The sequence below is a fragment of the Dromiciops gliroides genome, chromosome X (assembly GCF_019393635.1).
Source record: "Dromiciops gliroides isolate mDroGli1 chromosome X, mDroGli1.pri, whole genome shotgun sequence".
NCBI lineage: Eukaryota > Metazoa > Chordata > Mammalia > Microbiotheria > Microbiotheriidae > Dromiciops > Dromiciops gliroides.
Window position 1 is genome coordinate 63,650,271 of NC_057867.1, and position 126,933 is coordinate 63,777,203.

The window sequence follows — 126,933 nt, forward strand, 5'->3', positions numbered from 1 at the left end:
CCATGATATTTATATTGCTTCTTTCTGGCTGCTTGGAGTATTTTCTCCTTCACCTGATAATTCTGGAATTTGGCTAAAATATTCCTTGGAGTTTTTCTTTTGGGGTCTCTTTCAGGAGGTGATCGGTGGATTCTTTCAATGATGATTTTATCCTCTGATTCTATAATATCAGGGCAATTCTCCTTGATAATTTCCTGGAATATGGTGTCTAGACTATTTTTCTGATCATGGTTTTCAGGCAGTCCAATAATTCTCAAATTGTCTCTCCTGGATCTATTTTCCAGGTCAGTTGTCTTTCCAATGAGGTATTTCACATTTTCTTCTTTTTTTTCATTCTTTTGATTCTGTTTGACTGATTTCTGGTGTCTCATGGAGTCATTAGCTTCCAACTGTCCAATTCAAATTTTTAAGGCATTGTTTCCTTCAGTTAGATTATGTACCTCCTTTTCCATTTGGCCAAATGAATTTTGTAAAGAATTGTTTTCTTCAGCCAATCTTTGTGCTTCCTTTTCCAAGCTGCTGATTCTTTTTTCATAATTTTCTTGTGTTGCTTTCATTTCTCTCCCTATTTTTCTTCTACCTCTCGCAATTGATTTTTAAAATCCTTTTTGACCTCTTCCAAGGAGGCTTTTTGGTCTTAATATCAATTCATCTTCCCTCTTGAGGCTTTACATGTAGGCAATTTGAGAGTATTGTCCTCATCTGAGTTTGTGTTTAGCTCTTCCCTGTCGACACAGAAGCTCTCAATGGTAAAAGCTCTTTTTTTGTTTCTTACTCATATTGCAGCTTATTTTTTTAAAGTTGAGGTCTGCTCCTGGGGTACCAGGGTCCCTGTTTCAAGCTACTTGTGCTGGGGTATAGGGGCTATGTCACTGACTTTCTACTCTGAGGCCTCTATGGCTTGTAGATTTCTCACCACTCTGGGGTTGCTCCCTGTGCCACACTGGGATGGCCAGGCCTGGTTGTACCTGTTCTGTGGGTGGCTTTCTAGCTGGCAGCCTGCCCTTTCAACTGGTGCTGGTGGATCTCACCACTGGCCTGCTGCACCACCAGCTTGCTGAACCAGGATCAAGGGGCCTCAGTTGCTCAGCTGTGGCCTAGAGCTTCCTGCTGACTTGCCCAGATCCCCTCCAAGCTGAGGTGAGCTGTGCTTCCCTTTTGCCCGAGTGAGACTGACCTTTTCTGAAGCCTTCTAAATTATCTCAGGTTGGAAGATTGTGTCTCTCTGTCTTTTTGTAGGTTTCATAGTTTCAGAATCTGTTTAGAAGCTTGATTTAATGATCTTTTTGAAGGAACTGAAAGAGAGCTCAGGCAACTTGCTGGCTTCTCTGCCATCTTGGCTCTGCCAGTAGACTCTCATTAAATGTTTGTGAAATAAAATTGAATCCCATATTCCCATATCAAAGGATGTCCGGGCCCCAATGGAAGGTATGCACTAAGACACAGTGAAAGGTGAGGACCACTCAGCTGATGTAACATAAGTCTGTATTCAACTTCATTCAGTAAAAAGGTTAAAAATGGATTCAAGGGACAATCATTTTTTTCATGTTCTTCCATATCAAGTGGATTCCAAAATGATTTCAAGAGCTGCCATAAGTCACATTGCTGAGTCTGATGGCAGAGGGAGGAATGGTGTGGTACAGCAAGGCAGGGATGGGAAAAAACCAATGAGGTCCGGAGGAGGTGAGGAAACAGAGACTTGTTCTCAGCTTATTCCTGTGGTTGTCTGTAACAACAGCTATATGATAATAAGTAGTATAATGGATGGGCCAGATTCCCTTGACTAGGAGTCAGAAAACCTTCTTCCCAGTCCTAGATGATAGGCTTGTTACCTCTGTCTTGGGATTTCTCAAAAAACTCACTTTCCACATCTGTAAAATGGGCATCAGACTATATCTGTTACTTTTCTTCCAGGGTTATTGTGAGGAAAGATCTTTGTAAACTCTAACGCATGAGATAATGTGAATGCCTTGTTCAGGCATTTTTCAGTTGTGTCCAACACTTGCTGACCCCATTTGGGGTTTTCTTAGCAAAGATACTGGAGTGGTTTGCCATTTCCTTCTCTAGCTCATTTGACAGATGAGGAAACTGAGGTAAACAGGGTCAGGTGACTTGGCCAGGGTCACACAGCTAGGAAGTGTCTGAGGCCAGATTTGAACTCAGGAAGATGAGTCTTCCTGATGTCCTGACTTCAAGCCTGGCACTCTAACCACTGTGCCACCTAGCTGCCCAAATTATTCTTATCATAGCCAAATGCTGAGAGCCCATGGAAATTAAACCACATATAGGAGCTTCACTGATTAATTCAAGAAATCTCAGGACTTTCAAAAGTATCATCAGCTGATAAAAAGGTGCATTTCTTTTCTGGCATTTCTCATTGCCTTTCTCATCTTGCAGTATTTTACCACCTACTGCTCCCCCCACAGGACCAGAGTAGGCAAACACCTGGTATAAAAAATTCCCCCCAAACAAATCCCTGTGGAAACCTAATAATAACACGTTCTCAGTAGATTTGAGCTCCTTTTTTAGAATATTTGCTTAGCTTCTTTTAGGACCTTTCTGATTTCCTTTTTTTGGTAGGGCAATGAGGGTTAAGTGACTTGCCCAGGGTCATAGAGCTAGTAAGTATTAAGTATCTGGTGCCTGATTTGAACTCAGGTCTTCCTGAGGCCTGTGCTTTATCCACTGTACCACCTAGCTGCCTGCCTTTATGGGACAATAGGAATCGAGGTCAGCTTTGACAAATAGGACTATATTGATTGCCAGCTTTGGTGGGCAACACAGTATCTTCACTGCTCCAGCTAGATTGGATTAGAGAGTCATGTTGAGGGGTGTCTGTGGTGATCTGGGTACGGGAGAGCCTTGTAAGTTGTATCATGTGATTCTATTGTGCTGCGAGAAACAATGAGCAGGAGGAGTTCAGAGAAACCTGGAAGGACTTGCATGAACTGATGATGAGTGAGATGAGCAGAACCAGGAGAACATTATACACAGTATCATCAACATTGTGTGTTGATCAACTGTGATAGATTAGATTCTTCTTACCAATCCAATGGTACAAGAAAGTTCCAAAGGACACATTATGGAAAAGGCTCTCCAAATCCAGAAAAAAAAGGAACTGGGGAATATGGATGCTGATTGGACCATACTATTTCTTTTGGTTTTGGTGCTGTTATTTTTCTTTTTTGAGTTTTTTCCTTTTTTGCTCTGATTCTTCTCTTATAACATGACTAATGCAGAAATATGTTTAATGTTATTATATTATATATACATACATATATATATACATATACATATATAAAACCTATATCAGATTACCTGCTGTCTAGGGGAGGGGGGAGGGAGGGGAGGGAGGGAGAAAAATTTGAAATTGGAAATCTTATATAAACAAATGTTGAAAACTATATCTACATGTAACTGGAAAATAATAAAATACTTTTATCAGGAAAAAAAAAGTTGTATTGTGTGTATTGATATTGCTTCCCAAATAGCAAGGTAAGCCCTGTTAAGGCAGAGGGAGCATGTCTTCAATGTCTATTTTTGGCTAGTAGTTCATCTGAAAAGAGCCAAGAATTTCAGCGACCTGCGAACTCAATATAAATGAACAGTGTCATGTGACAGACACTAAAACTGTGTAGCCTTAAGACTGTGGTAAGAGAGGCTTAGTGTTCAGGGCTAGAGAGGTGTTGGGCCCATGGTACTGTTCCCTTGGCTTATTGTATTGTGTTCCATTCTGGAAACTATATTTTAGGAAGATTGATAAGCTGGAGAATATTGTGTGTGTGTGTGTGTGTGTGTGTGTATGTGTGTATGAGAAACAGCTACACTGACATACAAACCAGGATGATAAAGGGCTTTGAGATCACACCCCATGAGAGCTGACTGAAGTAAGTGGAAATGCATCATCTGGAAAGAGAAGACTGAGGAGGGAGGTGTCCGTTGTCTTCAAGTATTTTAAGGGTTTTCACATAGAAGAAGAATCCTACTGGTTCTTCCTCCAATGAGTAGTAAAAGATTAGATGCTGAAGATTTGAGGCAGATTTTTATTAGGTTTGATCTTAACAATCTGAGTTAGCCAAAGGCTGCCTTGGGAAGTGATGGGTCATCTCTTTTTAGATGAAACCTTCAAACAAATGCTGGATGACAAGTTGTCAGGGGTCACGGATGTTGTGGGAGAAAATTCTTCTTCCCACAGGGGTTGGACTGAATTGTTTCTAAGGTCCCTTCTAACATTGATCTTCTGTAATTATGTATTCTAATAATAATAGCTAACCTTTATATAGTGCCTACTAAGTGCCAGGCACCATGATAAGCACTTTTACAAATGATATCTCATTTGATACTTGCAACAACCCTGGGAGGTAGGTGCTGTTATTATCCCAATTTTATAGGTGAAGTGACTTGCCAAAGGTCACACAGCTACAAAATATCTGAGGCCAGATTTGAACTCAGGTCTTCCTGATGGTAGGCCCAGAGATCTAACTGCTGTGCCACCTAGCTGTTCCTTGTCTCTCCCAGTTCCTTGCATAGGGCCATACATACAGAAGGTATTCAGCAAATGTTTGTTGAACAAATGAAAGTCTAGGAAATAAAAAAAATCTACTTATCTGACAATAACCAAGGAAGGGGGACGAGGAAGTGCTGACATCACAATGATGTCAGCATTTCCTGGTTTTCAACTAGAACATTGGCCGATCACAGGCAGGTTACCAAGTCATTATATAGAAAGCATGTCATGAGTCTTAGATAGTCATAGTCTAAGCTAATTTTCATTCCTGATATGGGCATGAAATTTTCCCTTGGATACTAAAATGGATGAGAAATGAAGAAAGTATAATCTTAGAAGAACTATGCTTTCTTGAATAAAGTTTTGATTAAAAATAAATTGAAAATTATATGAGTTGGTTGATATATTTAAGCTATACACATTTAACATCATTACTGTCTGTGTGGGTATTATAAATTTTTCAGTCTCTCACTGATTAAAAGCCTTTAATAAACTTTATATGAGTAAAGGAAGATAAGAAATCACTTTATTCAAATTGATGGAGCCCAACATTAATGGATTAATCTCCCCACAAACTTTCTAAAATATACAGCAATCATATTTAGACAGCAAAGACCAATTTCCTTTATTTGAGCAACTGTTTATGAAAAATTGCATTAAAAAGGAAATTTTTTTTTAAATTGGTCCCTGATGACAACCTACAGAAATTTTTTTTCAGACCTGCTAATGTGCCACATAATTATAGTTTGGTAAGATTTTGAGCTTGAAGAGGGCTCTTGGAGGTCAGCTGGTCCAATTGCCTTATTTTATGGTTGAGGAAAGGAAGATTCAAAGAGGGCAAGTCGGGGCAGCTAGGTGGGCCAGATGTGAATCCAAAACGTGTCTAACTTGGGAGGACCTGCTAATGCTTGAGGTCCACTGGAATCAACTTGGAGAATCCAGAATCACCTCCAGGTCATCATGAAGGGGCATTAGAGCAAGACCTGGAGCATTAATATTCTGATATGAGCAAAGGACATAGAACAGTTCTCTGTGTCCTGCTTTTCTTCATGCACTATCTGGTTTTTAAAATGCATATTGCTTCATGTTGTATGTCTTGAATTTTTCAAAATGCTTTCAATTTTGCCGACATTTGTTCAATCAACCAATAAGCATTTATCAAGGGCCTACTGTATACCAGGCACTGTGCCACGCACCAGAGATACCAAGACAAAAATGAAACAGGCCCTGCCCTCAAGGAGTTTGCATTCTTTTGGGGGAGGCAATATATGCACGTGTAAGGAAATACAAAATAGAATATTGGGGGCAGCTAGGTGGCACAGTGGATAAAGCACTGACCCTGGATTCAGGAGGACCTGAGTTTAAATCCGGCCTCAGACACTTGACACTTACTAGCTATGTGACCCTGGGCAAGTCACTTAACCCTCATTGCCCTGCAAAAAAAAGGGAAAAAAAAGAATGTGGTCAGGAGATATTGGACATGACAAACACCAAATGCCATGGACAATTTTAATTATACTGATTATATCTTAGCAGATAGGAAACAATTGGTTACCAATATGGAAATAATTTCTAAATCAACTGGCTGCATGTAGTCAGACCATCAGCTCATTAGAGTAGAGGTCAGAACGAACATCAAATTAGGTGAAAAGATAAAGAGGAGAAGAAAACACTGTATGTAACTGCACTTTCTATCCTCACATATCCAAAGAAACAATTGATGCTCAAAAGTGGGAAATCAAGGAAAAGCCATATCAACGTGCTGTTTCCTACAGAAGTTCAATCACTGTAAAGTAATCACCACCATGATGAAATTAAAATAGCCCCAAAGCTATTTTAATGGAGACATGTGGCAGCCTAGGGAAATAAACAATTTAGAAAGTAAAATTTATTTGCCAAATGTCACAGAGGAGAGTGGGTGAGGAAAGAGTGATGGACGGCAAAAAAAGAGTGTAGAAAAGTTGCTATGCAATCCAAGTAAGTCACGTTGTCCCAAGAGCATTTATGATGAACCTAGGAACAGAACCAACAGATAAAAAAAATGTAATCTAGTAGTCAGCATTTTTGTAACAAACTTTTCTCAGAATCATGGACAGTGTAACCATCATTTGGACTCCTAACACCTCTATATCTGCTATGTTATCTGAAAAAATAGAAATGACACCCAAAAAAGAGAGACAAGAAGAGCAGCTGAGCTAGCCTAGGAACACCCAGAAACAAACAGTGCTGGAGGTGACACAATTTGAAAACATATTTATTAGAAAGGGTTTTGTTGACATATTTTGTTTTTCTTTTACCCTCACTTCCAAATATATACTTCCCCTAGATGAGATGGCCTGGACAAGTGGCCGAGGTAAGCTGCAGAGACTGGCTGGACATCACAGCAGGGATTCACACATGGCCATCACTTGTGTTTCCAGACCCCTGATACTGCCCTTTGCCCCCAAACATAGCCAGGCTTTCCCCTATTAGAGTTGTGAGTTTTTGTAGGGGTTCTAGCCTTCAACTACTAGGGAAACAAAATGTTTCCTGTACTCACCAGAATGTGAACTGTGATGATTTTCTATTGTATTAAAGTGGTGATTTTCTATCGTTTTCCAGCTAGTTTCTGTCCTGCATAAATGACTTATGCCTCTTAACTTAATGGTAGTATTGGGTTGCTAGCAGGTAGCAAACTGAATGCTTTAACTGCACATCAACTGTAGAAGTTACCTGAGGTATCTGGGTTGGGGCAAAATGAGACACAGAGGTGATTTAACATTGAGAATCCTCCTGGTTTGAATATGGCCTGTCATGGTAGAGAAGTTGATGGTGGTGGTTGTGATTGTTGTTGTTATTGAGTTGTGTCTGACCCTTAGTGACCCCTCTTGGGGTTTTCTTGGCAGAGATAACTGGACAGTGGTTGTCTAGTTCTTTCTCCAGCTCCTTTTACAGATGAGGAAACTGAGGCAAACAGGATGAAGTGACTTGTCCAGGGTCACACAGCTGGTAAGTATCTGAGGCTACGTTTGAACTCAGGAAGATCAGTCTTTCTGATTCCAGGCCCAGCACTCTGTCTACTGCATCACCCAGCTGCTCCCATGGTAGAGATGAGCTTGTGGCAAATCCAGTTATGTCCTGGGAGCCGCCTTGGCTTGTTTTAAAGAAATATTATTATCATTGTTGTTGTTGTTTTTAAGTGTAGGCTACATTGATGTTTTAGAGGTCTAGGGTGTGATGCCTTCACTAGAGGTGCACTATTGATCCAGGCATAGGCATTCTTACGAATAGTAGGGTAGACAAAGAGCCTGGCAATATGATCCCCAGATATAACCTATAACCCATAATTAAAAGCCTTGGATTCATACCTACCTAAATGAAGATTTAGGTACTTCTAAGTAATCCCTGTATTTGGCTCAAACCAACCAAGAGGACTATCAGAATTTCATTCATTTCTAACTCTCATCTAGGTGTCCATAGGACAGCTAGGTGGCACAAGGGATAGAATGCTGGGTTTGGAGTCAGGAAGACTCATCCTCATAAGTTCAAATCTGGCCTCAGACACCTTCTGGCTATGTGACCCTGGGCAAATCATTTTGCCCTCTTTGCCATTTCCTTCTCCAACTCATTTACAGATGAGGAAAACCCCAAATGGGGCCACAAAGAGTCAGACATGACTGAACAACGACAGGTGTCAACATTTTACTTATAAGCACCAAGCTGACAAGGCATAGGACACTGGACAAATTTAGTACACACAACAGAGAATACAGGTAGAGACTCATATGGCAGCTCATAGACACTCACAAAAACTTTCCCCTCCCCCAGGGACCTACACAGTCTTTACAGACTTATAATATCACCTTGGCATTGAGGTCCTCACAAATGAGGCATGGAACTGGTCACTGAAAGAATCGTCTTTCTTCCCCTAGACCAGGAGTTCTTAACCTGGAGTATATGAACCTTTTTTCTTAATATCTTGGCAACTATTTCAATTGTAATCCTATGTATTTTATGCATTTAGAAACCTGATTCTGATCACCAGGCATCATTGTCTGTGATTAAAAAAAAAAGAAGTTAAGCTTCCCTGCCTATAACCTTTCAAGTCCACTAGGATCACAGATTTAGAATTTGAAGGGATCTCAGGCCCTGCCAGGGAAAGTGACTTGCCCAAGGTCACACAGGTGGTAGGCCCTTGGACCCAGTGTACTTTCTCCTGCACACAGCAGGTCCCCCCCCCATCCCCTCCTTTTTATGGCTCTGTGATTCATTGTTTCTTAGCTCCAGATTTGAATCTGGTTATTGGCTTGGTGCAGGGACAGCCCCACCATTTCCCCCTTTCCTTTGCAGCTGCTGCCCCTCCCAACAATATGTCGCCTGCTCCCCAGTCTGTTGCTTTCTGTTCTCCTCCTTCCACAAAGTTCCCTAGCCCTACCATTGAGATAGCCAGGTCTGCCAGGCCTTTAGCCTTGGTTCCAGCTCTTTTGTGCCTAGCCCAGCAGGGGTCCTTCGGGTAGCTGTGCAACTGAATTTTTTGCACCTCTTCCCCCCTCAGGGTATAACCAGTCGCCTCCCAACCCTCTCCATTTGTCTTTTCAATTTGCCTCAAGATAGCACTGGGAATATCATACTCCTCATCCCCTTAAGAGAAGCTCCCACATTTTCATGACCTCTCCTCTTAGGGGGCTGCTTTTTTCCCAGGCTTTTTATTTGCATTTTGTCCTAAAACTTGTTTATCCTTTCCCTGATTTCTCTGTGTTCTTTTAAAACCAGTTTTGAGCAGAATGTAGCAAGCCAAGAGAAGGTAGACAGTATTCCCAGGGTTACTCACAACATTGTTATATTTCACCCCAACCTCCCACCCAGTTTGGGCTTAAGCAGGAGGTCAACTCCCAGCCCCAAGCCTTTACGTGACAACAAAGACATCTTCCCTGGATTCTGCAGAATGTGCTGAATTAACAAACATTTTTATTGACGAATTTGTTGAGGGAAACCAGTTTCATCATTAAGGCAGTGACTAGGGCCCTGCTAAACGTTTATCTTTCTATTGGACAATAAGACCTCTTAGACATTTCCCGCTTGTTTAGATCATGGCAGATTTGCATGTTGATGTTTGCTCGATTTCATTTGCTGCATTCCCCAACACCACTATACTATGGCTGGGATTACTGAACCTTTGTTTTTCAAAAGCTATCTTTCATCTGGTTCAGTCTTTCCATGACCATATCCATAAAGGATATAAAATAAATAAATATAAATAAAATAAATTTAGGCTAAATCAAGTTCCTCATCCGGTGTGACAGGAGCACAAACTGAGACCCACCTTCTCCTCAATAAGCTTTTCACCTGTGTGATTTGGGTACCCTTTGCCCTTCTTTTTAAGGGTCTTTACACAATTGGGACACGGGTGCAGAGTTTTGGGGTATGGAATTTGTTGCCCATGATTCTATCTGGGTATTTTCTACTATGAAATGTTAAGGTACGTGCTAGCAGGCAGGCTAAGATTCTATCAAACTTTGGAAAAATATTAACAAATAATTGGGAATTCACATTTTGTTGTTCAGTCATTTTTTTGGTCGTGTTCAACTCTTTGCGTTCCCTTTTGGGGTTTTCTTAGCAAACATGCTGTAGTAGTTGGCAATTTCCTTCTCCAGCTCATTTTAGAGATGAGGAAACTGAGGCAAACAGGGTGAAGTGACTTGCCCAGGGTCACACAGCTAGTAAGTGTCTGAGGTCAGATTTGAACTCAGGAAGATGAATCTTCCTGACTCCAGGCCTGCTGCTCTATCCACTACGTCACCCTACTGCCCTCACATATGGTAGCTGAATCTTTTTTGCCCCTGTTCTGTGAGAAGACACTTCGATTTTCAATCTATTAAAGAAGGTCTGGATTCCCATCATTTTCTTGCATTTCCATACCTTCCTCTGACTCCTGCATATATCTGGACTCCCATTTTCAGTATGTGGTTGTGCAGTATGGATAAGGTTTGGAATATCAGTGATTAAAAGCTCTCCTCTCCTTCAGTAATGAATTCTAATGGCTTCTGTGCCTCTTCTTCCTGGTACCACCTTCAAATCCTTGCCAGTCTGGCTCTCTCGAAGGTCAACAATGGTCTATCTTTTCAATGCTAATGCTGATGGGTCTTTCCCCAGTCCTCCTCCTTCTTGACCTTTCTGTAGCATTCAGTACTGACTGACCCCCTCCTTTTATGTATTCCCACTTGCCTTAACTTCTTCAACCCAATTCTCTCCTTTCTCCTTGGCTGCTCAGATGCCTGACTTGCCATCATGCATTCCCCCTAAGTGAGGGTGTTCTAGAGGGCTCTGTAATGGGTCTTTTTTCTTCTTTCTCTACCCTGTCTTCCTTGGTAGTTACATCTACTACCATGGATTCGGTTCTACTTCTTCATAGGTAACTTCAGAGCCACATAGCCCATCCCAATCTCTCCCCTGAGCTGCATATCCATTTCTCCAACAGCCTTCTTTGACACCCTGGATATCTTCCTACCACCCCATTAAAGTCAGCAACTGAAACCTGAACTCATCTTGTCCCTTTGACCTTCTCTTCCTCACAATTTCCTTATTTCATCCTCGAAGTCACCCATTCCAGGTGGGTGGATAGTAAAGAAATGAAAGCTAGAATGTTGTGTTTGCTGGATTCTGGAGCACTGTAGGGAGTGGAGTCTAAGATTGGAAGAGTAGATAGGTTCTCAAAGATTTGTAATGCAAATCATAGGAACTTATATTTGATCCTGGAGGCAATAAGGAGCCATTAGAACTGAAGGAGGGAGGAGAGAACAGGGCAGTAGGGGATGGGGAGGAGAGGAGAACAGGGAGGTGGGGAGGGGATTGGGGCGCTGACAGGAGGATAGATTGGAATGGGAGAGACTTGAGGTGCAGAGTCCAGTTAACAGGCTATTGCACTAGTCCAGGTGAGAGCCAGAAATTTGGGTGCTGACTATGCGAGTAGAGAAGAAGGGGCCCTATATGTGTGATGTATTGTGAAGGTGGAAATGATGAAATTTGAAAACAGACTGGATCGACTACAGGAGCTGAGAGATTGGGGAGCAGGGGATGGCATCCAGGCTGGGAACCTCGGCTGACTCCTAGGATGGTTGGAAACAGGCATTTAGTTATCGTGTTTACTGCGTGCCAGACACCGTGCTAAGCACTGGCTATGGAAAGAAAGGGCAAAAGAAAATCCTGGGCCTCAAGTTGCTGATGCTCTAGTGGGGAACACAACGGGAACAAAGTCAACACACCCTTGTGCTTGCAAAGTTGATTTTTTTTTAACTACACTGCAATCTAGAACTATACCACTTCATCTTATTAGATTTGGCCCCACGTTCTAGCCTGTTCATATCTTTTTGGATCATTGCTATGATCCAAATGTATCACCATCCAGCGTGTTAGCTCAATGCCATCTGCAAATCTGAAAATTATGCAGTTGCATACCTTTCTCCAAGTTCAGGATAAAAGCATTAAGCAGCCCAAATCCCTAGGACACTGTCTGCTTCCAAGTTGACATTGCATCAACCATTCAACCAGGCCTGACTCTACCTTTCCCTTAAGATTTGCAAGATGTATTGCTAAACAGATGCTTGGCAAAAATCTAGGTAAATTGTATCTATAGCATAGCATTTCCCCGCCTATCTTGTAACTTGTTGAAGACCCATGCTGCTGAGAACCAGGGGTCGTAAACTTTTTGGAAGACCTCACCAGGTTCACAGAGGCTTTAAAAGGCCTCCCTGGGAGCAGAGAGAAGCGTTGGGTTAGACGGGTGAGAGGCGTGCGGGAGAGCTCAGCTTCGTTTGGGACCATTCAACATCCTTGAGGGGAGACACCAGGTAGCAGAGGCAGAGGCAAAATAGCAAGATTTGAGAGGATGAGTCCCACCAAGAGGAAGCACACAGGGAAACCAAAGGTACGCCGGGCTTTGGGTGACTAGAATTGAGATTGGGCCTATTTTGTCATTGGGACAGTGGGTGGGAGTGGAGTATTATTCAGCAGTTAATTCCATTCTTCCCTCTGCTCTCCCCCAAATGACAGTACTGGGCAAACTGCATTTCCCCTTACTCCTGCATACTTGGGAAGAGCAGAGGAAGAAGCTGTCCTGGCTCCAAGCCCCGCTTCTATACCTCCATAACTTGCCTGACTGTTTGTTTGTCTTTTCATGCTATGGATGCAGCTAAGAAATTGAAAATCCTTTAGGAGTAATTTTTACCTAAGTGTGTAAATTGGTCATTTGAGATTTAGAGAGGGGGGAACGGTCTCAGGGGAGAAGAAATTTTCCTAATTTTACTCTAGGTTAAAAGCCAAAGCAGTTAGAGAATTTGGAGAATTTTGGTCATTTCTGAGATTGTTTCAGGCTGTACCTCCTAGACTTTAACCCTGGAGAGAATTAATAAAATGAGCTAGTAGTAGAGAGGAATAAAGGGTTGGCCTGCTTACCCTTAAATACACTTGAATGGTGCATTAAATTAAATGCTCACATCCCCACAAAGCTATACTTTAAAGAAATGTGTGTGTGTGTGGGGGGGTAGTTTCTCATTAATTATTTTTTAATTTAAGTTAGTGCTTTGAGATCCCCATTCGCATAATTTTGCCAGGAATCAAGTAGCCTGTGGTTTACAAACTATTGCTCTTGCACCTGCCCCTCCCCGACTTTTTTTTAAATAAATGAGAGCCAAGCCCATCTCTAGGTACATTCTGCCCCACCCATTACCATACTCCTTCGAATATCACTCACTGAGAGTGTTCAGTAATCATATCCAGGTGGCCTTTCAGTTTCCTGGGGTGGTGATCCACTGGGCCTGCTTTTCTAAACTCATCTCAAGAAGCATGGGGGTTCTATTTACTATCTCTCTCCTTATCTTAGTCATCAGCTTCATAGAGGCCATTTTTATCCTGTCTTTCCTGTGCAAAGGCAGACAAAAAACAAACAAAAAGAAGCAAGATAAAATCTGAGCGGTTAGGGCATCTGGGCATCTTGATCATTATCCCTTGTACCCCAGCAGTGACTCCTGTCCCTTTGCGGCCTTTGGCTTTTGTTTTGGTATTTTTTGGTTTTTTTTAGCAGGGCAATGAGTGTTAAACATTTTGTTGTTGTTGTTGGTTTTTTTTTATTTTTGGTGAGGCAATTGAGGTTAAGTGACTTGCCCAGGGTCACACAGCTAGTAAGTGCCAAGTGTCTGAGGCTAGATTTGAACTCAGGTCCTCCTGACTCCAGGGTCAGTGCTCTATCCACTGCACCACCTAGCTGCCCCACAGGGCCTTTGGCTTTCTCTAAAATAGCTCTTACCTCTTCTCTTGTCCTTAATTTGTTTGCTAGCCATCACCACCCATCTAGTCATTACTCCATTTTCTATTGTAGGATGCTTCAGAGAGAGATGGGGGGGGGGAGGGAGAGCACATATAAAACCTTGCTGAAATTCAACTTTCTGCAGAAAAAGTGAATGAGTTAACAATTCCAAATGTTCGTTGGAATTTGTATTAGATTTGCAAATCATGATTGTTTCTTTTTATATGTGTAATGTTTGAATATTAAAATTGTTGTTATCATTATTGTCCCTGAAGAGCTAATTGAAATACTCATTTTTTTTCTCTTGAATTGGGGTTGAGAGGGAGAGACAATCTATCTAGTACAGTCATCCAAAAATATTAGCTACTCCAGTCAATACACTTAGCTCCTGGCTGAATTCGAGCCGTGATGTTCTCATGTATTCTTCTGGTTTCCCCTCTCCCAGATAATAAGTAGAATGGTAATAATAATAAATAATGGATGAGCACCTACTATGTGCTGGGCACTCTTCCTGACTCTAGGCCCAGAAGCCACCTAGTATGCCAACTAGCCACAGGGTATAATATTATGCCCACAAAATAGTCCTGGGTAGTTGGTACAAGCATTCAGCCCCTGGCCTAGCCAGTGGGCCCTCACTGAGTGAAGCAGAGAACATCAATCTAGTGGTCTTATTGATGCAGTGGCTAGAGCACTGGGTCTGGACTCAGGAAGACCTGAATTCAAATTTGGCCTCAGATACTTACTAACTGTGTGGCCCTGGGCAAGTAAGCAGAATGCTGTTTTTCTGTTTTCTCATCTGTAAAAGGGGAATCATCATAATACCTATCTCCCAGGATTGTTGTGAGGGCCAGATGAGATAAGAATTGTGAAGATTCTTAGCACAGTGCCCGGTATACAGTAAGCACTTAATGAATGCTTATTATTTGAATTAGCTTGATTCAGCATTGAACCTTTGATATCTTTAAGTGTTGAGAATTTTGTTTTTCTAACCAGATGTGACTGAATGTCTTATATGAATTGTTTGACTGCTTTGGGCCTTTGGTGGAGGCCAAGATAGGATGCTGTAGGAGGCTTAGGGAATTTGCTCAGCAAGTGTCCAGAGTGGGTCCTGCTCCGCCTGAGGCCTGGCTTCAGGCTTAGGTCCTAGCAGTACTGAAACAGAGGGATTAAGAGTGAAAACTTCTTTGATTATACACCTCATCTCAATTACATTTTGATTATATATCTCATCACAATCGACCAAGTCAGCCATGGCTGAGTGATTAAATCTGAAATAAAGAAATCCAGTTGCTCATTATGAAATGATCTCATCTTCCATTCCCTTAGCCCATTTTTTCCCCCCTCTCTATATTTGGTCTTGACTTAGGAAGGGAAAAAGTTCCAGAAATTTCAAAGACCAAAACAAAAAGGCAGAAAAAAACCCAGAAACAAAATGAAAAACCCAATTGAGAGCCTTTCAAAGGTGATTTTGAGCCTTTCCATACTTCTTCAGTATTTTAAAAGATGTCTGATTATGGGCACTCTGCCCATTGATCCAGCAGGCCTTTGATCTGTGGGGTGGGAGACTTCCCCAAGCACATCACCCACACTGGCCTTAGGAGGTAGGCAGTGCAGGTAAATTGGGTTTAAAAAGAGTTGCCTCAAAGGTTTAAAAACGAATGTTAAAAATTGGGTTTTGTTTTGTTTTGTTTTTTAATTTTTTTAGTGAGGCAATTGGGGTTAAGTGACTTGCCCAGGGTCACACAGCTAGTAAATGTTAAGTGTCTGAGGCCAGATTTGAACTCAGGTACTCCTGACTCCAGGGCTGGTGCTCTAGCCACTGTGATACCTAGCTGCCCCTAAAAATTGGTTTTTACATGTAATTGGGGGAAAAATAAAATACTAAGCAAACAGCAACAAAACAAGTTGTCCTGTCCCCAGACAATCACCCCTGCTTAGCCAGCTCTGTGGCATGAAGCCTCTTCTTGAACTTAGCCAGATTGGTTGCTGACAGAGGCCATCCCCAGGCCTGGACTTGATACCCAGGATCACTGCTACAGGCACCAAAAGATATCAGACAGGAACAGGGGCAGGAGACTTGTGTCGAGGATTACTCTATTATCTTTTAGTAATATCATATTGCGGGCTTGTTAAGCCTTCTCATTGTTCAGTTTAAAATTGCACTGCTCTAATTAGATATTAGTTTGCACATAGCAGTTCTGAGCACTTAGGAATATCTGATTGTATCGACCCACGACCTCTTTTTAGGTTTTGAATGCTTTTTCTATGGATAATTTTCTCTCTGTTTTTTTTCTCTTGGAAGAGATTAGCACATGGAGGGTGGCTCAAGTGAGCTTATTGTTGGGAATCCTTTTTCCCAGCAGGAGAAAAAGTTGTTCAGTGACTTAACAGTCTTTGAGTGTGTGCCACTATGGGCAAGAGCTGGGGGAGGGGCTTTGAATTAGGAGCTATGGCTCTTACCTGGGAATTACCTATAATGTAGTTGAGGCTAGTCACCCCCAAATTCCCCAGAGCATACCATCAGAAGGGTTAAATTCCCTAAATCAGGTATTCAAGGGGCCCGTGCATCTGAGTTTGTTTGCTTTTCAAAATTGTTATCTGTATTCCATGTAATCTGTGGGGTTTTGTGGGTATGTCTGTTCTTATGTATTTTTATGTTATGCATTTAAAAATAGTATTCTGGGAAGGGGCCCTTGGGGGCACCAGGCCCAAAGCGGGGAGCAGGTCCATGACAAACAAAAAGGTTAAGGATCTCTACCAGAAATGATAGATTTGTGATTTTAGAGAGACACAGATATCTTGATCAACCCAGTGATTGGCTCTGTGACCTGGAAGTAATGATTTAACCTCTCAGAGCCTCAGTTTCCTTATCTGTAAACTAAGGGAGTTGGACTAAAATATCTCTAAGGTCCCTTCCAGCCTTGAGTCAATCATCCCATGATTGGAAGGGTATGCCATAAATCTGACAGTTTTGTATGGGAAATATTATTTATAAGCATGTATCAATAAATAAATAGTAAGTGCCTACTATGTGCCAGGCAGAGTGCTATGCAATGGGGATACAAAGGGAGCTAAAGATGGTTTCTACCCTCAAGGAGTTTACAGTCTTATGGGGGAGATAGTGTACAAACAAATATGTACATATGCTCTATACAGGACAAATAGGAAATAATTTACAGAGGGAAGGCCCTGGAATTCAGAAAGGTTGGGGAAGGCTTCCTGGAGAAGGTGGGATTTTAGCTGGGACTTAAAGGAAGCCAGATGGTACAGTGGATAGAGCACTAGGCCTGGAGTGAGGAAGATTCCTCTTTGAACCTGAGTTCAAATCCCACCTCAGATACTGCCTAGCTGTGTGACCCTGGACAAGTCACTTCACCCTGTTTGCCTCAGTTTCTTCAATTGTAAAATGAGCTGGAGAGAAAGAAGTGGCAAACCACTTCAGCATCTCTGCCAAGAAAACCCCAAATGGGATCACAAAATCAGACATGACTGAAAGAACTAAATAAAACAAAGGAAGCCAGGGAGGTCAATAGTTGGGAGGGGAGGAGGGAGAATGTTCCAGGCATGGGGGACAGCCAGAGAGGATTCCCAGAGCGGAGAGATGGAATGTCTTGTTCGTGGAACAGCCAAGAGGCCAAATGAGCACAGAAGCAGAAAGAGTATATAGAGGCCTGGCGTCTGAAGACCTGAGTTCAGACACATCCTAGCTGTGTGACCCCGAGCAAGTTACTGAACCCCTGTTTGCCTCAGTTTCCTCATCTATAAAATGGGGATAATAACACCTACCTCCCAGGTTTGTTTTGAGGATTAAATGAGATAATATTTATAAAGTCCTTGGCACAGTGCTTGGCACATAGAAGATGCTAAATAAATGTGTGCTGTTGTTGTTGTTATTATTATTAGCCAGCTTCATTAAGGTACAGTGTTCGTATCTGTGTGTTCATTGACTTGACAAGTATTTCTTAACCACATACAATGTGGAAAACATTCTCCTAGATATAGCTATTGCTACTCCCATTTACATAAACTCTGTTTTCTTTTCTTGATAGGTACAAAATAAAGGAGTACAAACCATGTCTCTGACTAACATGGGAGAAACTGAGGAGCGGGCTGGCCTGGAAGCAAGCCAGTTCACATCCAAGGAGACCAAGGCACCAGGTAGACTTTGCAGGGACATCAGCCATCTCTGGCTCTGTTCCTCTGTCTTTGTCTCTCTTGTTGTGTCTCTGACTGTCTCTCCTTCATTCTCTCATTCTCTCTAGCTCCTCTCAATCTCTCTGGTGTCTCCATCTCTGTCTGTCTCTCTGGTGCCTTTGTCTCTCTGAATCTGTCCATTTCTCTTTGTTTCTGTTACCCTCTCCCTATCTCTCTTGCTCTCTGTCCCTCCTTAGCCTTTTTTCTCTATCTCTTGTTGTATTGCTCTCTTTTTCTCTCTTTCTCTGTATGTCTCTCCTCTGTCTCTATGTCTATGTCTCTGTCTCGCTCTCTGTCTTTCCCTCTGTCCTCTCCGTCTTCTCTATCTGTCTCTGTGTCTCTGTCTTTCTCCTGGTTAATTAAGTATAAACACTGTAACCCCAAGGGTAAGGGGCATGGGTACCTCAGGCACTCCCAGTGAATCTGAGAATAATGAGGACGATAAGCTTGCAAATAAAAAGGCAACTTTAAAAAACAGAAATAAGTTCTCCGTGGGCAATTCCTTCCAGAGATTTTCATGTGCAGTCCAAAAAGAATTGGCTGTCCAGATTCAAGAAAGTTGGTTCAGAAACCAGCTCTTTATTGTTCAGACATTCTTGGTGGAGAGCCGTGTGAATGGCCAGTGGCGGTCTCCAATTACTATGGGTATTAAAGGTCAGGGAAGTTTTGCAGGCAGCACATTAGTGCTTTGCACCTCTGGGTGCTCATTTGGAGCTCTCCCCATGGATTAAGGCTAGCACGGGGGGAAAAGCGATTACCTTTTTAATGTAAACTTTCTTGGAGTTCTGGTTTTGATTTTTCTAAAGAATAATTGCAACCCCATCTTTTCAGTGTGACATTTTCAAATGTGTCAGGCGTTAAGTTGGAAGAAAGCACCGTAGGCAGGAAGCCTTGGGCTTCTGCTGGGGAGCTGGTTTGCTAGGACACCGATTCCAAACAGGTCTGCTCTGCCCATGGCTGAGACGTGTCCAAATGGCTTCCACTACCCCACCCACCTTCATAGCAGTGAGCCTTGTGTTCTCCAGCTCGCTGAAAAAGGTCAGTCTAGTGGTTCCTTCCTATCCCCCCAGTGGGCACCGAGCCCAAGGCCTCCTTCCGGGAGTGTTTCTTTACTTATGTTGGCAGCCCTGGGATTTTCCAAATCCAGCAGATGGCTTCCCATCATCCCAAGGGTGAGAGCATTGTCAACTAATAGAGATCAGCACTGGAGAAGTGGAGGATACCCCAGTAGCCTGCAGGGGAAAGAGAGAGGGTGTGCATTTCAGTCCTCGGTGATTCCCCAATCTGAGGGAGGGAGAGGCGTTCAAGCACCCCCTTCCTGCCTGGCCTCAATTGCATTGCACGAGAGACCTCAGCACTTAGTGAGACCTGCAGTAGAGAGGAGGTGAGCTTCCTGCTATCTCCCCTGCAATGTTGGGAGTTACATCCCCCCCCCTTTTTTTCTAGATTCATAATGCCATAGTGCAGTGGACTGGGTTCTAATCCTGATTCTGCCACTTATTTCCTCATTTTGGACGTCTATAAAATGGTGTGTTGGGGAGGGATGTTGGACTACCTGACTTTCCAGATCTGATAAAATAGTTTAGATTCATCCCATGTCTTCTTAACCCACCTAAGAGGGCTTCACTTAGAAAGGTCAAGATTCTGTAAGTGATTTTTTAAAATTCAGTGACATGGATTGAGTAGCACCTACTCTCTGTGTGTGTGTGTGTGTGTGTGTGTGTGTGTGTGTGTGTATGTGCAAGGCCCTGTGTTAGGTAGTCCTTTTGTTTATTCAATAAGCATTTATTAAGCACCTGCTATGTGCCAGGCAGAGTGTTAAACACTGGGGATACAAAAAGAGACAAAAGAAAGTCCCTGATTATAAGCAGTTTATAATCTAGGACATACAAAGATGAATGAGGTCTCATCCTAACCCCCGAGGAGTTTATGTGTTTATACAGAGGGCTTAGACATGTGCACAAGTGGCTAGGATGAAGGAGAATTCGCTAAGTGTATGGGGAAGGAAGGAGAATGGGGAGGATCCGGCTCCTTTCCAGCTTTTTCTCTGCACACAGAACATTCCTGACTTGTCCTTAACATTTATTTTGACCTTTAGGCTTTGATGGATGTTAGTGGGGTCTAAATGAAAGTAGGTTAGAAGCTGAGTGGAAAAAGAACCTTTTGTTTCTCAAGGCTCTGGTTCCTTCAGCTATCTCAAAAAGCATTAAAAGTCTTGAGTTCACTTATTTTTATGAATTTTTTTCAATTAACAGGCAGTTCTTTTCTTTTTTCTTTTGGAGGCAATCAGTGTGAAGTGACTTGCCCAGGATGACACAGCTAGTAAGTGTCTGAGGCTGTATTTGAATTCAGGTCCTCATGACTCCAGGCCCAGCACTCTTTTTTTGGAGGCAGTTGGGGCAGGCATTTATTTATCTTCTCCCTGCTTCCACCCTCTGCCCTCCATTAGAAAAAGAAAGAAAAACTAAACCCTTGTAACAGGTATGCATAGTCAAGAAAAACAAATCCCCACATTGGACATGTCCAAAAAATGTATGTCTCATTATGTACCCTGAGTCCACCACCTGAGTCAGGAAGTATGGGTAACCTATTCATTTATCGATCCTCTAGAATTGTGGTTGGTTGCTACATTGATCGCTGTTCTGAAATCTTTCAGAACTGTTTATCTTCACAATGTTGTTGTTGTATCAACTGCTCTCCCAGTTTTGCTCACTTCACTTTGCATCAGTTACAGGTTTCTCTGAAACCAACCCTTTCCTCGTTTCTTAGAGTAGAATATTCCATTATATTCCTATGTAATAATTGTTCAGCCATTCCCCAATTGATGGACATCCCCCTTAGTTTCCATTTTTGCCACAAAAAGAGCTGTTATAAATATTTGTGTATATTTGGGTCCTGATTTTCAGCTTCCTTTGATCTTATTGGAGTAAAACTTTATAGTAGTCTTGCTAATAAGTGGCTTTGGGGCTAGAGCTCCCAATTGCTTTCCAGAATGGCTAGACTAATTCCCAACTTCACCAATTCCCAACTCCACCAACAATGCGTCACTGTACCTGTTTTCCTTCAACCCCTCCATCATTTTTTAAAATTTCCCCCTTTTTGTCAGCTTTGCCAATCCAATTGGTGTGAGGTAGAACCTCAGAGATGCTCTAATTTACATTTCTCCAAATATTAGTGATTTGGAGTGTTTTTTTTTTTCATCATTATTGATGGCTTGAATTTCATTCTTTGAAAGTTGCCTGTTTTTCCTTTGACCATTTATCAATTAGGGAATGGCTCTTACTCTTAAAAGTTTGAATCCATCCCTTCTATATCTGGGACCTTTGTCAGAGAAGGTCAAAGATCAAAGATCAGAGACCTTTATCTCATCTTTGTTGCGGTACTCATCTTCTTTCATGTGGAGGGCTAGTCATTTCAAACAAATTGGTTATTTCCCAATTCCCTTTCCTTACTTAACTTCTGTTGAAGGTAGAGGGAGTTAAACTCTTTTGAGAGACCAGACTGACGGTGAGTTTATTTTTCAAGAGAAATTGTGTACCTGCACTGAATGTCCTTTTAAAAGCTTTGCAAATACATACATTTGTAATGTATTATTATAGATATTGAGTGAAGCTTTCACAATAAAGCACCTAAGATTAGTTGCCCATCCACACACCACATTAGTGATTTAATGGAATTTCATATCATCACACTCTGAAAGCACTTAGAATTCTTTGCAGAAAAAAGAATGCTTGCTAAAGTAAAGGGTACAATTAGTCATATCACTTTACTCCAAGTCACTACCAAGAAAATAAAAACTGAAGAACCCAGTAAAATATTGCTCTATTTTGATTTCAGAACCTGGGTGCTTAAAGGAAGTAATGGATGAAGAAGAGAAGGACAGGTTAAAGAGGTAAGAAAATCACAATTCTAAAAGAAGCTTCCGTAGCCTTTTCATTCAGGAGATTGCTGCTTGGGCCCTGAGACCTATTTAGCCAGGCCGAAGAGCTCAGACAAATTCAGGTTCACAGACCAACAAGTAAATACTGCTTATAGGTGTGTGAGTGTGTGTGTGTGTGTGTGTGTGTGTGTGTGAGTATGCAGGCATGTGCATATATGCGTGTATATGTGTGTGCATGTGTGTGAGTGTGCATGTACGTGTGTTTCCAATTCAGTATTGGCTTTGATCCAAGCCCCTTTTTTAATCATCCCGGGGTCTAGCAATGGTTAGCTGGAGTGTGTTGTGATATGATCTTTAGGTGGCTACTAAGACAACATGATGGAACGGAGGCCATTGAAATGGCTTCCAGGAAATTAGGAATGTTGGCTCTGGTATGTTTGTTAGAGAATGAATGGATAAGATGGATGGCAGGTGCTCCGATGTTGACCTTCCCCCCACTCTAGAGTGAGTCACCGCCTTATTCTTGTCCCTTCGCCTCTCCAGCCAGTGCCTTCTCTCTGATCCCTAGCACCACATTTGCCAGTGACGCTTTTGTATTTTCTTTACCCAGGGCATCCCGGAACAAGTCAGAAAAGAAAAGGAGAGATCAGTTCAATGTACTCATTCGAGAGCTTTGCAGCATGCTCCAGGGGCAAGGCCAGCCCATCAAGATGGATAAGGCCACCATATTGCAGAAGACCATTGACTTTTTACACAAGCAAAAAGGTACCTTTTGGGGAAACCTGGTGCCAGTCCTGTGGTTTTCCACTTTCAATGTGAAAATAGATTCTGGGCAGTAGAGTTGTGTTGGTCATTCTCCCAGGAGTATATTCTGGGGGTGGGAAGCAGTCAGACCTGGGAGGCCTTTAATGAGCTTGTCCAGCTCTTAGAATCTAGTATTCTCTTCAGTCGCAGCAGTTTGTTTGTGACAGGTGCTTAAATGTCATTGTAATCAATGCAAAAGAAGAAAAATAAAATGGAAATAATTAGAAGCATAACTGGGCAAAATCTCATCTCTGCTGCTGCCACAACCTTCCACTTGTATTTATCTAAGAGGTAGTAATGGAATAATTAGGTTAGACTACAAGCGATTTGGGGATTTTAATCCTTTGTTAAAAGGGCAGCATGGGGAACTATGAATTTAGTGGTACATTTAGAGGTAAGCAGAATTGAACACTGAAAAGGTCACAGAATCTTTTTCCAGTGAGACATTTAACAAGTGTTGTTGGGGGAATACATTATTCTTTGCTTCTAAAGACAAGGAAATGCAGTGAATTGGAAAGTTGGGTGAAAGAAAATTGAACTAGGTCTGGAGGCCTGTCCCTGCCAGTAACTTATCTTGTGACCCTGGGCAAGTCACTTCACTCCTGTGAGCCTGTTTCCTCTTCAATAAAATGAGAATGTTCAACCAGATGGTTCCTGTAGACCCTTCTAGCTCTTACCATTCTATGCCATTATGAAATTGATGATGCATACATGAGAAATTTTTCCTGAGTAAAAAGCCCAAGACCCTCAAAACCTACAACTTGTTCCTGGTTTATATTATTGACAGTGTTTCTGCCCAGATAGTAGCTGTTGGGCTGCCATTTTGATTGGGTATTTTCTGCCTATTATATGATTGACAGCATTCCTAGCCAGTTAGTAGCTGTTGGGCCACCATTTTGATTGGGTATTTTCTGACTGTATGGAGCCAAGAGAGCAGGGAAGTGGTCATCCAAAGATTCTGTTAAGGTTCACTCATGGCAACATGGTAGCTCTCCCTCAGGATCAATGAAGTGGAGGTGGCAGAGGCTGGAAGAAGGGTAGCCTGCAGTCTTTCAAGTTCCTAGATGGAGCAACACTAGTGGGCCAACCAGAGACAAGAGCTAAGCCTCATATTTTACCCACCTCCATAGGCCTACCTACAGGATTTAGAGATGAGGAAGTCGTCAGTACACGTTCTGGCCAAAACACTTGCAGAGTTGGCCCACGGTCACTTCAGAAAGTGTCCCTTTTAGGCCAGATTACCCATTTAACTAACACACTGTGTCTTTAAGCACTGAGGCCTTTGCTCTGGTGCGGTAAGCCCCAAGTTTGATGTCAAAGGACCTGAGTTTGACTCCTGGCTCTGCTATTTGTATTACTTGTATGACCTTAGACTAATCACTTGAATATCTTGGGCCTCTGTTTCTTCATCTGTAAAATGAGGGGTTTGGACCAAATGACCCCCTCTTTTCCTTAAAGGAGACCTATAGGCAGGGGAGGGGTGCGATTAATATGTTCAGAATGTTTCAATGCAATGCCAGTTTGTTTTCTGCTCAGTTTGCTAAGCTACTATAAGAAAGTTTGTTTTGAATCTGGCCCAGGGATTTCTTTAGGGGAAGGCATTCCCAATGAGAAAACCCCCTCTACTATCATACCTTGGTACCTCTCTGTAACTTAAGAATCTTAGAGAGAACTTGGGGCCCCAAAAGAATGTGACTTGCCCAGGGTCACATAAACAATATATGTCAGAGACAAGGACTTAAACCCAAATCCTCCTGTCTCTGAGGCTAGCTTACTATTCACACTCCTATAGGAACACTACCACTTGAATTTTTTGTGCATCTGAGATGGTCTTTTTTTTTGAGGCAGTTGGGCTTAAATGACTTGCCCAAGTCACACAGCTAGTAAGTGTCTGAGGTCAGATTCGAACTTGGGTCCTCCTGACTCCAGGGCCAGTACCCTAGCTGCTGCACCACCTAGCTGTCCCCAAGATGGTCTTTTTTAAAAAGGTGGTTGCTAATTGTTACTAAGGGACATCTGGCTCCCAGCCTATTAAGTAAGTAACCTACCAATCTCTTATGTAGGTTAAGGCCACATACCAGTAACTTTCTTGCACTCCATGCTTACTGTGGTACTTCTAGATACTTCCATGATTTAGTTGGTGTGTGGACACCTTCTGGAGCTGTTGTAACCAAAAGAGGTCATTAGTTGATGGATAAAATCTTGGTGTGAGGTGGCTAAGTTTGGACTTTCCAGGCCCAGTCTTCAAGAACCCAAGAACCCAACTTCAAAGAGGCATCAGAGGGGGGGAACCTTAATCTTTAACAAGAATGACAGACGGGAACACTTCCTTTGATCAAAGATAGACACAGGGTCAACTGAAATGACAAGCAATTAGCCGCCAATAAAACTTCAGCATGATTTCAGTGGGGGCTCTGCTCCAAAATGGATTGGAACTTTGGGGAAAAGGGAAATATTCCCACTAGTCATCTCAGTCTCTTCTCTTTCCTTCCTTTTAAGAAAAGGAAACCCAGGCGCAAGCTGTTGGTGCCAGAGGGGCCTGGAAACCATCATTTCTTAGCAATGAGGAATTTACTCAGCTGATGTTTGAGGTAAGAAACCCTCTAAAATGTGTGTGCATTGTACATGGAAGATATACAATAGACCTTGTCACTGGGAGAGGAACTGGCCATTTCTGCCAAGTTCCAAGAAGTTTAGTGATTACCTAGGGGATTCAATCAGTGTACCAAGCCAGCCCTCGATCTTGTAAGCTTTCAAATCCTCCCTGGGCTCCAAAGTGGAGTTTTGTATCAGGACAGCTGTGTGGAGGCCGGTGTCACAGAGTGTCCTCTTAGCCTTGGTCAGCCATCAGATCAGAGATACCAAAGCTAGAAGAGACTGCAGAGGCCAGCTACTTCCATCCCCTCATTTTACAGATGAGGACATTGGGGCCTGTGAAGATTAAGTGACATGTCCAAGGTCATACAGCTAGTAAGTAGCAAAGGCAGAATTGGAACCCACGTGTTCTTTAACTCAAGAGCCAGTGTTCTTTCTACTGTGCTTCACTGCCATAAGAATCAGCTTTGGGCTATGAGCCAGTGGTTAAAAGTGCTATCCCTTCCTGTCTGAAATAATTTCCTTATATTGATTGAAAGTAAGAAAATATGGCTGCAAACATGTCTCCCACTGCAAGAATGGTTCAAAATGTGTGTGGTTATCAGGTTCATGTGTGAGTATTAGCCATCTTGTCTGCCCTAACCCAAGAAGTAGACCTTGCCTCCACCAGTTGTGCTAAATCCAACCCAATTCAGCCAACATTTATCAAGCACCTAGTATGAGCATGACACTAAGTGGTTTTTCCACTCGGACTAATTTGCAGACATTTGGGTGGCCCATAAAAGCCCCACTTTACTTATAGGCCTTTATTTCTGTATATCCAGGGCAGTGTTCAAGCCAGCTTGACCTGGCTTCAGAGAGCCAATTGTGAAATTTTCACTGTGAGCATTTGTACCTCAGAAATCAGCAAACACCCCAAATCGGGGGCTGTTGATTTGTTGTTGTCTTATCCAGATTTAAGAAAGTAATGGAGAAAATATTAATGCAGATCAAACCTAAGTGTGTGTTTGTGTGTGTGTTCCCCCCCATACACACACACACACACACACACACGCACACATGCACACACACACGCACACACTCCTGAGAGCTGATTGTTAAATACTCCTGGGTGTATCCTCCCAACAAGTCGAATGGCTCTTTCTATTTGGGTGGTGTTTCTCTTTATTATGAAAGGATAATTGTGAGGACTTTTCAACCTATGGGTCTGTGCCCAATGGGTTGAATTAGTTGGCCGCGAAGGTGCTTCCAGTTCTGAAATAATCTGATTCTGGGAGTGGTTCTTTTTCTATCACCACCAAAGAGTTATATTGGGAAAGTGACAGAAGGGATGCCATCAGAGAACTAGATGGCTGGGTGTGGGATAAAACAGCACGAGGGCTACCTGATGCTTCCCTGGGGCCCAGGCAGGAGGTCTAGATGAGGCCTCCCCAGCACATCAGATTAACCAAGCCCTTTTGGAGGATTCCTTGGGAGGACCTGAGCAGGAAGAAAACAGACCCCCCTCAAGCCAGTGTCCCCCTTCAGAGCTCCTACCTTTCACTACCTCTTGGGAGAATGGAATGTTGCCCTCCTCAGAAGGGCCTTTAGCTGGAGAGATGAACTGGGGTGGAATCTGGGCCTGGGGTTAAGGGGTGGAGGTCTCATGCCTCAGCAGTGACCCGCTTGATTCTGTTCTGAGGGAACTTTGGCCTCATGTCACGTTCTCGATTGCACCATCTGCTTGAGGCCGGTAATGAGGGACGGCTGTTGGGGCTGGAGATGCAAGGAGAGGCTGCCAGCTGCCCAGCTCCTTGATGATCCTTGTTGACTCCATTCCCAAGCAACATAAGCATTGGCTCTGGGGGTTTCAATTTTTGCCTACATTGCTGGGAAGGGAAAAAATGCATAGATAGGGAAGATGTGAATAGCACAGTAGGACGGATGCCAGAGGGCTGTGAAAGGAGGGAGGCAGGGAGGGACAGTGACTCTCCCCATGACTGCACATGCTCCATAAGGACCTTGTGCTCCTTTGTGGAGCGGGACCTGTGATTTCCCCAGTGTGGAAACTCCCTCCACCGATGCTAATTAGCAACTTAGCTCATTGGATGCAGTTGGAAGGAAGGAAAGAATGCACATTTATTAAGCACCTACCAAGTGCAGGGCTCTGTGCTAAGTGCTTGATATATTTTAGCTCTTATGATCCTCACAACGACCCTATGAAGTGTGTATGTCATGATGCCCATTTTACAGATGGGGAAACTAAGGCAGACTCCAAGTTAAATGACTTGCCCAGCGTCACATAGCTAGCAAGGGTCTGAGGCTAGAGTTGAACTCTCTTAGTACCTAGCTGGTAGGGAAAGGTTAGATGACCTTCTGTCCAGTATGCCTCACTGCCTCTCAGAGACCTTCCTATTTAAGAGAAGCACCTTTGACTAGTAGCACTTGGGAATTTTTGCCTTTAAAGATTTTTAATAATTCTAAATAAAAATATCCTCAGAAATCCTTCTAGCAGTTTTTTTAAAGGGGGTTAAGGTAAAACTGAAATTAAACACAAGGGTAAAGTTGTTCAATTTGGACTGAAGAGTTTATGGTGCAAAGTATGTAATTTGGGAATAGTTGAGAGCAGTGACACATGATTTATTGCAAATCTCTTGCTTAACATGAAGTTTGGTGAATGCTGGAAGAACAAGGAATTAATTTAATTTAACTAATTTCCTGCTACTATATAATTGGTACTGAAAACTGTGCAAGTGAGGAAGCCCTGTGTTCAGGTTCTGTCCCTTCCCTCCTGGCTGTGGGCTCCTAGGCAGCTCTCTTCGCTTCTTCCAGCCCTAGGCTGGAAGCTGAGACTTGCAAGTTGAGGAATGGGTGGTGCCGTTTTGCCCCCTAAGGAACATCCCCACCTTTGCCAATGACATCAGAGGCCTAGCTTAAAAACCTTCTAATGGGTGCAGCCAGATAGTTCAGTGGATAGAGCACTGGCCCTGGAGTCAGGAAGACCTGAGTTCAAATCCGGTCTCAGACACTTGACACTTACTAGCTGTGTGACCTTGGGCAAGTCACTTAACCCTCATTGCCCTGCCAAAACAAACCCCAAAACAGAAGAAAACCATTTTAATGGACTGGCTTCAACCTGGGGAGGGCAAGGGAGGTTCCTGAAAATAATCTAGGTGGTTCACGTTTGTTCCCACCCAGGACTTAGGCCCTAGGAATGGCAAGATTTGACTTCTTTTTAGTTCCAGAGAGAGGTAGTTTTCTTGCAAACACTCCAGGTTAAGGAAGTATGGAACATAGAGCAGGTCTTATTAAAATGCAACCAAAACCGCATAGCAGAGAGAGCCCATAGACACTTTGTCTTCTGTGGGCTCCCTGACCCCAGGTAGCTATATAGGTGTTCTACTTAAGGTGCTTCCCTGAAGTTGAGCCCCCACTTCCACCCCTACCTTCAGATTGCTCATCATTCCTCTGGTGAACACCACTTTCCCAGGGAGCAATACAGTTGCTCCAGATTCATAGGGGCAAAGGTTTTGTGGCTGCTCAAGCGCCAACTCCCTCATCCTGACCTGCACAGTCCACAGAACTCATGGTTCCCAGAAACGCCCAGGCCCAGGTTTGCTTCGACACCCTGTGGCTCTGCTTTCTGCTCCTTCTTGGTTCTGTTCCCACCTCTAGTCCTTTGGCTCCCTGTCACACCCATGTGTCTTCTCACTTCAACTCTATCATGGCACCGGCCTCTCTGCAGCACTGCCCTGGCCTCTCACTCCTGCCAAAACTTGGAGGTGCCCATCACTTACCATGCTGCTTCCACCGCCGTTGCCGCTGACTCCAAGAGCTACTGTGGTTCCCTCAGGACAGAGCTGGAGTTTTTAGTGGAATAGCCAGTCACCCTGCCATTGGCCTAATCCCCTTAACTGCAGCTCTTTGATTTTAGTCAGGCCTGAAGCTTTGCCTGGCTTACACATAAAACAGGACTTCATGCATCCATGAAGGCATGAAGGCCTTCTGACTCAATCTTGATGAGTCCCCAACCCACTTTCTGTATGGGATGGGCTAGGGGAAAAATGCAACATTTTTTCATTCACATTCCAATATTGTAGGGGCAGCTAGGTGGCACAGTGGATAAAGCACTGGCCCTGGATTCACGAGGACCTGAGTTCAAATCCGGCCCTGGACACTTGACACTTACTAGCTGTGTGACCCTGGGCAAGTCACTTAACCCTCATTGCCCTGCAAAACAAACAAATAGACAAACCACCATCTATTGTATGCCAGGCATTGGGGGTACAAGGGCAAAGAATGCAATGATTTTATTTTATTTTATTATTTTTTTTTTGTGGGGCAATGAAGATTAAGTGACTTGCCCAGGGTCACACAGCTAGTAAGTGTCAAGTGTCCAAGGCCACATTTGAATTCAGGTCCTTCTGAATTCATGGCCCATGCTTTATCCACTGCGCTACCTAGCTGCCACCACAATGAATTCTATTTATACTGTTTCAAATCATTTCCATTTCCTGTTATCTTCCTTTCGCCTCCTCCCTCTACTTGCTACCATGTAGAATAGTGCCTTGCACATTACCCAGAGTCCTGGGAGGGGTGGGGCCAACCTGGCAATTGCTCGGAGTAGCCACAAAGCCAAAGTCTCCTGTTCATGTCCCTTTTTCTACAAGAAAGAAAGATGAACGTGGTAATGTTGTCCTACTGTCTAATTGTATCTAGAAATCCTTTTGGGTGGCACTGTTTTCTCTAACATGTAAACATGTTTCTCTTCTGTTTTCGATAGGCACTGGATGAATTTCTGATTGCCCTGACCACAGAGGGAATAATTATTTACGTGTCTGATAATGTCTCTTCTCTGCTCGGCCATATACCGGTAAGTTCCAACACTCATCTCAGACTTTCTGTAACCTTTTCTTTTGGGCTCCTCATTTTTAGCTGAATGAAGCAGATTACTGAGAAAAGGTGTTTAACATAGGGATATAGCGTGTCCCCATTTAGACAAGTGATCTCCATTTTTGATGGAGTTCTTTAAACAATCTATATAACTGAGCTGGAACTAGGACATAATGAGGCTGGACTGGCTCTTGAATGGTCTGACATAGCAGCAGCATTGTTAGATTATGTATCAGGACGACTGGAGAGGACCCTGCATATTTAAGGCAATTAGGGTTAATTAAGTGACTTGCCCAGGGTTACACAGCTAGTAAGTGTCTGAGGTGAGATTTGAACTCTGGTCCTCTGAATTTCAGGGCCAGGGCTCTATCCACTGTGCCTCCTAGCTTACCTCAGATACTTACTAGCTGGGCAAGTCACTTAATCCCAATTGCCTTAATCATCCGGGGCCATCTCCAGTGATCCTGATGTAGAGCTTGCCTCTGGACCCAGATGGCTCCGGAGGAGAGAGTGAGGCTGGTGACTTTGCACAGCCCTTCCTCACTTAAATCCAATTCATTGCAAGTCATGATTTCACCTCCCGATGTCATGGTCCTCTTGGAGAAGGAAGGACAAACAACATTGTCAGCCTAGATGAATCATCCCAAGGGAACTTTTGAAAGGGGACAACTTGCTCTTAGCTAAAACCAGCTTGTTAAAACAACTACAGTTGGAGCAGGGATTCTTTGTCCAGGGTCTGAATTCACATTTGAAAAAAATGTTTTGATGTCTATTACAAGGCAGTTGTAGTTTTTTGGTTTTGTTTGTTTGTTTGGGTTTTGTTTGTTTTTTGTTTTGTGGGGCAATTAGGGTTAAAGTGACTTGCCCAGGGTCACACAGCCAGTAAATGTTAAGTGTCTGAAGCCAGATTTGAACTCAGGTCCTCCTGAATCCAGGGCTAGTGGTTTATCCACTATGCCACCTAGCTGCCCTATTACAAGGCAATTGATTTCCTTTGTGATCCTATCTATTTCATTGTATGCATTTAAAAACACAATCCAGAAAAATAAAAATAAAAACACAATCCTGGACAGGGGAGAGAGGCATAGACTTCCTCTGACTGCCAAAGAGGTCCATGACCCAAGAACGGTTAAGAAGCCTTGCTTTTGAGACACACCTCCCATGTGAAGGGACACAATTAAACAATAAAAAACCCAATTTGTTTATTGGCAGGTCATGGCAGCCATTTCCAGGTGTAATTAGCTACTTGTCTTTTTGTATTGAAAGGCAAATTATGTTCTCATTTAGAAACTTAGAGAAGCAATTACATGGCTGAGCACAAATACTGGCACATGGGCAACAACAGCTGGAAGTGGTGGGGGGAGACTGTCTCTTCAACAAGTGTCTGGAAAAGGGCACATGATCATTATTCTTTTAGTTGCCAACCCTGGCAGCGTCTGGTTGGCTTCAAGGGCTTCCAGCATGGTGCCTTGTCTAGACACTACCGGTCTCTCCACATTTTAGCAGCTTGGCCACCAGCACCTTTAGCCATAGCAACCCCGGAAAGGGAGAGCAGATGACAACTCCTAAAAACTGGAAAATTGAAACAGACTACTTTCATGTAGAGGAAGATGCGTTCTCCCTGCAGCCCAGCTAATTGGGCTGCTGATTTTAGCCCTAACTGGCTCAGGTCCTCTTGCTGCCTATTCCCTACTCTTGCCTCGGGTTTCTTCCTGACACTTGGCAACTGCTAACTCCAGACTTCAGAGGAATGCATCACGAGGGGATGGAGTCAAAGACAAATCGGGAGCTGCCTTCACTCTTTAAGGCCTGTGAGAACAGCCCCCTTGGACACCCTCAGTGCTTTGCTGCATTTTTCCCTTTCCTAAGAAATGCTGGAATTTCCTCTCTTAAGTTTCTTTTTTGAAGAAGTAGTTTCCATTATTTGAATCCATTTTAACACCCATAGGATCCTGGGAACACTTGAAAGAACTCTATTTTTTTTTTATCATATTGAGCTGGTATAATGCAAGGTCCTCCTGGATCTACTTCATATGGAACATGAGTCACAGTAGCCCCGATTCCATGATGACCCAATCCCAAAGGAAAGTCCTTTGTTGGCCCCTTTGGGTGTATTGACTGAATTTTGCTTAAAGTAAGGATATTGTTGATCAAGCTTAAGTGGGTTGGTGATTCTGTAATTGACTAAGCCTTGAAAATCTGTTTTACCCAAATGTCTTTATTGTAATGGTGTTTGTTATTGTCCATTTATATATTTAGGGTCACACAGACGCAACTTTCAAAAGACTTACTACCCCTTCCCCCCCTCCCAAACTTGATCCTGCACTTGGGATACACTGCCACCAGGTGGCAGTGAGACCCTGGCTAATATGGTGCAAACTACTAGGCTTAAACCTTAAGCACCCTCAACTGAGAAATTAGCATAGTTTTGGCACACCCTGCTTTGAAAGTAAAAATATAGCTCCTTATTAAAATGACTGAATTTAAACATTAAAGTTGAAAGTCGTTGGACCACGAAAGCTTTTAAAGAAAGGAACCCCTAACTATAATTTAGTACCTTTTCCATGAAGCCTTGTTATCAATTTATCCCTAATCTTATTCACAGACTTTGATTGGAATATTCTTTTATCATTTACCCTGTTTATATTCATAGGCATTCCATTTCTTTCCAAGGAACAAGTAGCTCATTTTTTTTTCCTCACTAGTAAGATATCTAATTGAATGCTTGCAAATTAATCAAAGGGCAGGCTTTAGTTAATCAACAAACCTGTATTAAATCCTTATGGTGATAAGGGCCTGGTGTACAAAGAAAGTCGAAAACACTAAAACAATTCCTTCCCTCAAGGAGCTTACATTTGAATGGTGAAGACAACCATATAGGTACTTATAAGACACATGCATGGTCCCAGGGTCATAGAAGAAAGGTCACCTTTGAGGGGAAAGTTCTAGTGTCTGAGGAGCCTGGAAAGGCCTACTGCAGAAGGTGGTGTTTGAGCCAAATCTTGAAAGAAGCCCATGATGGCAAGAGGAGGAGGTGAAGAGGGAGAGCATTCTTGGCATGAGGGGTAGCCAGGGCAAAGGCCAAGAGATGGGAAGTGGCATAGCATGTAGAAGGAGCAGGAGTGGTCCAGTACAGCTGGATTATGGAGTGTATAGAAGAGGAGAAGCCTGGTCAGGGTGTGAAGAGCCTTCGCTGCCTAACTTTGTATTTGATCCTAGAGGTAGTAGGGAACATTGAAGTGTTGGGAGCAGAGGGTGGATGTGGTCCAACCTATACCTTGCTAAAATCTTGGGCAGCCAAATGGAGGATATGTTGGAGCAGGGAGAGATTGGAGGCAGAGAGACCCCTTAGGAGGCTATTGCATTGGTTCATTGCTTGGTTGGCTGTTGTCCTTCATTCTCAAAGAGGACCAAAATGACATAGCTATGTTAGAGTCATTAGTTTATCTTGTACAACTCATTTCCTCTCACGACTGAATTTGAAAAAGGCCATGTGGAACATCCCTGTGCTGATAGCAGCCCCTGCCCCAAATTGCAGTCTGTAGCAGGCTTTCTCCCATCACAAGTTTCCCTGACTGCCTACTTTGGCAGAAGAAAGGCCCAAGGAAGGAAGACTATTGATTTTCAACTGAGTATAGCTTAAAGACAGGCAATAAGCTCCTTTTACCTATGAAATTTACAAATTGCCTTGGCTGGTCGTATCACAGCCAAAAAGAAATGGGGCCCTTAAGAGGTACATAAGGATCCCTGCAGGCCACATATTAATTGAGAAAACCACTTACTAGGATTATTTATCTGTTTGAGTATATTTTTGTTTATTTTGTGAAATATTTGCCAATTGCATTTTAATCTGGTTAGGGCTATACTGGTGGCCTGGGCTATACTGTGTTTGACTGACTGTTTTAGCAAGAGAATTTCTTAGGATTTCTTTTAATTCAGCTCAAAAGTATTTAGCGAACACTTCCTGTTCACATTTTAAGCACCTACTGGGTACAAGTCACAGTGCTGGACATTGGGGAAAAGAAAGATTAATGTGACACAAGCCCTGTTCTTGAGGTTAAGATCTCATGTTGAGAAGAAAAAGTATACAAATAATGATGACAGGGAAAAGTGGGACTAGTGATAAGGACAAAGGAAAGATCCACGGACACTGCTAGAGCAATTTGAGGAGAAAAATAACGCATTAGCTTTATGAGGGGATAGAGAAAGCAGTCTGAAAAACAAAGGTGGCGACCACTCAGAGGTGATCTAACTTTGGACAAGTTACATCACATCTCTGTGAAGAGGGTTCAAGGGATTATCGTATGCAATGGTTGTTGGCCCCCTTTTTGGAAGCCCAAACTTCCTCTAATACTCAGTTCTACCCCCCTAGAAGAGGACTTTCCCAGACTCCTCCAGCTGCTGGAGCCTTACCTTCTAAAGCTACCTTCAATAATACTAACAGCAACAGCATTTATAGAATGCTCTAAGGTTTGCAAAGCACTTCACGTGTATTTTCTCAATTTATCATCACAGCGACCCTGGGAGGTAGGCACTATTATTATCCTCATTTTTCAGATGAAGAAACTGAAGCATACAGTGAGTGGTTAAGTGACTTGGCCAAGGTCACATAGCTGAGAAGTGTCTGAAGTGGAATTTGAACTCAGGCTTCTTCACTCTGAGTCTAACACTCTCCTAACCCTCCTGGCTTCCTTCCATCTACTCTATATGTATCCTGGGTACATTTTGAGCCTCCCATCAGAATCTAAGCTCTTTGAGGGTAGGGACTGTTGAGGTTTTTTCTTTGTCACATAACAAGGGCTTACTAAGGCTTTGTTGATTCATTGTCTGCCAATTTACTTGCTGAGGAGTGAGCCCCCAGAGCTTTGGTTAGACACTAACAAATGAGTAAAATCGGGAAATTAATTCAGAAGCAATTGTCATAGTCCTTCTACCCTGGAGAATCAGTGCTGGGAGAAGAGGGATTCTGATTTCTCTTAAATGAAAATGTTACCTCTCATTCTCCTTTCCAAAAATAAAATACCTAATGGATGGGGGGTGCACACTATGTGATCTCAAGCGGCCCATTTATGTGTTCCGACCCATTTGCAAATTGGAAGGGCAGTGCTGCCCCAAGAAAGTAAAAAACAACCAAACCCAAATAATTTTGAAGAACAAAACTAAACAAAACAGAAATGTTTTCATTGAGGTCAGAAAGACTAACAAAAAGCCATAGCCTTATTTTTGTAACTCAATAAGATTATAATTTTTTAAATTGTGGTGTTGTTAAACTTGTCTTCTAATTACAATTTTATTGCCTTCCCCCCTCCTTCATCCCCCAACAAGCTTTTCACTTGGACAGGTCTCAACAGCTAAGCTGCAGATGAGCTTAGCCCATAGCCGATGAAGGGCTTGGCTGTCTAGTTGAGCTGGTAACAGTGTTTTTTTGTACAGCTCTAGTATTCCACTGGCATCCCGTTGATGTCAGAAGGCTTCTAGTGCATTGGGTGCCCCCCTTACCATAGGGAACTTTTTGGGGCAGGAGCCATAGACAAGAAGCACACAGGACAGATAGACATGGATGAGTTGCTACATTGGAGAGCATAGCCATAGATATGTTGGGATATTGGAGTGACCATAAATAATTAATGCTACTTTATTCAAATGACAAATCCATCTCAATTTTGGACTCATCGTTAAAGCAAATTATTTCGTTCCAAAGGACACTTTGTACATTACTTTCTTCTATGTTAAAAAAAAAACATTGCCAAGACTCGTATCCTAGTTAATTTACCAAAGTGCTGCCATAGTCTGTGTTATAATAAAATATGTATATAACAGAATTTTCTTTTCTTTTAGTCCGAGCTGGTGCACCAGAATATATTAACCCTTCTCCCAGAGCAAGAGCATAAGGAAGTCTTCAAGGTACTCTCTCCACAGACAATCCTGCCAGCCCCTGTCACTGCTGATTTTCTAAATGGTAAGTGTTTTGATTTGAAGGGGAAAGAAGAAGTCAGAGAGAAATAAAAGAAGCAGTGAGAGCCAATACCCATAATGAGCTCATGGCACAAACATTGATCAAAATACTGACATCAGAGGATTGGTTCCTACCACCATTATCTCAGTTCTGAGGAGTGATGGTCAGAACTGCTCATATGAATTATGTTGGGCTCTGGAGTGTACAGGAATATTGTGAAAATGTATAAGGGATTAGTAGTGAAAAGACAAATAAGAAATCCAAGATGGAAGGGGGGAAGTTTTTAGAAGGCTAAGGGACCGCAATAGCTACTTTGAAACTGATCCATACCAACCAAAAAGGATTTCATAAACCCCGAGCCTCACCAGATAAAAAATTTACTTAAAAAGAAGAGGCAACAACTTTTTCAGTCCTGACTGTGCCACTATGGGAGCTAAATAATCACTAAGTAATTATTAAAACATAGGCATGGAAGTAGGAGAAGGGATGGAGAGGGAAGAAGAAGGAAAAGAAGAAAGGATGAGGAGGAACACTAAAGGCTCTCATTTGTTCCAGATCCTCTGCTCCCATTTGTACTTGGGAGTGTGAAAGTGAGGCTCTTCAGGAGGCCTCTCCTCAGGGGCATTTGCTTGTCGGCCACAGAGGCCCAGTGCCAGGCTCATCTTAGGGTGTGAAGGTCACTCTTGGTGGTTGCAAGTAATGTTGCTGCCCGGGGAGCAGCAGCTGTTCAATCAATTAATCATTCAACAAACATTTCTTGAGTGTGTACTATATGCCCAGCACTGTTTCTAGGTGCTGGGGTGACAAGTACAAAGAGAGAAGGAGTTGGATGGGAGAGATGTGACGGGAGAAAGGGCAAGATTTGGTGAGCTATCGGGATAATTCTTTGGCCCTCCTTTCTCATAAGAGTCCAAAGCACTAGATACCTCAAGTCATTATAAGGTTTGGTGGTCAATAACTAGAAATGCACTGTCATTAGTATGTATGTGGATAAAAGGAGCTGGGATTTCTGGGATGGAGAATGAATGCAGGGAACTCCCACTGTGAAAACATCTTCCACTATGTCCTATCTGTAACTCGGTAGGGAAGCCCAAAAAAGCTGCCTGAGGCACACACAAGGGAAATGACTTGCCCAGGGTCTTAGCATGAGTAAGTGTCAGAGGTAGAGTTTGAACTGTGGTGTTCCTGACTCCAGGCCCAGACTTTCTCATGCCAGAGAGCCTCTACAATTATGTGACTTTTCATCACTCTGCCATTGTTACTCATCTCTGATATTACATTTTTGCGTATAAAAGAGGTGATGTAGTAGAAAGAACAGTGGTTTGGAAATCAACAGGCCTTTGTTCCCCCTTCTGCTACTTGCCATGCGATCTTAGCCAAGTTATTTCACCTTGGCAGGGCCAAGTTTCCTTATCTGTGAAATGAGTGGGTATAGACTAGACAGTCTGTAGGCTTTTCTAGCACTAAGATGCAGTGATTCCATTATATATTGATTTTCCTGTTCTTTCTCTACTCACCTCTTCAGTGATTTAGGTAATTAATGCCACATAAATCTCTTCAGGATGATGTCAATGAATGATAATGATGAAGAATCTCTCCTGTGTATGTATGTGCGTACACACACACACACACACACACACACACACACACACACACACACACACGTGCTCGCGAGTGTGGTGCTTTCCAGTTTCCAAAACACTTTTCCAACAGCCCAGTGAAGTCAGGAGAGCAAATAGTACCCCCAATTTCTAGATGAGGAGACTGAGAGGACACTCAAACGACCACCCAGGCTAGCTCAGAGAGGATTCACCTCTTTTGGAAACAAGCAGACGGGACTTGTCAAGATTGAAAAGTAAACTTGTTTTATATGTTTGTTTCCTTTTCAACAGAAAAACAAATTGAGTTTTCCTGTCATTTGGCAAGAGGAAGGGTGAACCCCAGTGATCCTGTGATTTATGAATCTGTGACATTTTTTGTGGATTTTAAATATCTTTCTCATGGTAAGTTTCCTATTTCTAAAGACAATTTATCCCTTCACTAAGCCCTAGCCCTCCTGGCTCCTGTGCAGACACCGGTCTGTTTCCCCTCGGGCCCCTCCCCACACGCTTGCTCTCAGAGAGACCCTCTCAGATTCAATACAAGCTTCTTAGAGTGTGGTTATTACATGTCTCAGCAGGAAATAGGTCAGATCACACCCCTAACACACTACCAGTACATACCTGATCTCCCACGGTCACCCAAACTTCCCCCTCCTTACCAGTTACTGCTGAGAGGCTCATCCTATCTTAAAAGACTGGCATCTGGCAGAAATGAATTGGAGCTAAGAGTACACTGTCTAGGGAATCACCCAAATGTCCCTTATGGAATCCCACTGTCCCATTGCTAGAGTTCTTCCATTCCCTGGGCAGGCCAGGGTGTGCCCTTCCCAACCTTGTTTAGCAGCAGCAGCAGCAGCAGTAGCAGCAGCAAGCAGCAGCAGCAGCAGCAGCCAGGCCTTGGTCCACTGCCCTGGTGGCAGTGTTTACGCCACAGTCTGGTCTCAGAGCACTGGGCAAGCCATCAATGACAGTTAGCTTGCCGCCACTGGTGTCTTGTAAAAACAGTAAATACTTTTCTTGGCCACCAAGAGAAAGGAACCTCTGTCTCCTTCTGCTGGCAGTGTACCAAAAGAGCCCGTTTTTGTTTTACCTTCGATTCTACCTCTGGTTATTACAGGGCTTTTAGTGGCAAATTGTTTTGAAATATGGATTTTTCTCGTCAGCCAGTGTTTTCTTGTCTGAGCGCCTCTCAGGAGTTTTCGGCCCACCCTCTGGAAGATGGATTAACCAGTTCAGACCTCTTGCAAATTACCTGTCAAGTATACTCCGACTGACTTAGTACTTGGGAAATAACAGTTACTACAAATCACTGGGTTCTGAGTTTAAACTCCATCCTTCTGGATAAGGATAGAGGACTCTTGTGTTAATCATGGCATTTGTCACCAATGGCTGCAGAGGCCAGCCCACTGATGCCGTTGGGGATCATTCATGCTTGCTGCGGTATCTCGCGTGAGCCCTAGCCATTCATGAGTTATTGGCCCAACCTAATGGGAATGTAACAGCCAAACAATCTTCAATCCGAGCCCAGTCAGATGAACTCTTCTTAGTTATGTCCTCATCTATCCACATTTCCATCAATATCATATTTGCTTTTACTAGGAATCTGCAGGTGTTTAGACACATGCCCAGCACCAGAGTGGGACAGACAAGTTACATCCCCACTGAATCTCCAATCAGGGCCTTTCTGGACCTTCCCTGCTCTCAGTGACTGCCAACAGTTTAAAGTGTGGCCTTTCAAGGTGGGATCTGGCTTCCAAAAGTGATAAGAGCCTTAAGCTCAAGGTCAGAATTTGTATAGCACCTTGGAATTAGATGGTGTATTAAAAGGGTCTATTAGACTGGCTTATGGCTGTTACACAGTTTTTACTATAAACATACTAAGCACTAACAAAGTGCATATTACTAGACTTCCAGAAAGCAAGGGGGAGAACCCCTGCTGCAGCTCCCTAGCCTACAGTGAGGAAAAGCTGAAAGAATCAGTTGGGAAGGAAACAAGAGATCCTTGTTCCAGATACCCAAGAAGTGGTTACAAAACGTGGCCAGCTTTTACCCACCTACCCTTTCTTTTCTCCTCCTTCTCCTTGAAAAATGGTGTTTTAGCATGTAGCAATTTAGCAACCTGCTTTTGCTGATGTTCTTCTGCATCCCCTCATGTGAATCTGTCCATATTTCCTTGTATTTTTCATATTTATATTCTGTTACAGCACCGTAATGTTCCCTTCTATCAGGGTACCCATCAATCACTTAACAAGCTTTTACTGAGTACTGATGTGCCAGGCACTCAGCTGGATGCTGTTAATAACACTGCAACAGTGGAATGGGACCTGTTCTCAACATTCCATTCAAAGGCTTCTGAATCTGGGATCTATGGACCCCTCCTGATGCCACAGAGAGATTTTAGAAGCACATGAATTTCTTGTTGTGGTTCAGTTATTTTGGTCATGACCCCATTTGAGGTTTTCTTGGCAGTGATGCTAGGGCAGTTGGCCATTTCCTTCTCCAGCTCATTTTACAGAGGAAGAAACGGGGTTAAGTGACTTGCCCAGGGTCACATGGCTTATAAGTGTCTGAGGCCAGATTCGAACTCAGAAATATGAGTCTTTCCAACTCCAGGCCTGAGGCTCTATGCACTGCGGTGCCACCATGAACTTAGATGAGGAAAATATTTTGACAATTGTTCTTGAAAGTAATTAGCTTCCTTTGTAATCCTAGGTATTTTATTTTATTTTAGCCATTTAAAGATGTGATTCTGAGAAGGGGTCTCTTGCTTCCCTAGAACAAAAAAGGTGAAACACCTCTGTGCAAACCATTTGACTAGGGGGCGGCTAGGTGGTGCAGTGGATAAAGCACCAGCCCTGGATTTAGGAGTACCTGAGTTCAAATCCAGCCTCTGACTCTTGACACTTACTAGCTATGTGACCCTGGGGAAGTCACTTAACCCCCATTGCCCCGCAAAAACCAAAACAAATACAAACCATTCAACTATTCTCCAGTTGTTAGATAGGTTCTTTCTAAATTTTTGATCTTAGAAAAAGTAGCTATGCGTATTTTTCTGTAGCTAGGCTCTTCCACCTCCATTATGGTATTTGGGGGGATAGAATGTTAGCAATGGAATCACTGGATCAAAATGTAGGATGAGTTTGGGGACTGAATCCACATTGATTGCCATGTTGTACTCCAAAATGTTCTGCCCACCAACAATGTATTCAAATGGCTATTTCCCCATAGCCCCACGGGCACTGGACTTGATCAATTTTTTAAAAAAAGTTTTTCCCATTCTAGTGAGTGTAAAGTGATATCTTTAGTTAGTCAGTTAACATTTATTAAGTTCCTGTTATGGGCCAGGCACTGTGCTAAGAGCTGGGCAGAGAAAGGCAAAATGACAACAACAACAACAACCCAAAAACCCAACCCCAAAACAGACACAGACACACAAAAAACCCAATCCTTTCTCTCAAGGAAGTAATAGTCCAATGGGAGAAACAACATGCAAAAACGTATTGTAAAATAACACACACACAGAGGCTAACTTGAGGGTAATCTAAGAGGGAAGGGACTAAGATTAAGGCGGACTGGAAGAGGCTTCTTTTTGAAAAGGAGGACCAGAAGGAAGCTGGAGAAACCAGGAGGAAGAACAGTCCAGTGACAATGCTCATTTGGGAGATGGGCGTATTCAAGGAGTAACATGGAACCCAGGGTCACAGGGTCACAGAATATGTGGACGAGAGGAAGGTGGAAGGAGACTGGCAAAGTAGGAAGGGCCCATCTTAGGAAGGATTTGAGGAATCTACACTTTTCTTCAGTTTGTGTTGAAGGACTTCTTCCTCTATTCCAATCATTTTGAAGCTGTCATCTCAAGTTTCTTGTATGTCTTGAAATGTCAGCATTCAAACATTTTCTCTATTTTGTCATTATTGCAAAGGGCATTTCTATTTACATCAACATCTTCTGATTCTCGGTTGAGGTATATTGAAATGCAGCTCATTTTATGGATTTATCTTGTATCCTGCAAGCCATGTATTAGATCCATTCATTTGGGGGAGGTTAAACATCTTCGGTTTTCTAGGTATTCAGTCACATCACCTCTACATCGAGATATTTTACTTTCATCCCTGATGCTTATTCCTTTTTTCCCCTTATTGCTAAAACATCTAAAACTATGTTAACCAGGAGTGACAACAGCAGACATCCTTATTAACACCTGATTTTAATGGGAATATTTTCAGGATTTCTCCAGCAGATCAAGTATCACTTAACTTTTACTTCCACTTTCTCTAGAGTCTTCCTCCTTCTCAACTGGTCCATTGACAAGTGGAGAAATTTCCTCCCTGGGGTCCTCTTGTCTTTATTAATGTCTTCTTCACTGCCGTCACCATTTTGGAAATGACCCCAAGCATGCTTCCTCTCACTAACTCACTCCAGCTCTCTAGAATCCTCCTCATTTTCCTCAAGTGCTTCATCACCATTCTAAGAAACATCCAACCTAGTGTCCTCTTCTTCTCATGGATGACTCCCCTTTTAGGCAGGACCCAAGCCCTGCTTTACCTCACTAACAACCTCTGCTATCTCCTCCTCCTGAGCTACATCTACCTTGGAGTTCTCCTCTCCTTTCCTGGTAACTCCTTCCCTGAGACCACCATTTTAGAAAGGATCCTGGCTATGTTTTCCCTCATTGACAACTTGACTTTATCCAGTGGTCTCTTCCTTTGACTGCCAACTATTCACCCATAGAAATCTCTGCCCTGGAATCCTTCTCTCCTCATTGGTGACTCCTCCCTTAAGGCCACCATTTTATGAAGGATCCAAAGCCTGAAAATATTGAGAAGTTATCAGTACATCGACTATTCCCATCTTTTGTCATCTTGCCAATTTGCAAGGCATAAGGGGAAACCTCATGGTTATTTTGATTTGTTTTTCTCTTATCATTCATGATTTGGAGAAATGTATCATATAGTTGTTAATAATTTGTGATTCTTCTTTTGAAAACTGTTCATGTTCTCTGACCATTTCTTTATTGGTGAATGGCTTTTGGTCTTAGATATATCTCTTAGTTGTCTTTATCTCTAAGATTCCAAACTCTTATCTGAGAAATTGGATGCAAAGATTTTCCTCAATTAATTGCTTTCCTTCTTATTCTAGATGCATTAATTTTGTTTGTGCAGAAACTTTTCAATGTTGTCTAATCAAAATATTTTGTCTTCTATAATTGCTTCTATCCTTTGTTTGGTTAAGAATACATCTTCTACCCAGAGCTCCTGAAAGGTATATGATTTGCTTCTGTTTTTGAATGGTAGTATCTTTAATTTATTCATTTTGAGTTTTCTTGTGGAATGTCAAGGGTACACCATAGTAACTAGGAAACTTGCAGCTGTCCCTTTGTTACCACCAAGCTCTTTTCCTTAGATCTATTCTATGGGGCCCGCTAATGCATACAGCATTATTTAATAAATAGATACTTCTATAAGTCATGTCCTTCCAGAAACTTAGTCCTTCCGGGAGCTAGTATTATAAAAACAAACCCTAGCAATAAGGAAATAACAGAAGCCATCTAGCCCCTTTTACCTGGATGGCAGTGGCTCATACAAGGTTCTCAGTAAGTAGCCACCTGGCTCCTACTTGGAGATCTCCAGTGATGGAGAGCTCACTACTTCCTGAGTCATTCTTGGCAATGGCTGGAAGGCTGTAGTTGTTAAGAATATTTTCTGTGAACCCAAATCTGCCTCTCTAACTCACTCCTCAGAGTTTGACCTTCTGAGAGCAAACAGAACAGACTAGTCTCTTTATTTTATTTTTTTTTTGCTTTTTTGCAGGGCAGTGGGGGTTAAGTGACTTGCCCAGGGTCACACAGCTAGTAAGTGTCAAGTGTCTGAGGCCGGATTTGAACTCAGGTACTTCTGAATCCAGGGCTGGTGCTTTATCCACTGTGCCACCCAGCTGCCCCCAGACTAGTCTCTTTCAAGTGACAAGAACCCTTTAGATTCATGAAGACAGATGCTATAAGTCTGCCAGGCTTGCCTGTGTTTCCTCAAGCCATCGTCCTATGGCATGGCTTCACAGTCCTTCACTTTCCTTCCTGTCTGCCCACATCAGCTTGTCAGTATCCTTCCTAAAATGGTCTGACAACAACAGAGTACAGGGGTGCTATCTATCACCTGCCTGGAATGTACCTCATCCTTACTAGTATCTTTTAGCCCACTTCAAAAACCAGGTTCAAGTACCACTTGAGGCCTTTCCTGATGTCCCTTCCCCATTTTACAGGAGAGGAAACTGAGCTGAAGTGAATCACCTGCTGTTACATGCCTAGCAAGTGATGAAGTCAAGGAAACATATGTCTTCTGCCTCCCCTTCCAGATATAACTATAAAGTTAAAAAAAAAGACTATTTTTTCTAAAAATGTAATTACTGAGCACCTTTTAAAAAGCAGAGGAGGGGCAGCTAGGTGGCACAGTGGATAGAGCACTGGCCATGGATTCAGGAGGACCTGAGTTCAAATGTGGATTCAGACACTTGACACTTACTAGCTGGATGACCCTGGGCAAGTCACTTAACTCTCATTGCCCAGTATAAAAAAAAGCAAAGAGGAGTAAAATGTAGGGTTTTTCCTCTCAAGCTTCCAATCTGTTTGGCTTGATAAAAACATCTACTCGTGAAAAGTTAAATATGTGGACACTTAGAAACTTAGGAATCACATCTCAGAGATGCACAACAAATTGTGGTGCCAGGATTGCGTTAATGCCACCTAACTGTGGATCTGAGAAGATGGTTGAGCTAGGGCACAGGAAGCCTGCGATTCCATTGCCATTTCTGCCTCTGAGCTTTGGAAAGTTCCTCATTCATAGATAATAGGCTAACACCACCTGTCTCCCTCTCCCATCTCATACGGGTATTTTAAAAAGATGACTCATCTTCCTCTATTCGTGCTTATTATTAGCAGTAGCGCTAATAATGACAATAATAGCAGCTCTAATTTCTATAGGACGTTTCGGTTTACATAGCGCTTCCATCCCAGCAGGACCCGGGAGGTGGGGAGAGATTAGCTTCACAGACAAAACCCTGACCTGCACTCTTCAGGACAACAGGAAGAGAGAATTCTCATACTTGGCAAGTTTTTCTTCTGATTGGGAGGAATACACTTGTCTTGCCTACCCCAGAGTCCCCTGTGGGAGACCAAGTGTCAACAAGCACTTAGCTCGGACACTGGTGAGGAAACAGCATCAGGTTCAAAGCAGGAAATGGTCAAAGTCCTTTAAAGAAGTACCCCAAGCATAATTCAACTAACTGTCCTTTTAGTCTGGCTTTGATTCATTTTCCAAACTCAGTTCTCGCCTAGCACCCATCTCGGAACTCCTCCTGTCTCTTTGATTTGCTCTTATTGTGGGGTCAGCCCAGGCAGGAAATATGCCATTTACTCAACCAGTTCAGTGTTCAGCTCCTTTTGTTGTTTTCAAGGTCCCCCCCACCACTGACTGCAGGATGATTACAACAACTGTTAAGAGTTCTTTTGAAACCTTTCCTCATTCTGTTCATGCTGTTCCCTCTGCCTTAAATATCCTATTTTCCTTTTCCTCCAGATATTTTTTTACCCCAATATTCTGAGCCATGCTTAGCTCTCTCTTCATCCACAAAGAGACTTTTCTGGCTAGGTCATGTCAATTTCCCCATTTTCTTAACTCTCTCTGTTCTTAATAGCCAAGAAAACCCAGTATAGCATATAATTGTTATCAAATTTGTTCAGAGAGGCATAGAGGACACCAAAGAAATAAAAAAACATAGTCTCTAAACCAGGGTATGGTAACAAACTAGAAATGGTGACTAATGTAGTAAAAAGAACTCTGGTCTGGAAGTCATGAGATCTGTGAGCAAGCCTCAGGTGATATACTAGTATATGTGTGTGTGTGTGTGTGTATGTGTGTGTGTATACACATACATATATATATATACACATATACACACATACATATATATGGGAGAAAGATACATTCATACTTATATATCATATTTATACTATATACGTATTTATGTTATATCTATAAAACCACATATATGCACACAACTCCCATGGGTACTCACTTTTACAAGGAAGAACCTGCATTGATCATGGGACTAACCAGGAGTTTTGCTGCTCTAAGATGTTATTTTCCTGAACATGATATTTCTGTTGTTCTTTTGGTTCTTCTGTTTTCACTATATATCATTTTATGTAAGTTTTCCAGTATTTCTCTGTATTCTTTATATTTTTCATTCCTTATGGCCCAGTAACAGCCCATTGAATTCATGCGCCACAGTCTGTTTAGCCATTTGCTAATCATTGGGCACATAATTTCTTTCCAGTTTTGTTCTGTGAAGAATAGTGTTGGGATAAATGTTTTTGTGCTTTCTTTTTTCCTACCATTAACTTCCTTAGGCTACAAACCCAGAAATGGGATGGTTGGCTCAAAGTATATGAGAGTCTCTTTAACTGTCATTGTATGATTCCATATGGCTTTCTTTTTTTGTGGGGCAATGAGGGTTAAATGACTTGCCCAAGATCACACAGCTAGCATCACCTGTCTGAGGTCAGATTTGAACTCAGGCCCTCCTGAATCTAGTGCCAGTGCTTTCTCCACTGCGCCACCTAGCTGCCCCCCATATGGCTTTCTAAAGCAGTTGCATCAAGTTACTGTTAAGATATGACTCTGAGCAAATCAGTTCATCTCTTTGTGCCTCAGTTTCTTCATCTGGAAAATGGTGCCAATGATACTTGCACCATTGGATTTATAGGGTTGTTATGGAGAAAATGCTTAGGAAATCAATGCCAAGTCACTGTATGGATGCTAGTTTTTATTATTAGTTCACAGTATGGTTGGTTCCTCCATCATCAGAGATAACACCCTCCCATACCTTCAAAGATGAAGTTGCTGTGGCTGGAAAAGGCCACAGTATGTGGTCAACCTGATGCCAAGTCTCTCTGACCTCAGCCAAGTTGTTTCCAGCCAATGATGATGTCACTAGGCCCCCACTTAAGGCTTTTTTTCACTTGGCGAGTTCCTCCCCAAGATGTTCACTGCAATGACATAGCTTTTTAGCGCCCAGGGTCTACTCTGACGGAAGGAGGCACTAGAGGAGCATTAGTAGGTTACAATAAACCAAGTGCCAAAGGGAATGATGATTAGCAGAGTCAGAACAGAGAGGTGAATTCTGAATTCCTGTGGGAGAGTAAGGGACAGAATTTAATGAAGAGGATGTGAGAGGGGAGGAAACTGCATAAACTTGCCTCTTTTCTGACCTTTTCTCCACACTTGCTGCCTCTACTTCTTCATTCCCCGTTCGGCCTCCTGCAGTCACCTTTGCTGCCCCAAATTCTCTTGAAATGGCTTCTGCAGCGTCTATGGAATTGGACTTAATTGTCAGATTCAATTGTCATTCCTCGCTTCTAATTCTCTTTCACCTTTCTGTAACGCCGTTTGTTAGCTGTCTTACCCTTTTTAATGATCTCACCTCTCTTAGCATCTAGGATACCAGATTGGGAGTATTGGAGCTGAAAAGCACCTTGGCATTCCTCTAAACCTAGATGTCCCACTGGCCTCTCATTGTTTTTTTTGTTTGTTTGGTTGGTTTTTTTTTAGTGAGGCAATTGGGGTTGACTTGCCCAGGGTCACACAGCTAGTAAGTGTTAAGTGTCTGAGGTCGGATTTGAACTCAGGTCCTCCTGACTCCAGGGCCGGTGCTCTATCCACTGCGCCACCTAGCTGCCCCCTGGCCTCTCATTCTTAATACTGAATGCATTGTCCTTCCCCCAGCACCTGCTCCTCTTTTCAACTTTTCCATTTCCATTGATGGTACCACCATCCTCAAAATCTGGGAGTCGCCTTTGAATTTTCTTTACCTTCTTCCCACACACATTCAACTAGCTATGATGCCTTCTACCTCCAGGCTCAAACCCATCCCCTCCTCTTCACTTATGCTGGCATCCCCCTGTTTCTGACCCTCCACCTACATGACTGTGGCCCTCATTGCTTCTTGCCTACACTTTTTGTTTGTTTGTTTTTGCGGAGCAATGAGGGTTAAGTGACTTGCCCAAGGTCACACAGCTAGTAAGTGTCAAGTGTCTGAGGCCAAATTTGAACTCAGGTCCTCCTGAATCCAGGGCCGGTGCTTTATCCACTGCACCACCTAGCTGCCCTCCTCGCTTACACTTTTTAAAAATAATATACATTTTTATTTAAAGTTTTGAGTTCCAAATTCTATCCCTCCTTCCCTTTCCTCCTCCTTCCCTAAGGTGATAAGCAATAAGATAGAGGTAATACATGCATAATTATATAAAATAATACCATATAAGTCATTTCATATAAGAGAACTCGAATAAAAGAAAGAAAAAAAGAAAGAAAGTGAAAAAACTGCATACTTCAGTCTGTGTTCCATCAATATCAGTTTTTTCTTTGGAGGTAGATAGTATGTTTCATCAATAGTCCTTTGAGATTGTCTTGGATCATTGTATTGTTGAGAATAGTTAAGTCATTCACAGTTCTTAATCAAACAATATTGCTGTCACTGCACAAAGTTCTCTTGGTTCTGCTTACTTCACTATATATCAGTTTCTACAAGTCTTTCCAGGACTTCCTGAAATCATCCTGTTTCTTGTTTGTTATAGCACAATAATATTCTATCACAATCATTTACCACTGCTTATTTAGCCATTCTCCAATTGATGGGCATTGCTTTGATGTCCAATTCTTAGCCCCCACAAAAAGAGCTGCTATAAACATTTTTGTACAAATAGGTCTTTTTCTCATTTTGGGGATGTCTTTGGGATATAGACCTTCCAAATTGCTCTCCAGAATGGTTGGATCAGTTCACAACTCCACCAACAGTGGATTAGCGTCCCAGTTTTCCTCCATCCCCTCCAACATCTTCCTTTTTTGTTTTTTTTTTTGTTATATCAGCCACTCTGATACTCACCTAGACTTTTGTAAGTCTCCTTCTAACTGGCTCTCCTGACTCCAGTCTCTCCCCCTCTCCAATCCATCTTCCTTATAATAATCTTAATATATGTTTCCCTCTTTTAAAACGTTTTTCAGCAGCTCATAGAATATCATTTTAGAGCTGGAGGATCCCATTCAGCTCGATTATTCCAGGTAAGGAAACTGAGGACCAGAGTTAAGTGACTGGCCCAAGATCAAAAAGTAGAGATTTCCTAACTCCCAAACCCCCAAACTTGTAGGATAAAAGGCAAACCCCTTAACCTGCCATTCAGGGCACTCCACAGGCTAGTTCCAGCCTGCTCTTCCAGCCTCATCTCCGTCTAGTCTCCCTCAGGAGGTCTCCATATCAGGCAAGTGGGTGCTTTTCCATCTCATCCTGTTCTCTCCTATTTCTGGATATAAGTAGACTTGTCCCTTGTGCCTGGAACATCCAGACCCCTTCAGCCTCCCAGCCTTCTCTTCCATCCAGGATAAGGCCCTGGTGACATCTCCATGAAACCTTCCCTGATTGTTGTTCCCCTCAGCTCATATTCTTCTTTTTCTGGATCTCTCTCTCTCTCTCTCTCTCTCTCTCTCTCTCTCTCTCTCTCTCTCTCTCTCTCTCTCTCTCTCTCTCTCTCTCTCTCTCTCTTTCTCTCTAGCGTTGTATGTCTGTCTCTTTCTCTGTCTCTGTCCCCCCTTCCTTATTACCTCATCTCTCTTTGTCTCTGCTTCTTGCTCTCCAATTCTCTCATGAAATACTTTCCAAGAGCATTTTGTTTACTTTCTGTACTTTTAGCTTAATCATCTTTTTCCTTGGATCCTTCTTGGAGCCCAGTACCTGACATGGTTTCCTATTCTTTTGCCTGTATCTGGAGCATTTTTTTCACCTGCTTCACCTTAGCACCAAGCGCAGTGCCTACCTGCACTGCTACTTTCTAAGTAATTGTGGGAATGAATTTCAGATTTTTGCCCCCTCCCAAATAAACACACAGGTAGCCCAGGTGCCTTCAGTATCTCTTTTAGGACAAGGCTGGCCTATCTAGAACACCAGACTTTGGGAAATGAGGGTTGTATTAATAAAGAATAAAATCAAGTGGTTTGTACTTTCGAAAACTTTTTTTGCAGTCTGTGTTGAGCATCCAACAATGAAGCAGGTTTCTAAAGTTCATTTCTCTCATTAGTACTGCAAGCAGTCACCTGACTGGAAAGATTTTCACCACTGAAGGTCAGCATAAAAATGTAAAAATCAAATAAACTCTCCAGTGAAGTACACCTCCAGGCATCATGAACCCAAGCCTGCCTAGACTCTTTTCATTACAAGAATGAAAAAGGAATAACCGAAAGGAATGAGAACAATTACAGTGGGGCTCTTGGAAGCTGAAAAAATTGTAAAAGCCACAGAGGGGGTTGGCTGACGTGCTGTTTTGGAAATTAAAGTGTAATTCCATTTGATGCCTTATTTTCTTGGTTCTAAAAATCATGCCTTGACACCCCTAGATATCTAGACATTTACATGGTTGCATTTGCCTCTGGGGGAAGACATATATGTTTTTTACAGGGACTGAAAAACAGTTGATCCCGGGGCCAGCTGACCTGCCTGATGTCCATCAACAGGTCAAGAACACAGGCAGTAACACAAAGTTTCCCAAAGAAGGCTGATAAATCTAAATTGGGTATCAGGGCAGAAAGAGAGCCCAGGGTTCTGAGTTGCTGTGCAGATTAAAGATGAGAAGCCAAGTAGCCCTTGGTGTTAGGGCAGATAGATCTGCTTTTGCATCAGACAAGGGGGCCTCACTTAGGGGAAAGAATACCCATCGTTAGAGTTCTGTGTATTTTTGTTTCCTTTAGTGCCTATACCATCCTGCAGTGACTTTGAGTCTGTGGTTGCCAAGGCCTTCAACTCCCCCACGGATGATCCACTTTGTCTGGTAGCAACAGTTCGCCTCAACTCGCCCCAGCTTTTAAAGGTGAGCAATCCCTCCTTGGCCAGCCTGGCATGGAGGCTTGCAGGCTTTGAGACCCCTTTCCTCTTTCTCTTTTGAGGATCATTCAGGTGGGAGGGAGAGCAATGGAAGGCTTTGAAGACTGTTTCTGAGCATTATGAAGTCCGTTTCGGGCAGAGAAGAAGAATCCCCAAGGTTGAAAGATAGGTGGATGATTACAGAGGGGTTTATCCACTTAGTAGTAATGATTTGACCAGTTAAATAAATCTGTGAAGCACTTAGCCCAGTGTCTGGCACACAGTAGGCTCCATATAAATACTTATTCTCCTCCCTTAATGTAGATTGGCACCTGCTCAGTAAATGCTAATATTAGTGGGTCACCCAGAGCATCGAGAGGTTTGGTGACTTGCCCAGGGTCACGTAGCCAGGACGTGTCAGAGGCAGGACCTAAAAGCCAGGTCTTCCCTCCTTCAAGACCGACTCTATCCACTATACCATGTTGCCTCACATTATTTTAGAAAAAAATTAAAGGAACATGTTTATTGGCACTTTCACAGGTATCCCATGTGATCTGTGAGAGAGTTATAAAAGGGATCATCACCCTCATGTTAGAGGTGAGGAAAGTGAAACTCAGGGAGGTCTAGATTAGATGCCAAAATTGGCCAGAAGGGAGTTTTCCTCAGTAACAGCAGAGCATTGCAAAAGGCACGGTGCCAAATGAGAAGTCAGATTTGATTTGGGTTCCCAGCTATTCAGTTGAGTGCATGGCCATGCTTGGGTGAGTAACGTCCAAAGTCTGGAAGAATATGTTAGGGTTCAGAGCTGGAAGGGACCTTGGAGGTTGTCTACTTCAACTTTCTCATTTTCTAGATGAGGAAAGTGGGTCCCCAAGGGAAGGTGACTTAGCTGCTGCCTTTCTACTAAATTTCTGACCCCCAGAGCCTTGGCCGCTGCTCCTTGTTTTCACTTCACTTACTTTCTCTGGGCCTCAATTTCCTTATTTGTAAAATGATAGACTTAGACTAGTTAATACAAAGGTCATGCCCAGCTGGAAATCCTTACTTATTGATTTGCTTGCTGTGTGGTTTGGGGCCAGCTATTGAAAGACTTCCTTGGGCCCTAGTTTCCTCATATTAGAATAGCAACCCAAGAAAGAGCCTTGGAAGCCAGAGCATCCAATCCCCTCATTTTAGAATTTTTAAGACACAAAATCAAAGTGACTTGTCCAAGGTCACACAACTAGCAGAGCTGGGATCTGAACCCAGGTTCTCTCTCTTCAGGTCCATGCTATACCTCCCTCCCAAGGGCTGCTGTGAGGTCTAGATGTGAAAAGAAGGTGAAGTGCCTTTTAAACTCCAAAGCACCATATAGATGTAAAATATTCTGGATAAAGCACTGGCCCTGGATTCAGGAGGACCTGAGTTCAAACTCAGACATTTGACACTTACTAGCTGTGTTACCCTGGGCAAGTCACTTAATCCTCATGCCCCACAAAAAAAGAAAAGTAGATGTAAAATATCCTTATGATTGTAATCATTGTCATAATATGCATCTACCAACTTTTCTACAGGAAGTTTGTACCGTGGAAGAACCTGGTGAAGAATTTACCTCAAGACACAGCTTAGAATGGAAGTTTCTGTTCTTGGACCACAGGTGAGAAGCTGGGGTTTTTTTGTTTTTTGTTTTTTGTTTTTGTTTGTTTGTTTTGCGGGGCAATGAGGGTTAAGTGACTTGCCAGGGTCACACAGCTAGTGTCAAGTGTCTGAGGCTGGATTTGAACTCAGGTCCTCCTGAATCCATGGCCCATGCTTTATCCACTGTGCCACCTAATTGCTTTGTTTTTGTTTTTGTTTTTTTGACACGGGTACATTTTGGGAAGCCAAAATAGTTTTCTCTTTTTAAAAAAAAAATGTCAATTTTTAAAGGAATTATTTAGAAACCAAAGGCAATGAAAAACATGTCTCAGCCACTCTCTAACTGGAGGAATTGGAGTTGGAAGGGATTTTAAGGCCCATCTGATCCAACCCCAAGGCCCAAATGAAAGTTGCGGGTGGGAGGAAGAGACTTGTCCAAAGTCACTGATTAAGGTTTGACTATCCCTTTTTGGGCAAATGATATTTCTCATTTTGTAACCAAATAAAGAAGGGAGACATGGATTTTCCTGAAGGAAAAAAAAAGAAAGTAAATACAAGTGTCTGAATTGAGTGAAATTCGAGATAAGGGAATACATATTTCACCCAGCAAGGACTGGCTCACTCTTTATTTGATCTTGATAAAGATAAAGTTGAAGCAATATTAAAAAGAAAGAGAAAGTTGAAAGGACAAGTAAACACTCTGAACATTTCATAGGTACTTTTAAATGATATTTCAATTTTAATAAATCGAGTTTAACAGGAGGAAAATGAACTCAGTGGTCAGAATCCATCCCATTACAGTTCCCTCAAACCAAATGTTATTCATTAGGAGAAAGCAAGGTTTCTTAAGTAAGGTCTTTGTAAAATTGCTTCTTCCCAGAGGACTTCTCTAAGAAATCACTCTTCTCTCTTATACCTGTGTCTAAATACACTGGTAGAATAGGTAATAGTTTCATAATGAATTACTCATGTTCATTAACAACAAACACCACGTACTAGGGTTGTTTAATGTGAATCAACCAACCTGAGGAAAAATATTATTTCTAGGTTAACCCATTTAACCAAGCAAATCCTCCCAGCATATAATTGGCTTCTTGGTTATACAGTTAACACTGAGGTCACTAATCTACTACCAGAGGGTTTAGTAAATTATTGCAAGTATTACTTTATTGGCTTATAATTCCACATTGACTCTCTGTCAGAGTCTTCGAGTAGCATAACAGCTTGGAAGGAGTGCTGAACTTGGGAGGCAGTAAGACCTGGGTTTGAATGCTACCTCTATCATGCACTAGCTGTGTGACCCAGGTCAGGGCAGGTCACCTGGCCCTCCATTTGCCCAATGGAAAATGGGATAATGGCACCTACTTCCCAGGGTTGTTCTGAGAATCATGAGAGATAATATTTATAAAGCACTTGACTTTGCACAGTGCCTGGCACATAGTAGGTGCTACAGAAATACTAGCCATTATCATTATAACGATTACCATTATTCTTATTATTACTATTATAATATATATATATATATATATATATATATATATATATATACATGCAAAGCCACTCTATATAAATGTGACAGGGTATTAGCACTTCTGGCGAAGGTCACCTGAGGTAGCAGCTGCTTTGGAGAGGTCATCTTTTTTTTTTTAATTTTTTTTTTGGGGGGGTGAGTAATGAGGGTTAAGTGACTTGCCCAGGGTCATACAGCTAGTACGTGTCAAGTTTCTGAAGCTGGATTTGAACTCAGGTCCTCCTGAATCCAGGGCCGGTGCTTTATCTACTATGCCACCTAGCTGCCCAGAGGTCATCTCTTAGTAGTAACTCAGTCTCCTCTCCACTCACATGGCTACTGGCCTCGCAAGTCCTACCCCTGTAGGACCTCCCCCAGTCCTCCCATGGGCACTCTGCCTCTATGTTTTCCCCTCTGAAGATGTCCCTGAGTGCTGGCTTGGAAGGCAGATGCATTCCAATCTGGCTTCCTAAGGCAGCTTATGGAGTCTTATCTCAGAGTTCTGTTTTTAAATGCATAACATTAGACACCAAAGATTATGTTTATCAAAATCTATTTTCCATCCAAGTTCATGGCCCCCCTGAAATTGAACCACAGGCTGTCAATGGACCCTAGGTTAGGTGCCTCCTTGCTCCTAACCATGTTCCAGGCCATCTTTAAGCCAGGTACCCAGATTATCTTCCTTAAGGCCCAGGTTTGCTTTGCGTACTTCCTGTTCAAAAACCTTCAAGACCGAATGCAGATTCTTTCACCTGCCATTCAAAGCCTTACCCTATCAGGGCCCACACCTACTTTACTAGCCTTAACTTCCTATCACATTCCCCTATACAGAGTCTACATTTTTTACCAAACTGAACTTGTTTGTCATTCTCCTTTCTCATCATGACCCACCTCCAGCCCCTCTGCCTTTGTGCAGCCTCTCCCTGGCCTTCAGGAACCAACTCCGGTGTTACCTCTTCCATGAAGACCTCCCAGATTTCATCACCCCAAAGTAACGGCTCACTCCACCAGTTCCTCAGAGCACTCTTACCTGCTCTCTGGATTTCCCCTGTGATCCCTGCTGCTAGTTACCTGGTCACTTGACTCATACCCCCACCCCACCATTATTCATGCTCGTTTCTTCCTTCCTCTGGGTGGTGGTTTTTTTCCTTTCTTTCTGTTTACATAGACTTCTCCAGCAATCCCTGCATTTTATTCTCCATTTTGAAACTTCACCAATAATGACTTGTTCTGTATTAAATTACATTCCCCTTGTCAGCTTTCATTGGAAAAATTTGGGTAGAATTATCCATTCCTAGCATAAGGAATTGCTTCTAGTAATAGTATTTGAATGATGTTTTGTTTTATGAAAAACATTTGAGGCAGCATGTTATATTGGAAAGAGAAATGGGCTTTGCAGGGAGGGTCACTTGTGCGTTTTCTCTCTGTCTCTCTGTCTCTGTCTCTGTCTCTGTCTCTGTCTCTCCCTCTGTCTCTGTCTCTCTCTGTCTGGTCCTTGGTTTCCCCATCTGTAAAATTGGGACCATCATTCCTTCCCTATTCCTTCCCCCAAGAAAGTGCATTGCAGATGGCAAACCTCTGTAGCTTTGTGAGCTAGGATGCTGCTGAAGGAGATGCTATCTTTGTCATACAGCTTCTCTTGAGAGAACATGACGTCAATTGTAATAACTTTGAGGAAGAAAGGCAATGTGATTGTATCATACCCCCATTTCAGTCCTTCCCTCTGACGGGCCTGTTCATCCAGGGAGAGGCCCTAAAAGCTCCAAATGTCCAATTTGAAAGATCTGAGGATCTCAGAGCCAGAAGGGACCTTGGAGGTAAAATCCCTTTATAGCCCTTTCCTCTCTAGGTAGAGCCACTTCTGGGGAACTCACTACCTACCAGAGGAGGCAACTCTACTTTTGTATTGTTCTAAGTGTTAGAAAGTTCTTCTTCATATTAAAGTTGAAATCTGCCTCATTTGTAACTTAGGGTTATAGATTCAGAGCTGGAAGGGACCCGTGAGGACATCCAGACCAACCCCGTTGTTTTAGAGCAGAGGAAACTGAGGTCCAAAGGGTAGAAGCTATTTGTCTGAGGTCACACAAGGCGTTTGGGGCAGAGACGGTATAAAACAGAGGTCCTTTGATTCCCAATTCAAAGCTCTCTTTGCTTGGTCCATCGCTCTTAGTTTTTGTCCTCTGGGCACATGAAGAGAAGTTCATCAATTTCCCTAAGCTCATGTGCTTGGTTCTGGCTCTAAAAGAATACGGAGATATGAGAAAAGCAAATTCCAAATGAATTCCCTGCTATGCATCATTGGCAGTCCTTTTCAAGGCCTCTGTTTGCCTTTAGCTTGCTTTGGCCTTTGCTATTGCCATTCAGCCTTCCTATAGACCCCAAGGTCAGCCGAGTCTGACCAAGGAATCTGCTCCATGCTTGCTGTGTGCTCACAGGGCTGGCGGCCAGCTCGCCAGCACTTGGGGCCATCTTCAGTTACATTGCAAACACTTTGATTAGTTGAAAATGCATCAGATCAGTGGGTGTTTTTGTGAAAGTCAAAATTCGATCAGAAGATATTTGTTTAAAAACCCTACAAGCAGGCAAAAAATGAGCTCCGAGAGGCTATGTTCGAAGATTTGCACTAAGACCCCCTGAAACTGAATGTTGAAGTGATGGAGACTGAGTATTAGGATACAATGAAAGGGAATCTAATAAATGTCCTTGTTCCCAGAAGTCTGGACTTTCATGAAACACCTGTCGGATGTGAGGCATCCTATTGGGCCCTGTCAGGCAGCAATTATTTGTTACCATGCACAAGCACTGTACTAAGCTGGGGGCTGGGGGAATACAAAGAAGGGCGAAAAGAGGCCCCGCTTTTCAAAGAGCTTACATTCTCTTGGGGGATACAGACAGCAAGTTCATTTGAGAAGAGAGAAAACACACATAGGAGAGGCAGATGGGGGCAAGCAGTGAGGAAAGACTTCCTATTGGTAATGCCATCTGAGCAGAGCTCAGAAGGAAACCAGAGTAGGGAGGGAGAGCAATTCACACATGAGGCACAGCCTCTGCAAAGGCATGGAGGCAAGAGATGGCATACGGTATTTGGGGGATAGCAGACAAGCAAGTTCATCCCAATGAAGGTAAATATATTTTTTATTTTTTTATTTTTATTTAATTAAAATTTTTTTTTCCAATTACATGTAAAGATATTTTTTTGAGTTCCAAATTTTTCTCCCTCCCTCCCTTCCTTCCCCCTCCCTAAGGCAGTACAATCATGTTAAACATCTTTCCACATTAGTCATATTGTAAGAGAAGGATCAGAACAAAAGGGGGAAAATGCAAGAAAGAATAAACAACAACAAAAAAAGCAGCAACAAAAGTGAAAATAGTCTGCTTCAATCTGCATTTACACTCCATAGTTCTTTTTCTGAATGTGGAAAGTAGGTAAATACTTTCTTGCAGCTGGTTTCACTGGTTAGACATCTTTATCTCATCTTATGGGGGATTCCAGGTGGCACAGTGGACAGAACCCCAGACCTTCAGTCAGGAAAACCAGAGTTCAGATTCACTCTCAGACACTTACTAGTTGTGCGACCCTGGGCAAGTCACTTTACCGCTGTCTGCCTCAGTTTCCTCATCTGTAAAATGGGGGCAATCAGGAAAGCACCCACCTCCCAGAATTATTGTGAAGATGAAATGAGGTAGTAATGGTAAAGAATTTAGCACAGTGATTGCCACATATTAAGCATTGTATAAATATTAGCTATTCTTATTATTGTCTTTCATTTTTCATCCTACAGTAAAGATGCCTGGCCACACACATATTGTTTCCAAAAGCCAGTACATGCTTCAGCTCTCTTTGACCAAATGACTTTTTCTTATGAACATTGCCCAGCTAATACTTACAGCTTTGGAAGAAGTGAATGGCAAAGATTTATTGGTATCATTAGTGCAACCTGACCAGTTAAGAAATATCATTTGGGGGATCTCCTTCTAGGGGAAAGCACCCTGGCTCTGGACCCAGAGGGTTAGCTCTACTACTTACTTCCTGGGTGACCCTAGACAAGTCCCTTACCCTCACTGTGTCTCCGTTCCCTCATTTGTCAGGTGAGGAATTGTACCAGCTGGTGTCCGAAGTCTCTGTTAGCTCTACAGCCTCCTTGCTTTTGTGGAAAGTGCTTTGGAACTGGAAATAATGTCCCAGGCCTTGTGCTGACTCCCGTCTGTAGGTTCTTGCCCCAGTAAAAGGCACTCGCTCAGTCAGCACTTCTGGAATTCCTACTGTGTGCCCTGCAGAGCCCTGGAAACCTTTGCATTGGGACTGGCTTCCAGGAGTGTTAGGGCAGTCAGTATCATGTGCTTGATTGCATCTTTTGATTTGCATTTTATGAGCAACTTTTCATATAGTCCTAACTTGCTCAGGTGGGCTATTGCTCATGCCAAGCACACCTCTACCTTGGGTCCCATGATTCCTCCCCATCTGAGGTGCTTATAACTGTGGTACTTGCTCCAGGTTCCATTTTCCAGACACCAACAGAGGAAAGTATTTTTTCTCAAGGTAAAAAATTGAATCATGAATGGACCTATGTTGTGGGAGACAGGAGAGCATGTCTTGATTTCTAGAAATCTGTATAGCAAAACACATTGCCTATATATGCGTATATAGGCAGCAAAATGTTCCCAGCTTAATAATAATAACGATAATGATAATAATAACATTTATGTAGAACTTTAAGGTTTGCTTAAGTGCATTTGATCCTCACAACAACCCTGGAGGGGAGATGTTATTAATATCTTCATTTTTTAGAAGAGGAAACTGAGGCAGATTGAGATTAAGTGACTTGTCCAGGGTCCCACAGCTAGTAAGTGTCAAGTATCTGAGATCAAATTGGAACTCAGGTCCTCCTGAATCCAGGTCCAGTGCTCTATCCCCTGCGTCACCTAGCCGCCCCCAGAATCAAGCTTTGAAGCCAAGTCCTTTTCCTCCCCATCCAGCTATCTTCCCATTGGATTACACAGTGAACCTCTTCCTGTTCTTCCTACTGCAGTCACGTGGCTGGCTCTGTACACTTTCGGGATGATGAGTCCCAGTCCCTTAAGTCACATTTTGGAATGAGTCTCATTATTTCTCAGTCAATTGTTCGTGATTGCTCGGGCAAAGATTAACTTGAGAATGTGAACACATTTCCCCCCTTCTTTTACATATACAGTGACTCAGCTGACCTGTTCCTTTAATACATGCTGTTTCCTCCCATAAATAGAACTTAAGCCCCTGATGTCCCAGATCACCAGCATATTGACTGGTGTATGGTACATGTTTCCTGGGGAGGTTTCTTTGAAAAGAGTCACCCCCAGACAATAAGGATGAAGTAGCCCCACTTGGCTCAACCTTGTCATGGGGAAGGATTTGAGTCTATTCAGAAATCTGTGCATTTTCTTGTGTGTCTTCTTACTTGAAGAGCATTGTGGGGAGGTGACAATTTTGATAAAACTCTTGACTGATGAAATTTAAGGCACAAACTAGATTTTAGGTCATCTAATGCTGGAAGAAAAGCTGATATTCAAAGATTTTATATGATACTAGATACTTTTAAAAAATCACTTTCAAATCATCCTCAGAGCTGTATCTTGAATGAATGAAAAAGCATTTATTCGGTGCTTACTATATGCCAAGCCCTTGGCCATACAAGTAGAAACATTGAGACAGCCTTTGCCCTCAAGAAGCTCCCAGTCTAATTAGGAAAGACAGCACATAAAAGAAGGAGCATCTGTAGGGAGGAGGGAAAGGTCCAGATGTCCAAAGGAACCAGAGGCTAAAGAGAACCCCTGGAAACTACCATCCCCACCCTACCCCCAAGAAAAGAACATCTAGTAATGAAAAAGGGTTACAGATTTAAATTTTGTTCTTAAAACCCAGGCTCACGGGGCAGCTAGGTGGCACAGTGGATAGACCACCGACCCTGGATTCAGGAGAACCTGAGTTCAAATCCGGCCTCAGACACTTTATACTTACTAGCTGTGTGACCCTAGGCAAGTCACTTAACCCCAATTTCCTCACACAAAAAAAGAAAGAAAAAAAACCCAGGCTCAGATCAGAACCCCCTCCTCACCTCCTCCCCCAGATATGTTGATTTCAGTGTCTTGCATCTAATGAATGAATTTCTCCCTGGCTGACAGAGATTTGCCACCAATACATGGTGGGTATTGTGTAGTGTGGAAATTCATTCTGCATGGTGAATGTCTTTAGTGTTAGCAGCTTCCTTAGGCTATGGGCCAAACGTGCTCAATTAGCGAGTCACCTTCCAATGGGGGAATTCCTTCTCCACATCTCAAGTAGGAGGAAAGCCTGCAACACCAACCTTATTCTAAAGGAACCTTTCTGTTTGCTTTAGGCACCCTTTGGAAGAGGCCCTTGTTCACCATGGGCTTTGGGGGAAGCTTGAAGCTGGAAATATTTATCTTGGCAATTTCATAGCTACCTAGGTTACATTGCCTTATTTTCTTTCTCTTTGGCACTAGGGCCCCCCCCATTATAGGGTACTTACCCTTTGAGGTGCTGGGAACTTCAGGGTACGACTATTACCATGCAGATGACTTGGAGCCTCTCGCCCGGTGCCATCAACAACGTAAGTTTCCATCTTTCGGGTCACTAAAGGAAATACTAATCAGGGCCCTTAGGACTACTCAAGGCCCTTAGGTTCTTTTGGCCTTATGTGAGTGATGCTCTTGCTAAACTCTCCATAGTGCTAAAAGTGGAAGCACCCAACATCTTTACTGGATCATTATTTGTTAAGAATTACTATTTAATGTTATTTGTTGGTATACTTAGTGAATGAGGTGGGAATTTAGGGAGGGACTGGTTTGGTTTTCTCCAGCCTTTAAAAAATTGATTGATGGATTGATTGATTCCATGGTTTGGGGTTTTCTGATACTTGATGTTTATAGCATGATCATATCCAATCAACCCCCCCCACACACACACATACACTTATACCTCCCTGTAACCTTATCTCATAACAAAGAAAAAAAGTAATACCAAACAAACCAACACAGTGACTGCGTCTGGTGACATGTGCAATAATCTCAACAATCTGTTTGATTTTGTAGCTTGCCACCTCAGTACCGATAAAGACAATTTACTGAGAACTGATGGATCCCTACCTACTCCCGAGTCCCAGGCCAATCATTCACCTGAGGCTAACCAAACTTTGTCAATTCTAGACTCTTGATCGACTTATGGATCTCCCCCAAACAAACTATCCCCTCCCAAAGATCCCCAAACTTACTTCCTGGACTTTAGGTTATGATATAAAAAGGTTCATTTATATTAAGTTGTTTCTGTGAGAAACTTACAAGGGCAGTCTCATAGCTCCCTCGGTTCTGTTACCCCATATCAATCCTGTCCTCAATCCCCATCTTTGGGTATTCCTAGCATTCTTGCTTTGTGATACCACAAGTTATAGCTCCTCTGCCCCGATTAAGGACCTTATTTTCTCCTATATTGATTGTTTCATTAATTTTCAGGTTAACAGTACCTTGAGGAAGAAGCTGTGGGAGGAGGGATTTTTAATGAAAGAGAAACAAAATTATTTGTTTCTAATTTTCCATTTCTTACTGGGCTCTTCCCACCCACCCATTGCTGCATGTTTTCCTTTCTACCACTACCTTCCATCGATTCTGCATTTATCTTGTATATACTGCTATATGTGCATGTCTTCACCATTACAAAGTAAGCTACTTGCGGGCAGGGACTGCTTTTGGATTTTCCTGGTATTCCCAGGGTTTAGTGCAGTGCCAGGAACATGGTAAGTGCCAATAGATACCAGTCAATCGATACTCTTTGTGCAACAACCTAACCTTGTGGGTTTGGGGTGTCTGTTTATGGTTCTGTGCTTGGGGTCTTGGGAGGATTCATTTGCATTCATTTTTGTCTTGGAAGAGGTGCTGCGATCCCCACTGCTGGAGGGTGTGCCACACTGCTGGAAGTGGGGTTACCAAAGAATCATAATATCTACCCAACTTCAGCTGATGACAGGCTGTTACTGTTGAACCCAGATGGGGACGGAGTGATAAGATTCACTGGCCTGTCAGATAATGAGAAAAGGGAACACAGAATCAAACTCATTTAAACTCGACATTTTCTCTTTTGTCAATGTTTACAGTATATGAAACATCCTTTGCACTGCTCTTTGTATTGCAAAGCCAGTTACACAAATGTCAGGCAGCCTTCATGGCAGATAGGTTTTAAAAGCAATCAGAATGTATCCTCACAGCTGGAGGCATGAGGTGTGTTGGGGGGGGGAGTAGATTATGCCTCCCACCACTTGATAAATTTATCCCACATTTTAGCAGCCCCAAAGCACCCCAGACTTGTACCTTCCTCATGCAGGCCATGATAGCAAAGCTGGAGTTCATGGTGCTTAAGAGGGTTCTCAGCTGATGGGGAGTCACAGTGAGGAGAAGGGACAATTCTTACCCAAAGCATTCAGCTTCCATCTATGCCCATAGCCATTTCTAAAGAGGTGGTGGGTCATCTAAGGCAAAATACACCCACCATATTGCTAGCACTTTCCTCCTAGTCGTGCCCTCGTCAACCATTGGACAGCAAGAGAGCTCTGGCTCTGTGGCAACAGGGGACTGGCCATTGTCGCATTCCTATAACTCAAAATGTCTGCATCAAATGATATATTTTGCACACACAGACTTTCCAATAGTAAAATTTATTGTGGAGGCTAAAAGGAAATTTAGGGAAGCTGGAATTTTCTGGAAGGCCAAAGGAAAGGTCTGTTCTGTGAATGATGAGGTTGGAACAAATAGGATTTCTTGTGCATCTGTTTGTGGAAAATGTAGACTTGAAAGAATTCTGTTCAGTCAGAATCTTGCCAAGTTCAAATGGGCTGGGCTCCTTTAATGTGAATCTTGATGGGAGTCCTGGAGGGACAGTAGGCTTGAGTGCTCACGAAGGAAAAATTAACCTTGGATTTTTTTTCCTGCTTGTGTATTTACATTATGAGCTTTGCATTTTTATGTTCGAGTTTTATTGTTTTAGGAAGATTAATTCATTTTAGAAGTTGCCAGGATGAAGAGTTGGCATTTTATTTGATTGGCAGTAGGGAGCTACTGAAGATTTTTGAGTTAGGTAATAGCATGACCAGATCTATGCATAAAAAAGATTAGTTGGTAAGACCTGAGTTTAAATCTCACCTCAGACTAGCTGTGTGACCCTGGGCAAGTCACTTAACCCCAATTGCCTCAAACATCCGGGGCCATCTCCAGTCATCCTGAAATATCTTGCCACTGTCCCCATATGGCTCTGAGGAGAGAGTGAGGTTGGTGACCTTGCACAGCCCTCCCTCACTTAAATCCAATTCACTGCAAGTCATGACATCCCCCTGATGTCACGGTCCTCTTCGAGAATGAAGGACAAACAACAACAACATCACCACTAATCCAGAGTTCAAACTGATGGAAGACTAATCTTTTTTATGCATAGATCTGGTCATGCCATTACCTAACTGAAAAATCTGCCCCTTTGGTAGGGTTAGAGAGGAAAGCAAGGGGCAGCTTGTTTGGAGGCTTTTCTGTGATATAAACCAGTAATGAATAGGGACTGCTATAAAGTGGTAGCAGTGGAGAGGGAGGGAGAAGAAAGGAATGGAAAATAATTACACAATAGTTTAATATAAAGTACACACACACACACATATATATATGTATATGTATATGTATATGTATATACACACAGTTCTCACTTTACGTAAATTCACATTATGATTGACTTTAAGTAAAGAATTCTAAAAGAAACCTGAATTAAAGCAAACCCACCTATGTGAAGTTTGCCCTACTGTGCTCTCTCTGTTCCTGCTCTATGTCTTGGCATTTACCCACCCCCTCAAAAAAAACCTAACTAAAACTAAAAACAAAACTTCTCCAGTGAAAGCAGAAGAACAGAAGATGGGCAAGACGGCAGCCACCACCAACAGATCAGAGGCTTGGCTTAAGACCTCCTGAGCTGAGAGAGCCTTTGCCCTGATCCACCCACCTGAAAGCAGCCTGGCTGTCTTCCATTGGTCCACTCCTGTAGGCCATGGCTTTACCTGGACCTGCCTGTTGCCCATCCTTTCCTGTCTGTGTGTCTGTCCATGTCCCATGGGCCTGCCTCCACCCCCTTCTTCCTCTTGTTTGAGCCAGCACCTGTCTAATTGCAGGGTGGGGGTGGGGTTTTTTTGAGGGGCTTGAAATGGATCTCGAAGTCAATGATGGACAAAGAGGTAAGAAATTCAAGGGACATTTCAGATAGGAATTTCATGGAAAATACACTCCAAGAAGCTGGTTAATTAGAGCTTGGTGACCCTGGGAGAGATGGACTTCCAACATGCTAGCACGCAACCTGGTGGAGAAGAAGAATATTGGCATGAGAGGGAATGTGGCTTCTGATACCAATTTACCATGTATGTTTGGGCAAGCCATTTGCCACTTTGAATCTCAGTTTGCCTCTCTGTGAAATGAAGAGTTGAAAATCCATCTCTAAGCTCCTTCCCAGATTTGCCATTCTCTAAATCTTTGAGGTGCAATCCTCTATGAGGCAGAGATGACTTCGCAAAGCCTTCCCTATAGCTTGGTGAATCCGTCTGCCAGGAGGAAAGCCAGCTGTTGAATTTCGCAGCCCAAGGTGACTTTGGGCATCCCTTCAGGGGGTGGTGGGAAGTGGGGTCATCGGGGGCCATTCTACTTTGACTTTGGCCATAACTCACTATGGTGAGTAGACAGTGAGTATCCTTGCCTGTCTTTGCTGCAGGTGAGCACCTCAGCTTTAGGTCAAACAAGGAAAGGCTTCTTGGATTATATTTCTGCTTCCTTCAGTTTCTGCCATAAGGAAATGTTCAAAACACCCTGAGATTTGTATTCTGTTGATGTGAAAAAGGACAGCACTCGCTTGACGTCTTTTGATATTTAGTTCTCTGTATATAGCAAGTAGAAGTAAATGGGTTTTTTGTGTGGTGCGTGCACCCAAAACAACCTTATGTTAAAGTAATTTAACACTCTTGAGGACTCTACCAATAAATAGTAAAGTAAAATTTCAACCTCAGCACAAGATAGGGCCTGATGTGGCCAAAAAGTGATAGATTTGGAGTCCTCAAAGAACTTGGGTCTGAGTCCCTCCAGCCATCTCCTCCATGTGTTACCTCTCCGGAACTCAGTTTCTTCCTTTGCGGAATGACTGGGTTTTCTCAGGTCATCTCCAAAGTTCCTTCCAGTTCAAAATCCTGGTTTGGAAATGTAGAAAATTCCAGTGTAAGATGAGAAGTGCATAAAGTATTGAAGGACCATCAAGAACTCAATTCCAATGTACCATCTTGTGATCTCTCTCTCTCTCTCTCTCTCTCTCTCTCTTTAAATCAAGTGATGCAGTTTGGAAAAGGAAAGTCGTGTTACTATCGGTTCCTGACAAAAGGCCAGCAGTGGATTTGGTTGCAAACTCAGTATTACATCACTTATCACCAGTGGAATTCCAAGCCTGAATTCATTGTTTGCACACACACTGTAGTTAGGTAGGAAATTTTACTTAATGCTTTTAAGAAAAAAAAACAACAATCTCTGTGTTTGTCTGTTCACTTTTCCCTTTTGGTTAGAAGGTAAATATTTTACCATCTGTATGGCCTTAACTGTAAAACTAATTCATGGAAGAACTTGGAAAATTGGCATGTCAGACTTGGCTTTCACTTCTCAATGTCCAGGTCATTGGAATGCAAGTCAACCATAGCTGCAGCTGTTAATGCTCCATTGGTGTGAACAACAATGTCGTGTGTAGGCATTCATCACATCCATTGTCTCTTTCCCTCAAATGATTTTTATATTGGGTACAGGACTACTACCTGAAGAGAGATCTGGAGATTTTCCCCGTATTTTGGTGGTTTTTTTGGTTTTGTACAGAGAGAAGTTAGCTTTGATTTACAGGCAGCCTTTAGGCTAATGACATATCTCAATCCATACATTGGTGCAAGCTTTCTGATTGAATGACTGAGCATTTCTGTCAAAGAACTGATCTTTTAAAAAAAAATCCAGCTCTTTGCATGTGCAGCTAGCTATGTACAAGCTATACTAAGATTTCCATAGCTTAGGGCTTATGTAAGAAGGTCTATTAGGGATTAATTCTATCTCGAGTTATGTTTACATGATGCTGAAACATGCAATCAAATCTTCATGTCAGTAAGAAATGCATCTAATTGAGTTGGTTGACATTTGTAAACAGAATATCCAGCAAACCGATTAAATTGACTAGATGTTTTGGTGCCGTGTAAATAATTACTTCTAAAATACAATATACGTCAAAAAGACCCAAATATAGGTACATATATATATATTATATACATATATAATCGAACTTTCTTCATATCTCTGAAATCAGAAATGTATGAATTTAGTCAAATAGAGTTAAGACCCTAGATCTGAAAATACCGAATGGAGACTTTCCATTGTCCTTCCCTTTTTGAAGGAGCAGGTCCCTCCCTTTTCATTTCTTGGCTTCTGTCTCCATCAGGGGACTCACATATGTCACTGCACTGCTAGCTCGCTCATTTATGGCCTTATTTTTCATGTATGCCCTATCAGTCTCTGAAGTATAGATTCTCATCCTTGGAAACCACAGGGATTTTTGCTCTCTGATATTCACCAGAACCCAAGTTTACTAACAGAGAAATAATCACTGCAACCCTCCCCTCCAAACAACTTTAAAACAATAAATATTGCTTGAACAAGCCAGGGACTAGTGGGAAATAAACTGTCTGCCACGAAGATGAAGGTAGAGTCTTACTGTAGCCATGGGGATTCTCATTTGGAGGCAATGAAAATGAATTGCAAATGCACCAAAGAAGGGTGAGTTTTTAGAATTACAGTAAAACCAAATAAAATTTGGGCTGAAGTAGTTGTGCTTTTAAAGATTGAGTAATGGAGAGTTCACTCACATGCCATCTGTTAGCACAATCAGGGAGGTAGGACAGCTGAGCTGTGAGAGCGGGCAGATAGCAGCAGCTGCTGTCATTAGCCCTAATGAGGGTACCAGCTCTGCCCCAATCCAAGGCTGTCTGTTAGTGGCTTAGGAAAGCAGAGATTGGCCAGGCCTGGGCGCTAGTGTTCCCTGAACCAGCCTCTGAACTAGATAGTTGATGATGTTATAAGAGAAGCCATATGAGGCCCTGTCTTGGTTGAACAGTGGGGCTGTGAGGAGTCAAGTTACCTGGGTGATTTTCACTATGTGTTCCTTGGGAGTATCATGCAGTGGGTCATGCAATAATAGCCTCAACCACATAGAATGGAAGAGCCCTGGGCAGTGATGACTCTTTGCCACATGGCCCTTCCCTATTCAGACACTGCTGCTGGTGCTTGCTCACCAGCTGGGTGACCATGGGCAAGTCACTTCTGTTTCCTTCTCTGGAAACTAGGCAAGGTGACTACTAGAGTACCTCCCCCTGGTGGTTGTGAGGCTCAAAGGACAGTGGGAATCCATAACATAAATGTTATCTCTTACTGTCAGATTGCTGTGATTGCACCTGGGAAGAAGGGTTAAGCTGTAAAGTACCGCTGAGGAAAGGTTACTCTCTTTTCTCTTGTACAGTTATGCACAGATTCAGGCTGAAAGAAGAAAAGAACTTGGGTTTGAAGAGCCCTCGACATCAGAAATGACTTCTGTGCCCTTCAAGGTGCGTAGATGGAAATCCACAAAGACTTTTCCTGGGTTCCAGTTTCACATCCTTTCTTGTAGTGGTTCATGCTATGGTTCCAAGCTCCAAGCCCCCACCCATGTGTTTCTTTGTACCAGTCCATGACATAATAATCCAAACCAAAGACTATTTCATTAAAAACCAAAGATTAGGGGGCAGCTAGATGGTGCAGTGGATAGAGCACCGGCCCTAGATTCAGGAGGACCTGAGTTCAAATCCAGCCTCAGACACTTAACAATTACTAGCTGTGTGACCCTAGGCAAGTCACTTAACCCCAATTGCCTCACACACACAAAAAAAGAAAACCCAAAGATTAGGGGCAGCTAGGTGGCACAGTGGATAAAGCATGGGCCCTGGATTCAGGAGGACCTGAGTTCAAATTCAGCCTCAGACACTTGACACTTAACTAGCTGTGTGACTCTGGGCAAGTCACTTAACTCCCATTACCCTGCAAAAACAAAAAACAAAACAACAAAAAAACCCCAAAGATTATTTAATGAAATAACACAGAATCAAATTGGGTATGGAGAACTCTTGGCAACAATTTCTAAATGGCTGCCACCTTCAGTGTGTCTCCTGGAAATGCTAGGGACATCTCAATAGACCCTTCTTTGTCCCCAGCACAGCAAGAGAAGGACATATCAGTTTGCGCACAGATAGTTTCTAGAAAAAGTGGTAGCAATGGTAGGCCTGACTGTGGTGCCTCTTAGGCACAACAACCAGGGAGCAATGAGGAGATCCCTTTCTGGGCTGAAGCCTACAATTTTTCCTGATTCCCCCAGTTGTTAGTGTCTTCCTCCAAAATAACTGTTTATTTTATTTCTATCCTGTATTTACTTGCCTGTGATCTCTAGTAGGATGTAAGCTCCTTGTAGGCAGGAACTGGCTCATTTCTGTAGCTGTGTCCCCAGTGCTTCGCACAGTGCCTAATACACTGCTTAATAAATGCTGGTTGGTTGGGGTGTGCTGGCCTCTTTTGGTCCTACAGTCTCTTTTGCTGCACATATTTAGCCTGGAATGGACAAAACGAGTGTTTTTCCTTAGATCTCTTTTATGCCTCCACGTCCCTAGCCTCCCTTGCTTGAGGCACGCTTACCCACCTGCAGTCTTTGGGTGGGTAACATCACCATGCTGCAGAGTTCACAGTGGCTTCTAAGAGGTAGCATCCAAAGAGAATTTCCTCCAATGAGGACGGCTTTCTCAACTCCAAGCATTATAGCAAGAAGGCCCGTGCACAAACTCCCATTTATTTTGGAATAGAGCCTTAAGCAGCTTAATACTACATTAAGCCAGAATATGTCCAAGGATTTCTTTTTTAAGGATTTCTTCTTCCTAAATTAATTTCTTTTACTTGCTGCTTTGGTCCATGTGTGCTCATCAAATTTCTTGAGCTCAATATAGTAAAAAGCACTAGAAAGCAGGTCCCTTATTTCAAATGTAAAGTGCAACCGAATAGAGTTTGTTGGCTAATATTCTCCTTTTGAGAAAATAGAGAATCATTACCTAACTGTCTCTTAGGCCCCTCAAGGCAGGTCTGGTATTGCTACATAGTGAGTGGGGCCAAATGTCTTGGGGCTAGTAGGAAGCACAGCTATTCCCCCCCCCAACTTGATTTATTTTTTCTCAATTATATATACAGAATTCAACATTTTTTTAAAATTTTGAGTTCCAAATTCTCTCCCTCCTGCCTTTCCTCTCCCGAAATTAAGAAGGCAAACAATTTGATATAGTCTCTACATGTGAAGTCATGAAAACCATGTTCATACTAGCCATGTTGCAAAAGAAAAGACAGACCAAGAACAACCACGAATAATAATAGAGTAAAAAGATCTACTTTGATCTTCATTCAAACTCCATCAGTTCTTTCTCTGGAGGTGGAGAGCACTTTTTTTTTTTGCAGGGCAAGGAGGGTTAAGTGACTTGCCCAGGGTCACACAGCTAGTAAGTGTCAAGTGTCTGAGGCCAGATTTGAATTTAGGTACTCCTGAATCCAGGGCCAGTGCTTTATCCACTGTGCCACCTAGCCGCCCCCAAAAATCTTTTTTTTTTTTTTTTTTTTTTTTTTTTAGTGAGGCAATTGGGGTTAAGTGACTTGCCCAGGGTCACACAGCTAGTAAGTGTTAAGTGTCTGAGGCCGGATTTGAACTCAGGTCCTCCTGACTCCAGGGCCGGTGCTCTATCCACTGCGCCACCTAGCTGCCCCAGAGAGCACTTTTCATCATAAGTCCTTTGGAACTGAAGGACAGCTACTTTTCATAACAATTCAGCACACATTTATTAAGCATCTTCTATATGGGGGGGTATTCATTCATTATCTTGGGAAGTAGAATATTTCGATAAGACATGGTACTGGGCCTCAGGGAGTTTATACAGGATGTCTTGAGGGGGCTTAGGCATAGTTCTCCTACACATTTGCCACAGGCCTCTCTTTACCCCTTGATGTCCGTGGATATTGCATTTACTCTGGGGCCCTATAGATGCCTCCTTGCCTAAGGCTACACCCATCCAAATACCTTTAGGATGAGAAAACTCAACCCTAATTTTAGACATTCTGTGTAAACCTCATTTTTCCCCCTGTTCCAGATGACTTTTACAAAGCCCTGGTGAGCTAAAACAGAGGTGTCAAACAGGCAGCCACAGCATGGTGAGGCCTGATCCAGATTAAAATGGAACTGGCAAATATTTAACAAAATAAATAAAAATACGGTAAAACATAGATAACATTACATTTTTAAAACTAAGTCAATATGTGCCTGGTCTACAGGGATCCTTCAGTAGGGATTAGTGGCCCTTTGATACCACTGAGCTAAAACATTTCTTAAGAGAAAAATGTTGGAAAAGCATGTGATTGCGCCTCCCTGGCTACACTTCCCCTTAGCTCAGGGGTTCTCCACCTCATTTTGCATCGTAGACCCCTTGCTTGGACAGTCTGGAAAAGCCTATGTCCCCTTTCTCAGGAACCTGTTTTTAGACATAAAATATAGAGGATTACAAAGGAAACCAGGTATGTTGTCATCCTGTTATCAAAGGATTAAAAAACAAATAAAAAAACCCCACAACAACAACCACTTCACAGACTCCAGGGTAAGAACTGGACCCCATGAATTTGGAAAATGCCTTGCACTATGATTCTGCATTAAATATGCATGTATTCAGTGTATCAAAAACATCCTTGAGCACCTATTCTGTGCAGAACACCATGTTGGGGCATGTCTAAAACCACCAAGTGATAAATCCAACTTTCTTATTCTGGTCAGGGGGCATAAGCTTATTCCAGTGATCGTAGCAAACAGAGCCCTTTGGTGGGCTTTGCCCAGGGTCTTCCTCCCTTCTCATCCTCTCCCCAAAACCTGTGGGGTTTGGGATGCAGCTCTCAGTAGAAGGAGAACTCAGTGCCATCCTTTGTTGCTGCAAAGAATTTGTTTTGTTTGACCTTTATACTTTAACCAGTTTGTTTATTGTGATGTTGTCATGGGGTTCTTTATTACCATCCTGGTTGGAGCTTATTTTGAGAATGCATGCTTTATAGTGCCCATAGTGTCTGCCATCATGAGTGGGCCCATGGATGGCACTAAATTGATAACAGAAATTTCCAAGATTGGATAAATGTGATATGTATAAAAGAGCTCCGCTTTGGCTAGACTCTCTCAGTTGAGTTTGGGGGAGTTCCTTAGAGTGAAATGTCATCCTGTGTTGTTTTTTTTCTTTCTCCTGAACAAACAAACAACCAGAGTTCTAGCAGTTTCCCAGAGATCTCCCAGTGTGGAAATAGCCTGGACACAAGTAGAGACACAGCATCTGGTTCATCCCATGGTGCCTGCGGACCATCCCTCACAGTTCTGTCCAATTCAGCACGTAAGTATTGCTAGGTTGGCGCTTACAGTGTTGCCTGAGCAATCAGAGTCTACAAAGAAAGAGCCATCATGAGGGAAATGCTCCTCCAAATGCTATTCTATTTGACCATCAAAGCTCTTAGGATTTTTTTTGGTTTTTTGCGAGGAAATGAGGGTTAAGTGACTTGCCCAGGATCACACAGCTAGTAAGTGTCAAGCGTCTGAGGTCAGATTTGAACTCAGGTCCTCCTGAATCCAGGGCCCATGCTTTATCCACTACATCACGTAGTTGTCCCCAAAGCTCTTAAGAATTTTCCTAATCTTTGGGTTTTGAGAATCTTTGCCAGGGAGCCAGACCCACTCCAAAAATTGTTTTATCAGTAGTTAAAATGTTAGCGAATGTAACATTTTATCAGCGGCCTCTTTTACTTGCATCTGATAAGGATTTCTATAGTATTTCTCACAATTCTCTGGAGGAATAGTGTGAGTTTCTTCAGTTTTCTTAGTTGTATACTTGAAGATATTCCAAGTGAAGGTTTTATTTCTAATTGTTGATGTCAAATTGCTTTGTTGGTTTGTTTTTTATTTATTTTTCAAGATATGGCATTTGAGAAGCATTGCTCAGAACATGGAAGGCTTATTTATGCACTTCAGGAATAGTAGAAACGTGGGGGGTAATCATTGTGCCTAATCCTATACAATTCTAGTAGGGCATCCCAAGGTTATCCTAGGCAGGCGTAACTCCTAGGGCACTGATGCCTTTGAACAAGCTGGCTCAGTTTTATCTTCTGGTTTTTTCTAACCAGTGAACTCACAGAATTTGCTAGCCTTGTATGTTGTTAGGTAGGAGGAGGGCATTGACCTCTTTTTGGGAGAAGGGGCAAGAAGAGAAATGGTAATCACGTGGGCCCTGGCTCCTAGGATCACGCCATCTCTAGTGGCTACATGTGTCAGAGGAGGGCAGCCCATCTCAGCTGCTGTCAGGATCTTGGGACTGTGAGGCCAGGGGACCTTGACTCTGCTGTCTAGTGAGTAGCCGCCAGCAAGTGACAGCAGTAGAAGAGAGGGATGGACTGGTTCAAAATGGGGCAAGGCTAATATGGAGACTCTTGTCAGGTGGAGCTTGGATACTTGTTAGTAAGAGAGCCAGATAGGGGAGAGACTGGAGAAGAAGGAGAGAAAGATGTAAGGTTGGGCCTTCCATCTGGGGCTTCTTGGCAGTAGTGGGGAGGTGGGACCGTGGCCCAGTTGTGTGGGATAGCCTAGCAAATGCCTCACACTCCTGAATTGCCTTCCAAGTTTACAAAGGACTTTCCTCACCATAGTCTGACCTGTATGGGCCCTTCTGAGGTAGCTAGGTCAAATTTATACCCCCATTTTATGTATGTCAAAACAGTTTTGGAGAGATGAAGATCACCCAATCAGTGTGTAGCAGAGTGAGAACTGGAACCCAGGTCTTCTGACTCCAGTGTTATTATTATATGATACCATTGCAGGGCACAAAGGATGGGGGGGGGCATGCAGGGTGTCCTTGAAGATAATGTAAGAGGATAGTTGAAGTAAATAAGGGTGCGTGGGTTGCAAAATTCAGTGTTGTTATTTTCAAAGGTGGAAGAAGGACCAGGAGCTATACATTTTTTTTTTTTGCAGATTGAACCATACTATTTTTACTTTTTTTAGGTTTTTCCCTATTGCTCTGATTCTTCTTTCACAACATGACTAATGTGGAAATATGTTTAATGTCATTGTACATATATAAACTGTATCAGATGGCCGCTTTGGGGAGGGGGGAAGGGAGGAGGGAAGGGAGAGGGAGAAAAATTTGGGACTCACAAAAAATATCTTTACATGGAACTAGAAAAAATACTAATAAGTTGAAAAAAATAGAAAAAAGAAAAATTCCACTAGCAAGTTCAGGGCAGGAGGGCTAGGCAGTTCTTATGGAGAAGATATGGACATCGTACTGACCCACAAATTCAATATAAACCAATTATATGAAAGCAGGAGGAGCGGGGAAAGCTGTCACACAATCTTAGTAGCTGGCATTAACAGTGTTAGGCGCTATGCTAAGCACTTTACAAATATGATCTGACTTGATCCTCACAACTGTGGAAGGCAGTGCTACTAGGTCACACAGGCCACCTAAGACCAGATTTGGGGGGGGGGCACGAGGGTTAAGTGACTTTCCCAGGGTCACGCAGCTAGTAAGTGTCAAGTGTCTGAGGCCAGATTTGAACTCAGGTCCTCCTAAATCCAGGGCCAGTGCTTTATCCACTGCACTACCTAAGATCAGATTTGATCAAGTCTTTTTAAATTCAGACCTCATGCTACAGTTTCAAGGAAGAGAAGTAAGTGTTCTTTGTCCTTGTTCAGTCAGTTCAGCTGCTGAAACCCCATTTGGGGTTTTCTTGGCAGATATTTTACAGTTGAGGAAATTGAGGCAAACAGTGTTAAGTGACTTGCCCAGAATCATACAGCTAATGTCTGAGGTCAAATTTGAACTCAGGTCTTCCTGACTCCAGACCCAGCACTCTATCCACTGTGCCATCTAGCTACTTTGTCCTAGTCACACCAAATCGATGTTTGCATACCACAAAAGTCCACTGTATAAGGACCAAGAGGATGAAGTATATGAAGATCATGTTATATGACACAGGTAGCTTAATGTGTATATAGATAGAAATATAGACTCAGGAGTCAGGATGACCTGAGTTACTTTGACATCCACAGCAAGTAATTGAACTTCTCTCGCCTTAGTTCCTTCTTTGTAATAGGGAATAACAGCAGCAACTACCTTACAGGGTTGTTGTGAGGCTCAGCTAAGGTAACAAATTGAAAAGCTCTTTGCAGACCTTAAAGGGCTACACACAAGTGCTAGTTATAATATAATGAATGGTTTGAAGCAACTAGGGATGTTTAATTTGGAGAAGACATGGGGGACACACAAGACAGGTCTTTCAATATTTGCAGGGCTTTGATTCGATTAGACTTGCTTTAGATTGCTTTATTTAAGAGTTGGGAGATGAAAGATGTGGAACGAACTTCCTAATTTCCCTCCCACCTATTTCCCTCAAAAATCTGTTTATGAATATCTGAAATCTTGGTTCCATCCTTCCCTGTTCCTTAATACTCCCAGGATATAGAGAGCTCACTCAATCAACCAACTCCTAGACCTGAAATCAATTTGTTGGGTTCCTCATCTCTCTATTCTCTCACCTCCTCTGCCCAAGGATGGGCTTGCCCTTCAGCTTGAATGCATGGTGGAGCCCAAAGAGGAAACAGGGAGAGGGGAAAATGCATCCCCCTCTGTGAAGGGAGCTGGGGAATAAAGAGTGGTGAAATGAGGGCCTCCGTAGCTCGGATGACTGAAAGGAGGGCCGGGAGCTAGGGGAAAAGGCATAGGTCCCCCAGGGAAGGACCCAGCTGCCTCAAAATCCTCTCGGGGTGGGCAGCTAGGTGGCTCAGTGGATAAAACACCGGCCCTGGATTCAGGAGGACCTGAGTTCAAATCTAACTTCAGACACTTGACACTTAACTAGCTGTGTGACCCTGGGCAAGTCACTTAACCCTCATTGCCCCGCAAAAAAAAAAAAAAAAAATCTTGGGGTGAGTTGCTTGTTGCTGCGCTTGCCCTTCTGACGCCAGTTACAGAACCAATTATATACATTTTACAAACCCCAAGTAATTTAAGAGGAAAAGGCCTCTAGCAGGAGGCAGAGAGAGAATCAAGCCCTCAGGCTCTCAGGACTAAGTAATCTCTTTAAGCATGAAGCTTTCAAAAGTGATGGGCATGGGGGCAGCTAGGTGGCGCAGTGGATAGAGCATCAGCCCTAGATTCAGGAGGACCTGAGTTCAAATCCAGCCTCAGACACTTGATACTTACTAGCTGTGTGACCCTGGGCAAGTCACTTAACCCTCATTGCCCCTCAAAGAAAAAAGTGATGGGCCTTCACAAAATACCCTGAATGGGATATTCTGAGTGTAGGTGAGGAAAAAAGGGACCAAGTTCCAGGTGGAAGAGTTGGCAGGCCTGCTGAGGTTTTCAGTGTAGATTAAACTGTTGAGGGCTGCGATTTTCCTTTTGCTGTGATTTAGAGTGCCAAGAATGGCGTTAGCAGAATAGTGTGGACAGTTGTGCTTCAGAGGATTCATGAAAGCGCCTATGAATCAGCCCTTCCCTGTCTGTAGGACCTTTGAGTTCATATGCAGGAAATTGTCTGAACCTCACAACTTTGTGAGGTAGTCAAGGCTCTCATATTACAGATGGGGAAACTGAGGCCCAGAAAAGCCAACTGGTTTCCCCAAGGTTCCATATCCAGTTAATGGCCAAACTAGGACTGGACACCAGGTCTTTAGACTCTAAGCCCAGTGTGCTTTTCTGTTATGGCCTGCTTCCCTGAGCTACTTGTCCGAGTACTTTTCATTTAAAATCATGGGTACTACAGTGCAACTTTGCCATCTGGAGGTGGATTGTAGGTTCTCTTTTTGAGGATCATTTGATATCTTTTTTCCAAGGACAGAAACTCGCAGAACAGCCCTTTTTTCTGCCTCATGCCCCCAGTTCAGTGATGCAGCCATTGTAGAGGTACAGGAAGGAAGGGTTAGGCTTCCCTAGTGATCTATTCTTGAACAGCGGGAACAGGAAGTCGTTTGCGATGAGTCTAGAGATATTTGTGTTCCAGGTAGGAGCAGACAGGTGTAAGGCTCGGGTTCGTGCCTCTGTGGATGGAATTCCACCCATGGCTGCCTTCTTTAGAAATGAGTTCTTAGCAGATGTTTGAATGCTGTGCAGAGGGAGCCTATCTCTCCTACCTTCTCAGGAAAAAAAATAGGATTGGACTTAGTCACGAGATTAGAAAAGAAATCTCCCTGTTCTCTTTTCTAATACTGACTTTCCAGTTTTATTTGTTGCCTTCTGACTTTTTCCCTCTTAGCTAAATTGTCACTGCAACCCAAGAAAGCCAGCAAGACTCCGATGAGATGGGATATGTTCATGGAACCACCAGCGAAGACATTTGATAAAACCTTCTCCAGGGAGATAGCCACCACCAGCAGCGCCAGGGCCAACCGCAGTACCAGAAACAGAAGTAGAAACAGCAACAACTGCACCCAGGTACGTCCCTCCAGGCTACTGAGGGGGGGAGGGGGGCAGTGCGGGCAGCCTCCATTCCTCTTCCACAGTAGTGGAACAGTCTCAGCATTATGGGAGAACAAGCTGGTCCTGTTGACCCTGAAACCCTCTAGTCGACTACCTCTGGGGCCATTGTCTTAAGTCATTTCCTTGTTCATTCCTTGATTCAACAGAAAGGTATTCAGGTCCTCTCTGTATGATTAATCACCTGTGTTAAGTGCTGGGGTGGGCTAGGGGGGATAGGCGGGGAAATACAGAGTCCCTGCTTGTCTGAAATAACTTGAATACCTCATATAATTTGCTAAGCATGTAAGACCTTGTATACTCTGGGAGGTCAGAAGAGGGGAAGAACCCCTGACTGGGGTGGAAGAGAGCAGGGCAGACCAGTAAAGGCTTCATGGAGCCAGGGGCATCAGAGGAGGGGGACTTTCCATGGGATGCATGGCTTTCATCCCTGTTTTTGTTCACTTGGTTTCTGAATTGTAGGAGGTGGAGGAGAAGGGCCTTTTAAACCAGGAAAGGTATAGGACAGCAAGCTGACCTAGAGAGCAAGGGAACAAACTTTGCTTAGGCCAGTGCTTTCCATCAATCTTAGAGGTTCATTCTGCCCATCCCTAGGTTGAAAGTGGGAAAGAGAAGTGTTGAATTGGGGTAGGTAGGGATGAAGATTGGTGGTAAGATGGGGAAGCTTGACAGGTCTTCCCCAAGCTCCTTCCTTATTGGAGTTCAAAGACTGCACTTCCACAATGTTAGCTAGAAATGCCCTAATTAATGCATAGCTTGGCAAGGTCGGCACAACTGGGCCTCTACCTGCACAGCAGTGGAGAGGGGCTTCTGAAAGGCATTCTGTTCAGTGAGTATTAATTAAGTACCTACTATGCCCAAGGTTCCATGGGAGGTGCTAGATGAGGAAACAGGCCCAGAGAAGGGAAAAGGTAGCAAAGGTCCAAGGTCCCAGAAGAAGTAAATAGAACTGGGCTGGTTGCACACCAGCTCCCTATATCCTCTGGGCTCAGATTCACTAGATCATGTACTATCTTCTTTGGTTTTCTCACTGCTCGCCATATGTATCACTGATCTCCCCAAGCAAGACCGACTGCCACCACCACCACCATCCAAAAGGGATTTTGCTGTGGCTTCTACTTCTTTATTTCTTCAGTGTGCCCAGCACCCCACTGAGGATACTGTGTGAGCTCAGGCAGGCCATGTTGACTTGCCTTGTTGACATGATTTCAGAAAGCAATTTTTCCATATAGCAAACCCCCTCCCCTCACTGTGAACTTTCTGGAATGGCTACGCCAATGGTAAAGGCAAGCAATATGAGGCTTCTCATTCAAATTGGTTTCTGCTTTATCTCCCTGCCCAGGACCTGCCATTTCCTCAAAACTTCACTGAGCATCTTGCTGCTCACCATGTGGCCTCGACGAAAATACCCATGGTGTCCTCTCAACTAGAAGCTTTGGTATTTTTCTTTCAACCTTATTTTCCTTCCAGAGGAAGAGACAAGTCATAGAATGAGATAGCATGATTGGGGGCAACTAGGTGGCACTGCAGTGAATAAAGCACTGGTCCTGTGAGGATAACCCTCACTGCCTCACACCCCACCCCCCCAAAAAAAAGAATGAGATAGCACGAGACAGAGTGAAATAACATTTGAAGAAGGAGATTCTTTTTTTTTTTTTTATCCCTTAGTCATTTTTTTTTCTGGTGGGTTAATGAGGGTTAAGTGATTTGCCCAGGGTCACACAGCTAGTAAGTATCAAGTGTCTGAGGCTGGATTTGAACACAGGTCCTCCTGACTCCAGGGCCTGTGCTTTATCCACTGCACCACCTAGCTGCCCCCAGTCATTTATTTTTTCCAATTTAAGTGGACACATAGTTCAGGTCCAATGACACTTAGCTGTTTCTACTCTGCAGACCTCATTACCTCATTTTAATCCTTCTTGCCCAAACTTCTTTTAAATAGTCTCCTTCCTTAAATTGTGAAGGGAATCAACTATATTATCCCAGTTAGGAATTGGGGAAAATGGGTGTTATTGACAGTCCGGTATTAAGTAACTTGTTCAAGGACACACCAAGTAAGCCAGTGAATCAAGAGGAGAGGGTAGGGAGGGGAGGAGGAAAAGAAGGCTTTGGACAACTATGTGGCATCAGAGTATTCAGTGTGGCTGATCTTGGGCCACAGGGTGAGCTTGGTATCTGCCTTGTAGGCCCCAGGCATAGAGGTAGAATGAAGACAAACTGTTTTTGGCATCTGGAAATTTGAGTTCAAGACCTAGATCTGTCATTACTGGCTGTGTGAGCTTAGACAAATTTATTTAACTCTCACAGCCTCTGGATCTGGATCCATAAAAGCCAGATAATCATCACAATCATACTCACCCTACCTGGTGTTTCATAAACCTTTAAGGGTTTTGGAAATGTTTTCTGCTGCTGCTTCTTCTCCCCTGTCGTCTTTGGGGGGAGCTGGTGGGACATCCAGTTCGGAAAAATACATAAAGGAAAGAGCCCTGTCCCAACAGACTTCTGTTAGATTAGCAGGCCCCACTTAGGGCTGAGCCATGGCCTCCTCCGCTTCTGAAGGCGGCTGCTAAGAGCGAGGCGATGGGAGAGAATGGAATTCTTGCCCCTTCCTGTGGCAAGCAGAGACTGCCTCTCCCCTCCCAAGCCACCAAAATGCCACTTAGGTGATGATTCATCTAAATGCTCTGCAAAGAGGCAATTTTCCAAGATGAACATTAGATTTTTCAGAGTAAAAAGGAGAGGTATTAACTGAAACACTATAATTTGTATTGCTAACAAGGGAGCCAGATTAGATTCTGAATTTGCCTCACTGGTGTTTGTGACCCCATCTGAGAGCAAAACTTTGTGGGTTTCTTTCCTGCCTCTTTGGTTGGTGTGTTGTTGTAATGGAAAGAGTTTTGGCCTGGCAAGGCAGGAAGCTTCAGTTTTGGTGCTAGCTCTGCTACCAACTCCCAAGTCCCTTCCCTTCTGGGCCTCAGTTTCCCCCTCTGTAAAATGTAGAAATTGGACAGAATCTATAAAATGACATCTGGAGGCCTTCTCAGCCCTAACATTTAGAGTGTTTAGAGCTGGAAGTGCCTCTTTAGAAGTCATCTGGTCCAACACACTCATCTGGTCCACTCTCAACTCAAAGTTGGGGAAGCAGAGACATGGAGCAATTGGGTTTGGCCCGTGTCACAGTCAGGATTCGAACCCATGCCCTCTGGCTCGCTATTGGTGCTCTTTCACCATACTGCACTGTTCCTCAGCACCTGAAAGCTCCCCATTTCCGTAGCCTTTTTAGGGAGCAAGGCTAGCATTTGCATCTGGAAAGAATCAGGCCAGGCTTTTTGCAACCAGTGGCTTCTTTTTGCAGCCTACCTTCCCCTCCCAAGAGGAGCTTGGGGTGATGCAGCAGCTCAAGGAAGAGCTGGAAGGCCGAACTCGGGCCTTGCAGGCGGACATCGAAACCCAGAAACAGGAGCTCCATGCAATCAAGGAGTGTCTGCAGACCGTGCAAGATGCTGACTTCCAAGTGCGTCAACAAGGGCCGCTCGGCTCCTTTCCAGCAAAGACAACATCTGGCCCACACCCCCCAGAGAATAGCTCTCTTTCTCTGGCGCTGCCTGTACGTATAGTTCCATTCTCCTCAAGTAATTTTCTCGTGTTCTGTGCATTCTCATTTCTAGCCCCAGGTCAAAGAATTGGGAAATCAGCCCTTTCTCTGCTTTAGCTCCCACTCAGTGTTCTTACTTCAGAGTGGCAGGAGGATTGTCTGTACATGGGAGAAAAAAAGTCAGAGCCCCCAGCCCTGCATTTCCTCTGCCACAAGGGAGCTCCCAATTGAATGGTGGAGCTGATTTGGAGAGGTTCATTGACAAATTGGGAGCAGCACATAGAGTCAGCTTCCAAAATTAAGCATGGGGCCTTGAAAAGGAAGCATTTGTGCGATGATTTGTTAGACTTCGAACCCATGGTTGTTGCCTTTTCGGTCAGGATTGGCTGAAACAAATCATGGGAATGGTTCCCTATGTGGCAGAGCCCTGTCTGATGCTGGAGCAGACAGAGTTTAGGAAAGGCTCAGTCCCTTCCCTCATGGAACTTACTGCCTAGTAGAGGGAAGAGGTACAAACACACACACACACACACACACACACACAGAAAGAGAGAGAGAGCTTTTGTGTATAATAAGTGCATTGGAAGTAGAGATCCAGTGCTTTGGAAGGTCTGAGACCAAGTCAACAAGACTGCTCAGGGCATGAAGACAAATGCCACATGGGAGGGGAGGGAGCATCTGAGTTAGACTTGAAAGAATGGCTCCCCGAAGGTCCCAGTGAGTACCATGATCAAAGGCCATGGAGGCAGGAGAGTTTAGGGCCTGTTTTCGGGCAGAGAGCAGTCTGGTTGGCTGCCCTCTGGTCCGGGCACACAGGTCACACCTCAAAAAGCTCTTCACAGCTTGGACTCTCCTAAGCTAAGTCATTTTCAAATAGTTTGACTGACTTTTAAGGGTCCCCTGGAGGCATAGTTCCCTTTCCAATTCAATCAAGGAACTCATTCACCACTCATAAAGGCATCCGCTGGGCATGGCTGGGCATCTTTACAGTTAGTTTAACACCTCATTATCTTCTTTACTTTCTTTGATTGCATTCTGGGCTTTCTGATCCAGGAGGAGTCAGAAAGTGACCAAAGACAAATTCCTTTCTACCAGTAACAGGCCTTGGAGAAATTAGGAAAAAAGAAATCCTGTTGGCTTTTCAGAAACGCTGTATTTGGGGGGGGCATCAATCTCCACACGTGGTATCAAATTGACACACAGTTCAAGGTAATGCAGGCCAGCTACCCTGCAGAGAATACTCTAGCATGGAACACAAAGGCACTGCAGGATTATCTATGTTGATCAAAAAGAACCTATTCTCCCAAATCTGATGGGGACTTGGGTTCGATTATCAACAGTGTGCTCTTGTTGTCTCTGGTGTCATGGAAAAAGGCTTGAGTCTTTTCAGCTGAGCTGCCAGGGTAGGTTTGTTGTCTCCTTTGACCCTCGAGTCTGAGTATGGGCCAGGGTTGGGCACACCAGACCACTGGGCAAGGGAGCATCAGGAATCCAGGCCAGGGTTTATGATAGATGTAGAGCCAGAAGGGACCCAAAAACCCATTGAACCTAGCTCCCTCATGTTAAGGGGGAGGAAACAAAGGCTCAGAGAGAGGGAAAGTCACTTGCCCAGGGGCACACAGATAGATCGGAACCCAAGTTTTACTGAGTCTCAAGACCAGACCTGTCTTCTCTTCATCACATGCTTCCTACACAAACTCAAAGATCAGTGGCTGTGGCAAACAGGAAGCCAGGTCAGGATTGCAAGATGTCAAGTAAAGCTCTAAGATCTAAGAGGGTGATTCTAGACTGTGAGGTGGTTCTAGACCATGAGGTCCCACTTGCTCTGAAAAGTCTCCCTGTTGTCCTGGCAGTACCTGAAATTCCCTCCATTGAGCTCCCAGGTTTCAGTGACTCCTCAGTAAGATCCTGGCTAAAGGTATGCATATGTGTGTCCTAGGATGGAAACATTCTCAAGGTATGCTGACTTATTTTCCCTAGTAGGGAATGGGAGATGAGGATGGCTAAAAGCATAAGGCCAAGGCTGGGGAGACCTGAGGAAGAGGCCTCAGTAGGGGAGCTTCAGGCTGATGGGGGCACTGGCTTTGGGAGATCCCAAGAGAAAGAAGGGCTCTGAAAGGAGAGTGGGTGGGCACTGAAGGCAACTTCTGTCAGCTGAGGATGGGGCCTGAGTTTACCAAAAACCTTCTGGGGTAGAGAAAACCCAAGCAACTGGGCTTTGCCCCAAGTGGTGGGTGATAAAGCAGACTTGAGCAGGGAGTGAGCAGCACCCAGCCATGAGACTGACTTTGGACCAGTCAAGTTTCCTTGGAAGAGGAGAGGATACCTATTAGTTCAAAGGCTTATCCCAGAAGTTTGTTTGTGTGAAAGAAGTTATCCATTGGAATATTTTTGCCAGTAACAATCACTTCCACTCTGTGGTCCCCAGTGCCCTCTCAGTAGTCTTGGAAAGTAGGCAGATGGGTGGTAAAATACAGCCACAGCTCAGGTTTGCCTCTTGGCAAGTTTTCCCCCAATAGCAGGTAACCGTAGGAAGGCCAACAAGCAAGCTGCATGTGGCCCTTCTTGTCTTCGGTAACCTTTGTGTCTTGACAACTTCACAATTGGCATTTGGGGATTCATTCTGAAGGAATTGGTCTGACATTTGGAAAGCCACTTCAGATGGAGTAGGCAGAGGGGTGGAGGCGATGCTGGTCACCAGCAATAACCTGTCACAAGGAAGGCATGGAGGCCCACCTTTGTTGGGTTGTTGTTGATTTTCCCCCCATTATATCTTCAAGGTTTTCAAATTGTTTTACAAGTGACATTATCTCATTTAATTCTCACAACAACTCTGTGAAGTCCAGTCTGTTGTTATCTTCATTTTATAGGCAAAGTAGGTATCTGAGGAAGGACTCAAACTCCACTGTGCCACCTAGCTGCCTGAACTTGGGATAAAGAAAGAGACCTCTGCCATCTCTGATCATGCCTTGGCAAACAAGGCCCGGATTATTCTTATCATCTACTTCCATTTGCTCGGTCCTATTCACGAGTCACTGAGAGGAGCTGGAGGAAGTTAGCAAACCTTCCTGATCGAATTAGCTACAATCTCTATCTGGCCCTTGGGCCGTGAGGCAGCTCCACCACTGCTCTCAAATGGCCTCATGGCTGGTTCTCTCTTTCTCTCTTCCTGCCTCCCACAATGCCTCCTCCCCTTGCCTCATACTCCCTGAACAGAGACTCTGTTCTCAGCGAGCTTCCCCCTTCTCTACTCCTCTGCATCTCACATCACTTTACCAGTGCCCTCCCTCCCTAGCTTGGTCAAGGCCTTCTTGCCAAGGCCATGAACCCTTTACATGTAGCCTTCATCCTCCCATCTTTTCCTGCAGATTGCTGCCACCAGCATCCCCACTCTACCTAATGATCTCCAATCTCTCCCCATTTGCTGTTTCCGTCCTGATGCTGGCAAGCACACCTACATCTCCACTATGCTCAAAAAACCCCAACTGGATCTTCCCATTCCCTCAATTTATCCTAGATCTCTCTTTCTCTTCTTTGATAAACTCCTTATTCTCTGTGCCTCTACTGTCTTCTCATCAGCCTTCCAGGCACCCAGGCTCCAAATCTAGGTTTCATCTTTCACTCCTAATTTGTACTCACCCTATATATCCGATCTGTTCCAAGTCTCATAATTCCTACCTTCAGAACGTCTCTTAAAAGTGCCCCACTTCTCTCCTCTGCAGGCCCTCATTACCTTGTGCCTTGATTATTGCAATAGCTGTTAGTAGGTCTGCCTGCCTCAAGTCTCTCCCAACTCCAATCTATCCTCCATTCACCCACCAAAGTGATTTTCCTGAAGTTCTCTCTCCCTCCCTCTCTCTCTCTCTCTCTCTCTCTCTCTCTCTCTCTCTCTCTCTCTCTCTCACACACACACACACACACACACACACACACACACACACACACACTCTCACTCACTCACTCACTCTTATTACTTCCAGGATTAAATATAAAATCTTCTGTTTGGATTTTAAAGCTCTTCACAAGCTGATTCCTTCCTACCTTTCCAGTTTTCTTGCATCATACTCCTCCCTTCCATACTCTGTGACCCAGCTACACTGGCCTCCTTGCTGTTGCTCGATCATGACATTCCATCTCTCCACATGACCTGTCTTTGCCCTGGTTGTACTCCATGTGTGGAATGCTCTCGCTCCTCCCCCCATTTCTTGGCATCTATGGTTTCCTTTAAGATTTAGCTCTAAAGCTACCTTCTGCAGGAAGTCATTCCTACCCCCTTTTTAGCTGTTAGTGTCTTTTCCTCTTGAGTTCCCTTACATTTCCTCTGTGTGTGTATATGTATATAAAACACACACACACACACACACATATACATATATATAATATACACATATACACTGCTATCCCCATTAGAATATGAGCTCCTTGAGGACAGGAATTGTTCTTGCTTTTCTTTGTATCTCCAGCACTTAGTACAATGCCTGGCACATAGTGCCTAATAAATGCTTACTGGTTGCTTCATGCTACACTGATACAAAGTTTTGGATGATGAATGATCTGGTAACCCAGTAAAGAAGTCACCCAACTGTGCTGACTGGGTCTCCTGTAAGTATGTTATCCGATTTCCACTGGGCTCTCACTACAGCAAGGCAATCCCTGTATTCTCCCTAATAGATTCCTTATCTCACTGCCCACAAAAGCTTTTCCAAATCTTCTTTTCTCCCCAAGCCTCCCACACCTCCCTGTCTCCCACCCTCTTGCTGAAGCCTTTGTTCCTTCCTTTTCTGAGAAAATTGAGCTCCCTTTTCTTTCTTTCTCTTTATTTTAGATCCCCCTGACATCAGCCCACACTCTTTTTCCCTTCTTCCACTTCTTCAGGCCTTCTCACTGCCAAAGTCAACCCCTCTACACCTGGTTTTGATCTTATCTTCCCCATATTTTCCACCATATTGCCAGTTTAATCACCTCCTTCTATCCTCCAGTCTTCAAGCTCTCTTTTTCTACTAATTCTTTCCCTTCTGCCTTCAAGATACCTAAGTATCAAATGACATAATAATTATAAAGCACTTAGCATAGTGCCTGACACATAGTAGGCACTTAATAAATGTCTGTCCTAATTCCCAGCCACTAAAATTTTTACTAGGCCCTACCATGTCCTCAATAAACTCCAGTGGCTCCCATTACCTCTAGGACAAGGTGTAAACTCCTGTGTTTGGCTTTTAGAGCCCTTGACAACCTGATCTTATCCTCTCCCTCTTTCTCTCTCCACCCCCTCCTTCATTCTACATTAACCACTCACCTTTCCCACACTCCCTAGTCTAGCCAAATTGACCTTCTCTCTTGTTTCTTAGACATTGCATTCTGTTTTCCATTTCCATGCCCTCATTGCTAACCAGCCTTTATTCCCATAGTGCCCTCAAGTTGAACCTCTGTTGGTTGAAATTGGTTCATTTCAAGGTTAATGCTAATTAGAAGTGTAGCCTCCAGTTTTTACCCAACTTTCTCCCCCTAGATGCTGTTGCAAACACCTGCACCATTGAACTTCAAGCCTCCTAAGCCCCAGAAACCAAAAAAGGTGTCCCAGCGGCGAACCAAGACATCCAAGACGGCAACAAAATCCCAACCTGATTTCCTGGAGCCCAAAGCTTACAGAAGCTCCAATATGTCCTCAGTCCAGTTCCTTGGGGGGCCTTGCATGACCCCCAGCCAGGTAAAGTGAAGCCCTTTGTGGAGCTTGGGAACTGGGGGAGCCCAGCTCTTCAGGAATTCTGTGAACTTTGTTTTCATGGGGCTGTGGCCTCAGGGCCTAGGCCTACAATTGTGCCTTTGGTCTACTAGTAGTAGTCTCCCAGTTGCCATGTAGGGAGCTCATGGATGACACACTTACCTGTGCTTGGTTCTCAAATGGGGAGTCAGATGGACGTGCCTAGGTGAGAAGGTCATCGAGTCATCCATAGATAGAAAAGTGGGAGGGATGTCTCATAGAATGGAGATGACATGTCTGCTTTTGTCATGAAATTTTGATTTCTGGTTGATCAATAATTAGAAATCTCTTTTGTCTCAGCAGCAGCAACAGCAGCAGCAGCAACAGCAGCAGCAGCAGCAACAGCAGCAGCAGCAGCAACAGCAGCAGCAGCAGCAGCATATGATAAATGAAAATGAGATACAGGACCTATGTCTGCCAGAGAATAGTAGAATCTCCATGCCTCTCTATGGAGACCCCATGTTGTTTTCTGAAACGTACTCCATCACCGTTTCAGCTGAAGTGCCAATTGATCTCATTCAACAGCCAATCGAGTATGAACAAGATATCACTCTTGGGTAAGACATTCATGGGCTGGTGGCAAAATTGTCGAAGGGGTTGCCAGGGAGTCACTTCTTTGTCTCTTCCCTTCAGCTCCTCTTGAATACTCTGTCCTCTCTGCCCCCTCTCGTTTCTTCTCCTGCGCTTTGACCTCTTCATCTTAGTCTCCTTTGCTGGTTCATCATCTACATCACCCCCCCAACTATTCTGTTCCCCAAATCCTTGTCCAAAACCCTCTACTCTTCCTGGCCTACACTTTCAATCTTGGCAACCTCATCAGCCCCCATGAATTTAATTGTCAACCCTATGCAGATGACTCTTATCCTGTATATCCAGCCCTAGTATTATCCCTCATCAAGTGGTGGTGTCTGCATGACCAACTGCCTAGTGAGCATGTCAAACTGAATGTTGAAGAGAGATTTCATAGTTGATATGTCTAAAACAGAACTCATTCTCTTTCTTCCAAGTTACTCCCCTCTTCACTATTTCTGTCAAGGACACTACCATTCTATCATCCCCCAGGTTTGTCACAGCATTATCCTTGGTGTCTCACCCTACATAGCCAAGAAGCTGCTGAATCGTGCCATTTTTACATCCACACTGCCCCTCACAGCCACATAGCTATCACCTCTCTTCAGGGTCTCATTAGCTCTCCCTCACATTATTCTAACGACTTCCTAATTGCTCTCCTTGCCTTAAGTCTCTCCCCACTCAAGTCCTTCCTATACACTCCTGTCAAAGTGATTTTCCTGAAGTATTGACGTGACGATGTAACACCATATATTGTATCTAGAATCAAAGAGAAGTTCCTCTGCTTAGCTTGTGAAGCCCTGCAGAACTTTGCCCCCACCTCTCTTTCCAGCCTCATTAATTGTACATTCCTCCCCCATTATATTCAGTAGTCCAGCCAAACTGGCCCTCTCTCTGTTCGTCACTCACCACATCCCATTTCCCACTTCCATGCCTTTGCATTGGCCATGCCTCATGCCTACAATGTACTTTCTGTTTTCCTCTACCTCACAAAATCATTCTTCCTCTAAGACTCATTTCAAGCACCACCTTCTACATGAAGTCTTTCCTGATCTCTGCCTTTCCTCTTGTATTTTGTATTTGTTTTCTTTATATTTATTTTGTACATTCTTACATATGTTCACGTTGCCTTCCTTATTAAGATGTAAGTTCCTTATAAGTAGGAACTGGTTTATTTGTATTCCCAGATAACAGCACAGTACCTGGCACATAGTAAGCACTTAATAAATAATTGTTGATTGATTGTTCGAGATTTCTGAGCCTCGGTTTCCTTACCTCTCTGATTAGGACTGGGAATAAATCATTTTTCAGATTCCTTTCTAGCTCAGAGAATTGCTAGTTCTGTAATGCTCAATTATTTAGACCTTTTATTTTTAATTGTTATTATCTCATTCAAAGCAGTAGCTTTCTCATCCATTGCTGTGGAGCTCAGTGGAGTATAACATGAGGTAGAGAAAAGCTAGTGGAATGCCATCTGACCAAGCAAAAAAGGATGACCTTGTCTTTACCCCAAGGCATTGATCATGAAACTTTGCTATGCCCTCCAGGCCAGTGGCCCATGGAGGCCCATGGAGCCTGGTGTCCACCTCTCTGGTGCTTGCCATACACATAGTGAGGAAACCGAGTGAACTCTAGACCCTCTTTCATTTTATCCCAGCAGGGATATAGAGCTTTCCTTGAAGGAAACCTTCACTCATGTTAGTGGTAACTGATGCACAAAATGACTTCAATTCAACCCAGCTTCACGTTGATTTGGATTCCATTGGAGGTCAACTTTGACATTCACAGTTCATTCTTTTCCTAAATTCCTAAAGGATGTTTGTTCTGAGGTACTTGATCCCACTTTTAAAAAACAAAATATTTCTTACATAATTTCGCTGCCTGTAGGTTATCACAATTGGTTTCTTTCCTTGTGTTGCTTCCTGTTAGGGAAATCAAATGGCAAGACTTATTTCTATCCTTTTAGGCTTTGTTTCTAAAGCCAAGTGGGATCACTGCTATGTGACATTCACAAGACTGAGCCAGAGCTGGGCCCTCCCAAGTATAAGCTAGGTCCAACTGCCACTTCTCCCTTCTTATTGGAACACACAGCCCCCAGGAGTGGGTAGCATGCCCCCTCTCACCCCCCAGAACAGCCCTAGCAGGCTTCCAACAGACCCAAGTACATCTTAGTCATGACCTTTTTCTGGTGGTTGGGTCGGATTATAAGGCCGATTTTGTTCTAATCTTTTGGAAAATATTGGTTACCTCTCTGTAAGACATGGGAGGAACAGAAAAGGAAATAAAAGACTTGAATAGCCCCATTTTAGAAAAAGAAATTGAACAAGCCATCAATGAACTCCCTAAGAAAAAATCTCCAGGGCCAGATGGATTTACAAGTGAATTCTACCAAACATTTAAAGAGCAATTAATTCCAATACCATATAAAGTATTTGAAAAAACAGGTGAAGAAGACATTCTACCAAATTCCTTTTATGACACAAATATGGTGTTAATACCTAAACCAGGAAGAGCCAAAACAGAGAAAGAAAATTATAGACCAATTTCCCTCATGAATATTGATGCAATTTTTTTAAATAAAATATTAGCAAAAAGATTACAGCCATTTATCAACAAGGTAATACACTATGACCAGGTGGGATTTATACCAGGAATGTAAGACTGATTCAACATTAGGAAAACTATCAACACAATCAACCACATCAATAACAAAACTAACCCAAATCATATGATTATCTCAATAGATGCAGAAAAAAACTTTTGACAAAATACAGCACTTATTCCTATTAAAAACACTAGAGAACATTGGAATAAATGGAACTTTCCTTAAAATGATAAGCAGTTTCTACCTAAAACTATCAGCAAGCATTATATGTAATGGGGATGTTAGAGGCCTTCCCAATAAGATCAGGGGTGAATCAGGGATGTCCACTATCACCTCTGTTATTCAATGTTACACTAGACATGTTAGCTTTAGCAATAAGAGAAGAAAAAGGAATTGAAGGAATTAGAATAGGCAAGGAGGAAACAAAACTATCACTCTTTGCAGATGATGTGATGGTATACTTGAGAGAATCCTAGAGAATCAACTAAAAAACTACTTGAAACAACAACTTTAGCAAAGTTGGAGGATATAAAATAAATCTACATAAATCATCAGAATTTCAATATATGACCACCAAAGCCTAGCAGCAAGAGATAGAAAGAGAAATTCCATTTAAATAACTGTAGACAATATAAAATATTTGGGAGTCTATTTGTCAAGACAAACCCCAGAACTATATGAACACAATTACAAAACACTTTTCACACAAATAAAATCAGATATAAATAATTGGGAAAATATCAATTGCTTATGGATAGGCCAAGATAATATAATAAAAATGACAATTCTACCTAAATTAATTTATTTATTCAGTGCTATACCAATTAAACTACCTAAAATTATTTTATAGAGCTAGGAAAAACAATAACAAAATTCATCTGGAAGAACAAAAGGTCAAGAATATCAAGGGACCTAATGAAAAAAAAAATACACAGGAAGGTGGGCTAGCCATACCAAATCTAAAACTATACAATAAAGTGGCAGTCATAAAAACTATTTGGTACTGGCTAAGAAATTGAGTGGAGGATCAATAGAATAGGTTAGGCATAGGAGACACAGTAGTAAATGACTATAGTAATCTACTTTTTGATAGACCCAAAGACTCCAGCTTCTGGGTTAAGAAATCACTAATTGAGAAAAACTGCTGGGAAAACTGGAAGATAGTAAGATAAGGTCAAAATGGGTACATTATTTAGACATAAAGGGTGATACCATAGGCAAATTAGGAGAGGAAGGAATGGCTAACCTGCCTCTCAGATCTATGGAGAAGAAAAAAATTTATGACTAAACAAGAGATAGATAACATTATCAGATGCAAAATGGATCATTTTGATTATATTAAATTAAAACGTTTTTGTAGAAACAGACAATGTAGCCAAGATTAGAAGGAAAGCAGAAAACTGGGAAACAATTTTTATAGCCAGTGTTTCTGGCAAAGGCCTCATTTCTAAAATATATAGAGAACTGAATCACATTTATAAAAATACAAGTCATTCTCCACTTGAGAAATGGTCAAAGGATATGAACAGGCAGTTTTCAGATGAAGAAATAAAAGCTATCTATTATCATATGAAAAATGTTATAAATTTCTATTGGTTAGAGAAATACAAATTAAAACAACTCTGAGGTACCACCTCACACCTATCAGATTGGCTAATATGACAAAAAAGGAAAATAATAAATGTTGGAGTAGATGTGGAAAAATTGGAACACATATAATGCATTATTGGTGGAGTTAACTAATCCAACCACTCTGGAGAGCAATTTGGAACTATGCCCAAAGGGCTATAAAACTGTATACTCGGGGCAGCTAGGTGGCGCAGTGGATAGAGCACCGGCCCTGGAGTCAGGCGTACCTGAGTTCAAATCCGGCCTCAGACACTTAATACTTACTAGCTGTGTGACCCTGGGCAAGTCACTTAACCCCAATTGCCTCACTAAAAAAACAAAACAAAACAAAACAAAAAAAAAAACTGTATACTCTTTGACCCAGCAATCTCAATGTTAGGTCTGTATCCTAAAGAGATCATAAAAAAGGGAAAAGGAACCACATGTACAAAAATATTTCTAGCAGCTCTCTGTGGTGGCAAAGAATCAGAAATTGAGGGCATTCCCATCTATTGGGGAATAGCTGAACAAGTTGTGATATTTGAATGTCATGGAATACTGTTGTGCTATAAGAAATGAACAGGAGGCAGGTTTCAGAAAAACCCAGAAAGTCTTACATGAACTGATTCTGAGTGAAGTGAGCAGAACCAGGAGAACATTGTATACAGTAACAGCAACATTGTGTGATGATCAGCTGTGATAGACTTAGCTCTTCTCAATAATACAATGATCCAAGACAGTTCCAAAGGACTCATGTTTGAAAATGCTCTCCACATCCAGAACAAAGAACTGTGGAATCTGAATGCAAATTAAACCATACTATTTTTCATTTCTTGTGTTGTTTTTTTTCTTTTTTAAAGGTTTTCCCCTTTTGTTCTGATTCTTCTTTCACAACATGACTAATTTGGAAATATATTTAATGTGATAGTACATACATAACCTATATCAGATTGCTTGCCATCTTGGACAGGGGGGAAGGGAAGGGAGGGAGGGAGAAAAATTTGGAACTAGAAATCTTATAAAATCAAATGTTGAAAACTATCTTTATATATAACTGGAAAAAAATAAAATACTATTAAGTTGAAGAAAAAGAAATGGTAGGAAGGGAAGATGGAAACATCTGACAAATTAATAACTAGGCCAAAATTGACATCCTTTTAAGATGTAGGATTAACCAAGTCAGTGAAGTTTTAAAAACCATCTAAGGACTTGTCAGAGATCCAGTTGATCTCCCCTACTAAGGACAGAATTGGGCCCTTCTTACAGCAACTAGACTGCTCTATTGGGGTTCATAGCAGCCCAGGCTGAAGGTATGAGGTATATGGAGCAGAGTCTTTAGTTTCTCCAGCCAAATGCCTCTGAGGCCTGCGATTCATTCCCAGACTTGGATGACTTTAGGTGACCAGCACAGATGGAGTAATGGGTTCTACCCACCATTGCTGATTAGTCAGAGGGGAGTGGGTTTAAAATACCAGCAGTACGTCCGTCTGTGCATAAACAGACCCAGCAAAGCTAATGAACAGAGCCCTTAAGAATGACACAATGAACGTGGCCCTGTTCTCTGCCCCCAAGAGGAAGGCTCAGTGTGCCTTTAGAGCATGGGTCCATCAGTCACGATAAGAGTCTGCCACCTTTTACCACGTAGAAGTTAGGGGTTAGAGATCTATCAGCGCAGACCCCCCCACACACACACCACATCTCCCCCTACCCCCCCCCCCACATCCTCCTCTACCCCGTCCCACCCGCCCTGCTTTCTGGAGCTCTGTTCCAGAAGCCCTTTCGACTTTTGTCTTAGCTTGTCTTCAAAGCCAGGGATAATGACACCTTCTGTGGTCTACTGAAAAGAACGTGGCTGGAAGCCAAAGTCAGGAGCCCTGAGTTTTAGGTCCCAGATCTTCCACTAAGTAATGAGATAACTTCTGTTGCTTCCCTTAGAGAATGGCTAATTAGCACTCACATCCATATGGTGCTTTAGAGCTTGCTTAATGGGAGGGGGTTTCTTTTGGTGCTGGCTCTCCCTATCTCACCCAGGCTGCAAGTATAGGTGCCTGCCTGCCACTCGTGGGCCTGATCTCACTAATTGACAAGAGAGCTTTGACCTGCTGTTTCTGTCCTAGGCTGGTCTGTCCCTCCTGGTCAGGGGTAGCCTGGTGGCCTCCTGCTCCCAGGGGGCTCACACTGATACCAAAAGTAGCCCAACGGTAGCTCAGAACTCCTGACCTCAGACAATCCACCCTCTCAGCCTCCCCAGTCATATTACAGGCAGTGGCCACTACGGACCACACTAAATACTTTCTTTGAAGGAACAATGTGAGATAAGAAATGCAAGTATCAATACACCCATTTTACAAATGGAAACTGAAGCTTAAAAAGGCAAAGCAGCTTGTGTGAATTCATATAATAAGTGCTGGAGTAAGAATCTCAACTCAAGCCTTCTAACTTCCCAGCCCAATGCTCTTTCCATTGCTTCCCATGATCATTATCCCCTCATTAGGAAATAAGAAGCCCTACCCACATTCCCTTAGTTGTAGATAAGAGGATATGATCATCTAGCTTCTGCTCACTTAATTGTGGATACCTTGTATCCCAGTAGGATACAAGTAAGCTCCCTGAGGGCAGGAACTGTTTTCATTCTTGTCTCTGAATCACCAGCCTAATTGAATTCATTGAATGAATGATTGAATTGACTATGAAAGCACTTTGAAAGTTTGGTTAAGGCTATGTAATTATACCTCATGGGAAGCTAGGTGGCCTTGGATAAAGCACTGGCCCTGGATTCAGGAAGACCCGAGTTCAAATCGGGCCTCAGACACTTAGCTGTGTGACCCTGAGCAAGTCACTTAACCCTCATTGCCCCGGAAAAAACATACACACACACACACACACACACACACACACACACACACACACACACACACACACACACACACACACACCCCTCAGATTCTCCAACTCCAACATGGAGCAGCGGCTGGTCCAAGTGACTGAAGCAATCATGGGCAAGCCTCATGCATTTAGGAGAATGGAAGAATCTATTTGGAAGCCAAGACTTGAAGGTTTTGTGTAGAGTTTAAGAATTCAGAAATTTTCAAAAAGAAAGACAGAAAAAAAGTCTGGGACACTGTGGTGTGGAAGAAAGAACACTGGACTTGCTAAGGCTCTTCTACTTTATCATTCTGCTAGAGCCATGCAGGGAGTTCTTACTAGCCCTTCTAAGTCTCAGTTTCCCCATCTAATCTGTAAAATGAAAGGTTCAGCTAAAATGATCTTCAAGTCCCTTGTGGCTCCGAGTGCCTAATTCTGCCTTTTCTCCTACCCAACCTGTGTGAGGTAGGTGGAGTAGTTTTTTAGTAGCCCTCTTTTACAGAGAAAGGAGCCAGCACTCTTGGGAGTCAGAGTGACTATCTCAGAGTACGCTGGGAGCTCATGGCAGAGTCAAGCCCGACATCCTATTCTATGTGAATTTCTCCCACTGCCTGAGGGAAACGATTCAGCTCCTTGTCAGTGGGCACATTTGTTCTGTCTCCTCCTTTCCCAGTCATTCCCATGACCCACAGCTTAGAGATTAGTGATATCTTGTGTCCCAGGACAGCTTGAGCTTCTTGGAGACTCACATGAACATAACTGGCAAGACTTGATGGAGATAGAGAAATTTACATGTGCCTCAAGCATGTATTGGCAAAAGTCTGAGAATGTTGATAAAATATATTTTTCATAGCATTTAATGGGGATGGTCTAAGACCGTTGAGAAAACATTTTTAATAGCATTTAATGGGGATGGTCTGAGGTTTTTGATAAAACATTTTTAATAGCATTTATGGTTGATGGTCTGAGGTTGTTGATAAAGCCTATTTTAATAGCATCTGTTGGCAGTGATCTGAGATGCTTTGCAGAAACAGTTTTTAATAGCGGCATGGGCTTTGATTTCTGAGTTAATACCTGTATATCACTTACAATCCTTTCTGCTCCTCCAGGTTTCTCCAAGATGATCGACTTCTGCCTTCTCCTTCAGCATTTACTCCCACCATGTTCATTCCAACCACCGATTTAGCCATCCTTGACCCCCAGCCTGTTCACCAGTGGCAACAGCCCCAGGTCCCCCAGAGTGAGGTCTGCCTTCAGGTAAGGTTCTCAGCAGGAGTAGAGGGACCTTTTGCTAGCGTTTTCAGCCCCCTCCCCTCTGATCAGCACTGGTGTCTGGGCAGAGAGGCTAGGGTGAAGAAGGGGCCCCCAACAGCTAAGTGGCCATGGCTATAGGACTCGGTGCAGCTGTAATATTTAAGCAAAGAGCCCCACTGTTACATTTCAGATCGGGTGCAGCTCTAACCTTTGCAGAAACACCCTGCACAAAAGGAAGTGGCCTCTGAGATCATTAAGCCCAGCCTACACCTGTACAGAAATTGCCCCCTCCCATCCCCCAACCCACACGTCTCTGAGAACAGGCCTACTGGTCTCTGGTAATGGGGAACTCATTACTTACCATGTCGACCCATCTCCCTTTTGGACACCTGTGGCCCTTATGTTGAACTGGGATCTGACCCCTCTGCATTTTCTACACAGCATCCCCAGGTCTGCTCTATGAGGCTAAGTAGGCCAGGCCTTAAACATTCCTCTTCCACAAGGCAGCCCTTCCAAAACTTGAAGGCAGTTCTCATCCCCACCCAACTCCAAAAAGGAAACAAATATCTTCTCCACATTCAGCATCCACAGTTCCCCCAGCCAGTCCTCTAAGTGTGGGCTCCTGTCTCTTGCTTTTTTTTCCTCCCTTCCTCAAGTAGGATGGTTTGAACTTGCCTTGCAAATAAGGCTGATGGTGGCAGATGAGCCACTCTAGCCTCAGTGGCAGCTCTCGGTGATTCTGGGTGAAAGAGAACTCAGTTTACCAAGAGGGCACTTACTTTGACTGAGCTACCCCTGGCTTCAATCTGAGGTCACTCCCTTCAAAAGAGACCCCCCCTGAAGACCCTGTGGCACCTAGCAAGTTGTCATGAGGCCAAGAGGATCTCACCAAGCATTTCTACACTTACAGCCTGACTAACTGAAGTTTTTCTTGCTGTCGCTGGACATGCCAACTCTGTCAGACCTCACTAAATCAGACTGACAGGCTGTGGTTTGGGGGAGAGGTGGTAAAGGGCAATCTGACTCAATGATGTCTAAATTAGAGAATGCTGATGCATAGCAGCTCTCCCACTAACACACACTTGTTTAGAAAAGGGCTGTGTAGAAATGGTCCCTTGGATCAGTTTGAATGAAGAGAGAAACCAGGGATTCTTTTTTTTTGGGGGGGGAGTTGGTGGGGCAATGAGGGTTAAGTAACTTGCCCAGGGTCACACAGCTAGTAAGTGTCAAGTGTCTGAGACAGGATTTGAACTCAGGTCCTCCTGAATCCAGGGCTGGTACTTTATCCACTGTGCCACCTAGCTGCCCCCACCAGGGATTCTTTATACGGCATTCTTGTCTGTTAGCCGTACAGAGCCAAGTATTTGAAAGCCGTTGGTTGACTTAAAAGTTTACCTACAAGCTTACTTAGACTATTAATCCGTTTACCAAATCCCACTGTCCTTGATAGCAAATGAGGAAATCTCATTCTGTCCAAGTGGAATTCAAGCTTCCCAGGTGACATGGTTGTGAGCCACCATCATTGCCTGCCAATGCCTACTGTGCGCTCAGCCCTGCTCTTATGTGACTTCCAGCCTAGTTAGGAGGCAGTATTAACAGATGGCAAGGAATACAATGGAATATCCCAGCTGGGTGACCTTAGGCAAGTCTCTTAACCTCTCTAAGCATCAGCTTCCTCATCTTTAAACCGGGAATAACAGTAGCTAAAAGGCAACCCATGAAATTGTGAATTAGCTACAGCTTTTGCCAACGCCATGTCCTATAGCGCTTTGATCAGCAGAATCCCAGGATGTAGGGGCCAAGTATTCTTCACATTTTAGAGAGGAGACTCAGAGAGGTAAGTGCACTTGCCCAGGGCCTCACAGGTAGGAAGTGACAGGGCCACAATGCAACCCTGAATCCCCTGACTCCATGAGTGTGGAGAAGTCAGGGCCAGGTAAAGAGCTGCAGGAGCCAGGGGAAGTAGACCTTTCATTAGGCCCCAAAGAATGTGAAGAGGAGCAAGGGGAAGTCTGGGTTGTGGGCAGGTGGCAGCAGAACCTGCCTCTGCTCTCCCAGTGATGACCTCAAGGCCTAGCTTGTTTAAAATGGGCCCTGGTACCTTAAGGGTTCCACATCTAACATGGCGCTTCTTCAGAGATCAGCCAAGGACCCAAAGGAATTGGGCCAAAGACTCCATCCTGCTTTTCTTTCCACAGATTCATACTCCTGAGGCAGGTCCCGGAAGTCAGGCCCCAGGGCTTTTCCAGGCACCCCAACTATTGCAGTCACCTTCCATGGGCTATTTCCTGCACCCCCAACAGCCCAATGCAGAGCTGTCGGAGATGTAGGCACCTCCAGGGGCAGGGCCGGGGCACTCGGAGCTGGAGGAGTGCTAGCTAGAGCCCGTGGAAAATCGAGTCAAGGGGGAGCAGAAGCTCCAGGAGAAGAACAAACCCAGAAGGAGGAGACGTCTGGGATCGGGGTGGGTGGGGGTAGGGTGGGGCTGAAAGGCTGGCACAGGGTAGAAGTGCCAGGGGGTGCTCTGGGAGAGGCAGTGCCAGGACCTGCTTTCTTTTCCTGGTGTACTATTTCCATAGTATTTAAAGCTCGAGAGTACATTTCTTTAAGTAATGCTGTAAAAAAAGCATCTGCTCAGTGGTGTGACCTAGAACTTGAAACTGTGAGTAGCTACCATCCATCTCTCCCAATACACACTCACACATACCACACACGCATACACACTCACTCACACATATCACACACATGCCACATACACTCACACACCACACACATAAACACTCTCACACACACACACACACACTCACACACATACGGGTTTATGTACATTGTCCTTCTGGGAACCCCTTTGCCTTCAGAGTCAATCTTTAGAAGTCCCAAATGACCCCGGGGACAAAGGTGATTCCCATAGGTGTGACATCTCATTCATCAAAGCTCCTGGGCCCTGGTCTTGGATTCATCCCCAAGCCAAGCATCCATCATTTTTGGAAGAGCCCACTGGGCATCGCATCAAAATGCTCAGTCATCTGTCAGTTCAGTGACCAAGAATTGGGGGCTTTGGAGATTCATAACAATTCACTGTGAATTTTAGACTAGCTTCTAGAACAGAAACTGTAACAAGCCAGCAGGTTTGTCCTTCAATATTATGTAGAGAAATCTTTTCCTTCAGGGAGTGGTAAGGTCTAGCTTGCTTCCTATGTTGCTTTATTTCTCATACCTCAGTCCCATATCGTTTTTCCAGATCATTGGATAACGCTGCTAACTTAACACCACTCATGCCTGAAATTCTAACTCTTGTCAACAGAACTATTGCATTTGGATTTTGAAGTGCACGTCAGTCGCTCTGAGTTTGTGCCTAGTGGCCAGGTGCCTATCACCTCTGCAGCTAGCATCAGCTTTAGGCCACCAAGATCAGCTTTTCATTGTACTGTGGTGGATTTTATCTTTTCCTCTAAATGTTCATTGTTTTGAATTTAAAATAGTTGTTCTTCGGTGGGTATTTTTATCCAGTGTTCCCACTGTTTAGTGTATTTGCAAAAGAAAATGAATTTCTCTTTCTCAAGTGAATGCATAGTGGGCAACCAATTCAAGCAACCAACGTTATTAAGAGAATGCTGCTGGTGTTTGTAAATCTGCATAAAGAAGTAATTGTTTGTATTTGATGCCCGATTCATAAAGCAATGCCATTGCTGGAAGCAGGGAAAGGATGCTTAAGCACTAGGCTAAGGATGTTGCTGTGGCATCAGTGGATAGACTGGCCCATTGGGAAACTGGCATTGGGAATAGAGGACCAGGGCCAAAGCCTTGATTGTGAATGAGCTACGGCTAATTGGGATAGCTTTCATCTCAGCTCCGAGAGGCAGGGAATGTGTCCTCTTCTTATCCTCAGAGAGGCTGGGGGACTTGCCCAGGGTCACATGACCAGTAAGGACCCAAGGCATACAGTTCAAGCCCAGATCTTTCCTCCTCCTCAGAGTCAGCTTTTCCCAGGGATACAGAAGTCTTAACACCTAACATCCAGAGAGTGGTCTATGGGCTTCAGAGCCCCTTGAATCAACATTCTCTTCCTCCAGCTTCACAAAGTAAGCAGGTCAAGGACAATTAGTTCCATTTTACAGATAAGAAATGCAGGCTCTGGAAAGTAGCAACATTTCTAACATGGCTTGTTAGTGACAGGGCCAGAAGCCGGGCTTTCTGACTTGGAGCACTTTAGGGCTGGCCCTGGAGTCTAGAAACCCTGAGTTTAAATTCTGCCTCAGTTACTTTATAGGCCTCAGTTCCCTAATCTGGAGAGGGGGGATAATCATAGCACCTACTTGTAGGAGGTGGCGTGAGGATCTACTTTGCAGAATCCTGGGATAGTATTGGGGTGAAGGGGACCTCAGATCCTAATCAGGTAGAATGGGGAGATGGCACCAAGACAAAGCAGCCCTGCAAGCAGCTTTTTGCAACATTCCCTGGTGTCCTGTGAGTGTTCATTGGGAGTAACAGCTCAGAGAGGGGAAAGCTCTAATGTGGCCAAGGAAGGCCTCACCTGTGCAAGCTGTGGAATGGGTAAAAAAGGGGGCAGAGTTTGGGCTTCGGGAAATACCCATCATGCGCAGTTGGTATCGTTTCACTTGCTAGCATCTTACCCCCTCCAGAATCTAACCTGAGGAAAGGTTCAAGAGACCCAAAGGAAGGCTCCTTCCTGCCCTTCCTGCCGTGGAGAGCACAAACTGAAGAAATCTGTAGGCTTGGCCTGCCCAGCTCTAGCCAGTGCTGCAGGGCCCGTGAGTACTATGACACAAAGGGGATAAAATCCCACGTGCTTAAGAGATTCTACACGAGAGAGAAATCGTGGAAGAGTTTGGGCTGCCTTCCATGATGGAGAAGCCCTCCCTCTGTCCTCACTGAATCAAGCTTCTCCCAAGGTGGAAGAAGCAGGGGCCATTTCTCTGAATGGTCTCCACGGAGCGATTTAAAAGTTAGACTTGGCCTTGGCAGAAATGGTCCCTCCTCCAATCCCATGTGGCTGGGCTCTGGGAGCCCTGAGAATTTGGCCAGATCACTCTCTGACTGGTCCGTGTGAGCCCCTCTGTGGGCATCATGCCACTGTTGCTTCCTCAGCTGACGCTGGCCCAGCCCAGTGCCAGGTAGATGGAACGTTCCTCCTACTCCTTTGCTCTGAGGCCCTGTTCCCAGCCTTGGTTAAGAGGAGTACAGATCTGGAGGTGGAAGAGACTCTAGAGATCACCTAGTATAGCTTCTTCATTTTACAAATGAGGAAACTGAGGCCCAGACACATTAAAGGACTTGTCCAAGGTCACATAGGTAGTAAGTGGCAAAGGTGGGATTTGAATTCAGGTCCTCTTTAAATCCTGAGATCTTGCCACTGTACTACATTACGTCATATGAGAAAAGAAAAGGGATTAGAGTGAGAAACATCTGGTAAGCGTAGGCCATGCTTTCTTATAACCACTGGCCATTCCTGGGAATGAAATAGCCAATGTCTTGCTCCCTTTTGGGGAAAGGGGAGCGATGAGTGTACTTGACAGGAAGTGGCATCCATTTAAGTACAGGAGGAAAGAGAAGGTGACTGAACCAATACATCTAGCACTCTGTGTACTGCAGATGGCCAGTGCTGGCCTGCTCAGGTCATAAGTTGGCAACCTTGTGCAAGTCAATGTCCCTGAGTCCATTGTCTCCTGTGCAAAATGTGAGGCTTAGGCCTAGCTCATCCGTAAGCTCCCTGTGTCTATAAGGCAGCTAACTGGCAAGGAATAACAGAATCTAGGCCTAAATAATGTAAGTTCTAAGGCATGGAAGAAGTTTGGGCAACTTAACTAGGTGGCATCCCTTTTTTGAAAAGTCACGTAGAAGAGAATAGAAATGGAGATTTCAAAACAAAAATCCTATTATATGAAAATTTCCTGTCTACATGTATTGCCTTCCCTGCTGTGGCAGTAGTAGACAGCCATGTCAATTATTGGGCTTGCCTGGGAGCTAAGTGCTGGGCTCACAGTATGCGTACTTGCTTGTATTGTACTTGCTCTGATGATAATAGTTGCCAAAACATTCCCATGATACACCATTCCAAGGAGCTATGCTGGACATCGGAGGCTCATTTAAGTCGGGGGATATTGGCAGCTCTGCAGCATTCTGACAAGAGTTCATGGAACTCAGAAGGTCATGTCAAGTATTGTCTGCAACAAAAAAAGCTTATGTTTGAGTTAGTTGGGCCTGGTATTTTTCACCCTCCCTTTAAAGGGCAAGGGAAAGAGTAGAAATAACCCTGGGTGAAACTTCAAAAGCCTGAGAAGCCTAGCCCTAGCTCTGTAGCCCATTGAATTCTGTAAAAGCCCCTCTTTTCTCCGTGTCACATTTTCCCCACATGGAAAATGGGCACAAAAATGCCTACCCTAATTAAATCGCAGAACTAGAAAAGAAATACATGCATGTGAAAACTCTTCGAAGAAATGGAGTTAATCTGGGCACTCAGGTTGTCTCAGTTGTATTTTTTGAAGGGTATGGTTATAGCATCCATCCCCACCAAAGTTTGTTAGCTACTTCTCCGGTTTTGCCCATTTTCAAGAGTCTCAGTTGACCAATGAGGAAACCAAGGCAGAGAGAAGATTACCTGTTCAGGATCTTATCCAGATACAAGTGGAGCTAGAATTTGAATCCCAAGCCTTTGGTATTCTCATTTCTTGTTTAGCTATGAGAAGTCAGGCTCTAAAAAAAGAGCATGGGAATGCTGATATACTGAGGAGCAAGCCCACATTTCCAAAAGATTGCTGTCCTGAGATATCAAGGGAATGAGGAATCATGGGCCTTTTCTCTCAGTCACCCATGGAACAAGTAACTGGCTAGGCTCCACAGAGTACCATGAGTTCTGTTTGCTCTAATTCAAGCATCCACTTTCAGTGCTAAGCTTGTGGTCCCTACCTGTTCCATGTCGACTCTTTTCTGTTCAGGCAGAACTGGGAATTTGGTGTGGCGTTGAGGGTCAGCTACCCCCCCACTGATGGTCACAGGTAGGCTTATGAGAGTTGCCTACCTACAGTTAGCTGAGATGGACCACAAAGCCCAGAGCTTGAGCTTGACCTCACCCAGACAGGTGACTCTCTTTGCCACCTGCCCACTTTGTATGGGTGCCACACTCTACTGGCACAAAGGCAGGCCCCCTGCTTCCCCAACCCCTTACTGCTGAAATTAGAAGGGCCACCAAATGGTGGGCGGGAGGGGTGGAGAGTTTTCCAGGGACTTTCTAGTCGTCTGTCTCATAAAGAACACAGGCTGTGGCACTGAGGTCTACTAACAGAGACACCCAACAACAGCCCTTGAGGTTTAGTCTGATGCCTTTTAAGACTGAAACAAAGAGGAAGCGCAGCATGTAAGTAATGGGCCGGTGAATGTGGTCATTTGTGAATTGGTGTTTGTGTGTGCAGAGAACGTCTGTCAGGGTAGAGGGTGAATGAACACTAGCTGTCTTAGAGAAATTGGGTTCATATCCTACTTCTGACACTCCCTGTGTGACCTCAAGTTAAATGACTTTGCCTCTCTGTGCCTCAGTTTCCTCCTCTAGAAAAGGAAGAGGTTGGACTAGACGGTCTTCTTGCTCTAGAGTTATGCCAGTATACCCAACGAAGCATTGGGGGCAGCGGAGGAGGAAGGGGAGAGAGGGCCATGCAGGACAAAGTGGGAGCTAAAGCCTATGTTTATGTGTGCTAGATGTACTTGTATCTTTGATGTGATTTATAAACATACATAGGAAACTTGGCGTGACTTTGCAGATAATTTCAGAGCGAAAATGATTGTTTAAAACCATATTTTCATGAGGGAAATCTTAAAATGAGCACCAGAACTACCACTAGCTTGGGTCGACTATTTATGTTCCTTTTTTTCCTCCATTTTGCATGGTTTCAAACAGAGCTAAGGAAACTGAACTGTGCCCTCAGCAAGCACTCAGAGAAAGGCAGTCAAAGGTCTGACCAGGCCCATTCCCTTCTTCCTCCCCCTCATCCTCCCCTAGAAAAGCGAGGTTGGATGATGATGGAGCAAGCAAAGAGAGAAAACAGGAGACTTGGAGCCCAGAACGCACTAGGCCATTCCATGCCAGAGGCCCCCTGCATCAGGCTCCTTGGCCTCACATAGGTTGCGTGCCATTCAGCCAAACTGCTTTCATTTCTGTTCAGGGAAGACTGGGCAAAATTCTCAAAATAAGATTTTGGAACTGGAAAGCCCGGTGGCGCTTTGTCTTCTATATGGCAAGGATGGCTCTTGTCCCCAGCAGAGACGACAGTTTGGTTTCTCTTTTATCTTAATCCTAGGACCACCTTCTCTACTGGTAGATGAAGAATCAGTCCTTGTGGCTTGATAGATTAGTGGTAGCATCTGGAAGTATAGGCAATGGAAAGAAGATGGCATGAATGCTAGTCCAGTAATATGGACGAAATGAACATTTTTGCCTCTGTCTCCCCATCACCTAGCACCTAGTGGCCACCAAATAAATGCTTGTTGAATGAGTGGATGGGGAGAGTAACATTGAGGGGTGTCTCTTTCCCATAACTCCCCTCCTTTTCCTCCTCTTTCCATCCCCATTGACAAACCATCCCCTTGAAGTGGCCCATGGCTGGTGTATCGGACCAAGGGCTTTTGCGGGCCCAAACCAAGGTTGGTCAGCTCAAGCTGCAGTGGGCCAGAGAATCCAATGACTCACAAGAGCAGTTGCTTGTGGAAATAGCCCAGTAGATTAGACATCAGTGGTATCTAGATGATTTTATTCAGGTTCATCAATGATGTCCAATCTTTTCCTCTAGGGCAGATATTGAGGGCATGTCCTGGAATTGCTTTGAAGTCATCCCTTTGAAAGTTAGGATAGGGAAGGGTCAGCAGCCTAAAGCTTCTCCCCTCTTCTCTGGGACTTCACCAATGGTTTGGGGTTTTGAACTTGGCTTATTATCTTACCCGCAGAGTATTTCTCTGCCAGATCTGGGACCCAAAGGCCCGAAGCCTCATTGGTTTGCCACATCCCTGTAGACCTCTGAAATCTAAGTCAGCCATGCACTTGGAGACTCTTTGTACAAAAAACTCAAACTCAGTTGACCCAAGCTTGTGATCCATCTGGACTTGAGTAAGCCAACTTGTACATATTGAAACATTCCATGTAAAACCTTGGCATTCCATATGATTCTTAATTTGGTTTTCTATGATACCAAACGGATACATTTGTAATTGTTCTTCTTTAAAGTATTTTGTAATTGGGTTGGGGGGGGGGGAGTAAGTGGCTCATGAAGACAGTTGCCTAAGACTTTTTTCTGCTCTTTTCTATGTATGCGTGGTCTTTCCTATCACCAGCTGTGATTTGTTGTGCAGATGTGTAGACTATTTTGGAAGATGATAATAAAGAAAAAAAATCCTCAAAATACCTTCTGGTTTGGAGTTTTTTTAAGATTGCTCAGATCAACTGGGATGAAAAGGTGGAGGCAGGTGCTATTGGGGTATTAGATAACGTATTGATATTCTGTGCTACTGTATATAATTATAAGCTATGGCATAATCCTCAGCCTGGCCTAATGGCTAGAGAGCTGACCTCAGAACCAGGAAGAGCTGCATTCAAGTTCTGATTCTAATGCCTACTGGTTTTTGGTGCATTTGGCCCTTCAGTGCCCCAACCAACTGTCTAAGATTATTGGCTGCCCAGATGGTGCTCCCCTACATTGGGTGAGAGCTTCCTCACTGTGGAATCCTATCTATCCTTAGTGTTAATTAGGTAATTAATTAGAGTGCCATTTATTTAGACTGGCTGCTCTAAAAATCAGAGAAGTGGTAGAACTGGAAAGGATCTTAGAGAGTAAAAAAATCCAAGCACCTCTGAGTGCCTAAAAGGAAACTAAGGCCCGAGAAGGTGAGAGATGTCAAAAATTAAAGAGCATTGGTCAGTCGTGGTTCAAGAAGAAGCCAGGTGGGTCTGGCTGGAAGCAGTGTGGTGCACTGGAAAGGGTGCTAGCTTTGGAGCCAGGCTCAGGCTTTGAAGTCTGGCTCTTCTACTCACTGCCTGTGTGACCTTAGGCATGTCACTTCTCTGGGCCTCAGTTTACTCCTCTGTAATAATAACAGCTACTATTTTTATAGTACTTCAAGATTTTCAAACTTATCCTTACCACAACCATGGGAAGTAGGTGTTGTTACTGGCCCCATCTTACAGAGGAGGAAACTGAAGTAGACAGAGGAGAAGTGATTTACCCAGAATCACACAGTGTTTCAGGCTATATTTAAACGCAGGTCTTGAGTCCAGCAGCTAGTCAGGCCTCTTCCTGACTTCAAATCTCATCCCAGACATTGAGTAGCTGTGTGACCCTGAGAAAGTCACTTCACCCTGTTTGCCTCAGTTTCCTCATCTGTAAAATGAACTGGAGAAGGAAATAGCAAACCACTCTGGGATCTCTGCCAAGAAAACCCCAAATGAGGTCACAGAGAGTCAGACACCACTGAAAAATGACTCAGCTACAACAACAACTTCATGATTCCAGCTCCAGTGCTCTAACCACTGCACTATCCAGCTGCCTGGGTACCTCTATAACATGAATGGGTTGAACTAGACAACTTCTGAGGTTTCTTCCAGTTCTAGGCCCTATGACCCCATGATTATTTCTACTCGTCTAGGTGGGAAGTGGGGGTAAGATTTGAGAGCCTCACAAACATGGAGATAGATGATTGTTATCCTCTAAAATTGAAGAAATTGCCTAGATCTGTCTATGTCACCAAAGTGTGGGCCGCTCTTTTCAGCCAGATGCCAGGACCAAGATTCAGAAGATGAGGGGACCGAAGGTCAATTTGACCAACTTCCTAATTGGGCCAAGGGCATAGCTCCATAGAGGACACAATGACATGTTAAGGACCACCAGGCCCCCAAAAGAGTGTTCCAGAATCTTATTGTTATAGGGAAATAGGGTAGGGGGGTTGGGAAAGGGATAGGGGTTTGGGTAGGGGTTGGGGTCCTTAGGAATTCCTCTTTAAAGAATTACACCCTCTTGCACACAAATCCAATAGAATAAGATAATAGTTTATTTAGGGGCTGGGGAAGGGAAACCAAGAGAGAAATCCTTGGACTTCTCATGGGGAGAAAGGCATGGCATGCTGAATGGGAAACTCTGCTCTGAAAGCTTGGACAGGACAGCCCAGGGCTGTTTCAGCTCAGTTGGTCCAGGGTCAATACATGAATAGATACAAGTCAATTTGCCAAAATGCAATGTGAGGGTGTCTGCTAAGTAAACAGCTAGAGGTTGGGGTCTTAAAGAGAATGCCACATTGGCTCCCAGGCATCCATCTGGGATTCTGGACACCAAGATGGCAGTGTGGAAAGGGCACTGGGTGGCGGGCCGGACAGCTACCAACTCCCTACCCAAGGCTAGGTGAATCCTGGTCTGCCCTCTCGGGCCTGTTTCCACCCCCTCAAACAGCAGAGCCCAATGGTCCATGGGATCTCTATGGTCCAGGCCAGCCTCCTGTGGTTTCATCTCAGTCTTACGGCAAGATGACGGCATCTCTAACTCAAAGGCTGAGCAGCCTGAAGTTCAAGGATTCAGTGCTTCCTGGACTGGGCCCCATGGAGACCACTTGTTATCAGGTACCTGACCCTTGGCCTTTCCTCCTCCAAGATCCGCCCACTGCAGTCTGCCTGGTCATCCAGGTGCCCTAGAAGCAAGGGGGAAGCAGGGGGCAGGCGGCATATTAAAGAGGAGAATTAAATGGTTACTTCAAAAGACCTAAGAGTTCCAGTGGTGAGGTTTGGGGGGGGGGGCGGGGCAGGGAGGAAGGGGGGATCCAGGGACAGACCTGTGATCTTTATCAGTGTGGTAAATTCTCTAGCAGTGCAGGTCAACTAAGGTGGCACAGTGGATAAAATGCAGGGCCTGAAGGCAGGAAGATCGGAGTACAAATCTGGTCTCAAACACTTCCTAGCTCTGTGACCCTGGGCAAGTCACTCTGCCTCAGTTTTCTCATCCATAAAATGGAGACAATAATAACACATACTTCTCAGAGTTATTGTGAGGATCAATTGAGATATATTTGTAAAGTGCTTAGGATGTTGCCTGGCACATAGTAGGTGTTTAGTAAATCCTCCCTCCCTTCTTGCCTTTCCACCCTTCTTTCCTCTGTAATTTCCAAGCTTACAGAATTTCCTGGGTTACTGAAAAATTCAATGACTTGTCCAAGGTCACCAAGTTAGTCTCTATCAGAGGCGTGATTTGATGCCCATCTATCCATTAATGCCACACTCATGAGACCTCCAAGCTCACACTGGCGCAATGCTTCCCATTTTGTAGGATTACAGCTCTAGAGCTAGAAGGGGCCTTCTCTCGTTTACAAAAGAGGCCAAACTCACTACCCAGAGAAGGGAAATGACTTGCCCAAGGTGACAAAGTGCAGGCATGGCTAGGATTTCACCCCGAGCCCTCGGACTGCAAATCTAGGGCAGTTTCTGCTGCTTCTTCACACAAAGTGCTTCCCTCAGAATAACCCTGGGAGGTACAGGTGAGGGTAAGTCATCCATGAGGAAACTGTGGGGCCTGTTAGCAAGAGGAGGAATGGGGACTCAAATTGAAGTCCTGTGATTCAAAGTCCAGCGCTTCTTCTTCTGTTTTAAGCTGCATCAATAATGGGCCATCTTTGCTCCCAGTGATATAGTCCAATGAACCAGTCACCTCATTTCTCAAAAAACAATGGAGTTGAGTGTCAAGTGAGAGCTTCTTTAGCCACAGTTTGACTAAATGTAGCAGCAAAGTACCCAAATGATACCACCCAGACTGGTTGTTAGCACACATTTTGCTGTTTGCATCAACAATCAACACCTTTATTTTAAGCAACTTTTTAAACGATTTCAAAAAGAAAACTTTCATCTCCAGAAATTGCATTTAGTATGGCAAATGGAAATGTCATGGGAATTTGCTTGCATCCTGTCTTTAATGCTCGGTGAAATCATGACTGGTTATAAGAGCCCCCTCCCCACTTACCCCAGCTAGGATGCTAAATCTGTTAAATTTTTAAAAAAAGAATGTAGAGGCAGCTAGGTGGCGCAATGGATAGAGCACTGGCCCTGGATTCAGGAATACCTGAGTTCAGATCTGGCCTCAGACACTTAACATTTACTAGCTGTGTGACCCTGGGCAAGTCACTTAACTCCAATTGCCTCACTAAAAAAAATAAAAAGAAAAAAAAAGAATTGAAATGTCTCTACCGGTCTTACAACTTAGCACTCTTTCAACAAGGGCTTTTACTGTCTAGAAATGTTCATAAAAAGGGATTAAAAATAATAAAATAAATTTTAAAAGGGATTAAATGGCCAATCGGAACTAGGCTTGACCTTTAGAAGACCATGATCACAGGCTTCTGATACCTATTACCTGTATGAACTTAATCAAGTCACCAACCTCCCTATGCCTCAGTTTCCTTAACTGTACAATGATGGGGTCGGACTAGATTGTTTCTGAGGTCCATTCCAAGTCTCCAGCTATTATGATACCCTTGTGATGAAATAATGGGATTTAGCAGATACTCAAAGACCCACCTGGAGATTAATCTAGACTGATTGAATCAAGTGAGAGTGATTGACTGCTGATTAGCCTACTTCAAGTTAACTGGATTGTAATCTCACCTGGCTATCCCTTAAGAAGGTATTGTTCTCAGAAGCTGGATTGTGAACTCAGTTTGAGAACACCTTCAAAACCAATCAACTTGAAGCAGTGAGTAAGGACTGCCTCTGTTCCAGACCTATAAAAAGCTTCCACAATCAGCTTGCTAGAGAGTTCCTGATTAAAGCAGGCTCATGGAGGAAGACTTGAGGAAGAACCCAACCAGGCTGGAACTCTAGGTAGGATTTCTTTTTCTTAACTTTCTGAACTTCTTGTGAATACCTGTATGCTTTAATAAATGTTTAATGGCCAAAGACTGGTGCTAAAGCTTCTAATTTAAGGCGCTCACGACCACAATTTAGATTTTAAACATCACACCCTGATTTCTAAGGGACCTCAATAGGCTGGGATGAAGTAGGGCAGAGTTACTTACTGTGGGTAGTTGCCGGAAGATAGAAGGGCTTCTGAATATGCCATGGAGGTCAGATCCTTTGTGTAACACAACACTAACCAGCATGAGAAAGTGCTGCCTTGCAACTGCTAGGGTGCATTCCCAACATCACAGAGGGAATGGAAGAAATCCTAGATTTAGGAAATCTTTATACCTGACATGGGGGTTGGGACTATTAAAGTTTAAACTGGCCTACCAGCTAAAGGTGGGACACACCTGAGAAGTAAGGGAGATAAGCCCATTAGGTGTGGCTGCTGCCTGGTCCCCACCAAGGGACAGAGAACTCCAGAAGTCCAGATGACCACCTCATTCAAGCCTTCCCCCACTCCCAAAGGGAACTTTCCATAGTTGGGTGGTCACCCCATCCCGCTCCTCTGTTGTCAGGTGGTCAGTCACCCTATCTACCAGCTATAAAAGCTTTGGCCTTTCTTCTGTGGGATGAGCACACTGTCTCTTAAGATATATCCTTCCCTCTTGGTCCCAAATAAAAGACTATTTTATTCTAATTGGATTGTGTGTGAGAAAGTGTAATTCTTTAAAGAGGAATGCCTAAGGACCCTCACCATCACCAGAGGGATTCTATTCATTCAGCCACATGGGCCTCTCCTCCTCAGAGGATTTACACTGCCCGGACTCTTTTTTTTTTTTTTTTGGTTGGGAAATGAGGGTTAAGTGATTTGCCCAGGGTCACACAGCTAGTAAGTGTCAAGTGTCTGAGGCTGGATTTGAACTCAGGTCCTCCTGACTCCAGGGCCAGTGCTCTATCCACTGCGCCACCTAGCTGGCCCCCCCACTCTTCTCTCAGAGTCATTCAGTCATTGCCCTGAGTTCCCCACCTCACCTGATGTTTGTCCTTACCTCTTACACCACCAGGCCACCCCTAAGCCAAGTGTCCCCATTCTGAAAAGCTGAAATCCTAGGAACACAAGATCCATCCATCTGCTTCCCCCATCGGGTCAGTGCCCGTCCTTTTCTTGGGAATACCAGCAGTGGCATCTGGTACCAGACATTTGAAAAGGGTTCCTGGGCTGGAAAAAGTAGTCTGAGGCAGGATTTGAACTTGGGAACATGAGTCTTCCTGCCTCCAGGCCTGGCCGCTAACCACAGTAGGGCACACAAAATACATTGACATAAATGGCTTACTTTGGGACTCACAGCCACCCAATGTCCCCATTTTGTAGGTGAGGAAGTTGATCTCTCTGGGCCTCAGTTTCCTCATCTGTATAGAGAAAGGAAATTAACTAGATGATTTCTGAGGTCCCTTCTAGTTCTAAATCTATGATCTCGTACCTTACCCAGGATCTCACCAGGAATGAGTGTAAGAGGTAAGAGTCAAACCTAGGCCTCTCCTGGACTTCAAGTCCAATAATCTAGCCTCTATACCAGCTCCTAATGCCCATTGGGTTACATGATATCCCAGAGTTCTTGTATCATCTTTGTGGGGCAAACCAGGTTTTCCTCCAGGTCAGTGATACGGAGAAGTCTACAATAGTGACCACATCCTCCTCCCCCATTAGCATCTCTATGAACCTCTACCACCAATAGTTTCTCAACTCAGATGGGGGGATTGGGCCAGTATCACCCAAGACCAGGCCCCAAGCCTCCCCCGATTCTGCCTGTCCAGGAGCTCAAAGATATTTGGAGATTTGAGACCATCTCCTGTGAAAGAACCAGTTCTCACAGGCTGGTCCCCAGGGCCACCCCTACAATGCCTGGAGAAGGTCAGTTTGAGGTGGAACACACCCATGATTCCTACCCAATAACTTAATGGAAAAGCAAGAGCCTGAAAGAGATGAAAGGGGGTGCGGAGAGAATCACTCTCCTATGGTTGTGCTTTCTTTGTTGGAAGCCAGCCAAAGGAGTCAGTCTGTTAGGCAGTAGGCTTTTGACAAAATGGGCCTTAAATCATTTGGTAGTAGGAGCAGTGGAAGGGATTTCAAAAAAGCTAATTTCAAAAGATTTTACTGCAAGGGTTCCACTGAAGTTTCCACAGCACCATGAGAGACAATGTGCAGTAGTGACATACTACATTTGAAGTCAGAAGACCTGAGTTCACATCCTGCCTAGACTACTTACTAGCTGTGTGACCATGGGCAAGTCCCTTAACCTCTATGGGCCTGTTTCCTGCTTTATAAAATTGGGGGCATTGTACTAAATGGCCTTTAAAGGCCCTCCCAGCTTTAGAACTGTGATCCTATGCAGTTTCATGTGAGGTGAAAGATGAGAACCACAACTATATGTTTGGGGTCAACAGAATAGCTATAGTTGCCTGAGAGTTTGGCCCTTATCGGCGTCCATGCAACCTTTCCTTCACTTCATTAGCTGTTATTTATGTGCCCTGTCTCACATGTTAGACCTGGAAGGACCCCAACAAGATGACTCATTCCCCCCTCCTCATTTTATGGAGGGGAAACCTGAGGTCCAGAAGGAAGGGACGTAGGCAAAGTCACCCAGCTTCTAAATAGGGTTTCCTTACTCCCAGCTCTTTCCCTTGAGAAGAGCACTTAACTTGGAGCCATGGGATCTGAATTCAAATCCTAGCTCTGTTCCTTGCTACCTGTGGGACCCTGGGCAAGTTCCTGACTTTCTCTGGACCTCTGTAAAGCCAGGAAGCTGAACTAGCTGACTTCTAAGTTTCCTTCCAGCTTTAGATCTAAGAACCTAGCATCCTGATTTCAAAGAAGCAGGACTCTATCCTTAACTAGAATCTTCATTAACAAAACATGTAATATACAACTGGTTGTTAATATTAAAAATTCATTTGAGAGCATCTCCTTCAGAGTAATGTTCCAAAGAAAGAAATTTCCTAATGTTACCCAGGAGCCCTAGCATTTCCTACTACCTCTCCCCTGCTAGGTGACACTGCAGCAGACAGAGCACCAGGCCTGGAGTCAGGAAGACTCATCTTCCTGAGTTCAAATCTGACCTCAGACATTTACTATTTACTGGCTGTGTTACCCTGGGCAAGTCACTTCACCCTGTTTGCCTCAGTTTCCTCATCTGTAAAATGAGCTGGAGAAGGAAATGGCCAACCACTCCAGGATCTTTGCCAAGAAAACCCCAAATGGGGTCATGACTGAAAGACAACTGAATGCTCTCCCTTTTATCCTCTCCATCCTCTTTTGGTATAGTGGGCAGAGTGCTAGATTTGGGTCCAGAAGACCTGGGTTCTAATCCTGCCTCTGATACTCACTGTGTGACCAATCCCATCATTTGCCTATGCCTCAGTTTTCTCATCTGTAAAAGAGGCATAATAATGCCTGAGTTCAAAGGCAATGTGAAGCACCATATAACTGTTTGCTATGATTATGCAGATGGATCCCCCTTTCTACTTCACTACTCTCTTGAAGGTTCGATCGCAACTGAACCCAGGGTATTTTGTTCCCAGGGTCAGGTTTGGACTTGGCAGACACTTGGGCTTAAACTCTAGGACTGGATTAGCATGTACAAATCTCTTACCTCCCTAAGCTTTAACACCCTCCACTTAAAACGGGGCTAATAATACCTTTAGTCTAGGACCTGGGGTCCATGGACATTTCGAAAAATATTTTGATAATTCTATTTCAATACAATTGGTTTCCTTTTAAAATATCATATATTTTATCTTATACATTTGAAAACATTATCCCAAAAAGGGTCCCATAGGCTTTGCCAGCCTGTCAGAGGGATCCAGGACACAGTGAAAGGCAGGAGCCTCTTGACTAGTACCCACTTTCCAGGGTCACAGGCTTGAAAGTGCTATGGAGCATGTCCCAAAAGTCTTAGTGCAGCTTAGTCCCTGAGATCGGGGACTGTCTCACTTTTCTGCTTGTATCCCTGTCCCTTTAAGCTTATCTCCTTTTGGGAGATCGTGCATAAGTGAGTTATTATGATGAAAATGCTTTGAATGTTATAGGCAGAATTAGCATCCACCCAAGAAACTGACAGGCCTCCCTGAAGTTGCATCCTAATTTCCAGTCTTATGTGTCCTGAAGCCTTGGTTCCCGCTGGTCAGAGGATTATTTTAATCAAGAATAAGTGTAACGAATGGTCTTCCAGAACACCATTGTCCCTGGCAATGGCTGCTAGCAGGAAAGCCATTTTCCTTATATGGTACTATCAGCTCCTAACTCGCTGACCTACAACAGAGCTCACCTTGGCTTGTGCAAGACCCAAGACTCCATTCTCTCCAATCAGGGGGACATGAAGTGGAAACAGGCCAGATGCCTTCCCTACTAAGAATGTTGCTTATCACTCAGTGGCTCCTGAGCCCACTCTCCAGGAGAGCAGCAGCTATCACTCCTCGGGCTGGCCATTGCTGAGATCTTTACAAAACAGGTTCCTGTAAAATGCCAGAATGTTCTTTTCTGTGCCAAGATGGAGAGATGTGTGCTTAGATACAGATAACCACTCTGATGGATTCACAACTGGTTGAACAGCCATGCTCAAGAAGCGTTCATTAATGGCCCCCGTTTGGGGGTGGGGTGGGGGTCAGAGAGGATGGTCAGAAGAGAATTCTGTGGTAGAGGGCCACAGAACTCCATCCCACAGCCTGAGTCATTTGGTACTTTGACCCATGGGACATACGGCAACAATCTAACAGAGGTAACCAATATCATAGTCGTTTTTTTGTTTTGTTTTGTTTTGTTTTGTTTTTGCGGGGCAATGGGGGTTAAGTGACTTGCCTGGAGTCACACAGCTAGTAAGTGTCAAGTGTCTGAGGCTGGATTTGAACTCAGGTCCTCCTGAATCCAGGGCCGGTGCTTTATCCACTGCGCCACCTAGCTGTCCCCTATCATAGTAGTTTTTTTTTTCATAGTAGTTTTAAAATATTTTAATTAAATTGAAGAGATAGCCAAATAAAGACTCAAAATCATCCACAGGCTAAAACGCTGGCTTGAGAGCAACAAGATGAATTTCAATGGGAACAAATGTCAAGTATTCTGAGCAGTCTGGGCAAATGGAAGCTGCTGACTTGGGGGCAGGATCAGCCAACAGACTAGATAACAGAATGAGGCAGGTCAGGGCTCGTGACCATTGAGACAGGAGTTGGGTGCGGGTAAAGTCAGGCACAGACATCTCAGGTTGGTGCCGACGTAGCTTCTCTTCTCAGGGTTTGCTTTTGCTCTGAAACTGCCCAGGTCGGGATAGGCTCAACCCCTTGGAGTTATATAAACAATTCATCAGATCCATCTAAGATGGTGACTGTGGACCTGGAAGCTGTCACTGCTCCTCCCCCCCCCCCCCCAACCTGTAGAAGAAGAAAACATTCGAAACGACCCAGGAGGTTGCCAACCCTCTATGCTATGGTAAACATCCATTACAGAACAGATGGGCACTCTGGTTTTTGAAAAATGATAAGAGCAGAACTTGGCAAGCAAACCTCATCTGATCTCTAAGTTTGATACTGTGGAAGACTTCTGGCCTTTATACAACTGTGTCCAGCTGTCTAGGTATTGAATTCCTGGCTTTGGATGCTCCTTTTTAAGGATGGGATTGAGCCTAAGTGGGAAAACAAAAAAAAAAAACGCAACAAATGAGGATGATGATGGTTGATTACATTAAACCAGCAGCAAAGACTAAGTGACCTCCATCACTTTTGGTGAGAGGTGTTGCTGTGCCTTGGGAGAGGGGTGCCATTTGAAGCGTACAGTGATCATATGTATGGAACCATTGTGAATATTTGAGCTAAAGGCCATAAGGTAGCAGTATGGACTACTGAAAACAGAGATAGTCTCTGAGAAAACAGAGATCCTCTTATACATGGAGGGGAGCTCTACAAGGAAAGGTTAGGACTTCCTCCAAAGTCAGTGACTGGTTACCAGTCCCATGTAGACACAACCACTAAGAAGGACTCTGCCACTAAAAATAGATTTGTTGTTCAAGAAGACACCTTCTGAGTATTCTTTCATAGGAGACTGCATTAAGCAATCAAGATTTGGGAGCAGAGTGGACTGCATTTAAATTTAATTTCCATCTAAACGTTGCTAAGATATATGAGAAGTCTCATTTGCCTTTGTCTTGTACTTCTGTGTTCATTTTTTTTTCTGACTAGAGTAACCATTATCCCAATCAAAGAATTATACTCTATATCATCCCTAGAATCCATAAATTTGTTTCTGGTCCACCCTGTAATAGCTTAGCGGAAGTATTACTATTACAAAACCATTATTTATCCACAACATTGAAAAAGAACTCGCATGTCTTTGCCTTACAGAGAATTTCTCCTGTTGTACATTGCATTCCATGCTGTAACATGTTTCACTGGCTTGGAAGGGTCTGATGCCTACTATTTTGGAGGGATTTTCTTTGTTCCTTTTTACAACATGAGTTTTGGCTATAATCTATGGTGACGGTTTACTCTGTTTCTCTACTCCATAGGATTAGTGATTCTGATTTTATTTCTTTGCTTTGCTTGTATCTTTGTTTGGGTTTTTTGGTTTTTGTCCCGTAACCCTGGCGAAGGATCTGGGAATATGACATAAAGGATCTGGGAATATGACATAAAGGCGGAATAAACATTTACAAATAAAATAAACGATTCCTTATTTTATAGCCAAGTTCAAGAGTCAATGTGGAATTAGTGTCTGAATAAACTTCACTTTTAATAAACCAGACGTGATCATGAACATACCAACTTACATATGATACATCCTTGGGTACCTGAGCTAATAATAATAGTATACTATATCTAGTAATATTATGATAATAATACTAGCTAACATGTAGAATAAATTAATTTGATTTAACAGAGGATTTTCAGATCTCTACAAGGAATACCCAGCACCACCCAAAAAGTAGCATGTGTATTTCCATCTTTCTAATTTAGATATTTCAATAGATTCCTATAGCTGCAGCCTAGCAAACCCAGGCTTTGCCATCTGCCATGAGATCATACCCTCCTATGTATTGTTGCTCCCTACTGTAATGTAAGCTTCTTGAGATCAGAGACTGTCTCGTTTTTCTCTTTGTATCCCTTAGCACCGTGCTTGGCAAATAGTAAGCACTTAATAATTGCTTTTTCTTTCTTTCTTTTATTCATTCATTCATTCATTCATTCATTCATTCATTCATTCATTCATTCATTCATTCATTCATTCTTCCAGGCAATCAGCCACCATCCATGATGCTCCCAGATTAAATTTTCCCTTTACCAGTGAAGGTTTTGTTGTCTTCTCATTGTGTGCACCTCTCATCCTTGTTTTTCCATCTCTCCCCAGCTGATCTTCTCAATGCCCTGTTGGCTCACCTCTGGTTCTTTCACTAGCTCATGGGTAGCAATAGTCTGGTGCTAGGTTTTTTATCTGTTGTCTGCCTTCTCAATTGGTTCAGTTGGTCGCTATTCAGTCATTTTATTCTTAATTGTAAACTTTTTTATTTTAAGCTTCAATATTTTTTAGGTTTCAAGGTTTCCTAAAAATCCCTTGCATCTCTGCCAAAAATCAGGAAAAAATAAGTTTTGTTTGGGAGTGGGAAGGAGCTGTGGAGAGGGTCATTGCCACTTAGTTCAATGGAAAGGAAGCAGTTTGGGCTTGGTAGGGACAAAACACACTTGGCCTGGGTGATGTTGCTTAAATTACTCTCCTGAAGAAGCCATCCCTGAGCCTCCACTGCAGAGTGTGTTCACATCTACCAGACTTTTTTCCGTTGCCCTTTGGGCTACTTGTCATTTTGATTCTTTCAAGATTGTGTTGTTCCATGATTCTTGGCCACGGAGCATTGCCAGGAGAATATTGGTGTTAAGGAGATGGATTTGCAGCAGGAAGCGGCTTAGGATCACTGAACGCAGTGAAGTTTCCCAAATGAAATCCAGCTGGATCTCTTTCTCCTACTCAATTCTGGGACTAATTTGTTTTTAGGTTAGAATTCTGTGGCCAGAGTGAAGAGGATGACCCACAAAGTCATGGATGTAAACAAGAAGGTGGACACCTTGGCACTGGCTTGTCTGGACGTGGCCAATATCCCTGGTGAGTCATTGTCACTTGGGACCAACCCCAGCCTACAGAAGGTAATAGCAGAAGGCTGTAGGCAATGAGCCTGGCCTTGCTACCTGACTGCCCTGCCCATCCATGCCTCCATGGAGAAGTTTTCAGGAAACTAGAAGCTAGGGGTAGTGGAGACCATGCCAAGAACTCTCTGTCCTCTGGTGTGCTGCTGGATTCAGAAAAGTTCTACTTTGGTGACTGTTCAGGACCTGCAGAAAGGAAGGCTTGTGTGAAGCAAAAACTCAGCCCAAAGACTAGAGTGGGCTGGAGGAGCCCTACCCAGAAGGCACCTCAGCAGTTCCTGGCCTGTTCAAAAGGCTGCAGATGCAGTAGAAAGCACACGTCAAATCCAACCTCAGACACTTTCCTATGTGACCCAGGGCAACTTACATAGTCTCTGTTCACTCCAGTTTCATCAACTATAAAATGGGATGATAATAACAGCACCTGCCTCCCCCAGGGATGTTGTGAGGATCAAATGAGATAATATTTGTAAAGCACCTAGTGCCATGCCTGGGTCATATTAGGTACTTAATAAATCCATCCGTCCATCCTTCCATCCATCCATCCTCCCCCGCCCTCCCTCCCTTTCTTCCTTCTTCCCTCTCTCCATCCCTCCCTCCCTCCCTCCTTCCTTCTCACCTTCCCTCCCTCCCTCCCTCCTTCCTTCTCACCTTCCCTCCCTCCCTCCTTCCTTCTCACTTTCCCTCCCTCCCTCCCTCCTTCCTTCTCCCCTCCCTCCCTCCCTCCCTCCCTTCCTTCCTTCCTTCCTTCCTTCCTTCCTTCCTTCCTTCCTTCCTTCCTTCCTTCCTTCCTTCCTTCCTTCCTTCCTTCCTTCCTTCCTTCCTTCCTTCCTTCCTTCCTTCCTTCCTTCTTCCCTCACTCACTCCTTCCTTCTCACCTTCCCTCCCTTCCTCCCTCCCTCCATCATCACCGAGCCTCACAGACCATGTCCCTTACCCACAGGTAGTAAGGAACAAGAATTTTTAAATGCGTAAAATAAACTACATAAGATTTCATTCATTTTTGTTCTTGTTCAGTTGTTTCAGTTGTGTCCTCCTTGCTCTCTCCCATCCCAGTGTCCCACCAGGCCAGCCCACAGAGATGAAAAGAGCAATGGGAAGAACAGAGAGCCATAGACAGGGACAAGAATGGAGAAAAGAAGAGCTTGGGACTGGGACAGATCCTCTCCAAGCATGGCGGGGTATCAAGTTCAAAAATAAGTGGGTGGGGGGGACAGCTAGGTGGTGCAATGGATAAAGCACTGGCCCTGGATTCAGGAGGACCTGAGTTCAAATTGGACCTCAGACACTTGACACTTACTAGCTGTGTGACCCTGGGCAAGTCACTTAACCCCCATTGCCCCTCAAAAAAATGAAAGCAAGCAAACAAACAAAAAGATAAATAGGGGCCATTAAATCATACATAAGGTTCTCTGTGGCCTGCATAGTGACTTCATTTTAAACTGTAGTATTATCTGCGTTTAGTGTATTTTTATTTATTTTGTTAAGTCTTTTCTAATTCTATTTTCAATCTGATTTGGGCTACTTATAGGGGTGTTGGGGATTGGGATGTGGGGGTGGGAGTTGGGGGTTGACACCTCTGCCCAACCTAATACTAGCTAACATTTCTATAGCACTGTAAGATGTGTGGGAAAATGTGTTTTAGTTTCTCTTATTTGATCCTCACAACAACCCTGTGAGGTAAGTGTGATTATTATCCCCATTCTATAGAAGCAGAAACTGAGGCTGAAAGAGGTTAAATGACTTGTCCATGGTCACATAGCTAGGAAGCATCTGAGGGAGGATTGGAACTCAGGTCTCCCCAGCTCCAAGTCCAGCGCCCCATTCACTGTACCACCTAGCAGCCTTGCATCTAAGCTGGAGACCAAGGGGCCAGAAATGGGAGCCTCAGTGTAGGACACAACCCAAGCCAAGCCCCTCATGGAAATCAGGATCGTTTCCCTTGAGCTGGACATCTTCTAGTAAATTTATTCTTCCGCTGACTCCCTCCCAGAGAAAGATATCCTTGTTGGAACCTGGCCCTCCCCCCCTCATCCCCACCCACAAAGTACTGCCAAAGTCCAGGAAACCACCTCATAGCCCCAGTCTGCTATTTCTTCGATGGTGTAGTGTTGCCACCTAGTGGAGCACTAGGGTACTGTCCCAGAACCCTCTCCAGGAAGTGCAGTCAGTGCTGAACCTGCTTCAGCTCCTTTCTAGCTGTGTGACCACGAGCAAATCACTTTACCTCTCTGGGCCTCGGTTTCTTCATTTGCAAAATGGGAATGGTGTGGGTAGTCCCTAGCCCTCAGATAGGACACTGGATTAGGGAAGTCCGAAATTCTTGCTCTCTCGAGAAATATTTTTCATGAAGGGGAACTGGTATCACCAAAGAGATCTCACTTAGAATAGTTTGTCTCAGTTCTGCTACTTAGTACACTGTGGGTTCCACCTTAGGGAAAAGGCTCCCTTCACCTTTCTGGACCTCAGTTTCTTCCTCTGTAAAATGAGAGGGTCAGACTAGCTGGCTTTGAAGGGCCTGTCTAGTCCCACATTTATGATCCTGTGACATATGAAAAAATACATCTGTGAGCCAGAATGGAGCTGGTATTATTGTCTCAACTTGCCAGGTAGGGAAACTGAGGTACATTGGGGAAAGGACCTAGATCTGCCACCTCTCTGTCTTTGTGCCCTGAAAGCAGCTAAGCTGACGTATGTGAGCTTCCAGCAGGCTCAGGAGCAGGCAGAATGGGGAAGGCCCCAACATTCTTGGAGGACAGTTGCTGTTTGGAATTCAAACGCCCCCCTTTCCTTCCAAAGCAGTCTCTGCCAGTGGATACCAGAGGGCCTAGATTAGAAATCTGCTTCTGCTACTTCCTACCTTTGTAACTCTGGGTAAGACAATATCCCTCACAGGGCCTCAGTTCCCTCCCCTGTAAAATGAGGGCCTCCAAGGACCCTTCGTGTTCTAGAACCCTGCTCCTTGCAGCCCCGGCTGACTTCCAACAGTTTCATCCTTCTCTTCTTCCTCTTAGCCCCAGAACTCCAAAGAGAAAGAAGAGCAGAAGATTTGGGAGGCAGGAAGGAGGGGATGGGAGGAGGAAAGCAAGTGCCTGACCCTCTCCTCTGGTTGACCCTGGGCTTGGAGCCCTCTTCTTGTAGCTTGCTCATTCCCTGCACAAAAGGTGGGGACAACTCTTTCCAGCTCCTGCCACCAGGGAGTGGGATTTCAGAGACCTAAGCATGACTGAGTCCTTCCCACTCCAAAGGCCAGTCTGTCACTGCTTTGTGGGAGACCTGCCTTTGTCCCAAGCCCAGGCTCCTCTCTGTCTTGGCCTAGGAGCTTCCAGAGTGGCTGGAGATCCAAAACGTCCATCTCCTCACTCCCTTGGCCTAGTGATGAGCCCTTGGCTCTTTACTGGGTCACTCCTCAGACCCCAGATTGAGGTTCCAGAGACAAGAAGAGAAACCAGGCCCAGATCTCAGGGAGCTTATATGGTGCTGGGCATGGAGTTGGGAAGACCTGAAATTAAATCCTTCCTTAGACACTTACGTACTAATGTAGTCGTGGGCTCAGTTTCATCAGCTGGAAAATGGGCTCTAATAATAGCACCCACCTTATGGGGCTGTTGGAAAGATTTAAGTAAAATAATCCATGCACAGTACTTTAGCCACTAGCATTTACATAGCATTTTAAGGTTTGCAATGTTGCTGCTGCTCCAATGTAGTGGCAGCCTAGTAGGCCTGGGTCCACTTAGGGACACTCTGACCATGAGCAATAACAGGGTCCATCAGCTTGCTGGAGTCGGTTAGAGTGTATTCTTTCCTTGGAAAAGCAAAGCAGTTAATGAACCAGACAGTGGTTGGCCAAACAAAGCAGATATGTCATGGGCACCCAGAAAGTTGGGCACCTTGACATTTGTAGCAGGAGCCTAATTGGAACTCAGGTGTTCTTGTTACATGACTAGGATCAGGTAGTGATAATAACCTCATGGCCCCCAACTGTTTCAAGCACCCTACTCCCCAACAGGTGTAACTTTTCAGTTTCAAGTCTCCCCCATCTCCCTATTTTTATAGGGAGATTTTTATCTTTACTCTGGCTGATGGAAGAACATGCCATAAATCTGCTCCTCCCCAGGAGTTCAAGTTCAGACTTCTCCTGGCCATATCTCCTTTTTAAAACTTTTTACTTAAGCTTTGATGGACTGTGTGTGCGAGTAATTCTTTGATAGAGGGATATTTTCGCAGTGTCATACTACTACTACTACTACTAGTACTACTAGTACTACTAGTACTACTAGTACTACTAGTACTACTACTACTGCTACTACTACTGCTGCTACTACTACTACTACTACTACTACTGCTACTACTACTACTACTACTACTACTACTACTGCTACTACTACTACTAGGCTAAGTAAGTGCAAGATAATTTAAAGAGTGAGAGAACATTAACATCTGAAAGTGGAGTGGGGGGGAGGATGAAAGCCTTCCCATAGTATACTGACTACCCATATAAAAGCTTTGAAGGAAAGTAAGGAGTCTGAGAAGCAAAGGGGAGGGGAAGGTGTTCCAGGAATAAGGTACAGCCAAAGCAAAGGCAAAGAGATGGGAGATGAAAGGTGCTGAATTCTGGGCAAGAGTTGGCAGGCCCATTTGACTGGAACATTGTGTGTGTATGTTTATATGTGCTTGTGTATGTCTGCATTTGTGTGTATGTGTGTGTGTGTGTATGTATATATATATGTATGTATGTATCTCTGTGTGCTCATGTATCTGTGTGTATGTGTACAGACTCTTCTGGCTTTCTGTAAATTAGCATTACACAGATATTGATTCCCCTGCAGTGGCAGGGCTCCCACTGGCTTGGCTTCAGCCGCAGGGCTGCTGGGGCTGTGGCACTGGTACAACCCCTAGCCCAAAGTCCTCTGCTCCCGAAGCTGAGATCTGTCCTTCCAGCTGTGAGGGTGTCCCAGGCAGCTTGGGCTCTGGGAGGTGGGAGTGGGGGAGTAGAAGTGCTCTGTGAGGGGAGAGGGAGGTCTGCAGAGTCCACTTAGGGTAAGACAGAACTGGCTGTAGTCCCTGCCCTCAGGGAACTTCCAGTCTACTGGAGGGGGTAGGCCGAGATACAAGACACATACGGGGATTGCTTTTGGTCCAGACCTGTGATTCAGGGACATCCCCACACCAGGCAACTCATCTTTGACTTTGAAAATTGAAGTTTGCCTGAGGCTTGGCTCAGAGCAGGTCACCGATTTGCCTACTGTCACCTGGGTGCTAAGCAGGGGAGACTGGATTTGAACCCAAGGGTTCCAGATCCCAAGTTTAACATTCTGTTGTAGTGCAAGGTAATCAGAAGAGGAGGAAAGGCACGTCTGCCCTACCTGGGGCTTACTCTGAGCTTCCTACCAAGCCAAGCCAAAACCCCACTTGGGCCAGGTGTCACAAGCCCAGAACCCTCTCCTTTCATAGGCCTATGAGTTGGTGAAACCACTGAGGGACATCTTATTCACAGAAGGGGTTGCCATTGATCCAGTATTCTGGATAGGCAGGTCCTATCTGAGGAAAATGTAGGAATAGACACCCCCTTAGGCATGGCTGGCATGGTCCCAAAGCTCCCACTAGGAGCCAGCTCCTTGCCTCAAACCTCAGTTTCCTCTTGTTTAAGTTGCACTCATTGGTCTGGGTTCGACCCTTGGGAGCCTAACACAAGAAGCCTGGGCCCTCTTTCACACTCCATCCCTTTAAAGGTCTCCCCTTTTTCAGGACAAACTGGTCTTTGGTAACTTTTTTTTTTGCAGGGCAATGGGGGTTAAGTGACTTGCCCAGGTTCACACAGCTAGTAAGTATCAAGTGTCTGAGGCTGGATTTGAACTCAGGTACTCCTGACTCCAGGGCGGGTGCTTTATCCACTGCTCCACCTAGCTGCCCCTTTTGGTAACTTTCATGAGAATGTGGATGGGGAGGGGGGGACGGTTATGAAGATTGTTAGAAAAGTGACCCTTCCTATGTCATGTCCTACTTCTCCTGGGTGCACTGGGTGGGATTGGTGTTTTCGAGGGTGGGAGTGGGTAGGGAAATGTCCAGTTCCACCCAGGCAAAAATCTTATTGTCTTTGATGCGGGTCAGAGCATTCAGTTCTGGGCACCCCATTTTCAGAAGACATGGATAAGCTGGCCAGCTTGCATAGCAGGGGGCCTAGGATGGTGAGGGGGCTGGATAATATGCCCTATGAGGGCTCTGTGAAGAAATAGGTGCCGGTTAGCCTGGAGGAGAGACGACTCAGTGGGCAGATGACATTTGAAGGTCTGTCTTTAAATTTGAGGGAGTATTTGAGTAGAAGAGGAACCACAGGGGTTCTACTGGGCCCCAGAGGGCAGAACCAGGAGCAATGGGGGAAAGGGGCAGGGAGCAGGTTTCTACCTAGTGTCAGGAAAACCTTTTGAAGAGTTGGAGTTGGGTCAAAGTGGAATATGGTGCTCCTCTAGATGGTGAGCCCCTCATGAGCAGAGGTATTCAAATAAGAGTCATATGACCTTCAGTGGGGCATTTTGTAGAATGGATTTCTATATTGGCATGTGTTTTACCTCTACACATGTTCCCTTCAATCTTCTGGACTCTACTCTGTGTGTGTTAGGGTGAGGGGACTGGGGGACCCTGGCCACTTTTTCCCCCTTCCTGATACATCTCCCCAACCCTTCCTTGGTTGCCAATACCAATGATTAGATTGTGAGCCCCTTGAGGGCTGGGACTGTCTTTTGCCCCTTTTTGTATCCTCAGTGCTTAGCACAGTGCCTGGCATATAGTAGACGCTTTATTAATTTTCACTGACCCCTTGGTGGTGGTGGGCTCCAGCTATTGCTCACCTGGGGCCACTGAGGTCACAAAGGCTAGGCCGTTGGCCACGTGAGCAGTACAATCCTCGCCTTCTGATTGGCCAGCGGGGGGGCCGAGGGAGCCAATGACTTCAGACTTCCATGAATAACGTCACTTACAACTGGAACTGAGACATCATTCTGTGGTGGGAGGCTGCCGGAGTGGTCAGGCGGGAAACGCTTCTTGGTAGGGCTCAAGAAACGGTCTCTTCTCACCTTGTTCTCACCTCTGTGGAGGAAGAAAACCGAAGGGGAGGGCGGGGCCTGTGCTGGGGTGGGGCCTAGGCTGGGAGGAGGCGGGGGTGGGGGGGTGGGGGGGTGGGGGGGAGGAATGGGGGATGGGGAGGGGGCCCGGGGTCAGGGGGGATTGAAAGCGGGGGGGTGGGGCAGGAAGGGGCTGGGAACCAGGGATGGGAAAGCTGCGGGTTATTCCTTTGAGTGACTGGGGAGGAATGGGAGATTTAGGGCTGGGCACTGGCGGGGGCGGGGGGGGGGGGGTCTGGGGGGCGGGACTGGAAACTTAATGTAAAGGTTTTGGGAGTCTGGGAAAGTGTTGATTGTAAGGGATGTCCATAAAAGTGGTACGAGTAGGGGGCAGCTAGGTGGCACAGTGGATAAAGCACCGGCCCTGGATTCAGGAGGACCTGAGTTCAAATCCGACCTCAGACACTTGACATTTACTAGCTGTGTGACCCCGGGCAAGTAACTTAACCTTCATTGCCCCACCAAAAAAAAAAAAAAAGTGGTACGAGTAATATGATGTTGGGTGCATCCGTGGCTGGCACTAAAGGCCTCCTCTCCTTGAAAAGAGGTGTTGTAGGGCTTAATGGACTTTGGTGGTGGCCTCCCTGAAACAGAACCCTGGTTCTCATCTGGAGGTCCTGGGTTCAAATTTTACCGCAGCTACTTAAGGCTTGTGAGAGTGCTCCCCGTAATTCACTTAACCTGCGTGGGTCTCAGTTTCCTTATCTATAAAGCTAGGATGTTCTACTCTTTGGGGTCCCTTCCAGGTCCAAAAATCTGATCCTGTGACCTCCTCAACCCTCCAAGTCATTACCTCTGCTCCCCTGGGTTAGACATTCCTTTAACCAGCATTGGCAGCAGAGCAGATGGAACACTGGCTTGGAAGAGGAGACCACTAACTTGCCCTGTGAGCTTGGACAAGTCAACTTAAGATCAAACTCCTAAAATGGAGACCCAGGAAGGTTGTGTCTTATGCCAGAGCACACAAATTGGATTTTGAACAACAGATCCTTCAAATTCAAGTTCAGCATTCTGATTACGCAGGCTCCTAACCCCTCTCTTGGTGTCATTTTCTCCAAGTGGAAAATGACGGGCGGCCGAGATGCTCCCTAGGCCCCTTCCCAGCTCCAGCGGCCTGTGCTCTATGACCTAAGCGTGACTTCAGCAGCATTCTCTGACCTGTGAGATCCTTCCACTGCCTCACTGTTGCTATGGTAACCCCCTATTGATGATGTATTTATAGTTGAAGGCTGCTTAGCTCCCCAGCAGGGACATGGAATAATAATAATATAATAATAACTGACATTTATAGATAGAGTTTTCAGGTTCGCAAGGCTTGTTTTTTGCTTTTATTTTTTTTTAATTTTTTTTTTTTTTTTAGTGAGGCAATTGGGGTTAAGTGACTTGCCCAGGGTCACACAGCTAGTGTTAAGTGTCTGAGGCCGGATTTGAACTCAGGTCCTCCTGACTCCAGGGCCGGTGCTCTATCCACTGCGCCACCTAGCTGCCCCTGCTTTTATTTTTTAAATCGATTGATACATTTTGTTATGAAACAGCAGTTCCCAACAAAGACTAACACCCCCCCCCAAATAAGTATATTCCCCCAAACAGCTTCTCATTGTTAATCCAAAGGGAGGGGCCTTTCCTTTAATTTTAATAGTACATTACTAACAATGACCGAGCAGTTTTGTCACCTTTCAATGTTGGTTTGATTTCTGTTCTTTTAGTCTTTTTGTTTATTCTTCTTCTTGCCTCTGCTTTCTTTTCTTGGTCAAAAGCATTTTAAATGTGTGTGTTACATACAAATATATGATTTATATATAGAAATATATATTTCATATATGTGAAATGAGATTTGTGTGCTGATTATATATTAATATGATTGATATTATTATTATCCACACGAATCTCATTTGATCTGCACAGCAACCATGAGCCACAGGTTATTTATGATCCCCATTCTGCAGGAACAGAAAAGATGGCTCAAGTTTTTGCCCATGACCAGTGGCAGAGACCGACCAGATTAGAGGCCTGCTTCCCCCAGGGCTATTTCTGCTTTCTTGCTGCGCCCTTCCAGGGTGACTCTCTGATCTCACTTTTGTTATTTTCAATTCCCTGGTCATGTATCCGCGTCCCTTTGTTGTGTCCTTTTGGCTCCCAAAGGAAATAGTAAGGAACACAGAGCCCTCCAAGGCAGATGGGCCATGGGCATCTGCTTTATCCAGCAGGCTCCCACAGCTAGCAGTATAGCGATCCTCTGCTGGCAAGCCTTTGGGCATGGAATGGGGTAGGCAAGAGTTTGGAGAAGGACAGCAATTTCATATAAGGTAAACCCCTCCTAGTCAGTCTGGTCTAGAGGTGTTGGTGAGGGCACCTTTCTATTCCCAAGTCCTTGAAAAAAATAGACTTGTTCAAGTCAAAGATGTCAGCTTTTCCTTCTAAAGGAAGGAAAGCAAGCCTAGGGGAAACAGGGAAAGAGGGGAAGAATATTTTGTGGGTTTTCTCCTCCTCTCCTCTCCTCTCCTCTGGTCTCCTTAGGCCGTTCTCCCTTGCAGGCTGCCTCCCCACCATTCATGGGGGAAGGACTGGAAGTCTGTCTGGCTGGCCGCCTACCTGCCTGCCTTTGGGGAGCACTCCCAGGATAGTCAGCCCGCACACCTCTGAGCAGGCTTCTGAGGGCAGGGGTGCATGGAGGGTGACCCTGGAAGGGAGAAACATCTGGGCCCTGGCTATAAATGGTCATTACCAATCTGCTTCTTTTCCCCTATGTTAGTTAAGTGAAGAGTCAGTATGGCAAGTAAGTATTTCCTAGATTAGGGCCTGGGTTAGGATGTGGGGTATGTGAAGGGCATTGCAAAGGAGGCTTAGGGTGGGGGTGGGGGTGGGGGAAAGGCAAAGGCTATTTTGAAAGCATCTTCCCAATTCTCTAAAGTACCGGAACATTGACAAGCCTAGAACGTGCAATCAGGTTTATCACTGAGCTAGACAAAGACTAGAAAAATGACCTAAGACATCCCCAAAGATCCTGGACCCAAGCGTAGGATGAATAATCGGACTTGATAGGGTTGATAATGAAGCCACAACTGGGGAGAAGAGGAGGGACTTCTCTCC

At 43.9% G+C, this 126,933-nt stretch overlaps 1 protein-coding gene and 1 pseudogene across 1 annotated transcript; both read left to right on the plus strand.

The window, feature by feature from the left end:
* Positions 1 to 12,371: 12,371 nt before the first annotated feature.
* Positions 12,372 to 97,109, plus strand: PASD1 (PAS domain containing repressor 1). Its single transcript, XM_043974665.1, is given in 22 exon segments — positions 12,372 to 12,410; positions 17,837 to 17,945; positions 21,819 to 21,873; positions 22,472 to 22,626; positions 25,165 to 25,256; positions 30,023 to 30,112; positions 35,971 to 36,091; positions 37,981 to 38,091; positions 50,481 to 50,599; positions 52,146 to 52,228; positions 60,221 to 60,327; positions 65,106 to 65,253; positions 67,317 to 67,401; positions 71,154 to 71,291; positions 71,652 to 71,656; positions 76,155 to 76,368; positions 77,753 to 77,848; positions 79,766 to 80,017; positions 85,515 to 85,712; positions 86,124 to 86,323; positions 94,524 to 94,671; positions 96,867 to 97,109. Coding segments are annotated over 22 exon segments (2,697 nt in total). The 3' UTR covers positions 96,999 to 97,109.
* A 16,803-nt stretch (positions 97,110 to 113,912) lies between these two features.
* On the plus strand, positions 113,913 to 114,614 carry LOC122733972 (annotated as a pseudogene).
* Positions 114,615 to 126,933: the final 12,319 nt, after the last annotated feature.